Below are 114,704 nucleotides of genomic sequence, written 5' to 3'. Positions count from 1 at the left end.
ATACCCAGAGCGAGAGGAGAGGGGCTGGAAGGGTGCTGGAGACAGGCTGTAGTGGGGCTAAAGTAGCTGACTGGCCGGCGCTGCAGCCGGTGCCCGAAGCAGCGAGCAGCGCACCTCAGCTGTGGTTGCCGCGCGGCATGGTATTTATCTGTGGGTTCAGTGCGCACAGAATTGTCCAGTCTCGAAACCACCCTAAACCGGCATTAAACCCCAACCAAAATCCCCTTTAACCCTTCCCTAGAACAGCAGGACCTGCGAAACTCTGAGGCCGCTTTGTGAGGTCCCCCTCTGCGCAGCACGCCCCCCACCCCTCTCTCGGTGCCGCCGCAGCTACTCCCTAGGGAGCTTTGCTCTTGGTGGTACGCACCCGAGACCTTCTTATTCCCCTGCGTCACCATCCACATAAACAAGGGAGCACCCTGCTTGCGCCGCTGTGGGCCACTGCGGAGACCCCTAGAGTGTGATGGGAGTGGGGGCTGTTAAAGTGCTTTACCGGAGCCAACCTCAGCAAGCGACAAACAAAAGCAGCAAAAAGTACACCCGAGGCATTTAAAAAACAAATTGCGTGCTCGCATACTCGGCATCCCCTCTCCCTCGCCTCTCTCTGCTTCTCTGGTGGGCTCACGACCACCTGTCGCATCCCCATGCGTGCCTGCGCCCCTTCCCAGGCACCAAAAGCCTTGCGCTCCGGACTAGGGGCTTGAGATCCAGGGCTGCCTGGAGGCTGGGGGCTATGACTCAGAGTTTCAGGGATATCCTGGGGTGATGAAACCCTTCTTCAGTCCCCCCTCCCCTGAGAAGTCGGTTGGGTTGGGGAGGGAGGGTTTCAGCTCCTGTACTCCAGCGTCCCGAGGCCCACGTCTTGCGTCACGTGTCCCGCAACGCAGGAGAGCTTTCTCTGGCCAGCGGAGAAGCGGAGAAAGACTCCAAATCAGTCAGGGAGAGGAGTGGAAGGAGCCAGAACGTCCCTGCGAGGCCTGCGCTCATCAGCCCCCTTACCCAAAGTCCCGGGCCCCTGGCGCCAGGAGCAGGCTCCTGGAGCCGGAGCCAGCTCGGCACTGGAACCGGCGTCCTCTGGTGGCGGAGAGAGAGCGCTACTGGCGATTTTCGGACCGAATCGGCACGCTCGTCAGATCCAAGCAGGCGGGACTGGCCTGGAGCAAAAAGAAAGAGAGAGGAGGGCATAAGGACAGACCAAGGAAGAGGGGCTGGGGGGCAGCCTGGGGGCATAAAAAGTGGCTAGGAAGGAGCCAAGACTCCACCAGCAGCAATTGAGTTGCTTCAGCTTCAGTCTAGGGTTCCAGGCCTTGAACCCCCCAACCTCACAAGGGTTGGAAAGTGAGGCTGGTGAACTTTCCAGCTGGTACTTTGATTTAAAAATAATAATAATAATTTTTTCACCCTAGTTCGGTTGGGTGCTCCATCTTACGGAGCCCCAAACTTATTTTGAGAGGCCGCCACCGTGTTATGGGCGTGCGCAACTGCCTCGACGGCAATAATATGTCAGGACAACGCGATATCCCCCCTGAAATCGGGGAACAGCCCGAGCAACCACCTTTGGAAGCCCCAGGGGCAGCTGCCCCCGGTGCTGGGCCTAGCCCAGCCGAAGAGATGGAGACCGAACCGCCTCACAACGAGCCTATCCCCATCGCGAATGACGGCGAGGCCTGTGGACCCCCAGAGGTCTCCAGACCCAACTTTCAGGTCCTCAACCCGGCATTCGGGGAAGCTGGAGCCCATGGAAGCTACAGCCCACCTCCTGAGGAAGCAATGCCCTTCGAGATCGAACAACCCAGCTTGGAAGTCTTCTGGCCTACACTGGAGCAGCCTGGATTACCCAGTGGGGCCCATGCAGGCCTTGAGGCCTTCGGCCCAGCACTCATGGAGCCCGGAGCCTTCAGTGGTGCCAGACCAGGCCTGGGAGGATACAGCCCTCCACCAGAAGAAGCTATGCCCTTTGAGTTTGACCAGCCTGCCCAGAGAGGCTGCAGTCAACCTTTCTTACAGGTCCCAGACCTTGCTCCAGGAGGCCCAGGTGCTGCAGGGGTCCCCGGAGCTCCTCCCGAGGAGCCCCAGGCCCTCAGGCCGGCAAAGGCTGGCTCCAGAGGAGGCTACAGCCCTCCCCCTGAGGAGACTATGCCATTTGAGCTTGATGGAGAAGGATTTGGGGACGACAGCCCACCCCCGGGGCTTTCCCGAGTTATCGCACAAGTCGACGGCAGCGGCCAGTTCGCGGCAGTCGCGGCCTCGAGTGCGGTCCGCCTCACTCCCGCCGCCAACGCGCCTCCCCTCTGGGTCCCAGGCGCCATCGGCAGCCCATCCCGAGAAGCTGTCAGACCTTCTAACTTCACGGGCACCAGCCCCCGGATGGAGATCTCCGGACCCCCGCTCGAGATTGGCAGCGCCCCCGCTGGGGTCGACGACACTCTCATCAACATGGGCAGCCCCCCAATCGCGCTTGACGGCCCGCCCATCAAGGCCTCCGGAGCCCCAGATAAGAGAGAGCGAGCAGAGAGACCCCCAGTTGAGGAGGAAGCAGCAGAGATGGAAGGAGGCACAGCCGCTGAAGCCGCGGAGGGAGGGAAAGTCCCCTCTCCGGGGTACGGATCCCCTGCCGCCGGGGCAGCCTCAGCGGATACCGCTGCCAGGGCAGCCCCTGCAGCCCCAGCCGATCCTGACTCCGGGGCAGCCCCAGAAGATCCCGACTCCGGGGAAGCCCCAGCCGATCCCGACTCCGGGGCATTCTCAGCCGATCCCGACTCTGGGGCAGCCCCAGCCGATCCCGACTCCGGGGCAGCCCCTGCTGCCTCAGCCGATCCCGACTCCGGGGCGGCCCCTGACGCCCCAGCCGATCCCGACTCCGGGGCGGCCCCTGACGCGCCAGCCGATCCCGACTCCGTGGCGGCCCCTGACGCCCCAGCCGATCCAGATGCCGGGGCAGCCCCTGAGGCTCCCGCCGCCCCTGCGGCTCCTGAGACCCAGGCAGCCCATGTCGCCCCAGCTGCGCCAGACGCAGGGGCTCCCACTGCCCCAGCCGCTTCTGCCACCCGGGCAGCCCAAGTCCCCCGGGCGGCCTCTGCAGCCCCTGCCTCCGGGGCCAGACGCAAGGTCCATCTCAGACCCCCCAGCCCCGAGATCCAGGTTGCCGATCCGCCTACTCCGCGGCCTACTCGCGCGTCGGCCTGGCGGGGCAAGTCCGAGAGCAGCCGCGGCCACCGCGGGTACTACGATGAAGGGGCGGCCAGCAGCGACGAGGACTCCAGCGGAGACGAGTCCGACGATGGGACCTTCAGATGCGTCCGCTGGTTTCAGCATCGGCGAAATCGCCACCGCCGAAAGCCCCAGCGCAACTTACTCCGCAACTTCCTCATACAAGCCTTCGCGGGCTGCTTCGGTCGATCTGAGAGTCCCCAGCCCAGAGCCTCGCACTCTCCCAAGGTCAAGAAGGTACCCCTGGCGGAGAAGCGCAGACAGATGCGCAAAGAAGCCCTGGAGAAGCGGGCCCAGAAGCGCGCAGAGAAGAAACGCAGTAAGCTCATCGACAAACAACTCCAGGACGAAAAGATGGGCTACATGTGTACTCACCGCCTGCTGCTTCTAGGTAATGCGGCGGACTCTGCCTGCGGGCAGCAGGGCCGCCGGGGAACTGGGGAGGGGGTGGCAGGGCTGCCTGGTGGGGCTCGGGGCTCGGCAGTGGGAGGAGGGGGTCCAGCCAAAGGCGGGAAGAACTTGCTAGAAAGTTCCAGGGAGGGACCCTAACTTTGCCCTGGGAGCGGGAGGGGATCTTGGGTGGATTCGGGTGGCCGAAGTATATGCCCTCCAGGGAGAAAAGTGATGCCGAGCGACACTGAGGGTCGTTTCCGGCGGGACAGGCCAGCGCCAGCAACCGTAAGCTGGACAGGCAGGGGCTTCAGGTGAGCCAGGAACTGCCGGGGAGGGGCCCCGGGGCCCCGGGGCTCCCCTGGCTAGGTTGGTGGGGTCCACGGTGGGCTGGGGTCATTGGGGAAGGCGCGCCCCCGCCTCGCCTGGCACGGCTGCTTGGACTCAGACAGCTTGTCATTGGTGTGTGTTGGTGTCCATATTCTGTGTTCGCCTGTGCATGATACGCTCAAGTGTCCCCTGTTCCTATCCCGGCACCCCCAAATTACCCGCCGACTGTGTACTTGTACTTGGGAACGGGCTGTCTTGTGGTTTGCGCCATGGCGCGGGCAAAAAACTTTCAGTGTTCGCACACTCTGGTGGTACCTGCACCCGGGCGCTCTGCGGCGAGCCGTGCGGAGGACATGCGGGGAAGGTGGCGGGGCCTCCCGGGAAATAAGCGGGGCCCCTAGCCTGGGGGAGCGGGGGATCGCTTTTCGCCGGCCTCCATAACCTTGTTCCTGTATGTCTTTCTCTCTTTTTCCTTTTGCGCTAAGCGTTTCCTCACTTCTCATTCGTTCGCCAAACCCTCCCGCCTTTACGGTTGAAAAACCAGACACACAGGTATCTGGGGCGCCCGGGGCTGCACACATCAGTTCGGTATTCTGCACCACACAGCTCGCCTGGTTGGGGGATGGGGGAAGGGGAAACACAACCTGCTGTAGGCAAGTCCGGATCCCAAACCACGTGGGGGCTGGTTCCAAGGGGGTGGGCGTGGCTGTGTTTAAAAAATATGAAATAATTTTTCTTCCTAGCGAAGAGCCCGAGGTAAGCCAATCATTTTTACAAAGAGTACAGTAGGAGGGGCTTGGTTTAAAAAGATGGGGGTTATGTGTTGTGAGTGGAATGTCACCTTTGTGTTTAAAATGCAACTAAAATAAAAGTTTTCAAAAAATGCTCTAAGTGTATTTGAAGTGTGTGGACAAAGTATGGCAAAACCGTGAATATGACTTGTGAAAACAAGTAAATGTTTGCATGTGAATTTTTTCAAGCAGCTTTAGCTGGGGGCAAAGAGGCTTGTCAAAGGTAAGGTCTTCTGCAAATTGGCTCTGGATACAAAAAATATATAAAGATATTTTGATTACAGAAGTTAAAAATCATGATATTCTCGTCAGGAGGGTATTTTGGTGGCCTTCTACCTTCCCCCTCCTCCTCTGCTCACATTTCCCTACGTCTTGGTGCCCTCCCCTCTCCAGGATCCCCCTCCTTACCCCACAGCAAGACCTTCTCCTGTATCTCCCAGTCTTTCCCTGGCCATTCCCAGTTCCCCACCCTCCCCCCAGCCCCCTAAGATTTCTTAACTTCAAATCTGGGGCATTAACTATTTTTGCCACATTTAATCAAAGCATCAATTAGCAATGGTCTGAATATGTGGTTTAAATGAAAACTTCCAAACAAACTTCACAAGCTTAATTTTTACATTTTATTCTCTAAGACTTTCTCTAAGACCTTTCAAGGGATTTCAAGATCACAGTTTTTAAGGCTGCGCTACATTTGTTAAATATGTTAGAATGTGTGATTTTTTTTTTATTAATGGCATTATTGGCATATAACTGTGCTATTGTGATGTGGCTCTCACAAATCACAATTTTAAATGTGAGAATCATTTTATGTATGCCCATCCAGGTAGATCATGACATTATCATTTACCCAAAAACATACAATATGGTAGTTGTTTTAAATTTCAAATGTCTCAACTACACTAAAGCTACCAAACATTAAATGACAATGCACTAGTTTCTCTGCAGACAACTGATTTTGCCATGACAGACCCATTTCAATATTCCAAGCACAGCTCTGAGAAGCAAACCTGTAAATTGGGGGAGGGAGGACACAAATGCTTACAGACAGGAGACCCAAGTGACAGTGTGCACCTAACCCCTAACTGTCAAATTGGTGATGTGCCTGACATGCGGGGCCTCAGTTGCCTCCTTTGTGAAATGAAGCTTTCCTAGCAGATCTCCACTAAGGAATGCTTTTGTGCCATGATTTGAGTCTTCTATTCTTCCTGGGGGTGGAGGGTGGAGGAGACACAGTCCACTTATATCAGGACTGGAGACTTATACCATAGATTGTGCAGCCATCAATCCTACAGCAAACTGTCCATGTTTGGGACCAGTCTTAAGAATATTAGAAGTTTCCTTTGTCTCCCCTTATTTTGTCACCGGAAGTAAAAATTAACTTTAACAAAAGGAAATTTGCTAGGGTCACCTTGCACCTTGTCCTGGCTTTGTTCTCGGGTGCTGGTGGCCAAACACCTTTGGATGCAGCATAGTCCAGAAGGTGGGCTGGTAAACCATGGGCCATGTCTAACATAAGCCTGAAATATGATAGCCAGTGTTAGCTGCTAGCTGAAACTGTACCACTGCAGTTTGTCAAAGCAGGCTACAGTTTTTGACCAGGCTTCCTTTTGCAGAGGTGACGTCCCTCTTCTGGACCTGAATTATTGATTGGGGACAGGGAGAGGAGGAAGGATGAGGACTTACTCACATGTAGGACAAGACTTTTTACTAACTTTCTAGTCCCAACATATAAAACAAGACATCCATACATCCCTACCACTGAAAATGCAGATCAAATGGCTGTCTTTTGATATGGTTGCTAATTTGTGACATGCAGATTCATCTGTTGCTTGAAAAAATGTATGTTCATGTGCTTATCCTTTCTGTTTTTATTGCCGGGACAATTTAATCTCATTACAGGGAATCTTAAGAAATCAAAGAGAGAGAGAGAGAGAGAGAGAGAGAGAGAGAGAGAGAGAGAAAGATAGATAGAAATCAGTAATACGATTAAAATTCTAAAATATCTGAAGAGTTCTTTTTAAAGAAGCCTTTTTCTTACTCAACACTATCCACCAATAGACTGTTTCCATGTTTCTGTTACATTTTAAAATAATTTTGGTGGCTTAAACATTTTTTAAAACTTCATTTAGGTGTGATTTCCTCCTTAAGAACTGAAGGAGGCTAATAGATCAGAGTTTCTTAGTATCTGCCACATTTATTAAAATTGTGCAGGCAAATGCTATATATAATAATGGGTATTCTGCTGCTATGATGCTTTATTTATACAGTGAATCATAATTAATTGTATGATTATTTATACCACCAAGTGCAACAGTGATGCATTGTATTCCATCTTGCAGAAGCACCTTTTTATTTTTCTTTTCTCTCTCTCTCTCTTTTTTTTTTTTTTTTAAACGTACAGCCGTTTTTTTGTATTCTAAATGCCTCCACTGAGCTTTTGGTGTGGTGGGAAGGACATGGCTTATCAGGTCACAAAATTTTGGAGTCCAGATAGATTTATTATTTCCTCTTTTCAGTCTCTAGTAAGATTCATGCTTCTCAAACGCTGAAATTCTACCTTGGTTTTAATTCTTACAGATTTCTCTCAAAAAATTTTTCCCATATAGGTAGATTAATGTTTAAAATTTACCCACATTATTTACCATGGAAAACTGGTTCTAAGCAAAAAGAATTGGGGGTCATCCCCTTTCTGTATGTATCCTCCTAACTTGAAAAGGAAAATCTCACTGCTCTCAGTATTACTAGTAACCAGTAATAATAATAATAATAATAACACATTCTGATTACATTTTTGTTTGTTTGGTTTGAAACAAAGTCTCGCTCTGTCACCCAGGCTGGAGTGCAATGGCAGGATTTCCGCTCACTGCAACCTCTGCCTCCCAGGTTCAAGCGATTCACCTGCCTCAGTCTCCAGAGTAGCTGAGATTACAAGCGTGTGCCACCATGCCTGGCTAATTGTTTGTATTTTTAGTAGAGATGGGGTTTCACCATGTTGGTCAAGCTGGTCTCAAACTCCTGACCTCAAGTGATCTACCCAGCCTCCCAAAGTGCTGGGATTACAGGCATGAGCCACTGCGCCTGGCCACATTTTACATTTTTTAAAGCCTTTCACCTAGTCATATTTGTCTCTTGAAACAGTCCTGGGCAATAAAAACGTGATAGGGCCCCATTTCATAAGCAAATAAACCAAAAGCTCAGATATTAAATATCAGGCTTTTTTTTTTTTTTTTGAGAAGGAATCTCACTCTGTTGCCCAGGCTGGAGTGCGATGGTGTGATTTTGGCTCAACTGCAACCTCTGCCTCCTGGGTTCAAGTGATTCTCCTGCCTCAGCCTCCTGAGTAGCTAGGATTAAAGGTGCATGCACCATGCCTGGCTAATTTTTGTGTTTTTAGTAGAGATGGAGTTTCGCCATGTTGGTCAGGCTGGTCTCAAACTCCTGACCTCGTGATCCGCCCACCTCATTCTCCCAAAGTTCTGAGATTACAGGCATGAGCCATCGTGCCCAGCCATAAGGCACTTTTACTCAAAGACTGCAAGGTAGGTAAAGGATCTCAAATTTCAAATTCAGATAAGATAATGCTTACCAGAAATGTGATAAGCTATAAAGCATTATTTAAATGTAAAGCATGATTATTCTAAGTATACTATGTGCTCTTAAAATCCCTTGCCAAATGACACGTGTCGAGTAGTCTGCTACTTTCTGAATTATAGCAAAACTCACAGATCCCTGGTTATAAATGTCCATTGAGTATATATGAAATGTGAGCCTCCCCATTTCTGAGATGGCTGTCATTGCTTTGGTAATATTTCATTTACACCTTCGCTTTAACTCGTCTGCCAGCACTGCAACATTGCAGTCTTAGTTTGTTGTGGCTACTGTTTTCCTTTTTTTTTTTTTTTTTAATGCAGGTTTTCTTTAAAGTATTTTGTTTCGTTTTGTTTTGTTTTGCAGGGTCTAAAGCTTTTCTTCTTGTTTAGGTTTCCATTAAATAATAATTAATCATTATAATAATAAAATGCAGTTACTTTTCTGCATAGCTCTATTATAAGTATAGTGTTAGAATGTTTAGAATCCTGGCCTGGATCTCATCATCTTATCAAAATAACTCTGCTCCATAGTCTTCCTAGTGATTTTTTTTTAAGTATGCCTTACTTCTAGTCCAGGCTAATTTCCATTTAGCAAGAGTCAGTGTGTGGCCTTAGAAATCACCTTTGACTTTTATGCAGAAGGTTAGTTGTTGTTGTTTTTAAGATGGAGTCTCACTCGTCACCCAGGCTGGAGTGCAGTGGCACTATCTCAGCTCACTGCAACTTCTGCCTCCCAGGTTCAAGCAATTCTCCTGCCTCAGCCTCTCGAATAGCTGGGATTACAGACATGCACCACCACACCTGGATAATTTTTTTGTATTTTTAGTAGAGATGGGGTGTCACCATGTTGGCCAGGATGGTCTGGAAATCCTGACCTCAGGTGATCTGCCCACCTTGGCCTCCCAAAGTGCTGGGATTACAGGCATAAGCCACCGCGCCCGGCCAGGAAGGTTAGTATTAAGCAAAAAATAAATTTATTTTTAGAGAAAGTAACCGAGATTTGAAATTCCCAATGCCAGCCATGCTCCTTCTTAATTTTAGAGTTAGTTTTTCCTCCAAATAAAACTTACTCCCAACCCCAGCAAAATTGTGGCTCTTCAAATGCCTCTAAATAACTCTGAGGAGACACATCAGTAGCGAACAACAATTCGTTTCTACACTTCTTAGCTTCTTTTACCTGTAGTAGCAAATGTGAGGTTCCTCTCAAACCCACTCATGCCATTTGCCCATTTAAAAATCAAATTTCTCAGGAGGAGTAGCAATTTTCAAGAGAGAAGGGACAGGGCCAATTGATGTCACAAGGTCCTCACCATCAATTAAAACTAGTCAACGGAGGGAACTAAAAGCATTGGGCAGCCTAATTGACCATCTCTGACCCCTGGGAATAGGGACTAGGAGACTCTGGCCCTAACACGCACCTTCACAGATTTCATTAAATTAGACTGAATGGAGCTTTTGTTCCCATCAGATTCCTGTGCCTGCCTGTGGTCACCCTAAGCATAAGATCATGTTCTTTTTAGGAAGGAAGAGGCGAATGGACCTGAGCCTCTCTTTGGGAGTTCTGCTGAAGAGTCTGCAACTCCTAAGTGGCCTTTATGCAGTTTAGAGACTGGAAGGAAGGCACAAATACAAATTGGGGGAAAGAAGCCCCTGAACAAAGGAGAGGAGAGGTATTTCAAAAAGAGGATATATTCTTTTTTTTTTTTTTTTGAGATGGAGTTTTGCTCCTGTTGCGCAGGCTGGAGTGCAGTGGTGCAATCTCGTCTCACTGCAACCTCCGCCTCCTGGGTTCAAGCAATTCTCCTGCCTCAGCCTCCCAAGTAGCTGGGATTACAGGCATGTGCCACCACGCCCCACTAATTTTGTATTTTTTATAGAGACGGGGTTTCACCATGTTAGTCAGGCGGGTCTCGAACTCCCGACCTCAGATGATCTGCCCGCCTCAGCCACCCAAAGTGCTGGGATTACAGGTGTGAGCCACGGCACCTGGCCTTTTTTTCGTAATTCCCCCAAAAAGAGGGCCAGCTACTAGAAGCAAAGTTACAATTTGAGAAATCTAGAGTCTTTTTTAAAGGGTAACAGTAACATGCTCAACCCAGTGCTTGGCACATATAAGTGCCCCAAAAATGTTTTGGGTTTTTTGGGTTCTTTTTGTTGTTTCTTGTTTTTTGAGACAGGGTCTCACTCTGTCGCCCAAGCTGGAGTACAGTGGCATGGTCTCGGCTCACTGCAACCTCTGCCTCCCAGGTTCAAGCGATTCTCCTGTCTCAGCCTCCCTAGTAGCTGGGATTACAGGTGCCTGCCAGCGTGCCCAGCCAACTTTTGTATTTTTTAGTAGAGATGGGATTTCACCATGTTGGCCAGGCTGGTCTTCAACTCCCGACCTCAGGTGATCTGCCCATCTTGGCCTCCCAAAGTGCTGAGATTACAGGTGTGAGCCACCATACCAAGCCTCAACTTTTAATTTTAGAAATTTACTTTTCCTCCTAGATTTTTTTTTTTTCTCCCTGCTCCAAGTGAGGTTTTGGGTTTGGTTAATTTTCTGTTGTTGCTGGTTTTTTGTTTGTTTCTTTGTTTTTCTGTTTTTTGCATTTCCCATTAGACTATTAACATGTAAATTCTAAAAGTGCCAGCCATCTCATTCTGTCTTTCTGTCTCCACCTTTCAGAGTACATTCTTTGTTTACATTTTGTAAATAAAGGTCAACTCAAGCAGTAGACAAATGCCACCTTGCCACATTTATAATTGTGTGAAGTCACTCTCAGGTGAATGATGTGCCAGAGAGAGATGAGGAGATAACTTACTTTTTGACTTGTCCTGTAAAAGAGTCACCTGTCACCCCTGCCTATCCAGCTCCCCCTTCTGTTTTGATTAGCTCCTAACTATAAATCAACTCAATACCAAGGCTGAGCTCAAGGACCTGAGCTTGGATTGTTCTATGGTTATTACACATCAAAAAAAAAGAAAAGAAAATGTGTTTAGTTTCCTTTCCAACAGCCAGATGGTGAACCAGGCCAGCTCATGGGAATTGAAGATGAAGAGACCTCCAAGAAAGAGGTAGGGAACAACACAACAAAACAATGTTTGACTTCATTATGTTGATTGTCACATGCTCTTTGGGCACACATGAGGCACACACCTTTCAAGTTAGAATCAGTGGAGCACTTTTCTACATGCAAAAACTGGGAACTATGCTAAGGGAAGAATGTTAGGCAACTCATCTGTGACAGGGCAATGGAAATTAAGGGAGTGTGCCTCTGTTGTACTTCCTTAGAGTAAAATCCCAAATTGCATCGCAGAGTAATTTGTTAAACCTCAGGAGTATTTAAATTCAGGAGTATTTTGACTTGTGGAGTTCTGCCCACAGAAGTGCACATTCGATCTTACTAAATGTTTTTTAATGATTCAATTTGGGGCGAGGAGAGAGGTATAAAGGTAGTATAAATTGTTATCCAATCTCAAATTTATTATGAGTCAGTCAATGTTTCCGACATTGTCACACACACACTGTGTGTGGGACAGAGTAAGTACTTTTAACTTCCTTTAATGAGTTGATAATGGGAAGGAAAAAAATCTCCGTACTACTTTCTAAGGAGTGTCACAGTTGAGCTTTCACAAGCTCAGTGTCACCACTGAGTGAGCATCAATTCTTATAAGGAAATTAAGACTTGGGCTGCAAGAGCCTCGCCTCTCTCATCTGATTTATCTGGCTCTTGCCTCTCCCCCTCCATCAAAAGATCACACTATCTCTCTCCTCTTTTCCATTTGAACAATTTTGCCATTCATCAAACTGATTGCTAATGTGCAAATTACATGATGGTATTTTTACAGGGAACCTGCATTCAGGTAAGTTTGAAGCTGTGGGATATTTGAGGGGGAAAAAACGAGTAATGCCTATCATGATCCACAGAAACTAAAGTCAGGCATTGTAGGACAGTCCAGAACCCAAGAAGGGCCGTGACAGGACCCTTCCAAAGGAAAGAGAATCTCGTGTCCCTTGTGTTAGCAAGTATCCATTCCAGCTCCCCCAGGGCTCTGGGACCCACATATTTGTGCCTCCATTTTTCTAGAGTTGTAGTAGCTGGTGGTCCAACTGAAAAAAATGAAAACAGGAAACCTGTCAAGAATAGAGAGTGTTATTTAGGAAGTATACAGGTACTTACGTTACTGAGACCACTTGAACACATCCTTTTAAATAGATACCTTTTTTAAAAATCTATGGTTATGTAACATCTGTGTCCGAGGGATTTAAGCAGAAAGCCCTGTGGGTTTCTCTTTTCAAAAGACAGACCTTATTTATGATCAGCCCCTTGATTTTTTTTTTTGGCCTTCATGGGCTTTTGAAATCTTAGGAAGTGTCCATCCTAATTCCTTATAGCTGCTTTTTCTGTGGCTCTACTAGGGCCTTCAAGATGCTGAATTCACTTATTAAATCATTGACGTCATTCAGGGGGTTCCGTTTGCCCACTGCCCCCCAACATGGGAATTTTTAAATGACTGGCTCTAGAAGGGCCCAAAGATGGTGAAGGTGAGTTGATATTTCAGGTGACCACTAGATGGTGAGACAGTATAAGGCAGAAAACAGGTGGCATGTCTATGTGAAAATAAGAGGGATGGCCAGGGCCGGCAAAGGCGAAGAAGGGTCCCCCTTGACTTTTACCGCCAACCCCCACCCCAGGACAAAGCTTGGATTCAAATAGGCCCCAAAGCTTTAGCCAGACCAGCTTTTTACTTTTACACTGTGAATTCTCCTAGTTACCTATATGCCAGGATTTTAGAAGCATTTTGGGGGGCTCAGTCTAACAGAGGGGTCCTCCAAGTGGCTTTATTGACACTTTTTCATGGGGTGGTTGTCCTATGCACTGTGGGATGTGTAGCAGCATCCCTGACCCCTACATACCAGACACACACACACACACACACACACACACACTCACACTCTCTCTTGCTCTCTCTCTCTCTGACAACCAAAACTGTTTCTAGTCATTGCCAAATGTCACCCCTCATTGATAACTACTGCCCTAACATCATCAGTATCAAATTCTGGAGAGTTCAAGATCATATATACTGTAACTTGCGTATCTTAAAAATATATATATCGGGGCTGGGCGCAGTGGCTCACACCTGTAATCCTAGCACTTTGGGAGGCCAAGGTGGGCAGATCACCTGAGGTCAAGAGTTCAAGACCAGCCTGGCCAACATAGTGAAACCCCATCTCTACTGAGAATACCAAAAATTAGCCGGGTGTGGTGTCAGGCACCTATAATCCCAGCTACTCAGGAGGCTGAGGCAGGAGAATCACTTGAACCTGGGAGGCAGAGGTTGCAGTGAGCTGAGATGGCACCATTGCACTCCAGCCTGGGCAACAAGAGCAAAACTCCATCTCAAAAAAAAAAAATATATATATATATATATAAAATATAAACATATATCATATATAATATGTTTATATTATATGTATTATATAATATAAAATACGTACTATTATATTTTTTTTCCAGAGAAAAGTTTGTCCACTGCAGTTACTTTTTTTTTTTTGAGATGGAGTTTCAATCTTGTCGCCCAGGCTGGAGTGCAATGGCGTGATCTCAGATGACTGCAACCTCTGCCTGCTGAGTTCAAGCAACTCTCCTGCCTCAGCCTCCTAGTAGCTGGGATTACAGGCATGAGCCACCACGTGCAACCCTGCAGAAGTAATTTCTAGAAATCTCAGAGAAGAAAGTGACCCAGATGACCCTAACTAGAATAGAAAAGGAAATTATTTCAGGGAAGTAAACAGTGAGCTGACTTTGATTAACCAAGTCAGTCCCATAGCTAGGCTAAATCAATGCTTAAATAGCCTTTACCCTTAAATGATCACATCTTCCACTTAGGGGTTCTTAAGGATGCCTTTTCCTGTAGCAGGCTAGGAATTCTCTCTCTGACTGGTGCACACTCAATTAATTCACTCTGCATCGTAGAGAAGGATGCCAAGACACGAAGGACCCATCTGTCGGATGGCTGCTGACAACGTATCAGCTCTAGGGTGGCAGGAGCCCCACTTTATATGTGTTCCCCAAAACAGCAGCAGAGCCTTTAACTGATAATGTGTACACACCAGCAAGCAGTGCGTGGGCCCCAGTTACTGGGTCTCCCTAGTCCCAGGCCCATAGAGAACCAGCCTACTGCATGGAGGTGACCTATAACCTTTAGCAACTGATCTTTCAAGGCAGAAAGTTAGACTGCAGGAGAGAGGGGCAGTGGAAGGAACAGCTTGGAATGGCTGGACTGAGAAAGAGCATAAGATCTCTCAGGAATAAAACATAGCTATGCCAATAGAAGTAACAATCCAAGGACATTTCCTGGTCAAGAGTCTTGCGCTTGGTCTTTGATAAAGTGGACACCGCCTTCTCCATCCTAGGGCAGACTCTGTAACCATTATTTCTTGGAATAAGCATAACAGGACTAAATTGTGATCTTAATTTTAAGCAGTGGTCTAAGCCCCTAACTTGCATCTGACCAGCCTCTCTCAAGTAACTATTATGGAAGGGGACTTTATAACTTCTTTGTTATATTTTGACATGACACATTTATATTTTTGCTCCCATTTGGTCTTTCTGTAGAGTTTTCAGATTGTAACATCTGAATTCATCTCATCAAGTTTTCAAGTTGAAACATCTGATTGTAACAACTGAAACAGATTCATTAGGGATCTAATTTTTTCAAACAAAGGAGATTTTTTCTTTTTTTTTTTCCTTAGGGAGTTTCAAATTTATGACCTCTGACTTCATTGCAAAGGCCAGAAAAATAAATAAATAGATAGACAATGACCACTCTCTACTCCAGACATGCAGGTGTATTTTAACACTTTAGCTTTTACTATTAGGATTTCTTTAGGGGAAGGTGTAGAAATATATTGGTAGTCTGATAAATTATATATCAGACATGTAAAATTTAAAATATCATTTGAAATCAAAACTTGTCTGAAGACTAGCTTTTTATGTCACAAGTTCAGCTAAGCAAAGTGCCCCCTAACTATAAAACCTCCTTACTGCAGAATCCTAGAAATGACCAAAGGCAAGCTTTTTGAATGTTGATTTTGAAATTTTGCCTGCGAAAGTGCAACATCTTTCCAAGCAAATGCTTAGAAGACTCAGGGCAGAACCCAAAAACAAATGCCAGACGTTAGGGGAAAATTTTTAAAAGTTGGATTGCCAGAAAACTTCTAGCTATTTATAATTAAGCATTTTTAGCTGCTAAAAGGAAGCACATTAGATCATTTTGTTTTGCAAAGCAAATGGCCAGTGTGGGTTTTAGGATGGACTCTCCCAGGAGGGTTCCCCTTTCTGAGTGGGAGTCTTTGGAAATGTTCCTGATGGGATCCAGTCATTCTGGAGCGCTCTTACGAAATCGTTCATCCTAGGGCAGTTTGGTGTTTGTGAGCTTACGGCGTTTACTCCTTGCTGTATTCTACCATAGGTCTGATCTGATGGGGGAGGCTGTGGGCAGAGGAGCTCCAGCTCTTTGGGAGGGTCCTAGAATAGTACAAACAGCACTGGGTTAGAAGTTGGGGGTTCTCATTCCTGGGACCTTGGTTGATTCTAGAACTTTATTCTAGGATTCCATGAATTTGCCAAGTTGACATCGGGAAAAGGCTAAAGTTTGATTCTTGAAAGTATTGACAAGGCCCCATTTGGGAATGATTCTGCCAAGTATTCCTGGGGTCCTGCCATGGTCAGGAGAGCACCTTAAATTTGATGAGTTGTCAGGGAAGAAGCAGAGGGTATCTGTGTGTTCAGCTTTATGTATGAGAACGTCAAGACGCAAGATGGGGGCAGGACAGGGACAGCTTGAGAAAGGAGGCTTGAGATTGAGACTTGGAACTCAGGTGCCAGGGATGAATCCAAAAGGCTTGCAGGCATCTAGCCTCAGACTTAAGCTAACATATAGCAGGTAGTGGATGCCTCTCTTGTTTCTTTCTTTTTTTTTTCTTTTTTTTTTTTGAGATGGAGTCTTGTTCTGTCACCCAGGCTGGAGTGAAGTGGCATGATCTTGGCTCACTGCAACCTCTACCTCCCAGGTTCAAGCAATTTTCCTGCCTCAGCTTCTGGAGTAGCTGGTACTACAGGTGCACACCACCACACACAGCTAATTATGTATTTTTAGTAGAGAAGGGCTTCTCCACATTGGTCAGGCTGGTCTCAAACTCCCGATCTCAGGTGATCTGCCTGCCTTGGCCTCCCAAAGTGCTGGGATTACAGGTGTGAGCCACCGTGCCCGGCCAATATTTGTCTTTTTAGTAGAGACAGGGTTTCGCCATGTTGGCCAGGCTGGTCTCGAACTCGTGACTTCAGATGATCCGCCCACCTTGGCCTCCCAAAGTGCTGGGATGACAGGCATGAACCACTGCAGTCAGCTTTTTTTTTTTTTTTCCTGGCCCCGCAATCTTGATTCCCCAGAGTTAGGGTCTGATTTCAGATGTTAAGGCAGGCTCAAAGTGGGGCATCTGCTCTGCCAGAAGAAGGTGGGAGGTCAGAAAGAAGATGCAAGACCATTAGGGCTGCCTTAGTTGGAGAAAGGGGGCTCATCTCTCATTTTCTCAGAAGTTTCACAACCCAGAAAGGGGAGAGAGTGGAAAGCAGCCTCCTAAGGCATTCTCGAATTTCTTTCTCACTTTTCCTTTTTTTTCCTCACTCTCTCACTCTCTTCTGATATTTATTTTTAAATAGAGTTCTTATTTTGGGGAGGCTTTCTGAGCAGGAACTACATTTTTTTTGGAGGGAAATAAATAAGAACACCAATTATTCAGGGCTGGGAAGTGGAAACAATGAAAGAAAGCAAGGCTACTCAGAACTGGCTGGCAGATGGCGCTCGGCTTTTACTATTGACAGCCTGGCTTTCAAAAATTCACTCTTGTGCTGGCGCCTAAGGCAGAACCCGCATCCCCCTCCCTAAATCCTCCTTCCCAAGGACACAGCCCCTGCCCCTAAGGCTGAGGAATGTTTTTAAAAGTTTTCAGTTGAGCAATTGACATCTAAGGACAAATCCCGGCCACTTTTAACTAGTGGATCTGAAGATCTTAGCCAAGGCAGGAAAGCACACAATCAGGTAACCTCCAGATTCATAGCCCTGGTGCCCCGGTTCTCCTGGGAACTGGTCCTGAGATCTTGGACAAATACCTGGTTCTAGTTTTTCTCAACTGAAAAAACAGGAGGGATGTCTTTCTCATTTTAAAACTTATTTAATTATCTTATAAAGTTTCAATAGACGAGGTATGCCAACCCCCTGTCCAACACACACTTTTTAAAATGTCTGTTCCAAAATGGCAGATTGTATAGGAAATCAAATGGTAGGACCCTCTGTTGTCCTTTGGTAAATAATTAATAGTTTCTGGGTCCCCATCACCAGGAGAATCTTTGCAGGAGCAGAGTTTGGTGGTAAACTCTTTCACACCTCAATCAAGGGCTAGAAAAGAGGTTCGTAGGTGAGCAGAGCTCCAGTTTCCACCAGGGAACTCTAAGGGGCCTACCTGGAGAAGTTAGCATTTAAGACAATATGGAGAGATGGAGTAGAATTTGAGGTGTATGGTCAATGATTGTTTACAGAGAAGGGACTTGCTAGGGATAAATCATTGCTTTTCCATTCATGCAAGCATCATTGTGTTTTTCAGGATCTCTGAGACCTCAGGGCTAGTTTTAAGTTCTTCCCCTCTTCAACCCCTCTCCCTTCTCAGTGCTTCACGGCACACCGGGGCATTCTCAGTAGCGAAAGTGTCCTCTCTAAGGACGGGACCCCTACTGTCCATCTCAGGCTCAGCACTGCCTTGGGGCAGGCCACTCTGGCTTCTTTAGGCCTGGTTTCCACTGGAGGGGAAGCTGGGTCCGACGGTGTCTGGGTCAAATTCCTTGGTTCCAAGAACAGGTACCATTGCCATTCCCTTCCATTTCTGCCCCCCACCACCCCACCCTGCAGCTGGAAAATGATGAGGTCATCTATTTGAGAAGGGCTACACAGGCCTCCCACACAAGGACCTACAGAGTCCTCCAATGGGAATTTATTTCTTTCTGATCAAATTTACCCTCCATACCCCATTCATATACACATTCTCTCTTCCCTCTCTCTTAAAAGTGTAAAGTTAAAGAAACTGAATACACAGGGTTGATTTAAGATAAACATCCCTCCCACCCATCTATTTAAAATTTTTTCTTTTACTTGATAACTTTCCTACGACATTATTCTCTTATGCCCATATTCTTCTGAGGATTCTTTAAAACTTTTCTTGCACTTTCTCCTCCTCACAGTCCCTGACTTCTAGCCCTGAGTGGTGGCTGAGGGCAGGTGACCTTGTAGACCGTGGGGAACAAAGGAGGCCAGGGCAGGTGGCTGCCTCTTTCCAAACTTTCCTGGGCCACGGGAGCTCCTTCCCACCAGAGGTCAGCAGAGAGCTCAGAATGGCTGGGTCTGCTCTCAGAAAGTGGGATCTTGGAATTCTCTAGATGAAATGTAGGGTGCCCAAGTGGGAAAAAAGCCCCATGTTTCCAGGGTGTTTTGGTTGGGGCTCTCATCCTGTCTTGGGTCCTGGGGACCTTACTTTTAACACCAATGCAGCCATTCTGTGCTTTTCTCAGGGGAGGGGTGGTTGGGGGTTTGGTCTGTTTATTTGGTGGCTTTCTTGGTCAGTCTTCTCCCCGCGCCAAACGCACAAATCCCTCCCTTAGAGGGAACCACACCCTCTTAGAACTCTCCCTTCTGGGGCCCAACTGCCCACTTTCACTTCCCACAGGACATGGAACCCACATCCCACACTTGGCCTGGTGCCTTTTCTTCTAGTTGTATTTATTGTTAAAATGACATCATAATATTACAGGAAATGCCCCCAGCCTGCCCTCACCCTGCTGTGATTTTACCGATCATTATCTCCCCCTGTTCTTTACTCAGGTGTATAGACAGTTTTGAGAAAGCATGAATCATAGTGTGCAGTTCCATATTAATCCCCCTGCTCCACAAACACACACTACAGGGCAGTTTCCTTAGAGCTCTTCCGTGTTCGCCATCGTCCTTCCACAGTTCTTTCACTTGTTCAGTTCTTTCGCTAGCGGGGAAGAGCAGGGAAAGAATTGAGGTTCCCTCCCTTTGTTTTTCCTTCTCTGATCTTTTGAAATCCCGGGGTCCTTGTGAATGACTCAGAAATTAAAACCAATTCCCTTTGGCCAGTTGTTTATTTTTGAAAGAGAGAGACAAAGAGAAATTAAACGGAAAGAAAGAAGTAAATAGAGATTAAATTTAAAAATTTGAAAGGGACCAGTGGTTCATGCCTGTAATCCCAGCACTTTGGGAAGCTGAGGTGGGCAGATCACCTGAGGTCAGGAGTTCAAGACCAGCCTGACTAACATGGAGAAACATCGTCTCTACTAAAAATACAAAATTAGCTGGGCGTGGTGGCGCATGCCTATAATTCCAGCTACTCGGGAGGCTGAGACAGGAGAATCGCTTGAACCCGGGAGGCAGGGGTTGCAGTGAGCCAAGATTGCACCATTGCACTCCATCCTGGGCAACAAGAATGACACTCCGTCTGAAAAAAAAAAAAATAGGGAGAGAGAGGAGGAAAAAAGAGGGAAAGGAAAGAGAGACAGAAGGAAGGGAGGGAGGAGGGAGAGGGGAGAAAAGAAAAGAAAGGAAAAGAAAAGAAAAAAGAGAAGAAAAGAAAAAAGAAAAGAGTGCCTTTGCCAAGTTTAGCTCTAAGCACCAAATGGGGTTCTTGCCCTCTAGGAACTTCTAGTCCGGAACAGAGGAGAGGATCAGGTTGCAAGTGATTATCCTTCTACCAGGCAGGGGGTGGAGCGCTGCCAAGGAGGGTGTGGCTGGCACAGCTGAGGGGCCAGGCTGGCTAGACCGGACAGGAGTACGGGGAGGAGAGGCAGGTTCACAATCCAGGCTGGGGCATCCTCCCCTCCCCATGTCACTGCGCCATGAGGTCCCTTGTTCGTTCAAGTGCCAACCAGAAAAGCTTGGACAGAGGCCTCTCTTGTGTGCCAAGACGGAGGCCACCACCACCCTCTGAGCTCTGACCACTGCCCTCTCACCTCTTATTGCTTTCCCAAATGTTTATCTCCTGATAATGTTTCCCAAATGTTTATCTCCTGGACCATCTAAAACGATGGTCCAATTTTTGTTTTATTTTAAAGTTAGGAACACACTGCGTGTAGCACAACTTCATTTTCCAAGTGTTTTCAAGTGCCTTATCCCACTAAGTGGTTTTGTTTTGTTTTAGGAAGTCTGGCACACAGAGAACTTTCTAGTTCTTTAAAAAAAAAATCATAAATTTTTTAATTTGATAATAATCCAGAACAAAACAAAGCAAACCCTAAGGTTAAAAGTGAGCGTCGTATATGTTACGTATACATCTTTGATGTTGGGGAAACCTTTGAACTTTACAAATCAATGTCCTTGAGAATTGGGTTCCAGCCAGACCCACTGTAGGCGTTGTTTTCTTTTTTTCTTTTTCCTTCCTTCCTCCCTTCCTTCCTTTCTTCCTCTCATCCCACCTCCCCACTTTGAAAAACAAGTTTTATTCTCTTGGGGTATGTTCATTAGAGAGGGAAGACAATTTTGTTCAGCAAGGAAAGGTGAGCAGAAGAGAAAAGGGGGGAATTCAGCCAGAGGAGAACAGGGACAAGGTTGACTGCTCTGTGCTGGGGTGAGGGTGGGGGGCAGAGAGAGAACATCACAGCCAGATGCAAATCACAAGAGCAGACCTTCAGCTTCCTGGCATTGGTGGGGAAAATATTCCGTCAGCTGCCTTTCTATGTCCTGGGCTTCATTCATCAGCTCAAGAGAAAAAAATAAAATCAAAATTTCATCCTAATTTGTTGTGGTTGGACCCCATTCTCCCACGTTTTGGCCTTCTTGTAAAGCACAACCACAAAGGCAGAAGTGGCTTCCTGGGCTGACCTGCCTCTCAGTTCATTCTCAAGGCGTTAGCCTCATCCCATCAGGAGGAGTTCAGACTCTCCCCAAGCGCCAAGAGTTAGAAATGTGTTGCTAATTGATTTGAGCTAAATTTGTGTTGCTTTGAGACTTAGCAAGATGGCTGATTAGGGGCCAATGTTGGGGAAAATAATTGCTGATCTAATAGCTAAGAAAAGGAACTCATTCACAAATATGTTTATAAAATGGGCCTTCTGTGACATTTTGGAGTTGTCAGGGAGTTAGGGGTCATGGTGGTTCTTCAGGAAGAAAGAAATGTTGTTGGGAAATGTTTAATGGGAATTTAGCATAAAATGACATATGCCTAATTTAAGAAAACAGTTAAATGCATCATGGTTCCAAGTGAAAACAGTTGTCACAGATTAATTTTTCAAATGTTTGACTATTGGCAGGTCTGAGGTTTACTCATATGTAGGTTATGTCCAACTTGGCAAAAGCATGGAATCCTGCCCAGTCCTTGGTACACAGGGACTAGCACATGTACCCATTTTTTCTCACTGATAAGTTATTTCCTAATTTTTTGGTTAACTTGTAGGTCGAAAAAGACTTACTCCTTTTTGTCTGTTTAGTAGCATCTCTAAGCTTGCAGTAGCTGCTCACGTGTCTGCCACGTCCCTTAGAAGGATGAATCCTTGCCTGGTCGGTGAGTTTGCCTCAATTCGGGCATTTTCATTTGTTAATTCATTCATTCGATATACATGTATTGAGTGCCAAATATGTGCCCTTCCCCGTGGGGAAGACAAAAGTATGAGACATTGCTACTCCCTTGATGGAATCAAAACAAACCCAGGAAGCTAACAAGAGTGGGCAGTCTCTGCTAAGTGATTACACAGGGAATAAATAAGGAAAGATGGAAAGATTGTCAACCAAAAGACTTCAGCAACCTGCTAAGAGTCTCCAGCCCAGTTGAGCACACCAAATCAGAGATTATCTAAAAGTGTCATGAGTGCTGATAATTAAACTGCAGAAAACCTAGAAGGATCTGCTGGGGTCAAAACAAACAACATTTGACAGGCACAGCCATTCAAATTTTCATGCCACTCTGAGGCTGAAAATTTCTGCACAAACAGCAGTGACTGAACCTTTGCTAGTCACAGGATAGACCTCCATGTTGATAGGGTAGACCTCCCTGTTGATAACTTGTCAGTCATGGGACTGAATGAGGCCTTTCTCCAGGAGGCATAGCCCAGAGGGTTACTGGCCATGCTGAGGAGGCAGTCTTGCTTCCAGGAGGGGCTGCAGAGGCCTGGCCCAAGAGTGGTGCTGAGAACTGCCTTTTGCCATCTTCTTTCTTTCATTGTGCACTCTCTGGAGCCAAACTATGCCTTCCAGGATCTTTCAAGACTAAAATTCTCTTAGGAAGATGGGCCCAATATTTCCCACCTAACCTTAGAAATCTTCTATGTCTAGGATTAGTGTTTTGAGAGTTAGATGGGAAAGTGTAGTTTGCAGCCAGATCCTGATGTACTATAGAGTGCTTTCACCTTAGCGCTTTCATCTTCCATCTTAGCTCCAACCCTCCATCTTAGCTCTTGGGCTGGCCCCCGTCTTAGCTCTAGTCTTACATCTTAGCTCCTGGCCTGCCCTCCATCTTAGCTTCTGTCCTGCCTTGTATCTTAGTTCCTGGCCTGCCCTCTATGGTAGCTCCTGGCCTGCCCTCCATCTTAGCTCCTGGCCTGCCCTCCATCTTAGCTCCTGGCCTGCCCTCCATCTTCCCTCCTGGCCTGCCCTCCATCTTAGCTCCTGGCCTGCCTTCCATCTTTGCTCCTGGCCTGCCTTCCATCTTAGTTCCTGGCCTGCCCTCTATCTTAGTTCCAGTCCTCCATCTTAGATCCTGAGCTTTGGGTCTCTTTTGTTTTGTTCCCTAATGCAGATAGAGATAGTCTGTATTCAAATACTATAATTAATTCCCAGCCATTGTGGAATGAAAAACACATTTTAATTTCCAGAATTTAATTTCCAACTTTCCTTTCACAAATACTTTTAAATTATCTATTTATTACCCTTGAAATAATATGTCTTACTGATAGGTCTCTGTATCACAGCACATGATAGTGACCTTTATGTTTTTTTGAAAATATGAGTGTGTAGTACAGATTGCTAGCTATTTTTTGTGTTAAAAATAAGACAAGGGAAGGTTTTTTGTCTGGATGACTGAACTGAAAGAACTCTCAGGTGAATTTTGCTCCATAGTGAATATGATTGAGATTTATAGAATTATTAAGTTGTGGCTTCTTAAAAATTGCCACCGAAACAGGAATGCCTGAATTTTGTGTTCTGGGTGATCGTGGATGAGCACATGGCACATCTGAAAAGTGATTTGGCCCCAGGCCTCCTTACTTCCCTGCAGGTGGCTGTGTTCTCTTTAGTTAATCCCATTAGCTGGCAAAGGCTGATGGGGCTACTTTTAAGGGACATGTGCATTTTAATAAAGAGCTTTAGAGGCCCAAAAGCCCAGAGAGTCGCATTTTTAATATGGCTCTCTTTAATATGGGGTTCTTAAGAGTAGCATTCTAACAAGAGGCATTGGGGTAAACAGGGGAGGGCATTTGGGCAGTCACCCCCTCCCCACTTCTAGTTCCAGCCCCATACCCTGTTATTCCCAACCCAAGTCTATGGCTGCCTAGCAGCCCTCTAAGCAATGAGTTGACTTTCTTCCACTGTGACCCCAGGACACGTGGACCCCTCACACCAGATCTCCAAGTAGCAGCATAGTGCTTAGTGTTATTCTGCCTGGCAGCGGGGTACCCCCCCCCCCATTCAGTGGCAGTCAGGTTCAGATCGTAGCCTTCAGGGTGCCTGACTCATTCCGGCTCCGGTCGATAATGACAAGCCCCATGTTTTTCTCCAGCATCCACGGCAATGACACATACAACAGTCAGGAAATAAAAGAGGCTTGAGTACTATATGGTTGCTTTGCTTTCTTTAAAAAAGAAATATAATGTAAAGGGCATGGGGGAAGGAGCAAGGAGGCAGGAGGCCAGGCCAGCAAATAAGCCAGCAGCAAAACAACCTTGTTGTTTGTATGTTACGTAAACAGCCCCCCTCGCCAACTGTCCTGCGGTTATATCCTTAGGAAAAACTGGGGCTTACTGGCGCTTGGGTTGATTTCACACCTTAGCTTAGAGTTACTCAGAGGTGTATTAACAGCTAATGATTCCACTGAGGGCGGCCCAGATTGCCATCTTGACTTGCCAGATATTAGCAATACTCTTATAGAAACCCAAAAGCCTGCCAATTAAGTTCCCCAGTGTAAGTTAAAAGGGGCCTTTCTGAGATGCGTGATCTTTAGGAAAAGGAAATTAAACTAATTTTGAAAGCTCCTAACACTCGAGTTTCCTTATAATGTAAGTAGGTGGCGGCTGGGATGATTATGAGTCCCTCCCATAATGTGTATTTGAATAGATATTATGGATTCTAATGGCAGAGTTCAAAGTCACTCGGAGGGGTGGGTTTTTATTTTTTTAATGTCACCCACCTGAAATTATTTTCAGAAAGTTCTGTGATGGCTAACAGGATTAGAATGACATTGTCACAAAATGATATGAGGTATTGAAAAGACCCCTACACGATGCGGTGTCCACAACGCACAAGAAGTACCCCCCCACCCACCCAAGTGTGACTCAGTAACCCTCAGTGAGGAGGAGAGCATCGAATTCTATCAGTTACAGTTTTATTTCAGACACACAAGCACGTAGGCCCACAGTGATAGTAAACATGCAGGCATGCTTTCCCTCTGAGCATGAGAGGCGTTTGGATTTTATCTTCCCAGATGCAGAACCTCTGTACTTACTTCTGAATAGCTTCCTCCTGACCCTTAGCTAAGTCAACGGGGAGAATCAGCCTCCAAGTTTTGCTAAATTGTGTACCATGACAGTGACTTGTATTTAGGAGACCTTGTGTGGACCTAAAGCCCAGAAGTAGCCACCGCCACCGTTCCTCCCGATGAAAATGGCCTCACCAGCACCTCGCTGCAAACAGACACCAGCTCAAAACATTGATTTTCTCCCCACCCTCGCAAGGTTAGGATTCTGCTTAGAACTCTGCTTTAAGCTAAAATTTCCATCACCAAAGGGCCTGATTTCAGGCAGAGAAAGGACCACTTTAGCAAATGAGAGAAGCGAAGAGGAGTGGAGGAGGAGGGTCATTTCAACAGCAGCAAAACTCAGCCATGCCATTTTCCCTGATAGCACTTTAATTATGATGAAAGAAGATTTTTTTTTTTCCGGTTTTTACAGAGGAGGCTCGTGGTGGGGGGGAAAGGAGGGGGCTCTGAAAGAGATGTGAGCTGCCAGGGTACAGAGTGCAAAGCGGCTGTCACTGCCAAATGACAGATGCAGTTGGAGAGGGGGAGAGAAGCCCTTCCCTGAGCCTGTGCACCAGTGGCCCATTCAGTGGGGGCCCAGGACTAGTCAGCCAGGGGCAAATGGTGAATAGGATGGCCCAAAGGAGCCACCTGCTACGTGCCAGCTTTCCCCTTTCCTTCTGCGAGATTTTAACCCCGGGGCTGGTTCTCCTAGTTGTGCTCTACTCCACCGGCTTTGAAAGCCTTGGAGGGGTTTCAGGTGGTCACATACCTTATTGTTGAAAAGGATGTTTTTCTTTAAAGTCAGGTGCTAAGTCAGGTGTGAGGTTGAAATGGACACTTAAGGGCTTCTGAGCGGGATAAAGGGACAGAGCCCAGGAAGCCCAGGACTGATGTTCTGATGGGCAGAAGCCAGCTGTGTTTTAGGAATGGGGAAAGAGTTGGAGCACCAGATGTTAAGAGGCTACAGTCAGCTCAAGCAAGAACGAGAGAACGGCGCTGTCACTGACTTCCCACCTCCCGGCCTTGCCGGTAATCCCTGCTCTGATTGGAGGCATGGGGTCCATAGGAGGCACCTACTGTGTTGCTACAACGCCCAAAAGTGGCCTGAGAATTCTGGGCTGGTAGTGTTTAGAAAGAGATATAAGTGAATCCTAGACTCTCACAGCTGGAAAAAGCCTTTCTTCCTGGGAATGGGAAGTAACAAAATGAGTCCAGGTTAGCTGTGGAGTCCTTAGAGATGAAGGGAGCAGAGAGGGAGGAAAAAAAAACAAAAACAAAAACAAAGAATGTGCATTATTTTGTACTTCCTTTCACCTCCCTCCTTGGTTTTAGGGCCCTTTCCTGGCATGCAACAGGAAGTGCAGGCTGTGTTGAGAGCCTCTGCTGCAGACTTACGCAGAGCACAAGAGATGATGTGAGCCTGCTTGTCTGGGCTGCTTTTGTGTAACTGAATTACACAGTATCTATGTTAGAAGTGATGTCACCCAAGAGAGCCCCATGGCCTTGAACTAAACACCAAGGGGCATCGGGCCCCGGCCCCAGGAGGCCTGCTATGTGGCAACTTCTCTGAACAATTTGTGATTTTCTGTTCTTTATTCCCCTCACTAAATTGTCATGCTGCTAGAGACACTTCTAATTTGATGGTTATTAATGGGCAGCTGGTAATGAAACAGCAAGGACTTAGGGTTTTGCAGTAGGTGAATTATGGACATTTACAAGCAAAACAACTTTATTTCTTACATTTAGCAAGAGGTTTAACAAGCAAAGTGCAACATCTGCAGAATCTTATGGGAGGAGGCAGTGGTCTTGAAATTGTGAGGCAGTACTGCAGGGATAGAGAGATCGCCTTTCCCTAGAACAACTGCAATCTCCCCATCAGAGCCAACTGGAAATACAAATTTGCTCCTATCTCCATGCGTGGTGATTCTGCCTGCTACAGAGATGGAGGAACAGTGATCTTGCTGATTTTAATGGACCCATTTAGGGAAAAACACTTAAAAAATATGTGAAAACGCATTTTCCCCCTATTCCTCCTGGAAAGCAACATTAGGGTCCTGCAGTTCTATCTGGAAGGAGGGAGATGCAGGAGCAGCATCCTGGCTTATGACCGTCTGGCTGCTTAGTGGTTTTATTTTAGAAAGAGTTTTAATTCAGAGGCAGCGGTGGTGTGGGGGGGTGGGGTGCAGCGGGGGGGGGGTGCAGGGGAGAGAAATCAGATGTAGAGGTTTGCAGAGCCTGGAGGCCAAAGGAAGCCCACTTTAGGAGACCACATTTTCAGCATCAGAATAAATAATGTATTTGAGGACTTTTTTCTCCTCTTAAAAATAGGCACTTTGGAAAAGGAAATATTCAGGCTTTTGAGAAACATAGTGAGGTGATCAGTTAATGTGAGGTGGTGGTGATTGTAATGTCGGAAGAATTGGTCTCATTTTTCATGTCACAGTTAATATTGTTTAAGATTAGATAGCTTCTTAATTTAGACCATTTACATTTTACAGAGCACTAAAAAGCAAGCCTCCAAGCCACTTTCTGGTAGCACAAAGCCAAATAAATGGGAACAATATAACCTTAAAAAGATCCATTCTTTCACTTGTGGCTTTGCTCTGGTCAATATCGAGTCATTTAGCACAATCTAAAAAACTCACATTTTTCATTGCTAGAAATATATAATTCTTCCTACTATTCATTGCCTGCAAATGTCCTATTCTGGGGACCTTTTTGACTTGGGTTTTTGTCTTCTTGACACCAAAGCATCCAATCAATTTGGTCAAAAGTTCATTCGTGAAAAAGCATCTGGATGTTTTGTCTACAAACAACCAGTTTGCCTGAATATTTGAGAGGATCAGCTCAGCCAACCACCTGTCCCGATGTCACCCCAGCACAGCCCAAATGCACTCAGAGGGGCGTGGAAGGAAGGGTACACACAAACAAGGTGTGGGGGTCTCGTTTTCTCTGCTGCAGCCATCTGAAATCGGCTGCAGAGGAGGGGAGAAATGAAGCAGCAGGCTAGTCCTTCTAGGCAGACGTGGAGGGAGAACCGTGTGGAAAGATATCTTTATGGCTAGACTCTTAGCAACATCACTGTCAGAATCTGGTGCCTGCAGCCATCTTAGAATTTAGAGGAAGCTGAAGGCACCTGCCCACATTTTGTCTTAGGTTACAACCAGCTCAATCCAGCCAGCAAAAAATAAGGTTGAGAAGCGTTTCACTTTTACAGAAAAAGAAAAAATTTCCATGATTCTGTTCCTTGAAAAAAAAGCTGACCCTCCCCAACCCAAACCTTTTATTTCAAAGTCACCAAAACTGAGACTAGATAATCTCTCTGTCTCTCTCTCTTTTTCCTCATGTGCATAGCCAATTTAGACTCTCTTGGCTGGAATTTTTCCTGATCTCTCAGTGCAGTAAAAAGCCAGGCAGATGGGGGAGGAAGGGAACACGGAGAGGCAGGAGAAGGGGCAATGGCTCCTTGGTACATCTCCCTTTGTAGTTCAGTCTTGCACAGTCCATTTTTATTTGCAAATAGCTCAGCCCAAAAGAGGGTATTGATATGACCCCCAGATGCTGTTCCGAATCCATCTTACTCATTTTCCCTCTGGGGTGCAGGCAGGGCAGAGCCCAGATATGATCAGACCTTCAAAGCGCAGCCTTGATCCTTTATTTTTCATGTTACAGTCACAGACCTTGAAAATGTGTTTTCAGCAGTTTACCACATACTGAGAATTTCAGGAAACAAAAGGTCAAGAATCGATGACTTAGATTTATTAGTGGCCCCATTAAGCAGACCTCAGAATTCTAATGATGGGTCTTTGCTAGACAAACCAATGTCATGTTTCTAAAAGGACAAGAGTGACAGCTGGGTGATTTCACAGAATTATCAGGTATTGGGAGGAAGGTTAAGCAGGGGTTCAATTACTATCAATTACAATGATGTTCTTGTTTGTTTCCCTGGGGTTTTCATGCTGCTAGTTGTGTTTTTTTTCTTGTATTTGCATATTTGCTGTTTTGCTTTACATGTTTTAGAAATTATCCATCTATTTTTTTTCCTCTCAAAATCTCTTCTACCTTTGGCATCAATTGTAGAAACTAAATGTTTGCTGTAGAGTTATATTCTTTAGTCATAGTTTTTGTTTTGTTTTGTTTTGTTTTTTTAAACAAAGTTATCTTCTCTGCCTCCCCACCCAATAAACTGAGTGGATGTGTAGTTATGCCAAGTTGTGGAAAACACATTTAACACATTTAAGAACGTGCAAGGTGTGAAATATAAAAGTATGTTATACCTAAGATTAAAATATTAATTCGATTTGGGGATTATACTAGTTAACATTTTGGTTTTATATGCATTCATTCAACTAACTCATGGTATCTTGTTGAAATGATGCATTTAAAATAATTACTGATTTAATTAAAAGAAAACTAAGGAACTTTTCAGGCTGAGAATGACATTAAATTATCCTGTTCTTGAGCACTTCCCAGAGCCGTGGGTTAAATAACACCAGAATATGAATTTAGGGTCATTTAGGCTTTTCTAGACTTTGGGATGCCTCCAATGGTTATGAGTAAAAGGAGTGGTGTTTTAACTTGGAGATTAGATGTCTCTGGGTCCCAGTTAAGTTTTATATCAACTTCCTTTGTATGGTTCAGCTATTTGGCACCATCTTGGCAGAAGATAGGGATCCAGGGCCTTTGCTATCAGTGGAATGGATTGAGGAAAGCTTCCTCAGTGATAAGTCGTGGCTTGGCAAAACATAGCCTAGCCTTCTTCCTTCCCTCTCCAGACCAGGGCACCACGTGGAGATAGCGCCGTTTGCTTGGGCTGGCTTTGGACATTTCAGAGTTCCCCTCCTTACTACGTGCTGACGTCATCCCACAACTCCCTATGTGCCTTCCCTCACTGTTGCCAAGTGCTCTTGAAAGTCAACCACCTTCCTGGGTGACTGCTGCTTTCTTACCTCAGGTTAAACCCATAGACCCGGTGAAAGTTCTCCCAGGGGCTCCCATACCCGAGGGTAATCATACCTTCTATATGTGAAGGGCTAGTTTTCCAGAGTTTTTATTTCTTGGTGTTAGGTCACTGCAACCCTGGGATAAAAATAGATGTAATTAGCATGTTGCAGATCAGACTCTGCACTTGTAGCTTTGTGCCACTTTCTCTAATAATACCAATTTTGGTGACACATTTCCTAGAATCCTGGACTTGCTTCAATCCCTAAAATCCTCCAAGAGCTGAATTGTAGGACAGACCTGTTTGCTTTAGAACCTAGAAGGGCTTTGTCCCAATTAGATTGTCTCTTTTCCCTACCTTTCTAGACATTGCAGGTCCATCTCCATTTTCTTTTTTTTTTGTTTGTTTTGTTTTGTTTTGTTTTGAGACGGAGTCTCAGTTTGTCGCCCAGGCTGGAGTGCAATGGCGCGATCTAGGCTCACTGCAAGCTCTGCCTCCCAGGTTCACGCCATTCTCCCGCCTCAGCCTCCGGAGTAGCTGGGGCTACAGGCGCCCGCCACTGCGCCCGGCTAATTTTTTTGTATTTTTAGTCAGAGACGGGGTTTCACCGTGGTCTCGATCTCCTGACCTCGCGATCCGCCTGCCTCGGCCTCCTAAGTGCTGGCGTGAGCCACCGCGCCCAGCATCATTTTCTTGTTTTTATTATCGGGGAGCAACGGCTCCATTCTCCCCTAAGGCTGACATTTTTGTTGAAGGCTGAGCACGCATGTCTTCCGTGCTTGTGGCAAAAGGCCCTTTCCTGGCTGGCTCCAGAATCCTCACCAGTTAATTGGGAAAAAATTTGAGTTAGGCATCACAATTTCAGCCGAGCTGGGCAAACAACGAGTACACCTGTCACTCGAGCCAGTGTCCAAAACTCAGCCCCACAGATCACAGCTGTAGCGTTATTTCAGCATGAGCAATTCAGTATTTAATGTTCCTTAGAAAAAAATAAATCATTCCAAGCTGCTACTGTTTACCTATTAACTCTTTCGGGATTTCATGGTGGTGGGGGTGGAGGTGGGAAGTAATCTATAATTTGCTTGGCTAGCAGAGATAATACCCCCTTCCCAAGTCTGTCTTTCTTACATAATGGCCATTTCTTACATAATGGAGAAGAGGGGCTGCAAAACAATATCCTCGTGATCTGTGGCAGCCACTGCCTTCCAGAATGAGAAGTTAGATTTTCTTCTTTCGTTTCATTTATATTTTCACCTTCGCAGTACAGGTACTGCTTCCTACGATCGGCAGCTTCCATTTCTTTCCTCTTTCCACGGTAGCTTAAATTAGCCCATTATCATCAGCAAATCTTAATTTACAATTAAGTGCTGGGAAAAAAAAAAAAAGTTCGTCATTAATCAGACCTTCTCATTTTATGTAAATTGCCCCCAAAAGCAACACATTTTTAATCTGTCCTGCCGATAGCTGAGCCCTTCTGTCATTTGGGTCCTAATAAATGAATTGGCCATCTGCAATTAATCTGCATAGTACAAATCATTGGAAGGCCAAGTCTGTCTGCCTTCTGAAAGAAACTGGCTATATTTAGTTTTTAAAGCAAGTCTGCTTTGTGTTCTTTGTAAAGTCAGCGACATTCTTTCAATTTTTTCGGTGTAATTAGCACAAAAGGAGCCGTAATCTGAGAAGGTAGTAGAGACTAAGGCAACCGAAAAACAGGAATGTTCAAGAAAGCGGGCAGAGGCAGCCTTCCCAGTATTGGGCGGCGTGCAGAGACCCTGGGACGTGGCTGTGGGTAGAGCTGAGGTCTGTAGCTCATAAAAAATCTCCTTTTCATCTGATCCCCAGACTGGTTACAAATGCTTGCCGTTTGGGCTGAATAATTTTCCCCTTCTCATAACTTCCAGTGGTCGGAGGACCTTAGAAAGACACAGTGCCATCTGGGCTCTGCTGTTGAGTGGGCTCCTGACAGGCCAGTGAGAGTTCTGTGCACACTGCCAAGCCCTCAATAAACTGCTGAGTGGGAGAGCAGAGGGCATAGCCCTGAGCTCCCCGGCAAATGCTTAATTTCAACCAACTGGAGGCTACATGGAAATCAAGCAGAAGAAGGCTGCGGTGGCCTTGGGGAGGAGAGTTGGAGCCTGTGCGAAAAGAGGGAGCAGCCCTCCTCATTGGGAGCTGTGCAGCCTGTGCCCCGATGGTTAGTTCCCCCTCAAAATAAAAGCCAGGGAAATAGGTGGAGCTAAGTGATAATTACACATTTTTCAATTTCAACTAAAACGTGTGGGCAAACACAAAACGATGAAAAGGTATCTACATTTCTAGATGAATTAAATGTGTGACTAATTATGTCACGTTAATTGCTTAATTCCTGGTTTACCAACAGCAGATGGAAGTGGGATTGGAGAGGGGGTTTTAGCTCTGAAGGCAAATGACACCTGAGGCCCAGTATGAATCTCAGTTTTCCCAAACTGAGGCTAGTCCCTAACGGCAAGGCTGTTTGAAAATGATTACCTACATTTGGTTGGCAGGTAGATAAAATCCGAAGATGTAAAACTTCTATTTAGCAGTTGTTTCATTTGTATATGTCCACAAAGCAGCATTTAACTAAACGAAATGAATTGCCTGATTAATCCAGTGTTTTTAACTGTCTAAACTCCAATTCTATGGAGCTAAATTTGAAGTGAATACCATGGAAAAAAACCCAAAATCTTTAAAATAAGAACAATTATAAAGGGCTTCTTTTATCTAAGGAAATTTTATTAGAACCTCAGGCCTCCTGACTGGTCTCAATATCACATCTCCAGGTGCACCAACTGCCTCTTATTTTTTCCTGTTGTCACTTGTTTAGTAAGATGTTGGATCAAAGTGTCATTTAAATAAGGCATCTTGTAAATAAGCATGAAAGTAAACTGGTCTGTGTCTATTTTTAACTAGTCTCCCTACATTATTCTCCATCCTGGATGAGTTTCCATCTTCAAGGCCAAGTTAAAAGTTCTAAGCAACAGGTTTTCCCATTACCTTAGTCCTCATGAAAATTTTTCCCCAAGGGAAGTGAAGGATATTTCAGTTTAGGAAAGTTAACTTTCCTGCTGTAGAGCAGTAAAACTCTTAAATATTTTTTTCTACTCAATTAAGAGCTCCATTAAGTGGGTCCATTGATCTGTTATTGATGTTGATGTACCTCAAAGAAAATGGAGCTTCCTCAGTCTTCTCCTGGATTTGACTTTCAGTTTTGGAGTTAATTGTTGAAGCTGCCGCCTGTGTTCTGCTGATGGGTCTGCCTTTTGGTCCTGCTAGTGGGTTTGTTTTCTGCTCCCTGTTGATAATCCAAGTTGTTTGTCCACCTAGAATCTTCAATGAAGGGTAACATGTGCATCATATCATTTAGGCTTCTAAAAGGAACAAAGTAATACATGTCATCTCTTTTTGTTACGTTCCCCCTTCTTGAGGTAGATGGTGGCTTTGTTAAAAGTCCATTACTGCCCACTCTGGGGCTCATGGGGATGTGGTGAGAAAGGCACTGATGGCCTGGGGAATTGGGCGTCTGTCCACAGAGACCAGGAAGCCTCTCTCACAGAGGTACCTCCCCATCAGAGAGTCAGGAAAGATCAAGAAGGGCTGCAAAACATCCTCGTTGCCCTCATATTGTGTGCCATGCTTTTAAGTAGATGTTTGAACAGCATCTCAAAGCCACTGGCTCAAGAAATTGGGTCCAAACACACTGGCCAATGTACGTCCACATTCTGTTTGAATTAGAGTATGTTCTGAATTAAAAACAGATCATTTTAAAATTAATTGATGGATAATAAATAGGAAATGTCATATGGCCATGTAGTTAATTCTTCAGTAGTTGACTTCAAGTCTTCTGAAATGAAGTTTTATATCATGTTTAGTTTTGAATACAAGTTTAGGGTTACTTTGTGGTTGGAGTTACTAACTAGTGAATATGACAAGAAAAAAATGTCCTAGATAATCACTACATTCAATTTCTAAGAACTTTTATGGTCTAAAGTAATAGAGTCTTACAAGGATTAACTGGGACTAGGAAATGCTTTTTACAATTCCTGCTTTCATCGTCTACATGACATAGGCTTTGACATTCATTTGCAGTAGCAGTTTCAGTCATTCTAGCTAATTAAAGTGCAGAACGTGCTTTGAAGACAGGAAACACTGTGGAAGTGCTAAATACTATTATTAAAACCTTACAGCTAAAGTTTGTTTCAGTGGAAACCTATTTATTGTTTCCTAGGCTATTAAAATAATATTATAATTATATTTGCTCTGGGCTCTTGGAAGACAACTTAAAATGACCCCAACTAATGAAAGGCCAAGGATAACGTTCTTGTCCAAAAACTGAGTGACAGCATTAAGCAGAACAGTATTTTCAAGATTCTAAGCTGTAGCAAGTCCACTGCTTCGAAAGGCAGACAAGGCATTCTTACTCAGAAAGGAGGATACCCAGGGGCCAAGGAACACAAACTGCCTTTATCACCACGAAGCTGACAAGACCACAGAATTCAAACCCTGATGTGGGACGTTGTTCATTGTTGTCAAATATGGAATGTTGGAAAGAAATGTTTCGAGGCCGTATCTCCGTGTAGTGTGTGACACCATCTGTTTAAACAAGTTTTTTCGTTAGGTGACCTAGTGTTTTAGGTTAGGGATGTGTTATGATCTCAACTGGCTGGCTTGGTCATGAAGCAAGTCTCCTGAGCCAGAGATCTGTGCTCTCCTTGGGCATTTTATACCCAAGATATTCTGCCCTTTGTCCCTCCCTGAAATTTCCATAACTCCCTTCTCTTCCTGAGCCAGACGAGGGGCCCCTTCCATTGGAAAGCTCTCTCATCTGGACTGTTCCAAGAGTTATGCTAATAGATTGCCCCACTTTCAAAGCATAAACTAGGTACTTAAAACAGTAATGATCAATTAAATTACTAACTCATATGAAAAGGTCACACATGGCAGCCACCAAATCTGAAAGACTTGAAAAAAAAAAAATCACAACTTTTAGGGCCTCAAGAGGTCAAATTTGAGGCCAAAAGCTCAGTAAAATCTCTTCTTTCACTGTGTGTGGAGTGAAAACAGAGAGCCTAGCTGACCACAAACCAGCTTGTGTTTCAGCACTCTGGGTGTCATTTGCTTACCTGTAAACCCATGATTCCACCTGCTGTCATTTATTTACAAAGTAAATGCTTTATTTATCCATCAGTAGTTAGTCATAATAAAATATAGGTGAAACCTACACTTAAAAAATTTTTGTTTTCAAGAGTGGCCTCATAGATCGAGCTGAAAGGAGTAAAGCCTGATCTTGCGTTACCCATTTCTAGGACAATAGTCCCAATTGTGCCTTGCCTAGAACACATGTTAGTATATGACATGGGGCAGTTTCACTCCTTTTTAAAGTTCAGGTGTGATATTTATCTAAAAGGGGAAGGTGGTAATGGAGCTCAGAGATTTCCAAATAAGGAGGCTCTTCATTATATTCATTGTATAACTTTGTAGCTCCTGGCATAAGTATCTAGGTTGTATTTGTTACTGTTTACCTTGTACCTCTTAAAGACAATGTATCTGTGCTTTGCCACAGTAGAAGCAGGAAGGCAGATGCTTTTGAACAAATGGAGCATAACAAAAATGTCTGGCCTATTCTTCCCTCTTGCAAGTCTTTAACAATTTTTAAAAATGACAATCAAATTCAGCCAGGAATGTTTAATTTACCATCTAAAGATATAGAACCTGTGCTGTGTCATCGAGCGGTTCTAATTTCGGTGGTGGATGAGAGTGAGCCTCACTATCACCATTACAAGCAGCCTAGCAATCATGGATTCTGAGGCCTTACTGCTGAGTTTTCCTATGAGCACATTCAGGTGTATCTGCACAATATTTTTATGCATCTTTGGTTAGGTGAAAAGCATCAACCTAGGATAGTTCCTTTGAGCATTTTCAAAATAAGGTGTATTTTTGCGTGGAAGAGAGGCCATGATCAGGAGTGTGACAAAAACCTGGCCCCAACTTTTCAGCCAAGTTCGACAAAGTCAGGGGTCTGCAGCAGCCCAGGGCAGGATGGTGTCTAGGCTGCGCTTCCTGTTCTTAATTTCAAGTGTTGTTTGGTGACTTTGAATCGCCCTCTGTTGTCCTTTCAGATTCATAAAAAAGAGACCTTGTACAATGGGGGCAGCGGTGTACCTGAAGGGGCCAAGAAAAATAATATGTGGCATCTTCACCTGTCACACCTTTTCTTACTGGAAGTGGAGCAAACTGGGGAAAAGGGAATTTCAGTCATCCTGTTGAATGGCTAACAGTGTATTTTCAAAGCTAACTTAAAATGATACAACAGTCTGCTCAAGGCCTCTAGTGGTATCAGCCGCCGCATACCCCTGGGGACTGTTAAATGTGTTTCCATTTATAGGTAGCATTTTCTTTTTTCTCCTTCTCCATCCAAACATCTTAAGTTTCATGGGCTCTGTTAAGAAGTCAAAGAAAAAGTTGGAAGACAGTTTGTCGACTTTGCATATCTGGGCTTTCCGGGATGTAGGCCTGTGTCCCATCCAAGACACTGCTCACGTCTTAGCCTGATTACCTGGCCGCCTCGGCTCACCTGGGCACATGGTGAGCCGCGGAACCCGCAGGCACCAAACATTTATTGAATGAATAAACTGTATCCCAGCAGACACCACGGTGGCAGCAGATGACCTAACCAAGGTCCCAGGAAAGGCGGGCTGGGGTCAACTGGTTGAAAATTTAGTAACCCTGCTCCTAATCCCGTGCACTGCTATATCCTAATGTGCGGCGGGACACTTGAGAGTTTTGAAAGAACCCTCAAACAAGTTCACGTTCCGTAAACTACTTTTCTCTCTGTTCCAGAGCCCCCAGGGCGCCCAGGCAAGGCCGCCACCTCTCCCACCTGGGAGGACGCCTCGAGCACCGACTCCACAGCCACGGCCACCGCTCCTCGGCTCCCGTGACACCGGCACGCCTGCTGCTTCGAGCAGGGCTAGCTTTGCACTCCCATCGCACTTTTCTCGTCCGAAGATACGAAACTCCGTCCGGGCGTCGCAAATAATTCGAATTCGGCTCTCTGACACCTACCTCGGCGGGCGCGCGCCGCTGGGAGGGCGGGGTGGGTGGCTGGAGGTAAGGAGGCGCACAGCAGGGGTAAGCGCCGCCGTCGCACACTTTGCACGCCGCCCAGGGCTACACCACTCACCGAAAATTGGGAGGCAGGTCTGGGAGGCGGGGCTGAGCGCCCACCGTCCTGGGCGCGCCCGCGCCCCCCGCCATCGCGGCCCCCGCGCCCCCGGCCCACACCCCCGCGGTCCCCGCACCGGCCTGCACCCCCAGGGTGCGCGGCGGCCCATTTGGGTGCGTCCCTGGTGGGCCGATTTTTCGCGCTTCCCCTTCGGTTTATAGGGGCCGCTGCTATGGGTCGGTCCTCTGAAGAGGCTGGGGCGTCATCGGGGCCGGTTAGAAGCTCTGCTCCCCGGCGGGGACACTCAGTCGCGTCGGCACCGCGGAGCGGGCTGCGTCAGGTGGCTGGCCGGCGCGGCGCTCCCCTGCTCTCTGGCTCCGGGCTGCGGCGCGGCGGCTGGAGCGAGCCCCTGTCCCGGCGCGGGGTGGCGGCGGGCGGCCGGCAGGCGCTGCCTTGCGTGTGAGTGCACCTCACTCACATGTAAGTCGGGGAGCGCCGGGGCCTCCCGCGGAAGTGCGAGTCGCCCGGCGCAGGCAAGAGCCGCCGGGTCCGGGACAAGGCAGAGGCGCCCAGGCGCCGCTGCCTTGCCCCGGGGCGCCTCCGGGCACCCCCCAATTCTCTCTCTCTTCTCTTCTCCATTGGCGTGCCCAAGAGCCAAACCAAGGAGCGCCTGAGGGTAACAGCAGACTCCTGCCATCCGCGCCTTTGCACTTTTCTTTTTGAGTTGACATTTCTTGGTGCTTTTTGGTTTCTCGCTGTTGTTGGGTGCTTTTTGGTTTGTTCTCGTCCCTTTTTCGTTTGCTCATCCTTTTTGACGCTAACTCTTAGGCAGCCAGCCCAGCAGCCCGAAGCCCGGGCAGCCGCGCTCCGCGGCCCCGGGGCAGCGCGGCGGGAACCGCAGTCAAGCCCCCCGACACGGGGCGCACGGGGGCCGGGCAGCCCGAGGCCGGGGGCAAGCAGGGAGCCCGGGCCAGGCGCGAGCCGAGCTCCCCGAGGTGGCCGGGCCACCATGCTGAAGATGGCCATGAAGCTCAAAGCCCGGGCAGCGGAGAGCGAGAAGAAGACGGCCGCGGCGGCTGCCGAGGTGGCTGCCGAAGCTGCGGCGGCGGCTGCGGCGTTGGCCGAGCCGAGAGAGCCGCTCGCGCCGCGGAAGAGCGGGGACCCCGAGAAGCTCGCGAAGAACCCCAAGAACCCGGCGCGGGAGGCGCTCCCCGAGAAGTTCCTAACAGACAAGGAGCGCAAGAAGCTCGAGAAGAAGCTGCTGGAGCAGAGACGAAAGGAGGAGAAGAAGAAGGAGAAGGAGAGGAAGAAGATGGAGAAGATGCTGAAGAAGAAGAAGAAGAAGGTGCCAGAAGCCCAGGAGGAGGCCCGATGCCCCGAGGCCGCCGCCGCCGCCGCGGCCGCCGCCGCCGACGACGAGGGCGCCGAGGAGGGCGCCGTCGGGGGCGCCGAGGAGGGCGCCGCCGCCGGGGGCACGAGTAGGGCCTGGGCTGAGTGGGACACGGACTCGAGCGACGAGGACGACGCCTACTACGCGGCGCCGCGCGTTGGGGGCATCGTGTGGCGGCCCGGGCCGCTCAAGGCTGGCGCGTTGAGCGCCCACCTGCCCCTCGTGGTGTTCCTGGTCTTCTCGGTGCGCAGCCCCTCGTGGGTGCTCAACTTCCTGCTGCAGAAGCGCACGGAGCAGGGCCGCGGCTGCGGCTTCGTGTTCGGGGCGACCTGCTGCTTCCGAGTGTTCCTGGGCTGCGCCTTCTTCTCCTACTTGGGCGGCCGCGCCAAGCGCAGAGGCCGCGGGCGCTCCGGGGCCAGCGGCGCCTTCGGCTCGGGCCATGGCGCCCGGCGCCGGGGGCGCGAGGAGCGGCTCATCTAGTCAGACCCCCCACCCCGCCACCGCCACCAGACACCACCATCGCTGTGTAGTGTGGGTTTTTATTCGTGTTCGTGTGTGTGTGTGGACACATTTTCCTTTTCGGTTGCTCTGTCCTTTGGTTCGTGCTCGCCTCGCTTTTTCCACACTCCTGCTCTCTGGCTCTCTGTGTCTCTCGCTCTTTCGAAAATTTTCCTAAGTCCGGGCGCGCGCTCCCTCCCCTTCCGCCCACCCCAGCCCCTCGGCGGCGCCCGCGGGAGGGGGAGGAGGCCTCGGGGGCGCCGGGCGACGCGGTCCGGGGGGTGGAGCGTTGGCGTCGTGCGAGGGGTCGTCACTGACGCGGAGACGCCCCCTCTCCCCCCTCGGCTCAGCCCGGCTGCTGCCCGAGCCCGGGGGGTGGGGGGCGTCTCCCCGGCCCGTCCCGTCCCCGGCCGGGCGCGGGCGGAGGGACCCCCTCCCCGGGCTCCCGGGGGGCCGCCTCCCTCCGCCGGCTCCCGCCCTCCCAGCCGCTGCCGCCGCGGCCGCTCCTCGGCCCTCCTCCTCCTCCTCCTTCCACCCCCCTCGCCGCCGCCGCCTCCTCCTCCCCCCGCCTCCCCCCGCCCGCCGCGGCGCTTTTGGCTCGGGGCGGCGGCGGGGGCCCGGCCGAGGCAATAAGAGCGGCGGCGGCGGCAGCGGCGGCAGCAGCTCCCGCAGCTCCTGCTCTGGTCCGCCTCGGCCCGGCGGCGGCCATCAGCCCCCTCGGCCTCGGCTCGAGGGGCGGGGAGCTGCGCGCGCCCCTCGGTCCGACCGACACCACCCTCCCCTTCCCGCCCGTCCGCGCGCCCCGCGGCCCGCGGCCCGCAGTCCGCCCCGCGCGCTCCTTGCCGAGGAGCCGAGCCCGCGCCCGGCCCGCCCGCCCGGCGCTGCCCCGGCCCTCCCGGCCCGCGTGAGGCCGCCCGCGCCCGCCGCCGCCGCAGCCCGGCCGCGCCCCGCCGCCGCCGCCGCCGCCATGGGCTGCCTCGGGAACAGTAAGACCGAGGACCAGCGCAACGAGGAGAAGGCGCAGCGTGAGGCCAATAAAAAGATCGAGAAGCAGCTGCAGAAGGACAAGCAGGTCTACCGGGCCACGCACCGCCTGCTGCTGCTGGGTAAGGGCGGGCGGGGGGCGCCGGCCCCGGCACGGGGGCCCCCGAAGGGCGCCCCGCAGGCCGCGCGCGCCGAGCCCGCCCCCCGCCCCGGGCGCGCGCTCCCGAGCCCCCCGCCCGTTCGCGGGCTCTGTCTGTGGGGGGCGAGGCCGGAAGGGGGACCCCTGGGCGCGGATTCGGCCGGGCGGGGGCTCAAAAACGGGGCGGGGGGCCGTGGCGACGCGAGCGCGGGTCCCCCTCCCCCGGCCTGCCCGCTCTGTGTCTCTTTCTTGCTCTCGCTCTCGCTCTCCCCCCTTCTCTCTCTCTGTCTCTCTCTTTCCGCGAGGCCTACACGACGCCAGGGGTTTGGGTGCGTGTTGGGGAGGGGGAGGGGGAGCCCATGGGGCTCTGGAGACTGCGACAAAAAGAGGGTTTCGGGGACAGGAAACCGGGTGGCGGGTAGAGGGAGGGGGACCCGCCTCCGTGGGGTGTGAGATTTGTTGGGAGAGGGAAAGGGGGGAAGAAAGGGGCGAGGAGAGGAGGGGGTGACGCTGGGGGGCGCCGTGGTGGCGGAGGGGGCCTCGCCAAAGGGAGGCTTTGGCGGGGAGAAGTGGCCGAGGAGAGTGGGGGGGCTGGTGACATCAGCCCCTCGGAAAGGATCGGAGCGGTAAAGGTGGTGCAGTGGGGGGGAGGGGGCGCAAGGGAGTCGTGGCGCCGGAGTCGGGAGGGGGGCGGCGAGGGGAGGAGGGAGGGCGGTTGCCGCTGGGCGCGACTTGGTGCGTTTCGGGCAGGACCGACTGTGTGTGCGCGGAGCAGACGTGTCCCGGGCCAGGCCGGGCCGTGGAAGGAGGAGAAGGAGAGTCAAATAAAATAAGACCACCCCCCACCACCAAAAAATGGATAGAGTTAGTACGAGAAGTGCCCGGTGAAGCCAAATGACACGTCATTTTACAGTATGACCTTTTTTTCCCCTTCCAGACTTGCAGGCTTTTTCAAAAGCAGAGCGGAGAATTAATTGTAGCAGCTGCCCCCCCCACCCACCACGAGCAGCGCCCCCCCCAACACTATTTTAATAAACCATTAAAAAAACACATTTTCCTGCTGGCTGGCCACATTGAGAGTGCTTTGTGAAAAGAAAAAACAAAGACATTCACAAATCAGATAAAACTGGAGAATGACATTTGTCTGTAAATGGCTTCTTGGTCTGCAAATGGCGTGGTTTCTGTTTTTTGTTTTGTTTTTTTTTTTGTCCTTTTCAAGGTGGGAGGGGGGATTGAGAGTGCTCTAAGGAGACGACTTTTCCTCCAGGTGGGAAGAGATAAAAAGACATTAATTAGTTGTTTATCAAATGACATTTAGTTGTTTGGTTTTGGGTTTTTCTTCTCTTATTGATTGCGTTTTTTCCTCTGATTAAAAAATAATAAAAAAAAGGTTAACTATAAGGAGATGGCCTTTCCTCCTTTTTTTTCCTTAAGGTGCTGTTTTGGGGAAAAAAAATTTAATGAAATGACCAAAAGAATTACACAGCATTAATTAAAAATGGAAGTTTTCCACTTCCTTGATAATTTGGCTCTCTGAATAAATTTGTGAATTTGCTAGGTTAAGACCTAGTTCGTGGTCACATTTCAGCAAAACAGCTTGAGTATAAAGAAGAAAATATAAAAGGCTGTTTTTATTTTTTTTCCTTTGGTGGCTTTTGGTTTGCTCTTTTTGCATAGGTCATGACTTTGTTCTCCTGGGTCCAGATTTATAAAAGCAGAAAATTATTAAGTGAAAATAAGTGTCTTTGGTGTTTATGCATTTGCAATTTCAGTAATTAAATGGTACATGTGTTGCTGTCTTGTCTAAAACTTTTGAAGGCAGAATTATGCTGTTGGGATATTAGTATGCGTATAACTTGATTTCAAAGTATAAATCTGGAAAAGTCTAGAATCTTTTCTATGAATGCTATCTTAATACTAATTTAAGTCAAATGTGATGCTAATGATATATTAAATTTCCAACACCTTTTGTGCAGTGATCACAAAGTCTCCACTTAATTTGAGACTGTTACTCAGAACACACCTTGCGTCACAGGGGCTAATCTAAGTGTCCTAGTCTATATGACTACATCATGATGTATTGATTGCCTCTGGCCTAGGAATCTGCAGCTTAAGCCAGTGACACAACATTTTGCATTTTTAAATGGTGATTCTCAAATAATGCTCCACAAAAGAGGAAACCTAATAATGCCCCAAATCCTCTTTTTACTCCATCTTAATGACATAAAAATTAAGTGAATTAGAGAACTACAATGATCTTAAATTTTCAGCCACATTTCATAAATATGGAAATTGAGGCACGGATCTGTTTTTGCCTATAAAAGATAGGTCCTGTAACTGTTACACAGTTTAACACTTCTGAAATTAGAATATTAGAGATCCTGCTAAATATTATGTATGGTCTTCGTGGCCTCTCTTAATAGTGCCATTTATATTTTTAATTTACCAGAGTTAGGCTCATTAAGATAGTGTTTGCTTTGAAATCAATGTTTCTGTGGAAACTAATTTTAACTTTTACAGATATTGATTACGGGCTTGTGAAAAGGCAAGTAAAGGAGGAATGCTTTGCTATCTGGGCGTTAAAACAATACAATTAAAAGTTGAAAAAGGTAAAAAAAAACAGATTTGTGTGGAAGGAGGGCAAAAAACTATTCACACGTGGATTATTTGTTGGAGAATGTGCATTGCAAAAAAGACGCAAAATAGCAATCCTCCCTCTAGCTTGATGGAAATGTGTTTTTTCCATGAAACATACGTGTATTTTTACAAATGAAAGATGATTTAAAATGGAGGCATGTGTTTCTACTCTTTGAGTTGGGAAGGGCTTGGAATCTTTCAAATTCAGTACTTCCCAAGGATAGTTTTCATTTTGATTAAAGTTTTGTTCTTATATTACTTTTTACTCTTGTTTTTGCAGTTTACCTAATGCTAATAGGGTCTCAGGAACTGTATTTGATATTAAAGTGTGGTTTTTCCAGAAGATGACAGATAATTGATGGTTTCCCCTTTTCCTCAGCAACATAGTTGTACCCAGAGGGAATTTATCTTTAGAAAGATATAGTTTGTGAGTAAAGAGGAGGATGGATAAGTGGATAAAACGTAATTCAGTTTTAGGGGTGGATTTTTAAGTAGCCCAAGGGGTAGGAAAACCTGCACAGAAAGAAGCTGCGTTGTGAAAATGTTTAGAAGGAAAGTGCTGCATCGCTACGTGATGTGGAAGAGACTGCAGTGTCTGGGCATTGTTGGGAATCCCGGGTATTTTAACCATGAAACATCTGACAACAAATTATGTGTCTAGATATGTTTATGTGTGAATGTTCATGTATCAGGGATTCAGTTTCACAGTTTTAACTTCAATTTTCTTGTTTACCCCACAAATGACAAAATTGCGTCATTCCTTCTCTTTGCCCCTTTCCAACACCACCCCGCAATTTTTTAAACAATCAAAAGAAAAAAATTAAAACCAGCAAACCTTGAATTCTTGTTTGTTATTTTGATGGTGAAATACTGCAGGTAGACACTGAGTTGGACATTGATTTCCTTTTCTCTGCGTCGAAATGTCAAGGAAAGTTGCAAGTCTATGATTTTGTGCTTGGTTTTTTGCATGTTGCTTCTATGGAAAAACAAAACAACAACAGCAGTCCTCCCTGCCCAAAGTGTTAAAATGCCTCCTTCATAACCTGAGACTTACTTTCATTTTCTAGGTGCTGGAGAATCTGGTAAAAGCACCATTGTGAAGCAGATGAGGATCCTGCATGTTAATGGGTTTAATGGAGAGTAAGTGTCAAATCTGTGCAGGGGGGCACCAAGTAAGAGGAACAGACTTTATACTAACCTTTAGGAAGTATAGGTGGGCTTTGGGGGCTGGGCAGCCAGTTTTCACTTAATTTTTCCTGATTTACATATTAGAAAATCCTGGAAAGGGCTCTTTAGGGTCCCCCACCCCCCACCCCCTTGGATCTTTGGTGCAACAAATACTACTGATGAAAGCACCAGTGTTCGTGACAAACATCTCCCTATCCCAAGAAAATCGTGCCTGGTTGCAGGGGACGCTTGACAGCACTTGGCCCCGTGACAACCCCTCTCCGGGCCAGGTCCTTGCCACAGCCTCCAGACATCACTGCAGTGTCTTCAACGTGGCTTTGGCCGCCCCCTTGTCCGGCCCATGCTGATCACTGCAAATTCACTCCACCCCACCTCACGCAGATTTCAATGTAATGAACCAACACAAGATGTTTTAAACTATTAGGGAAACATCGTTTCCATAATATTCTCACCAGAAACAGATTTGGAAGTGGCAGCCCGTGTTTACAGTTTCTCATTTTTTTTGTCCCCCTTTAAATTACCATTATGGGCAAATCATTGTTTCCCTTTAAAGCAAAAAACAAATCAGTACCCCTGCCTAAAGAAAAGGGAACATTTATTTAAAGGATGGAAAGACTGGGAGTTAGGCACTCCCAGCCTCACTGAGGGGCATTTTTGCCTTTGAAAAGTCCTCCCAGGTATCCTGGTATAGCGCAGTGTGGCAATCCGTAGTGGGAATGAAGATTAAACAGGAGAGACTTTATATTAGACCTGTGAGACAAGTTAGGAAGCTCTGCCTGGCGTAAGGAATGCAAACAGGGAACATTCAATAAATCGGGGAACTTGGTTTTCTCCCCAAGACCCCGGATGGGGCCTACCCATCGTTCTCATGTAACAAAATGTGTAAAAAAAAAAAAAATAGAAAGAAAAAAAAACTAACTTGACCAGTCTATTTTCACTGGTGTGAGAGTATTAACCTCACTAGATTTCAAGCACCTGAAGGCACTAGTTTGTAATTACTAGCTGGTTAGCACAGGCCTGTTCCCTTTCTTAAACCTGGATTCAATTGAAAATTTAACCTTGAGTTGCTTAGGCTTCCATTTCAAAAGGGGAGTTGGGGTCAAGATGGTAGCATTTAATTATACCAGCCACCCCCCAAAAAAACAAACAAACCTTACTAGTCACTAAACATCCAGGAAACAAAGGTGAACTTTTTCACCTTTCAGAGCAAGGCAGGCAGCTCCTTATGGAGAATTCTAGAATTTGTTAGATCAAATAATTGTTTAGAGAAGGATGACATCACCCATACAAATAGTCATGTTAGTTGAGGATGCTTTTTCTACTTTAACCCTGAATTCAGAAGGATTGGTTGAGATGCAGAGGGAGGTTCTTTACTCATCTGATTATGACTCTCAGTGGGTTATCAACATGCACATATGTGCTATTGAGTAAGTCAGCATCACTTGTCACCAACCAATTCTGAAATCAATTCTTGACACACCCCTCGATAAAGCCCTGCCAACGGAGACTGCCATCCTGACAATAAGTAAAAACCCTGAGACAGACCTCCAACCGTGAATCTGTCATTTGAAGAAAAATCTTGCATACATTTTCCCCCTGCAACTTGCAGGAGTACTTCTTCATGAGAGTAGTTAAGCAAAAATAATTTGACCATGTATCCTCTAGATAAATATTTTGATTAAAACTGGACATGGCTAGCATTTTTCAAAGATGCAGCAGCCACTGTTTACCTTAGCTTGAGTCGGATGGAAGCTAAGTCACCTTTGAAATAAATTACTGACAGCTTCATTACAGATCGCCCTAAAATTTAAAAATTTTTATAGAAAGGATTCTCCTCCCTAAGTGAGCCAGCCTGTAACACCAGGCAAGGGTTTTAAACCAGAACTTCTCTTTTCTATTTTCTTTTTGGAAAGAGGAAGCAACATTCCCAGTTTGCCTTCTTTGCAGACAAGGGCACAGATATGTTAAATTTAGCTTGTGAGAGGGTTTACAGGGGTATTCCTCATGGGAGCCTAGATACCTTATTTTTATCTCCTCCAACTGCCTCCTTTTTTCTTTTTCCTCACTGCGGTATTGCAACAAAAGCTATTTCCTTCTTAACTAGGAATTCCCTATGAGACAGTGACATCTGTCCCTAAAGGGTGGTCTGGGTGGTACAGGGTTTTTCCTCCCTGATCTGGCGTTTCGTTAGGGCTCGGCTGAGCTATTAAATTTGCCTTAACTCTGCGGGCTGCCATACCGATTAAATTTTTAAGAGTAAGATAATACTGATTTGACCTTCAGAAATACAGAGGTTGGATGCGGATTTTCTAACTCAAAGCTAACTCTTTTTCTTACATTTAGTGCCAGGAACAAAACAAAAACAAAACATAAACACCATTAACATTGGTTGAACTAAGCTAATCAATTACCAAACTATAGAATGCTGCCCTTCGGCCTTCAAGGAGGAATTCCTACTGTTTATGAAGATCGGGTTTGGGTTTTGGTTTTTTTTTTGTTTTTTTTTTTTCTGTGGTGGGTGGGTGGGCTTTTGTTCTTTTAAATTTTTTTTTGCTGCATCACAGTCCAGACATAGTTTAATGACAATTTATGGGGAACAATTATTTATAAATAAAACCATTTTATAGGTAGTTTCTTTCCACTGCAAGAAGTGAGGTCATTAGTTTTGCAGGAAATCCTGGGCAGAAATCTCCCCCGTTTATGCCTTTGTGCCTTAGGTTACAACATTGGGAAGATTCTGACCTGGGAGAATTAGCCTTATGCGCTGCCATATTCTCCAAAGAATTGTGAGATAATCACTGCTTTAGCTCCCTAATGCATGTACGTTTAGTGAAAGCACAAGAAAACAATTATCCATCCCTCCTGTGTCCGACCAGAGTCTCCAGAGAGCTCTGTTAATACTGCAGCAAAGGTGTGGGATTCTTCCCCCATGGCCTGCAGTCTCAGTGGATGTTCCAATTTAGCCAGAAAGGCGACCTAAGAATTGACGGGAGGATGGATGGCGCGCGAATTGTTGCTTTTGCTCTTGGCTGATTGTTTAGGAATGTAGAGAGACTGTGTGGGGTTTGTGTGAAATTGCGGTGCCTTGCAGATTAGGTGAGCTTTCAATCTCTCTTTAAAAGGGGCGGCGAAGAGGACCCGCAGGCTGCAAGGAGCAACAGCGATGGGTAGGCACATTCAAAAACAGAAAAATTTTTTAACAAACAAAACAAACATGAAGATCATATTGGGAAACTGAGGCCAGAGACCCGGGAAGAAAATAAAAATCATTTAAAGGACCATCAGCCATATTGGCATACATTTGTGAATAACACACAATTTCCTGACATTTTGGAGCAAGTAAAGTGCGTAACATAATTTTTTTGGCCATGCTTAAAGTAGAATGAGATACAGCTGGGGGAAAGTTATAGATTTCAGCTTTAGACGATCAGTTGAGGATTTTGAGAATTGATGTTTTTCCATATGGTTTCTGTTTTCCCCCAGCTCTCCATTTGAACCAGCTACTTGTTTTTAAAACTATCTACTAAATTCCATCTACCCACTGGTTGGTCTGATTTTAAAATTTCAGACCTCTTTGAAACAAAATTTGTTTCCTTTATTAAAATATGCAATGCTGCACCGTCTTTAATTTTGAAAAACGCCGTGGTACCTTGCAGCAGGTCGTTAAGAATCATCTTGAAAAGCCTCTGGCCTTTTAAAAATGATCAAATTTATTTGAATCAAAGGCACTTTACGTTAGCTGATGGGTAAGGAAATTCATGATGGCATCTTTTATTTTTCCATTCATTATCAAATTATTTTTTCTTTGCTTCCTGCATCCCCACACCCATCACACACAGACACACACCCACACACATGCACATGCATACACAGACACGCACACACATGCACACGCACACACAGCCACACGCGCCGCGCACACACACACGCATGCCAGTTAACCACTCTAGCTCTGCTGTGTATTTAGCATGCAGTGGTGGAGTGGCTGTTTCTCATGAGACCATCCAGAACCATTGACTTAGTTTAGGGCATCTCAAAGAAACAGCTTCTGTGGCCAGGGAGGGGAGGGGCAAAAATATTGGGGTCTGGGGACAAAGTAACTGACACATGTTTGTTCATCTGTTTCTTTTAGAATATATTATCCCTAGATGATGGCTACAGTTTCTCATCTTCCCGGCTATGTCCTATCACAATTTGCATGCTGGAATTGCTCGGTCTTAGGAACTTCTAATAAGAATACTATTCTGTTGTCTGAGGGGGGAGGGGGGAGGGGGCCCCTACTACCTGACCTTAAACGATGATTGAAAAAACGAAAAATGGACTGAAATCCTTGATTGGCAGAAATGTAGTATGACAACTATCCAAAAAGGCATCTCTATAAGAAATGACTAATTGACAATCTACTGTACCAAAAGTTGGCATTTGAGCAAGATACGACAAGTCCTTAGTGAGCAACCTACTGTGTACTAGATGTCATGCTAAATCCCTGAATCCTACTAACACCTTGGCCTGCACGTCTCTCTGACTCTGTTCTGCAAGTCAACATAAGTATTAACATTCGTGATAAATAAAAATTCTCTGCATGTTTCAGCAATCCCTGTATCTCGCGTCTGTCTTCTGTCTTCCTTCCTTTGTCTGTCTTTTCCCACCAAAGCACAAGGATAAGGTGGAGACCTGAATAGCCTCCCCCACCACTTAGTTAGCTGAAGTGGGGGGAGGGGAGGAGCTCTTCAAAACTGAACGCATCCCATCTGCTTTATACACAGAAGCGGGAGGAGGAAGAACCAAGACCCTCAAAGTACTTCCAGCCTTAGTCCCAATTTTGTAGCGAATCAGAATTCTAGCTAATGGCATATGTTTTGCCTTTGTTGAGTAGTTTAAAGACATCTAAGGAATTTTCTCTGAATTTCACAATCAACGTTAAATTCATTAAGCAATAGTAAAAGTGATGATAAACCTGCCAACCCCCAGTATAATATCTCCATCTACATAGTAATTGCTTCAATGGAAGAATTTTATGTTTTAGTATTACACACCCGAATTAGATTTTAGATTTCTATTTTAGCTGTTTTATACTTGATATACTCCCACACCTATTCACATACGTAGATGAATACTGAACACGTTCTCAAAATATCCGTATTTTAAGACGGGAAGTTTTCCAATTATCATACTACTGCTTAGACCAAAATATCAAACTGAATGAAAGAAACTTGTTTCTGGAAATACTTTCCTCTTGCTTTATGCAGATTTGGATATTTAGTACCCAAATGTATTTAATTTTACTACTGTGGAACCTCAAAACCAAAGGTTAATAGCTTTCATTACCTATGAAATGGAGCCTGCTTTTAATGAATGGGAATAGATTTGCCCTAGGGGGTTTTAGGTAAATTCTGAATTCAAAAGTGAACATTGGGGACCATCAAACACATGTCCTTTTAATTTATAACATCTAAATAATTGATGTTAGACTGTAATACCAAGGCCAGAAATTCTTAATTTCAGAAATGAGCTTTGATTCTGCACGTACAAAGCAGACAGTCCCACAGAGCGGTCAGGACTCACTCCCTTTCACTCTAAGGTGGTTGCTTTAAGAGTCTGGGGGCCAGAATCAGATTTCAGATTTATACACAAGGCCTGAAGCTCACCTCCCTGTCATCTGTGTTTGTGAGGTCCTCCGGACCTGCAGCACTTTTACTTAAGTGGCCCTGAGGGGATCCCTGGCAACATCTGTCCCCCCTCCCCACCCCAGACACCCCCCACCACTAATGAGCGTGGCTCCTCTGAACTTCGCCAGCTCTTCACTCCAATGTAGAAGAGCAGTGGTGCAGAGACCTGTGAAAGGGGCTTCACGTAGGAAAGGGGCGAGATGGGATCCTTCAGCAGGTGAAGGCCCAGAAGTACACAGACATTTATTCAGAAAGAATAAATTTGCAGGTATAATTCTTTGAGAAAGGAGAGACCAAATGATTTGTGGAAGGCCTGTCGACAGGCCTGCACTTGACCCCACCATCAGTCCCCGCCCCCCACCCCCCACCCTTGCTGCTCCACTGACTGCCCTGCCCTGCTCGTCTGCTCTTGCTAATTAACCTCCCTTTGCCTTTCCTCTGCCTTAACTTTCTGTCATGTTCTAGTCTGGAGGGATTATATGTTTTAATTTCTACCTCCATTCTATGAATTGGTGAATCAGCCAAGTGAATGCTTCAAAAACTGGGACTCTCAAAAGATTAAAATATATATATATGTATATATATACGTATATATATATATATATATATACGTATATATATACAAATCGTGAAAAAGATAAACTCTGTCCCCTCCATCTCCCACCCCCATTGGTTTCTGCCTCTGTGACTCCCCCATCTCGGCCTCAGTTTCCCCGTCAGAGGGGCAGGACCGTAGCACCTTTTTTCTGCATGACAACCCACTCACCTCCCAGGGCCTACCAGGTACAGCAGGTGTGCTGTGTGTGCTGGTTCCATTTTTGGGCTATAGACCTGATGGAGATACATACTCCACACAAGAGGCCTTTTCTTGCCCTCTAAAAACATAAACTCGAGAACCTTCCCTGGCTGTGCTTCTAATGAAGGCTAGTTTCTGAAAAACATACAGCATTTGGATCAGTGTAATCTGGTACAAAAATTAACATTCTGTTATGGTCCCCAGAAGCCAAAGGGTGTGGCCTTTACCTGTGGGACCAGTGACCCTGAATATAGATCGTTCCATAAAGACCACGCTGGCTGTCCCATGTGGCTGAGTTAAAGTCAAGGAAAAGCTACAAAACCTTCAACCTCTACTTACCAGTGGGATCTGACCCCCCTCCCCGTTAGATTATAAGGCCTTCTAGGGGGTGGAATCTTATTTGATTCCTATTGCACATGGACCAACATGCACTAACATCATGAACTAGAAATTTCATTGCTGTTAGCTGCAGTGCCTGGAGCATCGCACATATGATTTTTTTTTTTTTTTTTGACAGGAGTCTCACTCCTCTCACCCTGGCTGGAGTGCAATGGCACCGTCTCAGCTTACGGCAACCTCCACCTCCCGGGTTCAAGTGATTCTCCTGCCTCAGCCTCCCTAGAAGCTGGGATTACAGGCGCATGCCACCATGCCTAGCTAGTTTTTTTGTGTGTTTTTAGTAGAGACGGGGTTTCACCATGTTGGCCAGACTGGTCAATTCCTGAGGCAGTTTGCCCGTCTCAGCCTCCCAAAGTGCTGGGATTACAGGTGTGAGCCACTGCACCCGGACTCCTGTAATGAACTATTATAAACACCACCACCTGTGCTCACTGGTTCTCAGCGTGCTAATCTAGCAACTGAGTGAATTCCAAGTCAAACCACGGGACTGTTTTGCTCCACCCCAACCTCATAGTGACCTATCACTCCAGTCTCACCCCTACCCAGATGCTGATAGGACTAGGAGAAGCCTTTAGGAAGTGTTAGTATGTAGTGTGGGGGCTTCAAACCCATGAAAGATTAAATGAGCTGCGTGCAACTTCTGGTACAGTCATGATTGCTAAGGCAATTTGCTAATCTGCCTCAATTGGGCGTGTCCTCAGGACACATTTGGGAGGTTATAATTTGCAACCGTGTTTATTCAGCTACCTCCAATCTTTGCACAGATCCGAACCCACAACTCCCTGAAGAACAGAATACTATGCTTTTTAGTCGGGATATCTTTATGAAAGCAGTACTCTTAACTGACATGGTGCAATATGATTTTCTTTTCTTTTCAATCCCACTGCAGTGAGAAGGCAACCAAAGTGCAGGACATCAAAAACAACCTGAAAGAGGCGATCGAAGTATGTGCTGGCTCCTTGTGCTTTCTGTCTTGTAGCCCCTCCCAGCCAGTGCTGTTCCCTGAACGCTTTGCTAAATCATTTTCAGACCATTGTGGCCGCCATGAGCAACCTGGTGCCCCCCGTGGAGCTGGCCAACCCCGAGAACCAGTTCAGAGTGGACTACATTCTGAGTGTGATGAACGTGCCTGACTTTGACTTCCCTCCCGTAAGCTACACCCCTACTTGTGTGGCCTTAGCCCCGCCCACCTGAGCAGAGTGTTCATATAGGAACATCAGTGACAGCCCTGCACATGGGCAAGAGCATCCAAACCACACTTCAGGCAAAACCACATTTCAGTGATGTCCGTCCTTAGGAAGAAGTTAATTTCATGTGTAACCTTAATTTAATAGTAATAATCATTAGGGCTTTGTTCAAGATGGATGAGCAAAATTCTGTCACCCCTTCTACATCTTAGCTTACCTGTCCTCACAAATAAACATCACTCTTTAATACCACAATCTCACTTTATTAGACTGTAAATTTTTATGAGGAAAAAAGTCCTGAGCTATGGCAGCCTTAATTATTCCCTCATTCACATCTTAGGACAAACAAAACTGTATGTTAAATACGGCACACAAATACTAATTGTCCATTTACTCCACTGGAAGTGCCCTAAGATACCTTGGGATGCCTCAGTGAAGTGCCAAATGGAAGACATTCTCATTTTAAACAGGTGACCTTTTAACATTTATTAAGAGTTTTCTAAAGTCAGTCCTTGTCTTGGGGCAAATGAAATCTTTTCTCGTTATTAAAAAAAAGAAATATATCTAAATTATAACTCAAAAGTAAATCATAAACTAGAACATATGGAAAAGACTTTCCTCTGGATGCATGACACTGTTGGCTCCCTAAAGAACTACTTTTAGGGAACAAAAAACTGTTCAAGTCCAAGCATATATGTTTAGGCCCCTTCGTGGGGAGAATGGCTTATAAGTGGGGAACGGGAAACGAGATGGAAAGATGTATGCGTTTGTAAGACCCACAAGGAAGAGACTTGTCTACAGCTAAAACAATGAGTTATTGTTGCCTTTTGTCAGGCTTTCGTGGGAATTTGTGTTTGTATATTTTAGATGGACTTGGCTGCAAACTTAAATTAGCAGAGAAATTAGTAGTATATAGTTAGTATGGATAGCTAAATTTTTAAAATAGCATTATTTTCAAAAAAAGCAGTAAACACAATATGTATAATATAACCCACTGACGTTCTTGAAATATGATTCTATATTTAATAGGAAAAGGAAACAGCAGCCTATTAAAAATGTATCAGAACAATAACCTTTTATTAGTCCTATTAACATCTGAACTTTTATGTTCCTACCTACAAGTCCCCCATCATAAATTTTTTTGGTAAGATTCACATTTTCCCAGAAGGAAAATTTAGTCCCAGCACGTCTTACAAATGAAGTTTCTTATTTTCACAACATTGAACCATTTATTGGCATATTCTAACACAGATTAGTGTATATTCTTCCTAAACAATTCTGTGAAGAAACTAAATTACTCAGTAGCTTACCCCATTCCCCCCACACACAAAAAAAGAAACTACCCAAAACCAGTAATTCACAATAAGACCAGCAGCTAATTGCGTGAACTTTTGAATATGTTTAAAGTGTTGAATTAAAGTTCTTTGTGAGCATTAATTCATTAATTGGGCTCGAAATTCAGAATCACACCAAGTGTCAGTCACATAGGGAACTCTGGTCTCAGGGTTCGAATGACAGTGTTGTTGATTAGTTCAAGCTCTTGCCTTTCTCTAAACTTTCTTGTGTTCACTTTCAGGAATTCTATGAGCATGCCAAGGCTCTGTGGGAGGATGAAGGAGTGCGTGCCTGCTACGAACGCTCCAACGAGTACCAGCTGATTGACTGTGCCCAGTAGTAAGTAACCGCCACCCAACCCGTCAGCACATAAAACAGGCAAAAACAAGAAAACATGAAAACCTGTGATCCTGCTTTGAAAGTTGCTTGTCAACGATTCCTTTCATAGAAGCTAACCAGTTACCCCACTGGCAGAAAGTTCTAATCTGATTCAATTGTTTATTTTTAAAGTCCTTAATTCCTTTTTTTTTCTTTTAGTGCAGTGACACTATTTTATATAAACATTTAATGCCTGTTAGAGCAAAATGATGATGAGTTTCATAGTATTCATAATTAGTGGGAAGTAATTAATTGAATTGACCCCAAGCATTTAGGGAAATAGGGCAGTGCTCACATTTTGAATAACGTAAAACTATATTTTATTGCTGTAATTTTAAAACATAACAGAGGAATGGTGAACACATAGCTACGCCTCCTCTCTCCTTGGTAGTTGTTGATTGCTCTATTTCTGCTCTCAGGTAAGCGACTCTAGTAGCTGCCTAGTGTTACTAGATCTTAGTGACTCTAGATAGAGTTTGTTTTTGTGTTGTCTTGACTTTTGAACTCTGTTTCATATCCTTATTTATTCCTTCCCACCGGGTCTTGATTGAAGGATGGTAAGTGGTCAGTGGATTTTAAATCCTAAACTGTACACCTAAGCAGTACAGTACCGTGGTGGGGTTACTTTCAAATAAAACAAATTACTACCTGCGAGGAGGACAGGTTAAGGCCTGCAGTAGCAATGGGAAAGGCATCTTTCTCCAAAGTCACTCATAAAGGTGGGCTCACCTGATTAGTGTGTTGGTAAATGAAGAAGGGGCGAACTTAAAAACCAGATGTTATTACACAACTCTACCTGATGCCCAAGCTGCTTCCCTTGTTGCCTAACACCTGACTTACCGTTCCCTCAGGGATCGCCCTCTGTCCCTGTCACCCACCATGGTCTCTCCCAGAGGACAACATACCCCATAGCTAGAAAGTTGCCTTTTAAATAGTTTATGGCTTCCCTCATGCACATGATATAGCAAGCATGTGGTGGTCAGGGTTATTTAAAAAATATGCAAAGATAATTATTATTTTTTTGAGACGGAGTCTCACTCTGTCGCCCAGGCTGGAGTGCAGTGGTGCGACCTTGGCTCACTGCAACCTCTGCCTCCTGGTTCAAGTGATTTTCCTGCCTCAGCCTCCCGAGTAGCTGGGACTACAGGTGCCTGCCACCACACCCCGCTAATTTTTGTATATTTAGTAGAGACGGGGTTTCACCATATTGGCCAGGCTGGTCTCGAACTCCTGACCTTGTGATCTGCCTGCCTCATATCTTTTGTTTGTTGATGCTGCAGAAATGCACAAAGCAGTCTCAGTTAATGATATTCTGAAGTAGGAGTGTCTTGTAACTCGGGGCAGGGGAGTCTAGTAGAGGTTTGATGTTTTAGCCGTCCTTATTACAAGTAGCTGAAACTCGGAACTGATTTTGCTATAGGAAGTATTAACTAATCAGAACCAAGGTGCCAGGCTGACTCACCAAGGGCTAAGATTGCTTTACTTAGTAGCCTCAAGCCCAAGGAACTGATTGTGAAAACCACCTGAATAAACAGGAGGGAGGAAGAGGTAATACTGTTCATCTATAAATCATATAAGCCTATGTTAGGGTCTGTGCAATCTATCAACCCCAGCCCTGCCTTCCCATAGGAAATTCCTATATTTTCAATTGCCACATACATAGATATTCCACGGTTTAATATGCAAGCAAATTTGTATATTTTTTCAAGGAACAGAAAAAAAAACAGTCCATCTTGGCTGGTCCCTATGGCCCCCAGCCCCCACTCCTTCTTCAGCAAAGTCCCTGATTTTCTCAAAAGTTCGAACTAAAAGCTGGAAGCGCTAATTATAGTAACGCAAAAACAAATGGAAATCCTGGAATTGTTTGCATTTTGTATTTTGGATCCAAGTCAGAAGTTAAGTACAGGTACAAGATTAAGAGAGTTTAACCACCCCAGTTTTGAATGCTGGGGGGGGCAGGGAGTCACAGTTTCGTTAAGTAACAGTGGCTTAGCCAGATTGTTGAATTTTGTCGGGTTTTGTTTTCTCAAATCATTTAGAAGTTTTTGGGGTTTTTTAAAGCAACACTTAATTACTCCTGAAACTTTGTCTGAAAACTGCACCATTTGTATAGATCATGAAAAGTTTTAAGGAAACTCAGAAAAAGAGAACAACACAGCTTAAAACTTTTAAAATGTCCTCCCTCACCCGTGGCTCAAACAGCCCTGCATCTGCCGTGGCCGGCACGTTTCTGGTTGAACTGCCTTTATATTAAAGTTCAGATACTGGTACTGTGCCCATTTCTTAAGCTGCCTATTTTTATTTGTTGAGCTGGGGTTTGGCTGGCTCCACTCCAGATGTCTCTCTCACAAGATTTGGTGCTGATGATCTATTTCTAGAACTGTGGTTCTGTTGCCATGGTAACATGCTGGAGGCCAGGGCGGCTGGGGAGCTATTTCTGGACTGGTGCTGTAATGTAAGATTGATTGGGCAAGTTAGTATATCCTCTAAGCCAGACTAACTCTGAACTAGTAAAAAGGAAGAGGGGAACACAAAACTTTGGCAGTTTCTTTAAATAAACTTTTCTGTCTTTATGATTTTCTTTTCTCATTAGCCCACTTTAAAACAATTCCAATCTCTACATGCCCCCCCTCCAAAAAATAAACTAGTTTTAACATTAATTTTCCATATTAATTACCCCAGTCTTTCAAAAGTAAATTTTCCTGTGTGTCTAGTCAAGCAACACAAACAAGATGCTTTTTTAAGGAAAAGCTTAATATCTAGAGTGTTCTATTTCATGGACCAAACAGAACGGAAGAGAACTTTGTATTTGTTTCCTGTTCAGGATGGCTAGGGCGAGAAGGGCCCCTTTGTGCCAACCTCTTTTGTTCTCTTTAATCAATGAGATTCTTAAAAAGTAAAAAGGAAGGGATACAGATTCTCAGTAACTAAAACAATCTCGTGTGCCCTTGAGGGGAAAGTCCTTGATGTGTTTAAGAATGTCGCTTTATTTTTTTCTTTTAACTGAATGATATAGAGGCATACAATTTTCAAACTGTTTGCCATTTTAATCAAGCAATTTGAAAATTAAAATGTTTTTGTCCAGCATTACCAAATGGCACAGAATGTGATAGGCCAGCCTGGTTTTGGGGTCCTTTCTCTACTGTTTGATATGCATAAAACCTTCTAAAAATCAAGAATATTGCCAGAGAGTAACAGGAATAAACAAGCTAAGTAAAGAATAAAAAAGAAAAATAGAAAAAATAAAAATAAACATGAAGAACAAAGCCCCACCACTGTCCTGTGCTGTTTGTGTGGCCCCACTGCGTCGAGGCCACAGGCTAGCTGCTAGATGCATCTAGAGTTCCCTGATTCCTAAAATTATTTATCTTAAATCCTATTTGCCCTAACCTTCTTAAGGCATCAGCTTTGAGTTATAAATGTAACCAACACACAAACAAATGTGCCATTGACTTAGTGCTGCATAACTGTGGGACGGTCACTTCCGTTGAGTCTGACCTTGTAGAGAGACACAAATAGTTGGCAAATTGATGTGAGCACTGTGAACACCCCACGTGTCTTTCTTTTTCTCCCAGCTTCCTGGACAAGATCGATGTGATCAAGCAGGCCGACTATGTGCCGAGCGATCAGGTGTGCAAAACCCCTCACCACCAGAGGACTCTGAGCCCTCTTTCCAAACTAACTCCAGACCTTTGCTTTAGATTGGCAATTATTACTATTTCGGTTGGCTTTGGTGAGATCCATTGACCTCGATTTTGTTCTAGGACCTGCTTCGCTGCCGCGTCCTGACTTCTGGAATCTTTGAGACCAAGTTCCAGGTGGACAAAGTCAACTTCCAGTAAGCCAACTGTTACCTTTTTATATAACAGAGATCATGGTTTCTTGACATTCACCCCAGTCCCTCTGGAATAACCAGCTGTCCTCCTCCCCACCAGCATGTTTGACGTGGGTGGCCAGCGCGATGAACGCCGCAAGTGGATCCAGTGCTTCAATGGTAGGATGCTGTGGGCTTGGCGGTTCGTGAAGAATGCTTTGCTTCTGTGTTGTTAGGGATCAGTGTCGCTGCTCACGCTCTTGGCTTTGCTCTCTTTGGTTAAGATGTGACTGCCATCATCTTCGTGGTGGCCAGCAGCAGCTACAACATGGTCATCCGGGAGGACAACCAGACCAACCGCCTGCAGGAGGCTCTGAACCTCTTCAAGAGCATCTGGAACAACAGGTTTGTGGAGTGGCCGCCCACCCCCTGCGCTTGCCCAGGAGGCCCTGGTCTGCACTGTTTATAGAAAAGAACCCTGTGCAAGCATTCCAGACCCCTGGCCGAAAGCGCGCTTCCCCCGAGCATTCACACAGCCTCCCTTCTCGTAGATGGCTGCGCACCATCTCTGTGATTCTGTTCCTCAACAAGCAAGATCTGCTCGCTGAGAAAGTCCTTGCTGGGAAATCGAAGATTGAGGACTACTTTCCAGAATTTGCTCGCTACACTACTCCTGAGGATGGTGCGTATGGCTTCCACTCTTGCTGGCTGTTCATTGCGGTGGTTCTTTTTCAAACGGTCAGGCTGAAAACCCCCATCCCCCTCCCCCTCCCCCTCCCACCACCAAACCAATAAAGGACCTATAAGAGAAGCAAGAAAAACGCACTCCCACTAATTCTCATATGGAAAAATCAGGGTTTTGAAGACTTCAGGAGCCACAGTGATGCTAGCACCCCAGCTCTGCTTGAATTTTTAATTACATTAATATGTATTCCCTTTTTTTATAGCTACTCCCGAGCCTGGAGAGGACCCACGCGTGACCCGGGCCAAGTACTTCATTCGAGATGAGTTTCTGGTGAGTCGAGCCTGTCTTCAGTTTCCTCTCTTGTTCCTCCTCTTTTTCTCATGGGTGTAAATTTACTTAATTCCAAATTCAGGGGTTCAGCTACCCAGTTCCATGGTTTTAGTTCATGCACATCCAGTGTGGATTTGAGCTCTTTGCGCCCCTCCTTTTGCTTTTGTTTTCATATGACATCAGAGGCTGGCTAACAGCCGTCCCTGGTAGGTGTCCCCATCAGTGATAGGGTGGTTCCTGGTGAGGGTGTCACTGACAGGTCCCCTCGTTTGTGCCCGCAGAGGATCAGCACTGCCAGTGGAGATGGGCGTCACTACTGCTACCCTCATTTCACCTGCGCTGTGGACACTGAGAACATCCGCCGTGTGTTCAATGACTGCCGTGACATCATTCAGCGCATGCACCTTCGTCAGTACGAGCTGCTCTAAGAAGGGAACCCCCAAATTTAATTAAAGCCTTAAGCACAATTAATTAAAAGTGAAACGTAATTGTACAAGCAGTTAATCACCCACCATAGGGCATGATTAACAAAGCAACCTTTCCCTTCCCCCGAGTGATTTTGCGAAACCCCCTTTTCCCTTCAGCTTGCTTAGATGTTCCAAATTTAGAAAGCTTAAGGCGGCCTACAGAAAAAGGAAAAAAGGCCACAAAAGTTCCCTCTCACTTTCAGTAAAAATAAATAAAATAACAGCAGCAAACAGAAATAAAATGAAATAAAAGAAACAAATGAAATAAATATTGTGTTGTGCAGCATTAAAAAAAAATCAAAATAAAAATTAAATGTGAGCAAAGAATGATGGGACTCCCGTGAGTTATTTGTGGTTCTGAGCAAATTCCCGTCATTCATGGTTTTGACTTGGTCCTTACATCAAAAGTTGGGAGGCCTCAAGGTGAAGTGGGTATAAAATCTCACCACTGTATGTTTTCTGCTGACCCTAATCTGTGGGGGTCTTGAAACAATTTGCAGACAACAGGAAAAGTCCACTCCTGTTCCTCCTAAATTTTACCCCATAGTGAACCACTATGCCCCAGTCACCTCTGCATTTTGATCATTGCCATCCTATCCAAAGATTCTACCAACTTACACCATTACATCATCACACAGTTTGCCTGCTGACCCAGGCTTCCCAAGAAAAGTAGTGTATTTATTGCTATAAGATAGGGACTAAATTATGTGGAGAAATAGAGGAGCGCAGTATTTCAAATCAATGGGGTTATTCAAGAAATGGTGTAGCCATTTGGGGAAAATTTAGGCTGGATTTCTACCTCATTGCACACACCAAAATGAATTTGACATAAGTTGATCACATACATCTAAATAAAAGAGGTACTTTTTAAAGTGGCTATTTTGTAATTAACATCTTGGGTTTATAAAGGGCCTCTCTGCAGCATAACCTAAGACCTAAAGGCCATAAGGGGGTTGGGGATGACTATGAAAATGAAAATCACACTTAAAATTTGAATGGGGGAAGGGCCTGGGTCGGGTAAAAATTTAACAAAGGGTTTACATCCCTAATAAGCAGAGTTCTTATGAATTAATAAGCAAAACCATCAGAAAAATGGGCACAGTATATAAGCATGCAACTTAAATACAAACAGCTAGTAAGCCTCTGGGGATATGTGGGACATCACTCATAATAAATATTCACCATAACTGGGAGTGGGGATGGGGGTCCACACTCATGGGTTGGAGTTTGGCTTGTTTCTGAGGTCCTGTGGGTTCCCTAGACTTTCACCCCTAGGCTTATCCCCCAAGGTGTAGTCACTTATGTGTGGTCACTTCCTGGGTGGCTCCCAGGAAGGGTGGGAGGAAGTGATCAGCATCAACGATGGTGCCCTCTGAAGCTGGCCAAATGGGACTTCAAGTTCATTCTGTAATCCAGGTCCCAAATCCACTTCCTATTCTAGTTTCCAGATCAAATTACTCTCACCCAAGTTAAATATATAGTATAGCTCACCAGAGGTGAGCGATGAGCCCGAAGCAGGGCAGAAAAGTAGCAAATACCTGCATTTCCATCAAAGTTTTCACGTAACACTCAGTCCACATAATGCTTAACATTCAGTCCACATGTGCTGGCTATGCAATTTTTAGTACAAAGCCCTCAAGAGCCCCCCAAATAAATATACAATCCAAGTAAAAATCGGGGCTTGCTATGCAAATATAGCCAAGACTAGCCCACAAGTTCTCATAATCCTCCAAAGCACCCCAAATAAACACCTAAACAGTGGCTATCAAGTGCAACCACAAGACCAGCGTGCCACACAAACATTCATCCAGGTAAAGGCTGTGCTCAGTGAAAATCAAGGTTGAACCCCAGCCCCTAGCTCCTCTTCCAAGATGGCCACCTGTATGCCCCTTTTACATAGAAATTCTGGAACCTTCTTAGCAAAATCCACATGAGATTGTCACAGCTCTAGCCACATATCCATCAAAATCAGAAAACACAAAATTCCCAGGCCATAGAGATGCCAAGGAAAATGATACCACAGAACCCCACCTTGTTGGTCATAACTGACAGAGACTTCATGGTATCTTCCAGAAGAAGGGCCACAAAAGTCACAGTTATCAGGTATCTACTAGTGCTAGCCATTACCCAATGGGATAGGTTCAGCTGCTATTTTGACAACGAGTAAAAGAGGCCCAGAGAGACCCCAGGAGAGGTCTCTAGTGAGCAGGGAAGATGCGCTTCAAACTCAAGTAGCCAAAGCCCACTGCTTGGTCCCTACAAGATACTGTTGTCCTGGAAGATGCAGGAGAAAAGAGAAAAAGGTCTGGTGTTCTTCCCATGATGTCAGTTATCAGGAGTCCATGACCTGTGACCCCCATCGAAAATCCTGCAGGTCACCATGGGATTCCACACCCAGGTGGGTGAGTGGGGCCTCTTCCCACAGACCGTGGCACTGGCCATACTCCTGCCTCCCTACCAGGTCAGGGCTTTGTCCCCACCAGTCACCCCATTGCGTTTGAGACTTGCTTCCCTATGTTAGGCTTCATGGCTGCTATTTAAAACATTTTTGTTTCCCTTTTCCCTTTGACCCTGGTGCCAAGCAAAACTTCTACAGAGCTATTTTCAAATCTAAATTTTAGGATCTTCAAAAAACAAAAAATTATAAAGAATTTCATCTAAATCTTTGATTACAAGAAGCCACTTAAAAAAAATTTTTTTTAATCTGAATGCCTGTAATCCCAGCATTTTGGGAGGCTGAGGTGGGCGGATCATGAGGTCAGAAGATCGAGACCATCCTGGCCAACAGGGTGAAACCCCGTCTCTACTAAAAATACAAAAAATCAGCCGGGTGTGGTAGCAGGCATCTGTAGTCCCACCTACTCGGGAGGCTGAGGCAGGAGAATGGCGTGAACCTGGGAGGCAGAGTTTGCAGTGAGCCGAGATCACACCACTGCACTCCAGCCTGGGCGACAGAGCATGAGTCCGTCTCAAAAAAAAAAAAAAAAAAAAGAAAAAGAAAAAAAATTTAATCTGTTGTTTAAATCTCTATTAAAGTGCAAAGCAACCTATTTTTCTAAAGGTAACAATTTGCACCACACTTGGTAGAGATGTGTAAGCCAAATATTACAAATGACTATTCATTGACCTTTTGGATTGAACATGATAATAATAAACCATTAGGGCCCTTCACAGTATGAGAAGGGTCTAGAATTGGACAGAATTTTTATTTACCTCCACTTTTACTTATATGTGCACAAAATTATGCCCCCCAAAACGGCCGCATCTGCATAGCCCTTCCATGTAGACCATGGCATCCTCTTATTATAATACTTTCTTGGATGGCTTTCGTCATCTTTTCACTCAATAAATACATAGAGACTATGGGATCCATGCCAGCCAGTGGGAATCCTGCTCTCATGGGGTTCATGTTCTAGCGAGGGAGACACACACTCACTAAATAAATAATAAAAAGAATTACAGATGGTGACAAAATCTCTGAAGCAATAAGCAGGATGTGGGCAGTGGGGAATGGGAGATATTTGAGGAGGGATTTCACTTTAGATAGAATAGCTGGGGAGGGCCTCTCTGATGTAGTACATTTTCTCCTGAGAATGTGAAGGATGAGAAGCCAGCCAGCCATCAAGTATTAATAGCTAACATCATTATTTAAAATTGTTATTAAAACATAATTAATGGCCAGGTGCCGTGGCTCACACCTGTAATCCCAGCACTTTGGGAGTCCGAGGCGGGCAGATCACCTGAGGTCAGGAGTTCGAGACCATCCTGGCCAACTGGTAAAACCCCATCTTTACTAAAAATACAAAAAATTAGTCAGGCGTGGTAGTGGGCGCCTGTAGTCCCAGCTACTCAGGAGGCTGAGGCAAGGAGAATCAGGAGGCAAGGAGAATCTGCCTCCAGGAGGCAAGGAGAATCTGCCTCCAGGAGGCAAGGAGAATCTGCCTCCAGGAGGCAGAGGTTGCAGTGAGCTGAGATCGTGCCACTGCACTCCAGCCTGGTGACAGAGCGAGACTCTGTCTCAATAATAATAATAATAAACATTTATGGAGGACTTTACTATGTGCCAGGTACTGTTCTAGACTCTGTATATGGATGATCTCATTTAATCCTTTCAAAGCCCTATTAAAAAGCATCCCATCATTTGTACAACAGGTCCTATCCCATTGTGCAGTAGTTAGCTCAAACGTGAAAAAGGTAAATCATATCTAGAGCATTGTGAATAATTTAAGCAAATTATGCTTTTTAATAAAGTTTACACTAAAAAGGTCATTGCAATAAGCACTTAATTTAAGTAATTGTTACACAGGTTCCTATTTCAGAGCTGGACGACTTTGCATCTCTAGGATAATTTTCCCACATTAAAAAATGCATGCATATGCTACCAACAACAGGTCTTCTCATTTTGTCTATTTTATTTACTGTATCAGTTAAGAATGCATTCAGCTGCAAGTAACAGAATCCTGACCCAGAGTGGCACAGACAAACGGAAGTTTACACCCACTTATCAAGAATTCTAGAGGTAGGTGGTTCCTGTTATTTCAGCAGTTCATCAATGGCAGGACTAATGTGTCCACAATTCTCTTGGCTTCTCTCTCATGGTTGCAAGATGGTATCACAGTACAGCTGAAGGCAGAAGAGGAAGGGAGAGACAACCCAGACTAATCTCTTTTGTCCTCTTTTTGTCAGTGTTTCATAGAGGACTCTTCATTCACGCTTCACCTTGTGAAATACACATAGATACCCAGCTATGTATGCATACTTCGAAAAGTAAAAGTAACAGATAGAAAAGTATCCCTCCCTCCCTCCTTCCTTCTCTCCTTCCTCCCCTCTCCTCCCTCCCTCCCTCCCTTCCTTCCTTTCCTTCCTTCCTTCTTCTGTCTTTTTAGACAGAGTCTCACTCTGTCGCCCAGGCTGAAGTTCAGTGGCGTGATCTTAGTACACTGCAACCTCCACCTCCCAGGTTTAAGCAATTCTTCTGCCTCAGCCTCCAGAGTAGCTGGGACAACAGATGCCCACCACCACGCCCAGCTAATTTTTTGTATTTTTAGTGGAGATGGGGTTTCACCATGTTGGCCAGGCTGGTCTCAAACTCCTGACCTCAAGTGATCCACCCACCTCAGCCTCCCAAAGGACTGGGATTACAGGCATGAGCCACTGAACCAGGCTGTATCTTTTCAATAACACTATTATGCATACACACATAGATAGGGATTTATTTTTTATTTTTATTTTTGAGATGGAGTTTCGCTCTTGTTGCCCAGGCTGGAGTGCAATGGCACAATCTTCACTCACTGCAACCTCTGCCTCCTGGGTTCAAGCAATTCTTCTGCCTCAGCCTCCCAAAGAGCTGGAATTACAGGCATGCGCCACAACGCCCAGCTAATTTTGTATTTTTAGTAGAGTTGAGGTTTCACTATATTGGTCAGGCTGGTCTCAAACTCCTGACCTCAGGTGATCCACCCACCTCAGCCTCCCAAAGTGTTGGGATTACAGGCGTGAGCCACTGTGCCCGGTTGAGAGGGATTTATAATTTCCTGTTGTATGCACCTTGATGGAACATCTGAAAAAAACATATCCAATGCCTGTAGTTTTAAGGCTTAGGGAAGATATTAGGGGGGAATAAAACCCTTTCAAATCATAAGAGAACAATTTGCATAATTCTATGTAAATAAATTAGAAAGCCTAGATGAAATAGATAATCATCCAAAAAAATACTTTTTACCAAAATTGACCCCAGCAGAGACATCATAAATCTAAGCTGACCAGTTACCATAGAAAAACACAAAGCACAGTGAGAGGCCTCCATGACAAAAAGGCTCCAGACTCTCACTGGGATGGGAAGCTGATGACAAGAAGGAAACATGAGGGAAACTTCTGGGGTGCTAGCAAGTTTCTATTCTTGATCTAAATGCTGGTTAAACAAATAAATTCCATTTGAGAAAATTCACTGGGCTGTACACTTAGGATTTGGAACTTTTTAGTACATGTATTACATTTTTTTTTTTTTAATGAGGAAAAGGAAAAAGGCACCAGGCCCAGGTGGTTTCACAGGGGAATTATATTAAATCTTTAAAAGTCAAATAATCCCAATTCAACTTACATTATTCCAGACCATAACATAACAAAAGGAAAACCTCAAAATTATTTTTATAAAGTATACCACTGATTCCAAAACATGCCAAAGATTGCACACAAAAAATTACAGATTAATTTCACTTATGAATATCAATGTAAATATTTTAAAATTTAAGCAAACATAATTCCATATTACATTAAAAATAATACATCATGCCTGGTAAGATTTATTCCAGGAATTCAAGGTTTGTTCAATATGAACGAATACAGTAATATTTGCCAAAATTTAATACTGATTCATATTTTAGAAATCCAATAAAATAGTAATGAATGGATGCTTTTCTAATATAAAGACTCTATATGTACCACATATCTATATATACTTAGTACAGTATATATCATGTATATAAATAAAATCTCCAAAAGTCAACATTTTAATCAATGAGGAACTCCTAAAAGCTTTTCCACTAATGTCAGGAATAAGAAACAAGAAAGACAAGGATGCCTCACATCATCACACTCTTTATCATTGTATTAGATGAATAAGCCAATTCAATTAGACAAAAGAAAGTAATGAGAGACCTAGAATTGGAAGGGGAGAAGCAAAACTACCTTTTTGACAGGTGCAGTAGCCACTGTCAGGTATCAGCCATACCTGTAATCCCAACACTTTGGGAGGCAGAGGGAGGAGGATTGCTTGAGGCCAGGAGTTCAAGACAAGCCTGGGGAACAAAGGAAGACCTTGTCTCTAATAAAAATTTAAAAAATAGTTTGGGCATGGTGGCTCACACCTGTAACCCCAGCACTTTGGGAGGCTGAGGCAGGTGGATCACGAGGTCAGGAGATCAAGACCATCCTGGCTAACACGGTGAAACCCTGTCTTCTACTAAAAATACAAAAAAATTAGCCGGGCATGCTAGCGGGCACCTGTAGCCTCGTGAACCCGGGAGGCAGAGCTTGCAGTGAGCTGAGATCACGCCACTGCACTCCAGCCTAGGCGACAAAGTGAGACTCTATCCCAAAAAAAAAAAAAAAAAAAAAAAAATTAAAAAATTAGCTAGATGTGGTGGCACATGCCTGTAGTTCCAGCTACTTGGGAGGCTGAGGTGGCCAGACAACTTGAGCCCAGGAAGCCGAGGCTGCAGTGAGCCATGTTTGTGCCACTGTACTCCAGCCTCAGTGACAGAGTGAGACTCTGTTACAAAAAAAAAAAAAAAAAAAAGTACAGGTGATTATTATTATAACTCTCCCCTCCAAAAATCCACGGAGAAATCATTACTAAAAAGTGAGAGGATTTAGTAAAGTATAAAGTACAGATTTATAAGATTAACATGTAAAAATCAATACCAGCCTAGGCATGGTGTGCATGCCTATAGTCCTAGCTACTTGGGAGGCTGAAGCAAGAGTATCACTTGAACCTAGAAGTTCGAGGCTGCAGTGAGGTATGATTGTGCCACTGTACTCCAGCCTATGTAACAACAACAAGACCCCATCTCTAAAATAATAATAATACTATTTTAAAAAATCAATAGCAGGCTGGCCACAGGGGCTTCTGACTGTAATCCCAGCACTTTGGGAGGCTAAGGTGGGAGGATTGCCTGAGCCAAGGAATTGGAGACCAGCCTGGGCAACATGGCAACACCCTGTCTCTTAAAAAGAAAAAAAATTTTTTTTAATCAATAGCATGTGAAAGGTAAAACAAGAAAGCTTTAAGAAGAAAATACAGGCTGGGTGTGGTGGCTCATGCCTGTAATCCCAGCACCTTGGGAGGCCAAGGCAGGCAGATCATGAGGTCCGGAATTCGACACCAGCCTGACCAACATGGTAAAACCCTGTCTCTACTAAAAATACAAAAATTAGCCGGATGTGGTGGTATGTGCCTGTAATCCCAGCTACTCAGGAGCCTGAGGTAGGAGAATATCTTGAACCCGGGGGGCGGAGGTTGCCGTGAGCCAAGATCGTGCCACTGCACTCCATCCAGCCTGGGCGACAGAGCGAGACTCCATCTTAAAAAAAAAAAAAGAAGAAGAAAATACAAGAGACTACTGCTTGCATAGGGTCCCCATGTTACATTTGGTTGATTCATCTCCTAAATCCCGTGTCATCTGTGGGTTACCTCTGCTCTTTTTCTTGCCCCTTATACGATTCCAACTCAGAAACCGAGTTGTTTGTCCTCTAGAGTTTTCCGTATTCCAGATTTTTCTGATGGCATCCCCATATTATAAACCTTCTGATTTGAACAAACCGACTATTTTTTAAAAAGTATGAAATCATCAGATAAATTTAAACAATGGCCGGATATTTGACAATACTAAGAAAACTAGTGTTAACATTTTTATGTGTGATAGGAGCATCATGATTTTCACGAATTCTTATCTTTCAGATATACCTACTGAAACAAAATAATACGATGTTCCAAAATCACACAGTGGGGTGAAGGCAGGAGTTGGAGCCATGCTGGAAATTGTTTTGCTACAGGCCCTCCTGTGGTAAATGGGCCACCGTGGGGAGCCTTGATGTTAGTGTCTGCCAATTCTCATGGTGTAAATCCCCCACTATGATTGATTTCAAACTCCCAGCAGTATGCCATTGGATATGGAGTTGGGAAGAGATGTGCACAGTCAGCTCTGAGCAGACAGTGCCAGTCAGCTCCAGCACATCACTGATAGTAGGGTGGAGGTGAAACAAGATTGGCCACGAGGTGATGCTTATTAAAACAGGGTGATCAGGACTTGGGGGTCCATTGCACTATTCTAATTTTCTATGTGTTGGCTATTTTAAGCAAAAGTTTACAAACAAGGGGCCAGGCGCAGTGGCTTATACCTGTAATCCCAGTACTTTAGAAGGCAAAGGTGGTAGGATCCCTTGAAGCCAGGAGTTCGAGGCTGCAGTGAGCTACTCCACTGTACTCCAGCCTGGGCAACAGAGCAAGACCTTGTCTCTAAAATAAAATAAAGTAAAATAAATTAAGAAAAAGAGAAAGAAAAATCTTACATTTCCAGATTAAAGTTTTTAAAACTTCCAATGTTAATGATGACAGTAGGGCAGGCACAGTGGCTCATGCCTGTAATCCTAGCACTTTGGGAGGCCAAGGCGGGTGGATCACTTGAGTCCAGGAGTTCGAGATCAGCCTGGATAACATGGCAAAACCCCGTCTTTCTACAAAAAAATAAAACAAAAATTAGCTGGGCATGGTGGCATGCATCTGTAGTCCCAGCTACTTAGGAGGCTGAAGCAGGAGGATCACCTGAATTCAGGAAGTGGAGGTTGCAGTGAGCCAAGATGGAGCCACTATACTCCAGCCTGGGCAACAGAGTGAGACCTTGCCTTGTCTAAAAAAAAAAAAAAAAAAAAAAAAAATGATGATTAATAGTAACAGCAACTATGTTGTTGAGAGCCTACTATCTACCTGTCCCTAATTTAAGCACTTTACAGGGAATAACTCAAGATGTTTTTATCCTTGCTTTACAGATGAGGAAACCAAGGAGTAGAAAGTTGAACAACTGGCCAGGCGCGGTGGCTCATGCCTGTAATCCCAGCACTCTGGGAGGCTGAGGTGGGTGGATCACCTGAGGTCAGGAGTTCAAGACCAGCCTGGCCAATATGGCGAAACCCCGTCTCTACTACAAATACAAAAATTAGCCGGGCATGGTGGTGCACACCTGTAGTCCCAGCTACTAGGGAGGCTGAGGCAGGAGAATTGCTCCAACCAGGAGACAGAGGTTGCAGTGAGCAAAGATCATGCCACTGCACCCCAGCCTGAGCAACAGAGTGAGACTCTGTCTCAAAAAAAAAAGAAAGAAAGAAAGAAAGTTGAACAACTTCCGTGGTTCAAGATCACATAGCTAATAAGTGGTAGAGTCCAGATTCAAACCCAGGTAGCCAGGCTTCTGCAACTTTAAATTCCAACTCAAGACACATTTTTTTTTGGTTTTAAGGAGCATAAAGTTTAACAGGCAAGAAAGAAGGAAGGAATAAGAAAACAGCTCCCCCGTACAGAGACAGAAGGAGGAGGGATTTGAACAAAGAGAAAACCCTCAACCCAAGATGCTTGATTCAAATAAACACCCAAGATTGTAAGATTGGAAAGAAATGCAGTGGTGTTGCTGCATGATAGATAATACGCTGTTCAGGAGATCTTTCTCCCAACCACAACTTTGTTGAGTGCCTCCTTAGGGCTAAGGCTGAACAAGATGATGGTGCCCAGGACAGGCTGGTTCTGTTCAAATGGGGCATTCCCTGTACTGTGAGGCAAATCACATTTCCAAAGTGGGGTTTCATCTATATGGGGCTTGGTGAGGCAGAGGAGAGGGGGATTATTGATATAAATTTCTGGGTTAGTCTTTCATCACCATGATGGTCTGGTAATTTCTTGGCATAAATCTACTAGGAGTAATTTTTTCATATTTTAAGAACAAATGTTTTCATCCTTTGTCATAGCACAGACTTTCATCCATTCAACAAGTATTTATTAGACACTCAACAATCCACCAAGCCCTGTGCTAGGTGGTCAGGTGACAGCAGCCAATGGGGTAGAAAACCATTCTCATGCTAGAGGGAGAATTGAGACCATACAATGGTAACCAAATAAATAATTAAGATAATTCAGACGGTCACAAAGTTTATCTACAGCAAGCTCAGGTGGTGTGGTGGTTGTAGGGGTATCATTTTAAAAGGTGTGGCTAGGGAAGAGCTCTCTGAGGGGGTAAACTTTGAACTGGGACTCAAAGGGTGGGAAGATGGCGAAGGTTGGAGAAAGGAGCTTGAGGTGGCGGGTGTCCCCATGAGGAAGGCCCTGGGGCATACCACATATTTCCAGCACACATTTTGAGACACAACTGTATTTTTGTAATTAATGACTTTCACGTCTTGCTGCTTAGAGATCCTTGCATCTCTAGGGATCTTCTGTTTCCAACATTGGTGACATACACTTTCCTGGGAGGAGGTGGGATTTGGGGTTGCATGCAGAGGAGAGTGAAGGAGGGTAGGGCTCAGGTGTCAGAGTCTGGGATAAAAGGCGCTGCTGGTATCTGTGGAGCCCAAAGCAGTGCCTGGCACAAAGCCAACAGTCCTTGAAGAGATGTGAAATGAACCAACTGGAGAAATAGGAGGGCGTTTTCATCACTTTTCTCTGGAAATTGACGGCCTTGTCAAGGTGGCTTTTGCAATAATGGGAAGGTAAGTCTAGGAACTCCGTCTACTTGCAGTCCTCCTCACATACACACTTCACTGCTTCAGAGATGAAGTTCAAGTTTGAGAAAAATTGAGATCAGCTGATACAAATAAGGATCCATGAACCAGAGATTAAGAATTGGTCCTTCTCTTTTTCCAAAAGGAGAGAAATAAAGAAAAAATATTGTTCCCCTGTTCCCCAAGGTCACGTTGTCTCAAAGGAAACAGAATGTCCCCCATCAAACTGAGTTTGAGGGGAGAAAGACATTGAGAAATGGAAAATTGAGTGCAGGGTTGGGATTACCAAACAGCTCCTGGAGCAAAGGTTAAGAACGCTTTTGTGTTTTCTCATCATTTATCCCGATTGGTACTTGGTTTAGTATTTTATAGCTCATTAGCAAACAGGATTCTTGGAAATTGTAGGAACTGGCCAGGGAGGGCATTCTGAACTGCGTTCTTTAGGTTTTTACAATTTGAAACTGAAGATCACTAAAACTCACATTGCATTTGGTAAATCTGTAGTTATTCAGTATTTCCCCCTCTCAGTTTCATCCTTCCGTCTGAATTATAGCCTTCAGTAGCAGTGTTCAGAATGACAAATTTTTTTCTGATGGCTCTTGAGATTGAAATGCCTTGGCCTCCTAAAGTATGGGGGAGCTCTTTAATCTAGTTTCATTCAGCTAATTTGGTACTAAAATGTTATCCTTAATTCCAAACCAAGAAACTTTTTGTACCAGATCACACTTAGATTGGCCTTAAAAAGCTATCAAAGAAACAGAGGCTCCCAATGAGAAATGGTAAAAGGTGAGGGAGAAACCAGACTGCTGATAATGCAAAATTTTAAGGAAATATTAAAGTTGACTCATCTTCTCAAAGAAGAGAATTATTATCACTGGAATAGCTAGAACAATGCCTATTTGTTTCTAGGAACAAGAATTGAATGCAGAAATGGCTAAATTTCACAAAAGAGAAGAGGCCTTTTCTTAATTAGTAACTGGAAATGCAAAAAAATTGATTACCTGCATGTACTGTGGCTGTGAATTAAACTTGCTTTACCTGGTTCAATTTACAGCAACAGTACATGACAACAAAGTGTTAAACCTTTACCCATGAAATTCTAGCTCATTGTACAACCGAGAAATTACCCCATATGGAATTATGTAATTGCCTTCATCCACAACTATAAGCGTTTCTATTACCTTCCTACAGAAGTTAAAATATTCTCATAGCAGTTTCAGCAATAAATTGAAATTGTAATCGTAGTTTATCATTTGCCTTAAGATTTTTACTTTTACTAAGAAGTAATAGTAGTGGAGAAACCATTGAAATTCTTGGTGTGGGCCAAGAATTCTTTTGAGAGCCTGTGACAATATGAGTTCACTCAAGTCAAGTTCAAATCTCAGTGAAACTTGATTCCACAAAGGCAGTACGTAGGTTGAAAATAAATGCTGAGTCTTTTATTTCTTTATGTCTAAAAAAAAGAAAGAAAAAACCTTTTTCACTTGCATACCTCAAATAAACATTTAAATTTTCATTCGGAAGCCGAGGTGGGCAGATCACTTGAGGTCAGGAGTTTGACACCAGCCTGGCCAACATGGCGAAACCCTGCTTCTACTAAAAATACAAAAATTAGCCAGGCATGGTGGCACATGCCTGTAGTTCCACAGTCCCAGCTACTCGGGAGGCTGAGGCAGGAGAATCACTTGAACGCAGGAGGCAGAGGTTGCAGTGAGCCAAGATTGCACCATTGCACTCCAGTCTGGGTGACAGAGTGAGACCCTGTCTCAAAAAAAAAAAAAAAAAAGTCACTTTTTTTCAATTATAGAAAGACATAGAATTAACTCATCTACACATCTGACCACAGTGAGGGCTTTGTCATGGATAATTCAGTGCATCTTCTGAAACCCAAATCTTCACTGTGAGAGTTTAAATTCATTAGAGTTTTGAGGATTAATTTCTGTCGCTGCTCTTGAAGTAAACAATGCCAACGAATTTTCTTTTGCATGCATTTGTTAGCGCTAGTGCAACAATGGTAACATTTAGAAGAAGGCTGCCATATTGGGCTTTGCTTCTTGCTCATTTGATTTTTCCTACAATGATATTGATGCTTTGGGTCTCCTTCTCCCATGCTTGACACACTTTTTACAAAGTAAGCTCTGAATCATAGCAAACAAAATTCAGACTATAGCGAAAGGGCTTACCATAGAATGCAAAGGATGAGTATCACGAAATTTGCCTATATACCATCCATGTTAATGGGTCAAAAGAGAAGATGCCTTTGGCAGCTTAATAGGGTTGAAAGGCATCTAAGAGCATTGAGTCCCTTTGTTTTGTTTTTTTTTTGTTTTTTTTTTTAAACAAAAGCCCTTGGCAAAATGATAATAAAAAATGCTTGTTTGATGTCATTTCACGTGTGTACCTGTGCATGTATGGATCCAACAGCCAGCAATATTCTTAAGATTCTTGAAGTCAGGAACAACAAAGCAGTACCTATTCTCACCACTATTAATTTTGGTCTGGAAGTGATGGTTAGTACAATTAGACCAAAAAAAATTGAAGTCGAAAATATGAGAAAGGAGAAGGTAATATTGTGATTACGTGTGGATGATATGATTGTATAGCTTAGAAAACCCCCACAGAAAACTCTCTTGGTGTACGATAATAAAAGCTTAACACTCACTGAGTGCCAAGGCCCCATTCTAAGTCCCTTAATACTCGTATACTATCTAACTATAATAATAAAAGTTAGCATTGATGGAGTACTTACCATGCACATGTGTACTACTTAAGTGCTTGCTATTCTTACACCATACAACTACAACAGTAAGATTTTCATTCGCATTGAGTGTTTATTATGTGCCAGACCCTGTTGAAATACTTTAATACTCGTAACAATTAAGAGGCTTTAAATCCCATTTCTGTTAGATAATATAAATTAACATATTACTACACATGTATTTCTATAATATACTTTATGGTGTAATTATATTTATGTAATATATTACATATTAAATTGCATATAACTTATATTACATTCTATAGTTTATATGTTATAGGTTATTAATATTGTTATATTTTATATTACTACATATTTATATTTATATATTCATGTGTTACAATTATACATGTACAAAGTGATATGAGATTGTATATTAAGTTATATATAATTTATATCATATTATATGACAATATATTTTATTATATGGATTAAGGCTACATAACTTCAATTTAAATGTATACCTTTATATCATTTTCTAATTATATATGCATAACTTGATATACATTAAATTATATAATTTATATTATGCTGTGCTACATTATATTTTATTATATATTATAACACTATACTTTTATATTACTACATATTTATATTTACACAGTATATTTCATATCATACAATTACACCTGTATAAGGTGAATTACATATTACGTATTAAACCATATACAATTTATATTATATTAGACTACATTACATTATATTTTAAAATGTCACTGTTTATAAAGGCAGAAACTGAGCCTCTGAGAGGTGTCCCTTGCCAGAAGTCAGGGAGAAGCTCACGGGCAGAGCTGGGGTTCCGGCCCCGCTTTGGTTCCAGAAGCCCAGCTTTTAACCCTCAGAAACCGTCCAAGACCTTCCCTGGTGGAGGGGAGCTTCACCTGTCTGCACTCTCCTTTGACAGGAAGTAGCAACAGCTCTGCCAAGGGCCACCGTGGTATGAATTTGTGTGAGTATGGGTGTGTATGTGTGTGTGGGGTGTGTACAAGAGTGTGTGTGTGCACACGCATGTGTGTGTAAGGCAGTCATTTTTTAAATCCCAGATGAGGCATGGTGGCTCACACCTCTAATCCCAGCACTTTTGGAGGCCAAGGCAGGAGGATCGCTTGAGGCCAGGAGTTCGAGACCAGCCTGGCCAACACGGTAAAACCCTGTCTCTATAAAAAATGCAAAAATTAGCCATGCACATGCAGCCCAGGACAGCTTTGAATGTGGCCCAACACAAATTCATAAACTGTCTTACAACATTAGGAGATTTTTCTTTTAACTCACCAGCTACTGCTAGTATATTTTACGTGTGGCCCAAGACAATTCTTCTTCCAGTGTGGTCCAGGGAAGCAACAGATCGGACACCTCTGCTCTAAGTTAACTCTAAATTTAATGCAACCCCAGAGTACCCTGATCTTTTTAATGTGGCAAAATCATCTTACAGTTTATCTGGAAGAATAAATTATCTAAGAGAATAGCAAATGGAATTCCAACAGTGAAGGTTGTTGGCCATGGGGTTGCCCTACCAGATATCCCACATATTATAACACGTTCTAGTGCGGTTCTAGTACAGGAATAGACAAGAGCCTGGGAACAAAACAGAAGACCAGAAACAGGCCAAAGTTCATGGAAATTTAATATATGATTAAAGGAGCATTCAGATGTATTAGTTAGGATTTGTTATATGTAACAGAAATGCAATATAAAATACCTTAAACAAAAGGCAAAATTAGTTGAAAGTTTCCTAATACTCTGTAAAGAGCAAGGGTGTATATCTGCATTTGGCCTCATTCCCCTAGACCAAATCTCTTTTGCAGTCTGTGACAAAGCCTGTCCCAAACTTCAGAGCTTCCAACCTCACCATCATAGGCTGAGAAGCAGGCAACGGGCTGAGCAGTGTATTCACTGGCGTGCTTCTATTTCTATTAAAAGGCTGTTAGTGTGCATGTGGTGTTGAGGGGAGAATGTATCTTTGTGTGAATATGCTTAAAAGGCCTAACTGGTATTACTGGATGCCCCAGGGAGGAGATACACAGCAGTGATCTTTTCCCCCCATTGGATCTCCGGAGATGGGAATCATTGTCTTCCTCATTTCGTGGCCAGACTTTCACTGGTGTGTGCAAGGTGCTTGTTTTATTTATTTACTTATTCCCCTTAGCTGTACTTCTCTTTGCCTGTAGGCAGCAATTCCAGTATGTCTGATACGTTCCTTCTCTTTGTGTTATTGAAAAACATGTACATTGTTTGGGGCACATTGTTTTTATTATTTATTTATTTTATTTAATTTTGAGACGGGGTCTCACTCTGTCACCCAGGCTGGAGTGCAATGACGCGATCTCAGCTCACTGCAGCCTTGACCTCCCAGGCTCAGCGATCCTCCCCACTCAGCCTTGTGAGTAGCTGGGACTACAGGCACACACCACCACGCCGAGCTAATTTTTGTATTTTTTGTAGAGGCGAGGTTTCACTGTGTCACCAAGACTGGTCTTGAACTCCTTGACTCAAGCGATCTGCCTGCCCTGGCCTCCCAAAGTGCTGGGATTATAGGCATGAGCCACCATCCCCAGCCAAGGGGTACATTATTTTTAATTGGCATAAATGATATGCTTACAGATCTCATTCCGTGTTTTCCTCACCCGGCCCTGTTTCTCAGATCTATGCACATGGCTGTGTATGTGCTGTCATTGTTTCCAGTGTCTACATGTGTCACTGCGTCAGTCAGGATAGAGTAGGTTATGTTGCTGTAACATACACTCCTGAGATGGTAACAGTTTAGGCACAAATGCTCATTTCTCATTCAGACTGCATGACCACTGTAGACCGACAGGAGGGTTCTGCTCTTGTTATCACCCAGGGACCTAGGTGCCCTATTACTGTCGCTTGCTATGCCAGACAAAAAGGCACAGCAAAGCATTCCCTGACTCATTTGGTAGTGATACACATCACTTCTGCACACACTTCCATGCCCAGATAAGTCACCTGGCTCCACCTAATCCCATATGGCAGGGAAGTTCCATTCTAGCATGTGGCAGTAGGAGAGGAAAGCTGGCACATCTAGAACAGTCCTGATGGTTACTATGGACCCCCAGGCTGCCTTCCACTCCCTGCTACTCCAAACAAGGCTGTGTGGACTCATGCCTGCACGAGGCGCCTACAGACCCAGAGGACACAGCTTTGGGACATACCCAGGAGTGGGGTTTCTGGGTAGAAGAGCAGGCACTTAATTTCACTCAAGAGTGCTGGAGTATTCTCCAGAGCATAAGACAGGTGACTAAGAACAACAGCAGCACCAAGAGGTGCAGTCTTTTAACACCTAGAGGTTCCAAGAGGACCATAACAGAAACCAGCCGAGAAAGAAAGGTCTGAGAAGGGAAGGGCGATTAGGAGATGGCCAAGGGAAGCCAGTGTTTCAAGAGGAATGGAGTGGTCACCTCTGTCTAGTGCTTCTAGGGGCCAGAAAAGATGAAATCCCTGCAAAATTATCCAGTGGGAGTAGGGGGACAGATAAAACAAGATTTGCAAATATTGATAATTATTGAAGTTGGGAAACTGAGGGTCATTATATTAGTCTCTCTTCTTTTGAATATGTTTGAACATTTTTTTTTTTTGAGACGGAGTTTCGCTCTTGTTGCCCAGGCTGGAGTGCACTGGCGTGATTTCGGCTCACTGCAACCTCTGCCTCCTGGGTTCAAGCAATTCTCCTGTCTCATCCTCCTGAGTAGCTGGGATTACAGGGATGTGCCAGCACGCCTGGCTAATTTTTGTATTTTTAGTAAAGACGGGGTTTCATCATATTGCTCAGGCTGATCTCAAACTCCTGACCTCAGGTGATCTGCCCACCTCAGCCTCCCAAAGTGCTGGGATTACAGGCGTGAGCCACCATGCAGTGGCCTTGCTTTTTAAGATTGAAGCAATCTGAGTATTTCAATGTTGAGGGTAAAGGAGGGAGAGATTGAATATGCAGATGGAAAGGGAATTATCCAAAGACGACGACTCCAGAGAGGGCGGAGTGCAGAGGCTCCTCAGCACAGGTGGGGCCCTGGGAGGGACAGCCCAGTGCTGACGGGGTGAACCTTCGGTGCTAGGCAGGTGACAGGGTGCTTGCACATGGACTGTTTTCTCTCCGCAATAGAAGGTGGGAAGGGTGAAGGTAGGAAATGGTGAAGTCAGAGGTCTGAGGAGAGAATAGAAAGTTTGACACATCTTTGTAGAGAAAGGGAGAATGTGTCGACTTGAGGAAAGAAGGATTTGAGAACAGATGGTTTAGTTGATGCTGGTGATCAGCAATTGCCGGGAAATCAGGTCATCCTGTTGTGGGCTTTTGTCCGCAGAACTTAGCTACTTAGGTATATGCATGATACATACTTGATTCATCCCAGACTGGGGTTCTGCCAACACGTGTGATCAGAGGGTAAAGAGCAATGGGTTTAGGGTGTTAGCAAGAGGGTGGATGACAGGATGGACCATGAAACCGAAGCTGGGGAAAGAGAACAATCAGTGTATGTGTGTGTGTGTGAGATGGTGGGGGTTGGGGGGAACTAATGCATAAACTTTGATTCAGCATTTCTACTTCTAGGACTTATTTGAAAAAGAGCATTGTGCCACTGGCCCTACTTGCAACGACTTTCATCACAGAATCACATAAAATATTGAAAAATTTGAAACTAGGCAAATATTCATTAATTGAGTATTGGTTAAATAAAACAGAACACTATCCAGCCACCTAAATGCCTTTCGGGATGCAGGCATGGGAAAAAGGAATTGTAGGGTCCTGGAAGCCATCCTCTTTGTCACAAGGAAAGCACATTGACAAAGGGACAGCAGGAGGTGGCACAGAGAGAGGAGGGAGGCAGGACACCTAGTCTGATCCTGATAACTTGGATGTCTGGTTTCAGTGATGTGTAAAATGAGCTTCTGGATTCCCCAGTTACATGAGACAGGTAATCCTCTCTTTTGACCAATCTAGTTTGAATAAGGTTTCTGAGGTTTGCAATTCAAAGCACCCTGCTATAGTTTGAATGTGTTCTCCTCAAATTCATAGGTACAAACCCTAACCCCCAAGGCAATGGTATTAGGAGGTGGGGACTTTGAGGGGTCATTAGATCATGAGAGCTTCCCCCATGAATGGGATTAGTGCCTTCATAAAATATGAGGCCCCAGGGAGCTGCCTTGCCCCTTCCACCATGTACAGGTACAGTAAGAAGGTGCCATCTATAAGAAAGAAGCCCTCACCAGACGCTGCCTGTGTGCCTTAATCTTGGACTTCTCAACCTCCAGAACTGTGAGCAATAAATATCTGTTGTTCACAAACCACCCTGTCTAAAGTATGTTGTTACAGCAGCCTGAACAGACTAAGAAACTAAGAAACCACCCCCCACCCCCCGGCCTCAACTAAAATGAAAGTTGCTAACAGAAGTAGAGTATTAAAAGCAGCAGAATCTTAAAATGTGGAACCGGCTGAAGTGAGATGAGGTGGGTTGGAAACGTTATTATGCAGTAGATAAGCTGGTGTTAAACTCTGGCTGCTTGCTTGTGAGAATTGGATCATTTGACCACTGAATTTGGACCTTCAGGTAAATTGGCAGAAAAATATCAGACTATTGGAGGGTTGACAGCTTCATAGGGCTTCCCACCTTTCATTTGAAGGATTTCTCCTTCTCTGTTTGTAGCAAAACTAAACGGACCCATTAATCACAGCACCTCTCTACCACTAAGAGGTTGGCAAATCAGTCTCTGTCTCTGTTGGAAAATGTTATTTATCCTAGAAGATAAGTACTTTTAAAATATCACAATATCATTATCACACCTACAAGTATCAACAACATTCCCTTAATATCATCAAATAACCCCTCACTTGTCCATTTTCAATTTGAAATTGTCTCATAAATTATTTTAGCATTAAAAAGGTAAGAATTCAAGAAACAAGATTCCTTGACATGACTTTCAAGTCTCTGAATTTGTAGGTCCTCCTCTATCTCCCTGTTTTTCTTCCTTAAAATGTTTTATTTCCCACAGTCTGGAATCTGTTTATTGAATTCTGAATTCAATAATGAAGATTGGCTGTTGGGCCTACAGGCTTCATCAGATTCAAATCTGATTTTGTTACAAGATGACTTTACAGGCGGTGCTGTGTACTTCCATCGGGAAAAACATAACGTCTTGCTTTCTCTCTTTTTATTGTGAACAACCACTGATATTGAATATCTGCATTCCCTAATTCTCCAGAGGCTGAAAAATCGTCAAAATCCAATTTTAGCATTCTCTTTCCACGTATTATGCTTCTTGAAAAAGAAACTTCCTCCCATCCACTATTTGGTTACATGAATATACACTTGTTATAGGAAAGGCAAGATAAGTGCTTGATCCCCTCTCTTCACTCATTTTCAAAACAATGTATAGATCCCCTAGCATCCTCCAACTGTGATCAATTATTACTGTCATTATTAATTATAATTTATTTAGTATCATACTAACATTTTTGATGTGATGTGCTTCAGTCTATTGCAGGTTTATTCTTATTAATATTTAAAGAGTTCGGCCTGCAATGAGAACACATGGACACAGGGAGGAGAACGACACACCCTGCAGCCCGTCGGGGAGTAGGGAGGGAGAGCATTAGGGAAAACAGCTAATGCATGCTGGGCTTAATACCTAGGTGATGGGTTGATAGGTGCAGCAAACCACCATGGCACACGTTTACCTATGTAACAAGCTTGCACATCCCACACATATGTCCCAGAACTTAAAATAAAAATAAAAAATAAAGAATGCAGAAGAAAAGAAAGGGTTCGGTTGGCTGGTAGCTCACCCCTGTAATTCCAACACTCTGGGAGGCCAAGGTGGGCAGATTACTTGAGCTCAGGAGATTAAGACCAGCCTGAGCAACATGATGAAATACCAACTCTACTAAAAATACAACAATTAGCCAGGTGTGGTGGTGCACGTCTGTAGTTCCAGCTATTTGAGGGGCTGAGGCAGGAGGATCACTTGAACCGAAAAGGTCGAGGCTGCAGTGAGCCGAGATGGCACCACTGTACTCCAGCCTGAGTGACAAAGTGAGACCCTGTCTCAAAAAAAAAAGTTCCAAGCCTGGTGCAGTGGCTTATGCCTGTAATCCCAGCACTTTGGGAGGCTGAGGCGGGCGGATCACTTGAGGTCAGGAGTTCGAGACCAGCCTGCCCAACATGGTGAAACCCAGTCTCTACTAAAAATACAAAAATCAGCGAGGCATGTTGGCACATGCCTCTAATCCCAGCTACTTGGGAGGCTGAGGCAGGAGAATCGCTTGAACCCAGGAGGCGGAAGTTGCAGTAAGCCAAGACCGCGCCACTGCACTACAGCCTGGGCAACATGAGCAAAACTGTGTCTCAAAAACAAACAAACCAACCAACAAACAAACAAAGTTCCACCTAACTGACATATACAGACCATTTCATCCACCAGCAGCAGAAAACACATTCTTCTCAAGCACACATAGAATGTTCTCTAGGAGAGATCATATGCTAGGCCAAAAACCAAATCTTAACGTAATTAAGAAGATTGAAATCGTATCAACTATCTTATCTTTTCCACAATGGTATGAAACTAGAAATCACTAACAGAAAGAATTTCAGAAAATTCACAGTTATGTGGAAATTAAGCAACATGCTCCTTAACAACAAATGAGGCTAAAAAGAAATTTAAAATTATCTTGAGGGCTGGGCATGGTGGCTCACACCTATAATCGTAGCGCTTTGGGAGGCCAAGGTGGGAGGATTGCCTGAGCCCAGGCAACATGGTGAGATCCTGTCTCTATAAAACATAGAAAAATTAGCCAGGTGTGGTGGTGCATGCTGGTAGTCCCAGCTGCTTGGGAGGCTGAGATGGGAAGATCACTTGAGTCCAGGTGTGCAAGGTTATAGTGAGCTATGATCATGCCACTACACTTCAGCCTGGGCAACAGAGTGACACACTGTCTCTAAAAATAAATAAAATATTTTGAGACTAACAAGAATGGAAACATAACATACCAGAATTTATGGGATGCAGTTCTTTTTTTTTTTGCGACAGAGTCTCGCTCTGTCGCCCAGGCTGGAGTGCAGTGGTGCAATCTCGGCTCACTGCAAGCTCTGCCTCCTGGGTTCACACCATTCTCCTGCCTCAGCCTCTCCGAGTAGCTGGGACTACAGGCGCCCACCACCACGCCCCGCTAATTTTTTGTATTTTTAGTAGAGACGGGGTTTCACCGTGGTCTCGATCTCCTGACCTTGTGATCCGCCCGCCTCGGCCTCCCAAAGTGCTGGGATTACAAGCATGAGCCACCGTGCCCGGCCCTTATGGGATGCAGTTCTAAGAGGGAAGTTTATAGCCACAAATACCTATATCAAAAAAGAAGAAAGATCTCAAATAAACAACATAACATCATACCTCAAGGTACTAGAAAAAGAAACACACACAAAGCCCGAAGTTAGTAGAAGGAAGAAAATAATAAAGATCAGAGCAGAAATAAATGAAATAGTGACTAGAAAAATAATAAGAAAGATCAATGAAACTAAGAGTTGGGTTCTAGAAAAGACAAACATAATTGACAAACCTTTAGCTAGGCTAAGAAAAAAAGAGAGAAGATTAAAATAAGTAAAACCAGAAATGAAAGAGGAATAATCACAATCGATAGCACAGAAATACAAAGGATTATAAGATATTATTATAAATAATTACATGCCAGCAAAAGGGGGAACCTAGTAGAAATGGATAAATTCCTAGAAACATACAACTTAACCAGGACTGAATCAAGAAGAAATAGAAAATTTGAACAGACCAATAACAAATGAGGAAATTGAATCGGTAATCAAAAATCTGCCACCAAAGAAAAGCCCAGGACCTGATGGCTTCACAGGTGAATTCTACCAAACATTTGAGGAACCAGTACCAATCCATCTCAAACTATTCCAAAAAATTGAAGAGAGGGAATAGTTCCAAACTCATTTTACAAAGCCAGTTTTACTGATACCAAAGCCAGACAGAACACTGCGAAAAAAGAAAATCATGGGGCAACATCCTTGATGAACACAGATGCAAAAATCTCAACAAAATATAAGCAAACTGAACTCAACAGCACATTAAAAAGATCCTTCATCATGATGAAATGAGATTTTCCCTTGGGCTGCAAGGATGATTCCACAAATGCAAATCAATAAATGTGATATAACACATTAACAGAATAAAAGACAAAAACCATATCATTATCTCAATAGGTACAGAAAAAGCATTAGACAAAATTAAACATTGCTTCAGAATAAAAATCTCAACAAACTAGGTATAGAAAGAATGTATCTGAACACAATCGAGGCCATGTATCACAAGTCCACAGCGAATGTTCTACTTAATGGTAAAAAGTTGAAAGTTTTTTCTCTAAGATCAAGAATAAGACAAGGATGCCTGCTCTTGCCACTTCTATTCAACACAATACTGAGTTCTAGCCAGAGCAAGTAGGCAAGAAAAAAAAAAAAGCCATCCAAATTGGAAAGGAAGAAGTTACACTGTCTTTGTTAGCAGGTGACATGATCTAATATATGGAAGATCCTAAAGGCTCCATTAAAAAAACTGTTAGAACTAATACGTTAATTTGGTAAAGTTGCAGGTTAGGCGCTTTGTAATATAGGCTGGGCGCAGTGGCTCACACCTGTAATCCCAGCTCTTTGGGAGGTTGAGGTGGGTGGATCACCTGAGGTCAGGAGTTCGAGACCAGACTGGCCAACATGGTGAAACCCCGTCTCTAATAAAAATACAAAAAATTAGCTGGGCATGGTGGCGCATGCCTATAATACCAGCTACTCAGGAGGCTGAGGCAGGAATCGCTTGAACCCGGGAGGCAGAGGTTGCAGTGAGCCGAAATTGTGCCATTGCACTCCAGCTTGGGCAACAAGAGCGAACCTCCGTCTCAAAAAAAAAAAAAGAAAGTCAACATACAAAAATTAGTAGTAGCATTTCTACATACTAACAATAAACTAACTCAAAAAGGAATCAAGAAAATAACCAATTTACAATAGCTACAAAATAAAAATACTTAGGAATAAATGGTCAATTGATTTCTGGCAAAGATGCCAAGAATATACAGTGGGGAAAACAATCTCTTCAATAAATGGTGTTGGGGAAACTGGATAGCCATATGAAGAATAATGAAATTAGACCCTTACTTCACTAATAAAAAACAAACAAAAAATGGATTAAAAATGTGAAACTGGGCCAGGCATGGTGGCTCATGCCTGTAATCCCAGCACTTTGGGAGGCCGAGGCAGGTGTATCACCTGAGGTCAGGAGTTCGAGACCAGCCTAGCCAACATAGTGAAACCCCATCTCTACTAAAAATACAAAAAAATTAGCCAGGCATAGTGGCATGCACCTGTAGTTCCAGCTACTTGGGAGGCTGAGGCAGGAGAATTGCTTGAACCCAGGAGGCAGAGGTTGCAGTGAGTCAAGATAGTGCCACTGCACTCCAGCCTGGGAGACAGAGTGAGACTCTAAAAAAAAAAAAAAAAAAAGAAAATGGATGTGAAACTGTAAAACTACTAGAAGAAAACATAGGGTAAAAGCACCATGACATTGATCTGGACAATGATATTTCGGATATTACCTCAAAAGAGGATTCAACTTCCTTCTTTTAGGTATGGATATCCAGTTGTTCTACCACCATTTTTTTTAAAGACTATTCTTTCCACCATTGAATTGTCTTAGCACTCTTGTCAAAAATCAATTGATTCTTATACTGAAGGAAAGCTTGTAGCGGGGGAGGAAATCAATTGACCATGAATTCATGAGTTTACTTTTGAGTTCCCAATTCTATTACACATGATGTGATGTATTCACATAGTCTTCATTAGCATAGCTTTGTAGTAAGTTTTGAAATTAGAAAGTGAGTCCTCCGATTTTGTTGTTCTTTTTCAAGATTGTTTTCATTATTTTGGGTTTTTTGCTATTCCTTATGAATTTTGGTATCAGCTTGTCAGTTTCCACAAAAATGTTTGCTGGATATTGATAGAGACTGTGTTGATATTGACAGGGATTACATGGGCTTCCTCTGAAGTTTCTATGATTGCTTTTTTTTTTTTTTTTTTTTTTTTGAGACAGAGCCCCACTCTGTCACCCAGGCTAGAGTATAATGGTGTGACCTCGGCAGACTGCAAACTCTGCCTCCCAGGTTCAAGCGATTCTCCCATCTCAGCCTCCTGAGTAGCTGGGATTACAGGCACCTGCTATCATGCCCAGCTAATTTTTGTATTTTAGTAGAGACGAGGTTTCACCATGTTGGCCAGGCTGGTCTTGAACTTCTGACCTCAGGTGATTCACTCACCTCAGCCTCCCAAAGCACTGGGATTACAGGCGTGAGCCACCGCACCCGGCTGATTGCTCCTTTTTTCTATGTATGGGCAATACTTCATTTCCTTGCATGTCTCATAATTTTTTTGTTGAAAACCAGCCTCTTAACATACTATGTCAACTCTGAAAATCAAATTCTCTCCCTTCCCCAGGATTTGTTGATGTTGCTATTTATTGTTATTGCTACTTGTTGTTGTCATTTCTTTGTGACTTTTCTGAATAAATTCCATAAAATCTGCATTTCTTATAATGTGTGGCCACTGAAGTCTCTGCTCTGTTAGCTTAGTGGTCAGCTAATTATTAGAAAGACATTTTCTTAAATTCTTGTTACCAACAACTCTCCCAGTCTTTGCCAGGGAGCTTTTGCATATGTTGGAGCATGCCTTCAATACTGAACCAGGCAGCTGACAAATCTGCCTTCGTCTTTACTTCCGTCTTGCATAGAGCCTCAAGGTGACCCAGAGATGAAAGAACCTCACTGGTTCATCATGAGCCTGTGCATAGCCTTGGGCGTGTGCTTTCCAAAGATCCTATGGTTTTTTACGGCATTTAATTCCCCAACTTTTCCTTTTCAGCTTTTTGGTTAGCCTATTGTTTGTCCCAACTGTTACCTACTGCCTCAAGCAGGCATAAAATTAAACAATCGCTCCTAATTGTTTTGACAAATGCCCCCAAGGAAGAGGCTTTTAACACTAAACAAGCTTTCGGTCACGGCAAACAAGTCAGATGGGTAAAATAAGGATAATTCCTGAGAAGGAGGCTTTGAAGGAGCTTCAACCTCATTTCATTCTCTCTGGTAACTACCAGCTCTGGTTTCCACTTTGATTGTCCACTATTAGTGTTCAAGGCTGCCAGAAAACTGGAGAAAGGGAAATAGAAATAGGGGAAGTTAAGATACCACAAAGCTCACTATTCTTATCAAGATTCAGCCATTTTTCTTAAATACATGCTTTCCTAATGGCTGCAAACCTTTGGTTAATTTTCAAAGTTCTAAAATTGTTGATTTTGTTGCAGTGAGCCAAGATAGTGCCACTGTACTCCAGCCTGGGCGAGAGCGAGACTTCGTTTCAAAAAAAAAAAAAAAAATTGTTGATTTTGACTATTTTGTCAGCTTTCTCATTGCTCTTCTGGAGAAGAGAATTTTTAGAGGTTCTTACTCAGAAATTGTCACTAACGTTACTCCAGGAAACTTTTAAAGTAAGTGCCTGGCAGTAAATATTTTAGGCTTTGTGGGCAAACTCAAGGATGTTATAGAAGCAATTATGTAACAAGAGAGGAAAACAATTTTTCACAAAATTTTAACTGATGAAATTCAAAATATGATAAGTACTTTTTTGTTTTACAGCTCTACTAATGAGAAGAATGAAGCTCTTTGGGGGGAGGTAACATTTCACTTAATTGGGGGTCAAAGTTATCATCACAACCAATTGCAAATTTTCATCTATCAATGATGATCTGTAAAGAGATTTTGGGTATTTCATCTTTGAAAATTTCTTTTCACAAAACTAGGTACTGCCAATTCTGATATCAGTCCACAAGCATGTGATTTTAATGGAATTTAATTGTGATTGAATTGAATTCCGTTGTGATTTAAATGTAATTTATATTCATCACATGTAAGGCATTTACAGAATTCTATTAGATTTTTTCCTTGATATTTGCCTTTTAGCATGTCATTTCATTATGTATTAATCACTTCGAATTGAAGGTTGTTTGGAAACTCTTCTATTGCACAGTTAAATAGACTTTGAAGCATGTAAGTTTCCCTTCAGCACACATCACATTCTAAGAAACATTGCTTACACTGTAGCTTGAATTCCAAAAACAATTCCACAGGAAATTTGTATGGAAATGGAGATCTTCCTTTTTGTTTCAACTTTTGACAGCATGGGAAGTATTTAAAGCGACACAACATCAGCTGTGACCCAAACAATATTAGTAAAGGAAAAATGACTTTACCACAATATAAGTTTTGCATATAAGCACTGTTTTGCCTTTTAATATTAGCTTGAATTTATTAATACTTTCAAATTCACAGCAAATTCTAAGCATTATTATATTATGGTATAATAGTGGTTGACAGAGGCTATTCTTGTTCAGAAAAACTTAAATCTTGGCCCTGAGCTCAAAATATCTCAATAAAACTTCACTACCAATGAGCCTTCAAATTTCTGTGTGGTAGAACAAGTCAAGGTATTTATCATTTATTTCTGATAAAAATTCATGGAACTGATGATTAAGTCCACAAGAGTTAAGTTCAGTGTTAACAGTACTCATTCAATAACACACAATTCAAATATTTTCCTCAAAATATCGACATATAATACAATGAATTTCATAGGCTTTAAACCTCTTACATTTCTGCACGCTTTATAGAGTTGTCCAGCTAAGCCTCTTGCTGCTCCACACATATTTTTACTGTCATCAGTTGTAACACACCTTAATAGATTCCATTTCTGATTGTAATGAATTAATATTTTTTCAGCTTCTTTAAAAATATTCTCCCTTGGCCGGGCGCGGTGGCTCACGCCTGTAATCCCAGCACTTTGGGAGGCCGAGGCAGGTGGATCATGAGGTCAGGAGATCGAGACCATCCTGGCTAACACGGTGAAACCCCGTCTCTACTAAAAATACAACAACAACAACAAAAATTAGCCGGGCACGGTGGCGGGCACCTGTAGTCCCAGCTACTTGGGAGGCTGAGACAGGAGAATGGCATGAACCCGGGAGGTGGAGCTTGCAGTAAGCCGAGATAGCGCCAGTGCAGTCCGGCCTGGGCAAAAGACCAAGACTTCATCTCAAAAAAAAAAAAAAAAAAATTCTCCCCTGTAGTTGTTACATGCATAAAAGCTACTCCTCCAGTCACTTCAAATTGGGCATTGACTTCTCAAGTTTTTTAAAAACTGCCTGTTGGCCAGGCACGGTGGCTCACACCTGTAATCACAGCATTTTGGGAGGCTGAGGCAGGTGGATCACCTGAGGTCAGGAGTTTGAGACCAGCCTGACCAGTATAGTGAAACCCCTTCTCTACTAAAAATACAAAAATTAGCTGGGCGTGGTGGTGTGTGCCTGTAGTCCCAGATACTCAGGAGGGTGAGGCAGAAGAATCGTTTGAACCCAGAAGGCAGAGGTTGCAGTGAGCCAAGATTGCGCCACTGCACTCCAGCCTGGGCAACAGAGAAAGAGTCTGTCTCAAAAAAAAAAAAAAAAAACCAAAAACGAAAACCTCACGAAAATCAGCCAGGTGTGATGGTGTGCACCTGTAGTCGCAGCTACTCAGGAGGCTAAGACAGGATAATTGCTTGAACCAAGCAGGCAAAGATTGCAGTAAGCCGAGATCACGCTGCTGCACTCCAGCCTGGGTAACAGAGCGAGATTACATCTCGAAAAACAAAATAAAACAAACAAACAAAAAAACTGCCTGTTTTTTAGTGGACTATTGATGCTACTCGCAATGTCCCAAACTCTTCAACCAACTATCCTCAATGCAAGGCTAATATTCTTAAACAAGTTTATTTTTTCTGGGTACATTTATTCAGCCGTTGTAATCAAACATCATGTAATTAACTTAGCATTTATAAACAGATTTCTTTCTTGGTTAACAAACTAACTACTTGATAATTTACTTTAGTTATGGATTCTTTGTCATTTTTAATTTTTGTGAAGACATTTTGCCATGATCTCTGCAATGTTGATGCATATTATCCTCTTTTAGAAGAGCTATCATGTCATTGCACAATAGACATGTTTTGTCATGTGATGTGATAGCAAAATAATTCACACCCCATTATGCCTTAGAAACAGACATTCAAAGTCTACTTTTATCTTCTTTTTTTAACATGAAAGATATGTACTCATGATTTTTTTAAAGTTAGAGTGTGGCAATATATGTAGCACTCAAAATCCTGTTGTTTTTTAACTGTGTAACTACAATTCTCATTGTGCCAAGTAGCAGTTTAAGGCAATGAGAATGTCACATCCAGCCCCTGGCACAATTCCTCACTTTTGCCAGTGCAGCACAAAAGCACCCACGGAAAAAAGTAAACAAATTAGCATGGCTGTGTCCCCATAAAAGCTTATTTATGGATATTATAATTTGCATTTCATATCACTTCATGTGCTACAAAATATTATTCTTTTGATTGTTTAACTATTTAAAAATGTAAAAACTATTCTTAACTCACGGGCCATACAGAAACAGGTGGCAGGCCAGATTTGGTACACAGGCTATAGTTAGCCAATCCCTGCTATAATACATTTAACTTAATTTTTTGTTGTTGTCGTTGAGACAGAGTCTCATTCTGTTGCCCAGGCTGGAGTGCAGTGGCATGATCTCCACTCACTGCAACCTCCACCTCCTAGGTTCAAGCAATTCTCTTGCCTCAGCCTCCCGAGTAGCTGGGATTACAGGTGCATGCCACCATGCCCAGCTAATTTTTGTATTTTTAGTAGAGACAGAGTTTTGCCATGTTGGCCAGGCTGGTCTTGAACTCCTGACCCCAGGTGATCCACCCACCTTAGCCTCCCAAAATGCTGGGATTACAGGTGTGAGCCACCGTGCCCGGCCAAATTTAACTTAATTTTAAGTCCATATTAATTTAATTATCTGTATAAGTAATACTTGCACATGCTCTAAACTTAACATCTTAGAGAAGGGTGGGTGGCATAAAATTTCCCCTCTACATCAGCCACCAGCTACCCAGTTCCTCTCCCTGGAGGCAACCAGTGTTGTCAATTTCTCATGTAATCTTCCAGAGCCACTCTGTGTATATCTAAGCAATTACACACAGATATATTTTTCTGTCCTCTTTGTGTTTACATAAAAGGCAACATACTCTACTTCATAGTCACTCACATGGCTATAATTGAAGATAGCCACATTGGCAAGGATATGGAGAAATTGAAACCTCCGCAGATTGCTGGAAGGAATGTAAAATAGTGCAGCTGCTTGCCATATCAGCCAGCACTTCTCCCCCAGGTGTACACCCAGGAGAAAGGAAAACACAAATTCACACAAAAACTTGTACTCCAATGTTCAGGTTATTCATAATAGCCCAAAGTGGAAACAATCCAAATGTCTATCCACTGGTTAACAAACTGTTAAAAATACATACAATAGAATACTATACAGCCATAAAGATGAAATACTGATACACACCACAACACACTAAGCCTTGAAAGCACCATGCTAAGCGAAAGAAGCTGGACACAAAAGACAATGCATTGTATGATTTCATGCATATGAAATGCCTGTAAGAGGCAAATTCATAGAGACAGAAAACAGATTGCTGGAGGAGGAAAAAAATGGGAAGTGACAGCTAATGAGAACAGTATTTTTTTTTTTTTTTTGAGTGATAAGAATGTTCTGGAACTGGATAATGGTGATGGTTGTACAACCTTGTGAATATACTACAACCACTGAATTGTGTACTTAAAAAATGTATTCTATAATATGTGAATTACTTCTCAATAAAATTAGTAGCATATTATACATATGCCTTGCCTTTTTCCCTTATCATCATCTAGAGGCCAGTTAAAAGGGGATGAGACATGCAAAAGCAATATGAAATACAGTGGTGGCTTCTGTGAGTACTGGCCAAATTAAAAATGATAGTAACCCAAATCTAAAAATGCTTGCCTCAAAAAAGGGAATATTGGCTGGGCAAGGTGGCTCATACCTATAATCCCAGCACTTTGGGAGGCCAATGCGGGCGGATCACTTGAGGTCATGAGTTTGAGACCAGCCTGGCCAACATGGTGAAACCCCGTCTCTAGTAAAAATACAAAATTTAGCCGGGTGTGGTGGCAGGTGCCTGTAATCCCAGCTACTCGGGAGGCTGAGGCTGGAGAATCACTTGAACCTGGGAGGCAGAGGTTGCCCGAGATTGTGCCACTGCACTTCAGCCTGTGCAACAGAGTGAAATTGTGTATCCAAAAAAGAAAGAAAAAGAAAAAAAAAGAGAAAGGGAATATTCAAGTCTTTCTACAACTAAGTTTTTAAAAACTCTGTAACTGGTTATAAGTAGGCTGAAAACTGAACCCATCCGAGACTGCACCTGCAGCTTGTGTATTAACACAGTCGAATTCACAGTCTACAGTACTTTTTTTTTTTTTTTTTTTTTTGAGACGGAGTCTCGCTCTGTCACCCAGGCTGGAGTACAGTGGTGCAATCACAGCTCACTGCAACCTCTGCTGCCTGGGTTCACGTGATTCTCCTGTCTCAGCCTCCCGAGTAGTTGGGATTACAGGCGTCTGCCACCATGCCTGGCTAATTTTTGTATTTTTAGTAGAGACGGGGTTTCACCATCTTGGTCAGGCTGGTCTCGAACTCCTGGTCTCATGATCCAACCGCCTCGGCTTCCCAAAGTGCTGGGATTACAGGCATGGGCCACCATGCCTGGCCTACAGTACTTTTAACCAAAAGTGAGGGCAATGGTTGAGAAAGAAAGCAAGCCTGACAAGATGGAACTGGAATAAAAATATCCAGAAATATTCTGAGACTCCCCCGGTCCTGCCACTCTGCAACACTCCACTGTGCCTCTCCTCCCTTAGGAAGAGTCCGCGCCCTTTGAGGGAAAATAATCACATGCTCATGCCCTGCTACTACACATTTTTACTTGGCTGGTAACCAGAATTGAAACTCAACCAGGCCTGGGAGTGAAATGCATTATTATGGAAGGAGAATGAAGAATTGCTTCTTGAAGAAGAGCGTGGCTGCACCAGTATGTATAGTCATACTGTAAATAAAAACAAAAACAAAGCAAACAAAAGACATGTATAGTCATCATGAGAAGGGACTTAGGGTCCCTGGGCATAGAGGGTGGAGTTTATTTCTCAGCTCGAATGAAGTTATTGATGTAGGTGCATTCTTTCAGGGGGCGTGGGCAGCTGCTTTAGCAGTTTGCTGCTTTGGCTAATGTTCTGAATGCTGCTCTGTGCAAAATGACATGGCAAAGCCAGAGACACTTTGGCATAAGACAGAGAAAGAATTCAAAGACTTCAGGAGATAGGAATGCTGCACTGGAACTGCAGTGGGTTTCCCCCTTACCGGCTCCTCCTGCCTCCATGTGGCTCCCATCAGGGCTGGAAGGCTCTCCACTCACCTTGGCCTTGAGAAATGGATTTGCGAGGAAGATGGCAGTCTTTCAAATGCGCTTTCATTGGCTGTTCTCCTGGCCTGGGGATGTTGGTGGTACGGGCTGGAGTTGCCTTGCTTATCTCAATGGGGATGAGAGGAGCTGGCGTTGGCTTTGTCCACGTGGCCACGGTTACCTGCCAGAAACCAAGGAGACTGGGTAATCATAATAGGCAACAAGGCAGGTGTGCTTATTAGCTTCACAACATGGTTGGTGTAAGGCCCAGAGATCTTTAGTTGTGGTTAATTAGAGGGTTCCCAGTAATTAAAGTGACAGGTGCTCCATCCTTTTGTATGCAACCATAAAATAAAAATAGAATAAAATAAACCGGGCTTGGTGGCTCACACCTGCAATCCCAGCACTTTGGGAGGCCAAGGCAGGCAGATCACCTGAGGTCAGGAGTTCGAGACCAGCCTGGCCAACATGGTGAAACCCCATCTCTACTAAAAATATAAAAATTAGCTGGGCATGGTGGCGGGTTGCCTACAGTCCCAGTTAGGAGGCTGAGGCAGAAGAATCGCTTGAACTCGGGAGGCAGAGGTTGCAGTGAGCTGAGATCATGCCACTGCCCTCCAGCCTGGGTGACAGAGTGAGACTCCGTCTCAAAAAAAAAAAAAAAAAAGAATAAAATAAGTCCAGGTCTAATGAAAATCAAGACACGAGGAAGTCAAGAACTGGTATCTCATTCTGTACGCTGGGTCACTTCATTAATCCAGACTCTCTAGTCTAGAGACTGGAGACCATAAGTAATATGGTCTAGGTAGCCTTGAGACTCACATAATCACCAAGGTAACCTGGAGGGCTTCTTCCTCACATTTCCCCAAAGAGAAATGTGCCCTGGGAGAAAGAACATACCAAAACCTTTGGTCTACGGGATACTGGATCAAATCTAATTAATGCTAATTATTGGGATCCTGGGAACCTCGACGTCACCATGGTCTGCCCTTTGGAGCGAGGTCTATGTGGATCCAGAGATGGAGTGGGGATCAAGTCTACAAGAGCAAACCCACCCCAAGGATGTTTTCTGCTCAGATGTGGATAGCTGGATGGATCTCCTCAGAGTCAGGCATCATCACCCATCGGCTTGTTAAGGCCTGGAGTCAATGCCACCATGGTGGGCAGGGCCAAAAACGAGACACTGGAACTTCCTCTTTCCTCCAAAATAGCAACCAAAGGCATTGTTACCTCTAAAAAATGTTTTAAGTACATATTTCAGTGGTTGTAGTATATTGTAGATAGTACCAAACATCAAACACTTGGAAAGGGTGTGCTTGGTGACCCCTGTGACATCCCCACTGAATCTGCAATTCAGCTGCTGCACAGGGTGCCGGTTGAATTAGCCTGAGCTTAATCAGGTGGTTCTCCAACTGTCGATCCCAACCCAACTCTCATTTTCTTCTCACTGGGAAAAATCAATACAATGCCTGGAAACTGTTATGCACTTTTTTTTTTTTTTTTGAGATAGAGTCTCTCTCTGTCACACAGGCTGGAGTGTAGTTGAGTGACCCCAGCTCACTGCAACCTCCGCCTCCCAGGTTCAAGCAATTCTCCTGCCCCAGCCTCCCGAGTAGCTGGAATTACAGGCGTGCACCACCATGCCCGGCTAATTTTTGTATTTTTAGTAGAGACAGGGTTTCACCATGTTGGCCAGGCTGGTCTCGAACTCCTGACCTCCAGTGATCCGCCTGCCTTGGCCTCCCAAAGTGCTGGGATTACAAGCATGAACCACCGTGCTTAGCCTGGTATGCACTTTTTTTTTTTTTTTTTGAGACAGAGTCTCGCCCTGTTGCCCAGACTGGAATGCAGTTGTGCGATCACGGCTCACTGCAACCTCCACCTCCTGGGTTCAAGCGATTCTCAGCTTCCTGAGTAGCTGGGACTACAGGCATGTGCCACTACACCCAGCTAATTTTTGTATTTTTACTAAAGATGGGGTTCTGCCATGTTGTCCAGGCTGGTCTTGAACTCCTGGCCTCAAGTGATCCTCCCACTTTGGCCTCCCAAAATGCTGGGATTACAGGCAAGAGGCACCGTGCCTGGCCCTGGTATACACGTTTGATTGAGCAAACGCATTTTTCTCCATCATGAAAGAGAAAATACCAGACGATGTTTCCTTTTACTCCTTTCCAGGTCTTCTCAGAGTCCTCTCTCCTTTTGGAACATAAATTGTTCCCAGTGAAATGGAACATTGCACATAACAGCTAATTGGTCTACTACATTGAAAGCAACATGTTGATAGACTAGGAAAAAAAGAGGAACAGTTACCTTGAAGATATATATATAAAAAAAATATATCCATATAATATATGGTTGGTGCAAAAGTAATTGCAGTTTTTGCATTGTTGAAATTTGCCGTTTGATATTGGAATACATTCTATTTTTAACAACATAATGGGTTTATATTTAATATAGTACTTATCAGGAGGGTGTTACTCAGTTAATGTAAAGTTTTTTTCTTAACATTAAATCTCCTTTCTATGTCAACGTCTATAGTTTTTTTTAACATTAATTTTTTTCTGCATTTCAGTATTAGATACACTGAATACATTTTTCTAAATGTTTTTTCTCCAGAGAAAAAAGTTTCCCTTTTTGGATGACTCTCTGATATCTAAATACAATATTAACTTGGGAGACAACAAAACAAAAATCTAATAAAAAGATGGAGAAAACTCCCCATTGCTTCGGGAGGCAGTGATTATAACCAAACAGTGGTGATTTCCTAAGATTCTGGGCAAGAACTTCCTTCTTCCTATTTCACATTCTTTGAGAATTCTAAAACTATGAAATATTACTTATGTAAATTTCAGCCATCTTACTTCTTTGACCTTTCTAACTAGCAAATACAAATTATAGGCTGCATTTTTCTGTGCATTATTTGTTGTAAAGAAAACATATTTTTTTTCAATTTATAGATGTATGTCTGTTCCCATTTCATGGAAACAACGAAAAATGTAAAACTCCCTTATTTACTGATTCTTGGAAACTTTCAGACCCCAAAGCTCAGGTTTAGCCTCTATAGCACAAAGGTTTTCAGGGTGAGGTTTGATTCAGTAGGCCTTTCAAAGTCACATCTGTCCATTTCTCTTTCGTGCATATACCCCCAACCAGCACAAATGCCTGTAATGCTGAGAACCACACCTAACAAGGGGGCTATTGCATCACCAGCTTCTGCTGCTTCGACAACAGGCAGCACCAAAAACAGTGACATGAGGACTAAGGACAACTGTGTTGAAACTGAGGTCATGATGTTGGAATCTTGAGGGCTGAAGCTTCCAAAGAAATGGTATATATAGAATTCTATCTGACTTGAAATTTTCCCTTCCTGGAGCTCCAGATGCTGGGCTTAAGAGGTTCCATGTGACACTACCTTCCAGGAAGCAGCCATTACAGGACGGGAATACATTCTTAAATGCGGTTATGTCACACATCATCTTAATGAGCATTTCTCTCTTTATTATTTATTTATTTTTGCTAATGACTTATTACTTGCTGTTTATTTTTTCTTTATTTTAGACTATGGAAATAATGTTAGACGAAAAGCAAATTCGAGCAATATTCTTATTCGAGTTCAAAATGGATTGTAAAGCAGCGGAGACAACCTGCAACATCAATACTGCATTTGGCTCAGGAACTGCTAATGAACATACCATGCAGTGGCGGTTCAAGAAGTTTTGCAAAAGAGAGGAGAGCCTTGAAGATGAGGAGCGTAGCGGCCAGTCGTCGGAAGTTGACAACCACCAATTGAGAGCAATCATGGAAGCCGGTCCTCTTACAACTACACCAGAAGCCGCTGAAGAACTCAACGTCCACCATTCTACGGTCGGTCGGCATTTGACGCAAACTGGAAAGGTGAAAAAGCTCGACAAGTGGGTGCCTCATGAGCTGAGCGAAAATCAAAAACATTGTCGTTTTGAAATGTCGTCTTCTCTTATTCTACACAACAACAATGAACCATTTCTCCATAGGATTGTGATGTGCGACAAAAAGTGGATTTTACATGACAACCAGCGATGACCAGCTTAGTGGTTGGACTGAGAAACTCAAAAGCACTTCCCAAAGCCAAATTTGCACCAAAAAAAGGTCCTGGTCACTGTCTGGTGGCCTGCTGACAGTCTGACCACCACGGCTTTCTGAATCCCGGCAAAACCATTACATCTGAGAAGCATGCTCAACAAATCGATGAGATGCACCCAAAACTGCAATGCCTGCAGCCAGCACTGGTCAACAGAAAGGACCCAATTCTTCTCCAGGATAATGCCGACCACGGGTCCCACAACCAATGCTTCAAAAGTTGAACAAATTGGACTACAAAGTTTTGTCTCATCTACCATATTCACATTCACCTGACCGCTCACCAACCAACTACTGCTTCTTCAACCATCTTGACAACTTTTTCCAGAGAAAACGCTTCCACAACCAGCAGGATGCAGAAAATGCTTTCCAAGAGTTCGTCGAATCCCGACACACAGATTTTTACATTACAGGAATATAAACAAACTGATTTCTCATTGGTAAAAATGTGTTGATTGTAATGGTTCCTATTTTGATTAATAAAGATGTGTTTGAGCCTAGTTATAATTTTAAAATCACGGTCCAAAACCGTAATTACTATTGCACCAACCAGAATATATAGAATATATAACATAATATATAATATATTCCAAATATACTATATAAAAATATTATATATTATATTTATTTATATATTATATCACATATATTTCATATATAGTATATATTATACTCCATATATAATATAGATCATATATATTCCACATATTATATATATTATATTCCATATATAATATATAATATATATTTTATGCATCAAATATATTTCATATATAGTATTTTTAGGCAGGGTCTTGCTCTGTTGCCCAGGTTAGAATGCAGTGGCACAATCACTGCAGCCTCAACCTCCCAGGCACAAGCGATCCTCTCACCTCAGCTTCCTGAGTAGCTGGGACTACAGGCACGCACCATCACACTTGGCTAATTAAAAATTTTTTTGTACAGACAGGATCTCACTATGTTGCCCAGACTGGTCTCAAACTCCTGGACCCAAGCAATCCTCTTGTCCCAGCCTCCCAAAGTGCTGAGATTATAGGCTTGAGCCATCACACCCAACAGAGGATATTTTTTCTGGCCGTTCTGCACTACAGCCTCCTTGGACGGGTAGGAGTGTGTTCATTTATCATCTAGCACACAGGCTGCTGAAACAAGAGGAATAATGTTCAAATGTGATCAAAAGGAGTATGCATCTCACACAGTGAAGCTTGGCTTGCAGCTATGTTTTAACTGAATGTGACTGAACATGGTCTTAATTTGTAAAAGAAGGGAGGTTTTGAGTTATTTAAAAGATGCATACGGGAAAAATTTTCAACTTTGTACACGCTGGGATTATGAACATTTGTCTGTGCACAGGTATAGGTGTGCATGAGCCCTTGAAAGTCAAAGCATAGGCCAGGAACAGTGGCTCACACCTGCAATCCCAGCACTTTGGGAGGCCAAGGCTGGTGGATAGCTTGAGTCCATGAGTTTGCTTAAATCAGGGAGTTTGAGACCAGCCTGGGCAAGATGGAGAAACTCCATCTCCATAAAATAAATAAATATTTTTTAAGTGAAAATTAAAAATTAAAAAAAAAGAAAGTCAAAGGGTGGACTGCAGTGAGCATTTTATTGTTTTTGTCTGGTCAGCAGCCCAGATGCCTTTGGAGAAAAGTTAGCCTCAACTCTAGCCATGTGATATGGAAGAAGGCGCCAATCAGATCACCTTGGACTTGTGGCCACAGGATTGGGCAAACAATCCAGGCTGATAACAGTTTTTTGTTTGTTTGTTTGTTGTTGTTGTTTGTTTTGTTTGTTTTTGAGACGCAGTCTCGCTCTGTCACCCAGGCTGGAGTACAGCGGCGCAATCTCGGCTCACTGCACCCTCTGTCTCCTCTGCCTCCTGCGTTCAAGCTATTCTCCTGCCTCAGCCTCTCAAGTAGCTGGGGTTACAGGCATGTGCCACCATGCCCAGCTAATTTTTGTATTTTTAGTAGAGATGGGGTTTCACCATGTTGGCCTGGCTGGTCTCAAACTCCTGACCTCAGGTGATCCACCTGCCTTGGCCTCCCATAAGTACTGGGATTACAGGCATGAACCACCGTGCCCAGCCTGATAATAGGTTCTTATTGGTAGAAACATTTTAAATGACAAGACATAGAATACCTAACAAAAATGTCTTATGAATGAAAGAAACGTAAGTGGCATTTATAAAACACTCCTCACAACAAAAACAGAACACACACTTTTTTTTTCAAATGCTTGTAGTACATATGCCAGGGTAGTTCACATTCTAGGAAATAAAGCAAACCTCAACAATTTTTAAAGAATTGCAATTAAATAGAGTATGTTATCTGAACACAAAGGAATTAAAAACTAAAAACCAATAACAAAAAGAAGTCTGGATTATCTTGAAATATTTGGAAATTAACACACTTCAAATAACCCATGAGTCAAAGTCAAAAGGGCAATTAAAGATATTATGCAGTGAATTAAAATGAACAAGCAACTTATCAAAAGTATAGGATGCAATTAAAGCAGTGCTTAGAGGAAAAGTAATAGCATTTTATATATATAATATACATATATATATGTATGCTATCAAATCAAATGACCTAAGCTACCACCTTGAGAAACTATAAAAAGAAGAGTAAACTAAACCCAAAGCAAGTAGAAATAAGCAAATAATAAAGAGAAAAGCAGAAACTCATGAAAGTGAAAACAAAAATAATAAAGAAAATCAAACATAAAACTGGTTCCTCAGAAAGAGGAACAAAATTTATAAGCCCCTAGCCTGACCAAGAAAAAGAAGAAAACAGATTACTAATGTCAAGAATGAAAAACATTACATTATAGATTTTAGACATTAAAAGGATAAAGGAATATTTAATACAATATTATGCCTGTAAGTTTGATAAATTAGATGAAATGGGCAAATTCCTTGGAAAACGCAAACTCCCTAAACTCACTAAAGAAAAAATAAATAACTTACATATTCCTGTATATATCAAATAAATTGAATTTGTCATTTAAAATATTTCACCAGCCTGGCCAACATGGTGAAACCCCATCGCTACTAAAAATACAAAAATTAGCTGGGCGTGGTGGCGGGTGCCTGTAATCCCAGCTACTCGGGAGGCTGAGGCAGGAGAATCGTTTGAACCTGAGAGGTAGACGTTGCAGTGAGCGGAGATCACACCACTGCGCTCCAGCCTCGGGGACAGGGTGAGACTCCGTCTCAAAAAAAAAAAAAAATTTTTCAACAAAAACACTCCAGGCCTAGATGGCTTCAGTGGTGAATTCCACTAAACATTTAGGGAAGAAATAATACAATTTCCCACAAATTCTTCCAGATAATTGAAAAGAAGAAATGTTTCCCAACTCATTTTATGAGGCCATTACACCAATACCCAAACCAGAAATAAACACTACAAGAAAAAAAATCCTTTAGACCATTATCCCCATAAACATAGGTAAAAAAAAATCCTCAACAAAATATTGGCAAACTGTGCTCAGCAACGTATAAAAAGAATAATGCATCATGACAAAGTGGGGGAGTTATCCCGGAAATGCAAAATTGGTTCAACATTTAAGAATCAATGAATGTAATTCAATTGACCCAAGAAGAAAAACTACATAAACTTCTCAATAGAAGAAAAAAAAAGATAATTGAACAAAATTCAGCATCAATTCATTATAAAAACTCTCCAAAACTAGGAACAGAAGGGAAATTTCACAATCAAACAAAGGGCAATTACACAAAACCTACAACTAATGTCATACTTCATGATTGAAGACTGAAAACTTTCTTCTAAAATCAAGAACAATGCAATGATGTTCACTCTCACCATTTATATTTAACATCATACTGAAGGCCCTAGCCAGTGGAATAAAGCAAGAACAAGAAAAAAAAGTTAATATAGATTGGTAATAAAGAAATAAAGCTCTTGATTCCAAGGTGACAGGATTGCCTATGTAGAAAATAAAAAAGATTCTATTTTAAAATCTCCCAGAACTAGTAAAGGCATTTAGCAAGGTCACAGTATGCAAGGTCGGTTCAGTTAATTGCATGTCTATAGACTAGCAATAAATGATTACAAAATGAAAAAATTTTAAGTACCATTTATAAGAACACTGAAAATAATGAAATATGTAGGCTAAAATCCAACAAAATATGTGCAAGATCAGCATACTGAGAAGTACCAAATACTGAGGAAAGAAATAAAATAGGATCTAAATAAATGGTGAGATGATCCATATTTTTGAATTGGCAGATTCAATATTATTAAGATATAAATTCCATCAAAATAACCTATAAGTTCAGTGGAATCCCAAACAAAATCCTAGAATTTTGTAGAAGTAAACAACCTGATTTTAAAATTTGTATGTAAAGGCAAGGGAACTAGAAGTGCCAAAATAATAGAACAAAGTTGAAAGACTCAAAATACCTGATGATTTCGAGAGTTACTTCAAAGTCACAATAATCAATACAGTTTGTTATTGCTGAAAGGATGGATACATAGATCAATGTATACATAGATTAATGGAATAGAATAGAATCCAAAGCAAGATCCACACCTACATGGCCAACTGATTTTTGAGAAAGAGATGAAGACATTTCAATGGAGAAATGATCATCTTTTTGACAAATGATGCTGGAAAAATTGGATATCCATATGAAAAAATAGGAAAGTTGACCCAGATGTTACACCATACTCAAAAATCAACCCAAAATGAATCATTGGTGTAAACATAAAACCCAAAACTACAAAACTTCTAGGAGAAAATGTATGTCACTATGGGTTAGACAAAGATTTCTAAGATAACATCAAAACACAATCCATTAAGGAAAAATATAAATAAATTGGACTTCATTAAAATTTTGAACCTCTGCTCTTTGAAAGTTACGGCTAAAGAAAATGAAAAAAGAAACCACAGACTTGGAGAAAATATTTGCAAAGTGTGTATATGGTAAGCTTATATCCAGAATATATAAAGATCTCTCAAATTCAGTATCACAAATTAACAGGGAAATGAAAATTAGAACCACAATGAGATACCACTTTACTCCTGCAAGAACAGCCATAATTAAAAAAAAAAAAAATAGATGTGGTATGGTGTGGATGTGGTGAAAAGGGAACACTTTTAGGCCGGGCGCAGTGGCTCACGCCTGTAATCCCAGCACTTTGGGAGGCCGAGGAGGGCGGATCACAAGGTCAGGAGATCGAGACCATCCTGGCTAACACGGTGAAACCCCGTCTCTACTAAAAATACAAAAAATTAGCCGGGCGAGGTGGCGGGTGCCTGTAGTCCCAGCTACGCGGGAGGCTGAGGCAGGAGAATGGCGTTAACCCCCGGGGGGCGGAGCCTGCAGTGAGCCGAGATCGCGCCACTGCACTCCAGCCTGGGTGAAAGAGCGAGACTCCGTCTCAAAAAAAAAAAAAAAAAAAAAAAAAAAAAAAAAAAAAAAAAAAAAAAAGGAAAGGGAACACTTTTACACTGCTGGTGGGAATGCAAACTAGTACAACCACTATGGAAAACAGTATGGAGATTCCTTAAAGAGCTAAAAGTAGAACTACCATTTGACCCAGCAATCCCACTACTGGGTATCTACCCAGAGGAAAAGAAGTCATTATATGAAAAAGACATGGCCGGGCACAGTGACTCATGCCTGTAATCCGAGCACTTTGGGAGGCCAAGGCGAGTGCATTACTTGGGGTCAGGAGTTCAAGACCAGCCTGGCCAACATTGCAAAACCCAGTCTCTACTAAAAATACAAAAATTAGCCAGGCGTGGTGGCATGCACCTGTAATCCCCGCTATTCAGAAGGCTGAGGCAGGAGAATCGCTGGAACCCACGAGGCGGAGGTTGCAGTGAGCCAAGATCACACCATTGCACTCCAGCCTAGGTGACAGAACAGGAGGACTCTGTCTCGAAAAGAAAAAATTGAAAAAGACACTTGTACAGGCATGTTTATAGCAGCACAATTCATAATTGCAAAAATATGGAATCAGCCTAAATGCCCATCAACCAACAAAGTGGATAAGTAAAATGTGATACACACACACACACACACACACACACACACACACACCCCATGGAATACTACTCAGCCGTAAAAAGGATTGAAATAATGGCATTCACAGCAACCTGGATGGAATTGGAGACCATTATTCTAAGTGAGGTAACTCAGGAATGGAAAACCAAATATCGTATGTTCTCACTTATAAGTGGGAGCTAAGCTATGAGAACACAAAGGCATAAGAATGATACAATGGATGTCAGAGACTGGGGGCGGGTGAGGGATAAAATACTATATATTGGGTACAGTGTATACTGCTAGGGTGATAGGTACACCAAAATCTCAGAAATCACCACTAAAGAACTTATCTATGTAACCAAAAACCACCCGTTCCCCAAAAACTATTGAAATAAAATTTAAAAAATGAGAACAAACAAGCAAAGACCTCAATACAAAAATGGGCAAAATGTTTGAACAAGCATTTGAATTAAAAAAAAAACAGCAAATATGCACATAAAATGATGCTCCATGGCTCAGTTTTGTTACTCTGTGGAAAAAAAAAAGAAAAGAAAAGAAAAGAAAAAAAGATGCTCAATGGCATTAGTCATTAGGGAATTGCAAATTAAAGCCACAGTATGATACAGCTATTGCAAAGACAAAACTAAAAAGCAAAAAAATCGAGAAAAAACCTGACAATATCAAAGATGACAAGGATTTAGGGCAGCTGGAACTCTCATTTGCTGCACAATGATACATCCACTTGAAAAAACAATCTGGGGCCAGTGCAGTGGCTCACACCACTATAATCCTAGCACTCTGGGGCAGAGAGGCAAGAGGATCACTTGAGTCCAGGAGTTCAAGACCAGTCTGGACAACATAGTACAACCTAGTGAGACCCTGTCTCTATTTTTAAAAAATTAAAAATAAACAAACAAACATTTTGGCGGTTCCTGTAAAGTTAAACCTGTATTTTCCATATGACTCAAAAAACTGAACTCTAGATAGTCAAGAGGAATGAAATTCAATTCAAGAGGAATGAAAGCTTATGTTCACACGTCGGTGTTTCTGTCTCAAAAAAAAAAAAAGATGTTACATAACTCCTACTGGAACCACACGACACTACACAGGAAATAGTTTAGCCTTAAAAAACTAAATCTATTAGCCAGGTGTGGTGGTATGTACCTTTAGTTCCAGCTACTCATGGGAGGTTGAGGTGGGAAGATCACTGGAGCCCAGAAGATGGAGGTTACAGTGAGCTATGATAGTGCCACTGCACTCCAGCCTGGGCAACAGAGCGAGATCCCATCTTAAAAGAAACAAAAATTCTGAATCTGACCAAGTTTCTAGATCAACATAGTGATTTCATGGAAATACAAGGGACAAAAGAACATGTTAAAACACACCATGGGAGCTAATACAAACACACATATGTATGCATGTTTGTATGCATGTACGTGTATACGTCTATACATTATTTTATAGACAGTCATGTGGTGCTTAACGATGGGGATGTATACTGAGAAACGTGTCATTATGCAATTTCATCATTGTGCAAACATCCTAGAGTGTACTTATGCAACCCTAGACGGTATAGGCTACTACATACCTAGGCTGCAAACTTGTAGGGTGTGTTACTGTAATGAACACTGTGGGCACAATGGTAAGTATCTGTGTATCTAAACATAGAAAAGATACAGTAAAAATACAGTATAAATGATTATAAAAAACAGTACACCGGTGTAGGGTACTTACCATGAATGGAGTTTGCAGGACTGGAGGTTGCTCTGGTTGAGTCAGTGAGAGGGTAGTGGGTGAATGTGAAGGTCTAGGATGCCACTGTTCACTACTGTAGACTTTATCAACACTGTACACATAGGCTACACTACATTCATTTTATAACATTTCTTTCTTCATTAATAAATTAACCTTAGCATACTATAACTTTTTTGCTTTGTGAACTTTAAAATTTTTTTAACTTTTTTTTTTTTTTTTGAGACAGAATCTTACTTTGTCATCCAGGCTAAGGTGCAGGGGTGTGATCTCGGCTCACTGCAACCTCTGCCTCCCAGGTTCAAGCGATTCTCCTGCCTCAGCCTCCTGAGTAGCTGGGATTACAGGTGCCTGCCACCACGCCTGGGTAATTTTTTGTATTTTTAGTAGAGGCGGGGCTTCACCATGTTGGCCAGGCTGGTCTTGAACTCCTGACCTCAGGGGGTCCACCCTCCTCGACCTCACAAAATGTTGAGATTTTACAGGCGTAAGCCACCGCGCCGGGACTTTTGTTTAACTTTTTGACTCTTTTGTAATAACACTTAGCTTAAAACACAAACATATCATACAGCCATACAAAATATTTTCTTTCTTTATATCTTTATTTTATAAGCATTCTTCTCTTTTAAATTTTTTTTAACTTCTTAAATTTTTTTGTTAAAAACTAAGACACACTTAAAAATAAAGTAAAAACTAAGACTCAAACATACACATTAGTCTAGGCCTATGCAGGGTCAGAATCATGAAAGTCACTATCTCCCACCTCCCTGTCTTGTCTCACTGGCAGGTCTTTAGGGTCAATAACAGGTATGGAGCTGGCATCTCCTATGATAACAATACCTTCTTCTGGAATATCTTTAGAAGAATCTGCCTGGGGCTGTTTTGCAGTTAACTTTGCTTTTTTTAATCAGTAGGAGTACACTCTAAAATAATGATAAAAAAAATATAGTGTAGGCCATCATGTTGGCTCATGCCAGTAATCCCAGCACTTTGGGAGGCTGAGGTGCATGGATTATCTGAGGTCAGGAGTTCGAGACCAGCCTGGCCAACATGGTGAAACCTCATCTTTACTAAAAATACACACACACACAAAATTAGCTGAGCATGGTGGCGGGCACCTGTAATCCCAGCTACTCGGGAGGCTGAGGCAGGAGAATTGCTCAAACCCAGAAGGTGGAGGTTGCAGTGAGCTGAGATGGTGCCACTGCACTCCAGCCCGAACAATAAGAGCAAAACTCCATCTCAAATAAATAAATAAATAAATAAAACTTTTAAAAAGCATAGTGTAGTAAATACATAAACCAGCAACGTTTTTTATTATGATTAAGTATTATATATTGTATATGCTATAGTTTGATACGAGTGGTAGTGCGGTAGGTTTGTTTATGCCAGCATCACCACAAATACGTGAGGAATGCCTTGTGCTACAACTTTCCGACAGCCATGAGGTCACTAGGCAAGAGGAATTTTTCAGCTCCATTATAATCTTATGGACTGTCATCTATGCAGTCCACCCATGACCAAAATGTCATGTGGCACATGACTGTAGTGTGCATATATATTTATTTTCTAATTAAATGTGTGTGAGTTCAGATACTGAAAGAGCTCTGTATCAATGAGCAGGCCTAGTGGTCATATCTTAGTTCCTAAATGCTGTTGGCCCCCAAATAAACCAGGGCTCCTACAGCATATACAAGATTTGATAATGATAATAAACAACAATGTTCCTGGCTTTATGATTATACCAGAGGGCTGGTTCAGGGAGCCTGGAGCACTTTCTTGTACCAGAAAGTAAGGAAGTTCCAAAGAAGATGGAGACATATTTAGATGACACAGAAACTGGCTTGAAAGTCTTCCCACTTGGGATAATTTCAACATAAAAAAAATGGATAATTATAAAAATAATAATATGAGGCTGGGCATAGTGGCTCACGCTTGTAATCCCAGCACTTTAGGAGGCCAAGGCAGGTGGATCACCTGAGGTCAGGAGTTCAAGATCACTCTGGCAAACATGGTGAAACCCCGTCTCTACTAAAAATACAAAAATTAGCCAGGTGTGGTGGTGTGCACCTGTAGTCCCAGCTACTCAGGAGGCTGAAGCAGGAGAATTGCTTGAACCTGGGAGGCCTAGGTTGCAGCGAGCTGAGATTGCACTGCTATACTCCAGCCTGGGCAACAGAGTGAGACTCCGTTTCAAAAATAATAATAATAAGAAGAATAAGAATGACTCCTCACTGGTATAAACAGACAAGGGAGAAGGGAGATCTTCTTGACAACAGAAAGCCAATGACGACATATAGAAGATATGATGAAATTAGAAAATTATCTTATGGCCCTTGTAATAATTCATTGAGGGAAGACGTATTGATGCATGCTAAAGCCAGTGAATGAGTCAGGACAGAGGAGCAAACCCTCGCATATGTAAGAAAAGTAAAAACTGGATAAAACAACAAAAAAACCCCACTATTTAAAGACACTGAAAATGTCCAAAACCAGGCAGAAACTGGAGGAGAGTTTAATACAAAATACAACTGGAAGTGGCAAAACCTGTACATTTGTAACTTTCTGACCTGAGCTTATTCCCCAATCCCCACAGCTACTAGCTGTGGAAATCTGTGGTGAAACCACAGCCTTAGTGTTTCAAGGAATTGTCAATCAGAGTTCAAGCGGAGAAACGCAGCTGGGATTTTTTAAGTAATTAATTTTTTTTTTTGAGACCGAATCTTGCTGTCGCCCAGGCCGGAGTACAGTTGCATGATCTTGGCTTACTGCAACCTCTGTCTCCCGGGTTCAAGCAATTCTCCTGTCTCAGCCTCACAAGTAGCTGGGATTACAGGTGCATGCCACCATGCCTGGCTAATTTTTGTATTTTTAGTAGAGACAAATTTTCACCATATTGGTCAGGCTGGTCTCAAACTCCTGACCTCAGGTGATCCACCCGCCTTGGCCTCCCAAAGTTCTGGGATTACAGGCATGAGCTACCGTGCCCAGACCGCAGCTGGGAATTTTAACAGGAAATACTGCCATTGAAAGACTCACTGAAGGAGCGAGACAAATTCTGAATGTAAACTTTGCCTGATTCCCTGGCTGGAAAACAAGCCACACAGGGGAAACCTCTCAGGGTCCTGGTGAAAAAGGAGGCAGAGACCAAGGAGAAATCTCTTGAAGGATAAGCTATGTAGGAGGTGAGATCTGTGAGTTTGCTTTCTGTTTCTTGTTCCTTCTGAGTCCATTCCCCAACCATACACAGACTGAATGAACAAGCACTAAAGTCTTACAGGCACGCAATTATCTTAAGACAGACCCGAAAGCCCTCAGAGCAGCTGGAAATTAGTCAGGAACCTGAACAAACGAGAAGCCACAGAGATGCGGAGTTTCATCACCAAGTTAAGCAGGAACAAGGCTGATCACAAAGTTAAGCAGGGACAAGGGAGACCCCCATGGCCCAGGCTGAAAAAGCAGCAGCGAGAAACTTGAACAGGACAGAGGTATCAGGTGCTGAACACTACAGCGGAAAAAAAACTTGGTAGTTTGGATCCAGGCAAGTTAACTGCCTATTAGAACAACAACAAGACAATGACCCTCAGAAAAACACAACAAAATCCAGAGTCCACATTGTATTACTTACAATGTCCAATTTTCAACCCCAAATTATCAAACATGCCCCCCCAAGACCCTGAAAACAAAACAGAACAACAACAACCAAAAAATACCCAGCAAACGAGACAGTCAATAAAACCCGAATCTGATTGAACTCAGGTGTTGGATTTAGCCGACAAAGGCTTCCAAGAAGATCGAAAGATGTTCAAACAATTAAAGGAAAATATGGTATAAATGAATAAGCTGATATAAAATCACAATAGAAAAATGGAAGCTATTTGGGGGGACATTCTAGAGCTCTGAAGTATAATAAATGAAATTAAAATTTTACCAGATGGGCTCAAAAACATATTTGAGATGGCAGAAGAAAGATCAACGGAAATTATTGATCCAAAGGACATAAACATTGAAGAAAAACGTGAGAAATGTAGCACTGATTAGATATCTGATGATATTAAGAAATTATTCTTGGCCAGGCACAGTGACTCACGCTTGTAATCTCCATACTTCGGGAGGCTGAGGTGGGAGGATCACTTGAGGTCAGGAGTTCAAGACCAGCCTGGCCAACATGATGAAACCCCATCTCTACCAAAAATACAAAAATTAGCTGGGCATGGTGGTGGGCACTTCTAATCCCAGCTACTTGGGAGGCTGAGGCAGGAGAATTGCTTGAACCCAGGAGGTGGAGGTTGCAGCAAACTGAGATCGTGCCACTGCACTTCCACCTGGGCGACAGAGTGAGACTCCATCTCAGAAAACAGAAAGAAATTATTCTGCTAGGTATCATAATATCATAGTTGATATAATATGTATCATGGTTAATATATATTATGTGTAATGTCTCATGGTGTGTGTTTCCAATACTTATTTGACATACATTAAGATGAAGATGTTTGATAGAAATTTGCTTCAAATAATTATGTAGGGAGGGTTAGTAAGTACTAAATCAAACGCAGGTGGCATAGATTAGCTGAATTGGTAATTATTGAAGATTTATTATTATTACTAATTTTCTATATGTTTGAAATTTCCTACAATAAAAAATTAAACAAAATTAGCTCAAAAGCAAAAATGTCCAGAAGTACACTTCAGGCAAGTTTGATACAGCAACTTAATAACATCATCAAGAACCTGCCCACCTCACTTGCCTCCTCTTCTCTCCTGCTCTGCTCCTCCCCACCTTGTCACTCTCCCCTCTTTTTCTGCAGTATTGATATCACCTTCTGGCTCCATGTAATGTGCCCCCAGCAGTTCTAAAATCCCCTTTCAGTTTGGCAAAAGGTACAGTTGACCAGGTGCAGTGGCTCACACCTGTAATTCCAGCACTCTGGGAGGCTGAGGCGGGTGAACTGCTTGAGCTCAGAAGTTCAAGAACAGCCTGAGCAACAAGGCAAGGCCCCATCTCTACAAAAAAAAAAAAAAAAAAAAAAAAAAAAAAAAAAAAATTAGCTGGGTGTGGTGGTGCACACTTGTGTTCCCAGCTACTGGGGAAGCTGAGGATGCAGTTAGCTGAGATTATGCCACTGCACTCCAGCCTGGGTGACAGAGCAAGACCCTGTCTGAAAAGAAAAAAAAAAGACTGTTCCAGTTTACCAAGGTAACAACCCTATGCCACTCTTCCCTGGGAAAGAGAATGCCCTGTTGGCTCTCACAGAAGGAAAAGGAACTTCCCTTTCTCAGGAGGCCCCAGCATAATTCTCCTGTCAGGCCCAGACTGGGCTGCACACCCATCCTGAACCAGTCACTCCATTCCTGTTGATGGGATACACTGATGGGGGAGAGTGAGTTTCTAAAGGAAATGAGAGGCTATAGAAGGAGGGGAAATGGATGCTGGACAGCAATCCACAAGTAACCTTAAAAACTGCCCCCATGGCCAGATAGATTGGTCCAGAGAGGACACCTGACCTTTGCTGCCACAATCAAATTCCTTCCTTACCAAGACACTGGAGTTAGAGAATAATCAGCCTTACCTTTGTGTCATAGGCATGGGAGTATGTGGACTGCCTGAAGCCATCTTCCCTGGTGTGTAGACAAAGTCCGCCTGCCATTGGAGAAGAGGATGCCAACTAAGAGCAAGAAACTGAAGTCATACATACAGGACGAGGCAGGTTCCTAATTTCTTGTTTGAGTTTCTGGACCTATTAATGTATGAAGCTGGGTCAGCCCACAGACTTCCCAGATACATTAGCCAATATTTGGTTTTCTACTTTTTTTTTTCTTTTTTTTTTTTTTTTTTTTTGAGACGGAGTCTCGCTCTGTCACCTGGGCTGGAGTGCAGTGGCGCCATCTCGGCTCACTGCCACCTCTGCCCTCCCGGGTTCATGCAATTCTTCTGCCTCAGCCTTCCCAGTAGCTGGGATTACAGGTGCACACTACCACACCTGGCTAATTTTTTGTATTTTTAGTAGAGACGGGGTTTCACTATGTTAGCCAGACTGGTCTCAAACTCCTGACCTCGTGATCCACCTACCTCAGCCTCCCAAAGTGCGGGGATTACAGGCGTGGGCCACAGCACCCAGCCGGTTTTCTACTTCTTATAGTTCAAACAGCCTGAATGAATACATATGCACTGTGTAGTACAAGCATGACTGTCTTAGGTCAGGTTCTTCCTAAAGCAGACCCTGAGATGACAATTTACGTGCAAATAATTATTTACTCCCAGGAGAAGTTGATTAGTGAAGTGAGGTGTCATATCTTGCAAAATCCCACTTCATCATGATCCTCTAGGTATCTCTAGAGCATAAATTACACTTTAGAGTTGGTCTTACGTTGAGGTTGGTTTTCATACTCCTGCATGTGTCAGTCATTGGCTAAGAACTCTGCCCCAAGGACATATAAACTTTCCAGCATCTCTGCTCTTGGGGAGTTCTTGGGAGGTGGCATCAGTAACCCAAGATAGACTGAAGATAGTTGCAAGTGTAAGCCATTAGAAACAGAGACCTCAGAAGCTGGGAGATGCATGTGCCAAGCTGGTCAGGGGTTCTCAGAGAACCTGGCTGGAGCACCACAGTGTCCACTACAGAAAGAAAAGCAAGGAAAGAGGCCAAATGGAGAGTCAGGAATTGCTGGGGGCTCCATGCGAACAAGTCTAAGAGATAAAAATGCCAAGGGGACCCAGTTGTCAAGGTGCCCCCCGACCCCCGCCACTTCTGTGTTTGACCTCCAGGAGCACTACTGGGTCCTCCCAGTGAATGTCAGAGAAAAATCCCCTCAGGCTCCTGGCAGACGGACGGGAAAAGGAATCATTTTGAAATATACCAGGGCATTCTGTTCTTTTTAACAAGGCCTGTCAACAGGAGAAACTAACCAGAGCCTAACCAGCTGGGCTTTTATCAGAGCCTAACTGACCCAGGCAAAACAAAACAAAACAAAACAAAACAACTCAAAACCTAGGTGGCCCCTGCCTTCCACATGGGAGAAGGGAAATCACCAACTCCAGCCCACTCTGGCTGTTCTACCCTGCTAAGAGGAGAGGGTGACTGAGAAGCACTTGTGAAACTCACAGTCTGAGAACACAGGCTCATTGAGAGACTGAGACCTAGTCATAGGACTACAGAATGCTTCTCCTCTCTCTACACCTTACCAACACATTACTAAAAGCCTATTTACAACAGTTCCATTTATCTAGTACATCATGTCCAGCAATCAAGAAAAAGTTACAAGATATACTAAAAGGCAAAAAAAACAAAACAAACAAACAAAAAAACACATGGTTTGAAGACACAGAGCAAGCATCGAAACCAGACTCATATGTAGTAAGGATGTTGGATGATCAGAACAGAAATCTAAAAGAACCATGATTAATGTGCTAAGGGCACCAATGGACACAGTATACATCATGCAAGAACAGATGGGCAATGTAAGCAGAGAGTTAGAAATTCTATAAAAGAATCAAAAAGAAATGCTAGAGATCAAAAACACTGTAATAGAACCAAAGAATCCCTTTGATGGTCTTATTAGTAGACTGGACACAACTGAGGAAAGAATCTTTGAGCCTGAGGATATCTCAATAAAAGCCTCCAAAAATGAGGCCGGGCGCAGCGGCTCACGCTTGTAATCCCAGCATTTTGGGAGACCGAGGTGGGTGGATAATTTGAGGTCAGGAGTTCAAGACCAGCCTGACCAACATGGTGAAACCCTATCTCTACTAAAAATACAAAATTAGCTGGGTGTGGTGGCGGGAGCCTGTAATACCAGCCACTCAAGAGGCTGAGGCAGGGGAATCTCTTGAACCTGGGAAGTGGAGGTTGCAGTGAGCCGAGATTGTGCCACTGCACTCCAGCCTGGGCAACAAGAACGAAACTCCATCTCAAAAACCAACCAACGAACAAACAAACCTCCAAAAATGAAAAGCAAATAGGAAAAAAGACTTAAAAAAATAGAGCAAAATATCCAAGAACAATGAGGCAACTACAAAGGGGTAACAGATGCATAGTGTAATACCAGAAGAAGAAGGAAAGAAAGGAACAGAAGAAATATTGGAATAATAATGACTGAGAGTTTCTACAAATTCATGATCCAAACCACAGACCCGAGAAACTCAGAGAACACCAAACAGGATAAATGCAAAAAAAACAACAACAACAAAAACCCACACCTAGACATACCATTTTCAAACTACAGAAAATCAAAGATAAAGAAAAAATCTGAAAGAAGTCAAAGGAAAAAAATCTTGCTTCATAGTTCTTACAAAGAATTATGTCCAGCTTCTCAGAAACCATGCAAGCAAAGAGAGAGTGGAGTGAAATATATAAAATGTTGAGAGAAAAAACTCTCCAACCTAGAATTCTGTACCCTGTGAAACTGTCCTTCAAAAGTCAAGGAGAAATGAAGAGTTTCTCAGACAAACATAAATTGAGGAAATTTGTTGCCAGTAGACCTGCCATGCAGAAAATGTTAAAAGAAGTTCTTTAGAGAAAAAGAAATTGATATAGGTCAGACTCTTGGATCTGCATAGGGAAAAGAAGAGCATCAGAGGAGAAATTAGTCAATGTAAAATAATAATTTCTATTTTTCTTATTCATAGTTGATTTAAAAGATAGCACTTTCTTCAAAATAATAATACCAACAACTTACTTGGTTATATGTGTGCTTCTATATATGCTAATGTATATATGCTTATATATGTGTGTGTGTGTGTGTATGCACAGGCAGTGTCCCGAGTCCCTGGGTGCAGTCCTTCCGAGGCCACCGTGACTCTGTCTGTCCTGCTCAGGAGAACTAGTTCATTTCCTCCCACCTGCCCTTTTGTTCTTTTTCACTCCAGGTCATAAGGTCCTGACCATTACAGGGACCCTCCTTTGCTCCAATCAGGTGTGGCCTCGGAGTTGGGTCACAGAAAGCAAGGCAGCACCTCTGGATGGGTCACTTCAAGATACTGTGCCCTGAAGGGAGGTTTGGGCAAGGCAGCCCATGGCAGTTTCTGCACTTGGGTGCTGAGCACAGGGGGCCCTTGGGGAGGGACCACCCAGCTCCTGCCATCCCTGAGAACTGCCTGTTCCCCCAGTTGAAGGAATGGTGTCAGCCTTCCATGCCTCGGTCTCACCTGGCCATGGCAGATTGGACTGAGGTGGACACCTGCCCCAAGCCTGGGCAATTACGTTCTCTTTCCCAGGTATTGAAACTGCGACCAGAGACTGTAGTTCAGAGATGTTGGTCGCTGCAGCAGAGAGGTGGTGCAGGGATGCAGCTGGGGAGTCAGAGAGCTGCAGGGCTGTGGCTACAATGTGCTTGCTGAGAGACACAATACACAGCACTCAAGCTTGTCAATCAGAGTGCTGTAACAATGGTGGGTTCCTGGTAGCCGTTTCCCGTCTTTGGTAGCCCTCTCTTGCCCCAAGGCCACATTTTCTTGATCCAGGAACAGACCTGTCATCTAGGTTAGGTTATCAGAGTCTCTAACTCATGATATTGGACTCGAGGCTAGAATATTGCACGGGTTTTTGTTTGTTTGTTTGTTTGTTTGTTTTTTAGAGACAGAGTCTTGCTCCATCGCCCAGGCTGGAGTGCAGTGGCCCGATCATAGCTCCCTACAGCCTCCAGCTCCTGGGCTCAAGCGATCCTCCCACCTCTGCCTCCGCCTCTCAAGTACCTAAGACGATAGGTGCGAGCCACTGTGCTACTGGCTTTCAGTCTTCACCTGAATAACTTATTAAATGGTGGGGCTTGAATATAGGCACTGTTGATACTTTCTGCTATGTAAACTGAAATGCATGGGACATTCTGTTGAGAGAGGGAGATGGCAGCAGATGCAGAATAAGGAGAGTCCTGACAGCATTCCACAGCCTGTGGCTGTTTTCCCTGCCCACCTGTCTTTGTTTCCACATAAAGGGAATTTATGATAAATCCTCTATTTTCTTTTTTTTTTTTTTTTTGACGGAGTCTCACTCTCACTCTGGCTGGAGCGCAGTGGTGCAATCTAGGCTCACTGCAAGCTCCACCTCCCGGGTTCATGCCATTCTCCTGCCTCAGCCTCCCAACTAGCTGGGACTATGGGCGCCCGCCACCATGCCCGGCTAATTTTTTTGTATTTTTTTAGTAGAGATGGGGTTGCACCATGTTAGCCAGGATGGTCTCGATCTCTTGATCTCGTGATCTGCCCGCCTTGGCCTCCCAAAGTGCTGGGATTACAGGCGTGAGCCAAAATTGTCTATTTTCTTAGGTTACTCTCTAGTTTTTTTTTTCTTTTTTTTTTTTTTGGGACAGGGTCTCACGTCACCCAAGCTGGAGTGCAATGGCATGATCTCAGCTCACTGCATCCTCCACCTCCCAGGTTCAAACGATTCTCCTGCCTCAGCCTCCCGAGTAGCTGGGATTACAGATACATGACACAACACGCGGCTAATTTTTTGTACTTTTATTAGAGACAGGGTTTCATCATGTTGGCCATGCTGGTTTTGAACTCCTGACCTCAAGTGATCTGCCCGCCTCATCCTCCCAAAATGCTGGGATTACAGGCATGAGCCACCGCACCCCGCTTTTTTTTTTTTTTTTTTTTTTTTTTTTTTGAGACAGAGTTTTGCTGTCGCCCAGGCTGGAGTGCAGTGGTGCAATCACGGCTCACTGCAACCTCTACCTCCTAGGTTCAAGCAGTTCTCCTGCCTCAACCTCCCAAGTAGCTGGGATTACTGATGCGTGCCACCATGTCTGGCTAATTTTTGTATTTTTAGTAGAGACAGGGTTTCACCATGTTGGCCAAGCTGGTCTTGAACTCCTGACCTTGGGTAATACACCTGCCTCAGCCTCCCAAAATGCTGGGATTACAGATGTGAGCCACCACGCCCAGCCTAGTTCTTGAATCCAAATTTCCTTACCAACCCAGCAAGGAAGTGATAAATTGAAAATTTCATTTAAAGGAGTCCCCAAGCCACTCAGTAGTATTTATCAATAGGATTAGGTAAATGTAACATAGTATGGAATTATTAATAATTAATTTCCACCAATAAAGCTGAATATAAAGGTAAGAGGCATTGAAATTACATTACGAAGAGTGAAATAACTGAAAATGACACAAGTGAGATTGTTTTAAAAGTTTCTTAGAATCTTAGGATATATTTGCTCACTCGTTCAAGCTAGGTCAAGCAAAAAAAGGAATTAATTGGAAGGACAAAGGAATGGGACCTCATGGCAACAATGGTCAAAAATGCAGTCACTCATG

The 114,704-nt window shown here is 43.8% G+C and overlaps 1 protein-coding gene, 2 long non-coding RNA genes and 1 pseudogene across 23 annotated transcripts; 1 reads left to right on the top strand and 3 right to left on the bottom strand.

The window, feature by feature from the left end:
* The first annotated feature begins 1,467 nt into the window (after positions 1-1,467).
* GNAS (GNAS complex locus) lies at positions 1,468-59,433 on the top strand. Of its 21 annotated transcripts, none has more exons than XM_055266555.2 (14): positions 1,468-2,805; positions 2,950-3,601; positions 43,926-43,998; positions 47,703-47,705; positions 51,800-51,854; positions 51,940-52,059; positions 53,674-53,771; positions 57,386-57,440; positions 57,575-57,648; positions 57,746-57,804; positions 57,909-58,029; positions 58,176-58,306; positions 58,572-58,639; positions 58,921-59,433. In XM_055266555.2, exons 1-14 carry the CDS (start codon positions 1,468-1,470, stop codon positions 59,065-59,067), a joined length of 2,994 nt encoding a protein of 997 aa, XP_055122530.2. In that variant the 3' UTR covers positions 59,068-59,433. The 21 variants fall into 21 exon arrangements, with proteins under 21 accessions (XP_055122530.2, XP_055122529.2, XP_055122527.2 ...); XM_055266554.2 differs by lacking the exon at positions 47,703-47,705 and adding an exon at positions 47,169-47,213; XM_055266558.2 differs by lacking the exons at positions 1,468-2,805; positions 2,950-3,601 and adding exons at positions 39,986-40,204; positions 47,169-47,213.
* On the bottom strand, positions 12,180-43,856 carry LOC129474814 (uncharacterized). Its single transcript, XR_010119453.1, has 6 exons — positions 43,694-43,856; positions 33,206-33,375; positions 31,282-31,394; positions 30,102-30,164; positions 15,739-15,825; positions 12,180-12,404 (listed from the first exon to the last, which is right to left on the bottom strand). It is a non-coding gene; the product is annotated as an uncharacterized lncRNA (long non-coding RNA).
* A 5,714-nt stretch (positions 59,434-65,147) lies between the features above and the next one.
* Positions 65,148-95,449, bottom strand: LOC134735886 (uncharacterized). Its single transcript, XR_010119454.1, has 4 exons — positions 95,256-95,449; positions 91,576-91,744; positions 68,005-68,122; positions 65,148-67,187 (listed from the first exon to the last, which is right to left on the bottom strand). It is a non-coding gene; the product is annotated as an uncharacterized lncRNA (long non-coding RNA).
* Positions 94,639-94,994, bottom strand: LOC129474812 (small integral membrane protein 30-like; annotated as a pseudogene).
* Positions 95,450-114,704: the final 19,255 nt, after the last annotated feature.

The sequence above is a fragment of the Symphalangus syndactylus genome, chromosome 24 (assembly GCF_028878055.3).
Source record: "Symphalangus syndactylus isolate Jambi chromosome 24, NHGRI_mSymSyn1-v2.1_pri, whole genome shotgun sequence".
Lineage (NCBI taxonomy): Eukaryota > Metazoa > Chordata > Mammalia > Primates > Hylobatidae > Symphalangus > Symphalangus syndactylus.
Note: the sequence above shows the minus strand (reverse complement) of the source record. Positions and strands in the feature narration are given on the sequence as shown.

Coding starts and splice junctions, on each gene's coding strand:
- GNAS (XM_055266552.2), top strand. CDS start 1,468: ATGGGCGTGCGCAACTGCCTCGACGGCAATAATATGTCAGGACAACGC. Junction 52,060..53,673: donor CTGACTTTGACTTCCCTCCC/GTAAGCTACACC, acceptor GTTCACTTTCAG/GAATTCTATGAGCATGCCAA. Junction 57,441..57,574: donor ACTATGTGCCGAGCGATCAG/GTGTGCAAAACC, acceptor ATTTTGTTCTAG/GACCTGCTTCGCTGCCGCGT.